General features: G+C 42.7%; 1 protein-coding gene and 1 long non-coding RNA gene across 4 annotated transcripts; both read left to right on the forward strand.

Annotated features, from left to right (window-relative positions):
- The first annotated feature begins 2,499 nt into the window (after positions 1-2,499).
- On the forward strand, positions 2,500-105,475 carry CMTM8 (CKLF like MARVEL transmembrane domain containing 8). Of its 3 annotated transcripts, XM_058554408.1 has the most exons (5): positions 2,525-2,770; positions 94,229-94,402; positions 103,344-103,460; positions 104,774-104,844; positions 105,047-105,091. In XM_058554408.1, exons 1-4 carry the CDS (start codon positions 2,624-2,626, stop codon positions 104,798-104,800), a joined length of 465 nt encoding a protein of 154 aa, XP_058410391.1. In that variant the 5' UTR covers positions 2,525-2,623; the 3' UTR covers positions 104,801-104,844; positions 105,047-105,091. The 3 variants fall into 3 exon arrangements, with proteins under 3 accessions (XP_058410401.1, XP_058410391.1, XP_058410382.1); XM_058554399.1 differs by lacking the exon at positions 104,774-104,844 and having other exon boundaries at positions 2,545-2,770; positions 105,047-105,475; XM_058554418.1 differs by lacking the exons at positions 94,229-94,402; positions 104,774-104,844 and having other exon boundaries at positions 2,500-2,770; positions 105,047-105,475.
- LOC131413685 (uncharacterized) lies at positions 26,805-45,510 on the forward strand. The gene is made up of 3 exons (XR_009222000.1): positions 26,805-32,402; positions 32,556-32,643; positions 42,896-45,510. It is a non-coding gene; the product is annotated as an uncharacterized LOC131413685 (long non-coding RNA).
- Positions 105,476-118,729: the final 13,254 nt, after the last annotated feature.

Raw genomic sequence — 118,729 nt, forward strand, 5'->3', positions numbered from 1 at the left:
TGGCAGAAATTATGCTGTGTCGCTTTCGAGGCTGGGCCTTAAGAGATCTGCAGCTTCTGCTTTGGTCTCTCTTGGAATGTTCCCACTTGGAAGCCAGTCGCCACATAGAAGTCCAACTACTCTGAGCTTACCATGTTGTGAGGAAGCCTGCGCTTCATGGAGAGAGAGGTTAGACAGAGGAGCACAGAAGTGCCAGAATGTGAGTGAACTTTCTAGGCCTGCCCAGCCACCAGCTGAAAGCAGGTGAGTAGATGACTCCAACCAACACCACATGGAGCAGAAGAAACTCACAGCCAAGCCCTGCTCAAATGCCTGACCCACAGATCATGAACAAAGGAGATGGTTGTTATTTTAAACCACGAATGTTTGGGGAGTGTTTATTACATTGCAGTAGATAACCCAAATACACACTTACGTCATTCATATATTTTCACTGCAGAAAATTAGTGTATTTGATTAAAGTGCCACTCCAGACTTTACCGGAGTGTTTATGTAGTATACGGCATATTTTACTTTTCTAAATTAAAAGAAAGAAATCTGAATTTTGAAATCTGGCCCCAAGGGTTTTTTTGAGAAGGAACTTTCTTTTGTATTACAGAAATGTAGTAGTCTAGACTTCCTTCCTGTCTTCCTGCATTCACTCAACGTCATGCGTGATGCCACAGAACCTTCCAGCCATTGCACGTGTGCATCTCTTATTTCCCAGCTGCATGATCAGTTTCTCTAAACCAGCAGCTCTCAAACTTCAGCGCGTATCAGAGTCTCTCGGAGGGCTTATTCAAACAGCTTCCTGGGCCCTGCCCTCAGAGTCTCTGATTCAGTGGGTCTAGGGTGGGGCTTGAAAACTTGCATTTCTGAGGAGTTCCCAGGAGACACTGATGCTGCTGGTCCAGGGACCACACTTTGAGAACCACTGCTCTAGGGGAAAGTGCTGTATTTTAATTTTTATTGTATTTGCCCACCGGCCCAAGGTGCTTAGCAAATGCTCAGAGATGGAATTTTTCCAAATCTTCATCTTTGTAATGCTTCAGAAGCCTTAACTTTTACTCCCTGAGGTCCTCTGGGCTAGGCCCCAGACTTAAAAGAAACTAATTCCTTGTTTCGTTTTATTAGATTGTAGTTTTTGCCTTCTTCTCTGCTCAGCTGCTAGGACATTCTGGATAAAATGTCCCTTCTGACCTCTCTTTTAACCCGTCTTGGAAGAGATCAGAGGGAATGCGTTTGCCATGACCTCAGAGCAACCCTCTATTTGTGACCACGGATTATTTCCTTTCCTTTCAGTGGTTTCCGACAAAAATTTGTTTCTTGCCACCTTTTCACAAAACAGAAGGAGGAACCCCTAGAAAGACGTTCTTTTTGGCAAGAGGTCCATCTATCAAAGCCTGCATTTTACAGACGGCACCACTGAGGCCCAGAGAGGTGAAGCCCCTTGTTCATGGTCATGTAGCTGTCAAATCCAAGTGCCGGTGTTGGAGCTCAGATCTAACCTGACCCTGTAACAAGCTGCCTCACTAAATGGGGCGCCCTCATCCCCTCCCCCCTCCCAGGAAAGCGCAGCCCGGTTGTCATAAGCTTCACTTTGCACAACCCGCTCCTTTCAAGCCTTTTTTCAAACATTTCCTTGCGAGGGTGCCAGGACGGTCACATTGATTCATCTTGACCAGGGATCCCAAAGATCTCCCTCCTCCGTCTCCGGGCCAGGCGCCATCACCTAGGCTCCAGGGATGCCCGCGATAGAGCCGCTGAGAGACGCGTCTCGCCCTCAAATCCCGGCGATTAAGCTGGTTCCTCAAATTGTTCCCGAAGGTGGGGCAGGAAATAACGCCGCGCTTTGGCCGCGGCCGCCGCGGGAGGGGAGAAGCTCCGGCCCTCTCCCGGGCAAGCCCAGCGGCCTCGAATCGATCTCGGGTCTAAGGTCCGGCCGGCTCACAATTCCAGCCGCTCTTTCTCCCATCCGAGTCACCACCCCACCCCTGCCTGGTCATCGCTCAGCGGGCTCGTTCCTGGAAGGGCTCGTTTCCAGAAGGGGCCCCGAAGCCCCGGCCCCCGGCGCCGCCAGGTGGAAGGAGCCAGGTCAGCGGTGGCTGCCCGCCCGGCGGAGGCGGAGCCTGACCCGGCCAGGGAGGGCCGGGGTGCGGCAGGCGCCCGGGACCCCCGCGCCCTCTCCTCCGCGCCGCCCGCCAGGCTGCCCACCCCGCGACCCTGGGCGCGACTCAGCGCCCGCTCGGCCGCACGGTCCCCGGCAACAGGTGAAGAGGCCACCGGGCCGCGGAGCCTCCGGGGGCGGTCCCTCTCCTCCCGCCTCGCGCCCGCCCCTCTCCACGCCCCCACCCCTCCTCCTGGCCTCCGCCGCCGTCCTCGGCCTCCCGGCGGCCTCCCCTCGTCCGGTCTCCTCCTCCCCCGGAGCCCCAGCGCAGCCCGCGAGGCCGCGCGCCGAGGAGCGGGGGGCGTAGCGCACTCGCAGGACACGCGCCGCGGCTGGACCGGCCCCCGCGCGCCCGCGTCCCCGCGCCGGCCGCGCTCCCCTCCCCCTCGCCGGTGTCCCCCGGGCACAGGGCCGCGCGTCTAGCCCCGGACGCGCTGGGGGTCCCCGAGGAGGGGCCAGCCCGGCCGAGGCGCGACGATGGAGGAGCCACAGCGCGCCCGCTCGCACACCGTCACCACCACCGCCAGCTCCTTCGCCGAGAACTTCTCCACCAGCAGCAGCAGCTTCGCCTACGACCGGGAGTTCCTCCGCACCCTGCCCGGGCTCCTCATCGTGGCCGAGATCGTGAGTGCCCGGCGCGGGGGGCGGGGGAGGCGGGGGCGCAAATGGACCGGCGCCCGTGCTCCTCGGCTTGGAGCCCACTCAGATCCTCAGGTGGCTTAGAAGGCAACCTTTTTGCTCAGCCTCGCCTTCAGCCCAAAGTGCAACACTTAGAGACCACCTCTCTAAACGAGGTCCAGTCACCCTGGGCTCTCTTGGGGGAGAGGATCGTGACCCGCAGGATGTCTGTTGGGGGAGAAACTCAACTTGCTGGGCCTTTCTGTGGTCGTGCTCTCCTGGGAGCAGGATGCTTGGTGGGCGCAGACTCTGTGTTGAGTGTCAGGGACACCCGGTGCCTCTCTTACCTGATCTCCATGTGGATGGCCTCCTCCCTAAAAGCAAAGCTTTCCAAAGATCAGAGGAGAGGAGAGGACTTCCTCTTTTTCCTAATTATCTCTCTGGTAGTAAAATTGAGGTGAATCGGGAAATGTTTACTGAATAAGATATGAGGGCCTCAACCTCTTTAAGGACCAAACGGTCTCGTGCCTGGTGCAGTGCACATCCTGGTTTAGGCTCAGAATGTTCCTGGGGAGGAGGCTGGGCATGCGCATTCTCCGATCCATAGGAGGACATGGAGGCTGCGAAGTCGAATGACCTCGCCTGAAGTCCCAGCCAGTTCTTCATGGCTGAGAAAGGACAGGAGCCCTGTTAACAGCTAGTGGTGGCCGCTGTTAATTGAGTCTTCACCATGTGCCAGGACCCCCTCAAGCCCTTTAGATACCTTCCTGCACTCATGTACCACACAACAACTCTACCCTGTGAAGGTGACTTCAATTATTCTCCCCATTTTACATGTGAAGAAACTGAGGCATGGAGTGAGGAAGTCAGTCACACCTGGGAGTGGTGGAGCTGAAATTCAAACCCAGGCCGCCTGTCTCGGGGACCTTGCTTTTGACTGCCAAGGGGCATCCCTTCCTGCTGTCTAACCAGTGCTCCTTCTGCTGTATCTCACATACTTTTGTTTAAACATTTGGGGAATTGAAATCTAGCCTATGTGAGGGTAGAGAATGGGAGCCTTGATGATGCAAGCAATGACTGAAGACTCAGTTCCTTTGAGAAAGCTTCAGCAAAAACTGTGCATGAAGTAGCTTACTTGTCCTCCAGAGTCTCAGATCCCACCCCAGACCTGCTGAATCAATCCCACGGGGTTCCAGCACATAAAGTTGGAGAGAAGTTGGCTCAGCCCATCCCCTAGCTGGTTCCCTCAGCTGGTATTGAGGACTTCAGGAGACCCAATAAAAAGCCAAGGTATTGAAATCACCTTGCAGGGCCTGGCTTATAGGAATTCAGCAAATATTTGCTGTGTGAATGAAGGAGTTGGCAGGCTCCTCTGCTCCAGCAGAGCAAACGGCAGCTCAAGTGACAGAGATGGGGCTTCTACCCTGGGGTGGATTTGGACCAGGCATAAAGTAAAATGCCTCTTGTTTTCTGATTTGTGATCAGTATGCTCTGTGTTCCACACTTGTCCAGAAAATAAAAAAAGTGAAGGAAAAAATGTAAATGGCCCGCAATCCCATGACTAGAAATAACCACTGTTGATGTATTAGCATGTATCCTTTTAAATATAAATAATTTTTTTGAAAAAGATGGAAAAATATGTAAGAAAAATTACCCTTATTACTGCTATAGTTGAGTTTTTATTTATTTATTTATTATTTTTTTGTGAGGAAGATCATCCCTGAGCTAACACCTGTTGCCAGTCCTCCTCTTTTTTGCTGAGGAAGGTTGGCCCTGGGCTGACATCTGTGCCCATCATCCTCTACTTTATGTGGGGTGCCTGCCGCAGCGTGGCTTGATGAGCGGTGGGTAGGTCTGAGCCCTGGATCTGAACCTGCGAACCCTGGGCTGCTGAAGTGGAGTGCGAGAACTTAACCACTATGCCACTGGCCCCGTTGAGTTTTTATTTTTGACAGAACTAGTGTTAAACATGTGTTAATGAGCACATGTTTTAAAGAGTCAAATAGTACTATAGGCAGAAATAGAAGTTTCCCTCACCATATCCGTACCTAGAGGTACCCATGTTCAAATCTCTTAGAGCTCTAAATAACATTTGTGATGCTGGTTGATTTTTTTTTTTTTTTCTTTTCCCAATTGTAGACGTTTTCTATTGGCTTCCCACTCTGAGAGATGAGGCTTTAGCTCTTTGGACCACCTCTGCCCTCCCCCCACCACTCCTCCCTAATTATACATATACCCTTCCTGTCTCCCACTATATTTTGGGTTAGATCAATAACCAGTGTTGACTTTAGGACACTGTAAACACTGTTCACAGCTGAGCTGCCGAGTAGTCTATGAGTGCTTTTCCTTTCCTGCCCCATTTCTTGTTTTCCCTGAAGTTAGTAAGTCTCTCCTTTTCCATTTCTTAGTTCTCTAGATAGTCATTAATTTTACCTTAGTTGTCTAAATCTCCTCTCAGGGAAACTGAGAGACATCAGGTATTCTATCAGGGTTGTCCTCATGACCAGCCCTCTCTGGGAGCCTCTGACCTGCTCCCACCTGACCTGCTCACCTGGGCACAGCCGAGGGCCTCGAGTCTCCTGCACTGTCCCTCTGGAGATTCTCTTCCCCTCTCTCCTGGGGTGGATCTGCTGCTTTCCATGACCAGTGTCCTCCTCTGTCTTGACTTACTCCCGCTGAGGGGCCACACAGCCTCTAGTAGTTTCCTAAGAAAAGATGCATGTGTAAATTGACATTAGTGTCTTTCAATATGTCTTGGTTCGACTGTTACACATACTTAATAGTTTGGGTAAAGAATGTTAGATTGGAAATTGTTTTCCTTCAGAATTTTTAAAGCATTCCTCTCTTGTCTGCTAGCTATTCTGATTCTTCTTCTTTTTTTTTAATATTCTATTTCTTGATCCTTTTTTTTTCTTCTGGAAGCCTGTAGAATCTTCTTTCTCCCAGAGATCTGTAATATCACAACAATGTGCCTTCGTGTGAGGCCATTTTCTTTCATTAAACTAGGGACTTGATGTGTTCTCTCAATCAGGAAAACTTAGATATCTTTAAGGAGATTTTTAAAATTTTGATTTTTATCTTTGCGTTTTCTCATTTTTCTTTGAAGCTCCTTTTATATATTTTTTTCTATGCATATATTTTCTTTCTTTCTTTTTTTTTTTTTGTGAGGAAGATCAGCCCTGAGCTAACATCCGTGCTAATCCTCCTCTTTTTGCTGAGGAAGACCAGCTCTGAGCTAACATCTATTGCCAATCCTCTTCCTTTTTTCCCCCAAAGCCCCAGTAGATAGTTGTATGTCATAGCTGCACATCCTTCTAGTTGCTGTATGTGGGACGTGGCCTCAGCGTGGCCGGAGAAGCAGTGCCTCGGTGCGCACCCGGGATCCGAACCCGGGCCGCCAGCAGCGGAGCGCGCGCACTTAACCACTAAGCCATGGGGCCGGCCCTGCATGTGTTTTCTTATAATTTTTTTTCATGGATTTGTGACTTGCTGTGTTCACTTATGACACCATGAGCATTTTTCAGGGTCTTGGATCTCTTGTATCATTACAGTTTTCCATCATAAGGAAGTATCACTTTGATTTCCTCAGTTTTCTATTTTAAAACTAGCACGTTTCTAGGTCCGTGCAATCTTCCTTTATTGTCCCTTTTTCCACATTTGTCTAGTGATTTTCTTGAGGAAAATTTCCTTAAAGTAGAATTGTTGTGTCAAAGGTACACAAATTTAAGGATTTTGTTACATATTCTGAGGTTAGCTTTCCCCAAAGTTCTACTTGTTTAAACTGTCATCAGTGGTGTGAGCCTGTTGAACTAAAAATACTTTTTTAAATTCGAACTCTTCAAATTAAAAATGTTCAAGATCACCTTAAATGATACATTATATTTTCCTAATTCTAAGATGCTTTTTTGTTCATGTTTGAATATCTGAATCAGGATGCAGCTTACAATGGATGGTTTCTTGGATGTAATGAAATATGGTACCGCTGATTTCTTTATCTGGGGTGGGAGGCAGGTTTCAAACTATGGCTGTCCTGCTCTGAAATTAAGGTAGACCTACCCCCAGAAGAATGTTACTTTCTGCCTTGAAAAAACAAAATACTGAGACAAAGAATTGCTAAGAACCTGACTTTCTGCTTGAACCTGGGAGGAAATGAAATAATAGAGAACAAAACACAATGTTTCCCAAAATCAGTGGTCAGAATCGCTTGCCCTGGCTTTCTCATGGAGTGAGTGGTAATAGCTAAACCTACCACCAAAACACTCTAGGCTGTGCCAATATAACATCGTGTTGAAACCAAATTGTAGTTGTTTCCTTCCTTTCAAAGTTTTATAACAAGCCAGAAGCAATCCAGTACTTGACCTGTGACTTATAGGATGCTGTGATCTCATAACGATCATGATACTTGAAAAATAAAAGTGATTTGTCAGAAGCTGAGTTAATTGTACCCTTCCTGTTATTGGTGACTTCAAAATGAATTATAGCATCTCTGTAATAATGTTAGGTCACCTTCCATTTACTTACTGTCATGAGCAAACTTAGTTGGGGAAGGAAAAATAGGGTGTACTGAGAGCTGGAATCTAAATTATTCTATCATGTTGAGTTCTTTTAAAAAAATAGTGAGCATAGTTTCCATTTCACAAACAACACCTAGTCTTACTAGAAAAATTAGAAAAATGCAGGTAAGAAAAAAAATTGTAATCTTAGGCCCCACTGTGATTCCTAACAGGTGTGGTACCTCCCCTTGTCTGGAAATGGGTGGGATTTTGAAAAAATTTTGAGTATTGTAATGCCTGGGGTTTCTATTGGTGTTTAGTGCCCTGGGGGCCAAGGATGCTAAATTCCTGTGCTTGGGACAGTCCCCAGCAACAAAGAATTGCTTCACCAATTGCCAACAGCACCGCTGTTAAGGAACTCTGGGTGAACCACTGTTTACCTCTTGGAGTAAATCATTCCAGAATTTCTTAAGTGGTTATATGTTATTTATCTGTAATTTTTGAAAAATGCAGTCACTTGTTTTTTTTTTATAATTCCCCCCCCCAAAAGCCCCAGTAGATAGTTGTATGTCATAGCTGCACATCCTTCTAGTTCCTGTCACTTGTAAACTATTCTTTTTGTTTACTGCTATGACCATCTGTGCTGGATATCTTCCATTTGTCCTTCAAATACACTCTCCACCCTTCTCCACCCTGAAGGCTGATTTGCATGAGCTGTCTCAAGGGCTCCCCTCTGACGTCCCGGTGGATTCATCCAGTGCTGGCACCAGCAGGAACCTGACAGGAGAGCAGGTTCTGGATATTCATTCCACAGGATTCCTCCCTGCTGGGTCTCAGCAGGTTGGTCTCTCCATGGAAGGCGGGCTCTCTGGCAGCCCTCTCCATACAGCTATTTTCCCTGGCTCTGACAACTGTTCCCTCCCTCCTGCTTACTGCTGCCAGGTCCTGCACTATCAGTTGTGGGTTTTCTGCACCCTGCTTTATACGTAACACCTTTATTAAACTCCACTCAGATTACCCAATCTGAATGTGCCTCGTTTCCTGCCGAGACCTGATAAATTACCTTTCCTCATCAATGATTAATTTCTTAGGATATTCTTAATGGCCACATAGTGTTCCATAAATATGCAATTTCCTACTGTTCAATGTATGTTTCTTTTTTCTTTTAACAGTGTTGTAACAAACATCTTTTAAGCTAAATCCTTCTGGATGTTCTTTAACATTGTCTAAGGATGAGTACTTAGAATTGAGTAAAAGGTATATAAATCTTCTTTAAAGTCAAGTTTATTGAGGTATACCGTGAAATTTACCCTTTTTAGTGTAGAGTTCTGAGTTTTGGCATATGCATTTTTAAAAGCTTATTGAGATATAATTCATATCATAAAATTGACTGTTTTAGAGTGTACAATTCTGGGATTGTTGAGATATTCACAGACTTGTAGAACTATCACCACTATCTAATTTTAGGACATTTTCATCACCTCAAAAAGAAACCCCATACTTATCGCTCCCCATTCTCTCAAGGGCCTTCCCTCAGCCTTTGGTAACCACTATTCTACTTTGTATCTGTATAGATTTGTCTATTCTGGACATTTCACATAAATGGAATCCTACAATATGTCGCCCTTTCTGTCTGGCTTGTTTCACGTAGCATAATGTTTTCAAGGATCATCCATGCTGTAGTATGTCTTAGTACTTCATTCCATATATTGCCAAATAATATTCCATTGTATTGTATAGATACCATTTTATTTATCCATTCATCAGTTGATGGACGTTTGGGTTGTTTCCATATTTTGAGTAGTAGTATGAATAATGCTGCTCTGAATTTTCATGGGCAAGTTTTAGTGTGGACATAAGTTTTCAGTTCTCTTGGGCATTTACCTAGGAATGGAATGGCTAGGTCGTATGGTAACTCTTTGTTTAGTATTTTGAGGCACTGCTAGACTGTTTCCAAAGTGGCTGTACTACTTTACAATCCCAGTGGCAATATGAGGGTTCCAGTTTCTTCACATCCTCACCAAGACTTGTTATTTTCTGTCTTTTTGATTCTAGCCATCCTGCAGTGTGTGAAGTGGAATCTCATTGTGGTTTTGGTTTATATTTCCATGACTAATGATGTTGAGCAACTCTTCATGTGCTTATTGGTCATTTGTATATCTTCTTTGGAGAATTGTTTATTCAAATTCTTAGCCATTTCAAAAATTACATTTTTTTCCTCTTTATTTCCTTTGTTCTTTTTATTTATTTATTTATTTATTTTTGTTTGTTTATTACAGGAACATTGGTTTATAACATTGTATAAATTTCAGGTGTACATCATTATACTTCTATTTCTGCATAGATTACATCATGTTCACCACCCAAATACTAATTACAACACATCACCACACACAAAAATTACATTATTTTAATGTGAAATTGTGAGAGTTCTGTACATATTCTGGATGTAAAGAAGTCTCTTATCAAATATATGATTTGCAGATATTTTTCTTTCATTCTATGGATTATCTTTTCACTTTTTTTCATGGTATCCTTTGAAGTGCAAAGGTTCTTAATTTGATGAAGTCCATTTTATATATTTTTTGTTGCTTGTGCTTTTGATGTCGTGTCTAAGGAGACTTTACCTAATCCAAGGTAATGAAGATGTACTTTTATGTTTTCTCCTAAAAGTTATATACTTTTATGTCTTACATTTTGGTCTGTGATTCATTTTGAGTTAATTTTTGTATGTCATGTGAGGCAGGGGTCTAAGTTTATTCCTTTCGCTATGGATATCTGATTGTCCCAGCACCATTTGTTGAAAAGACTGTTTCTCTCCCATTGAATTGTCTTGGCACCCTTGTTGAAAATCAAATGACCATAAATGTAAGGGTTTATTTCTGAATTCTCAGTTCTATTCCATTGGTCTATTTGTCTATCCTTATGCCAGTACCATACTGTATTGATTACTTTGTAGAAACTCTGTAGAAAGTTTTGAAATCGCAAGTGTGAGTCCTCTCAATTTGTTCTTCTTTTTTCAAGATTGTTTTGGCTATTCTGGGTCCCTTGCATTTCCATATGAATTTTGGCATCAGCTTGTCAATTTCTACACAAAAAAGGCAGCTGGGATTTCAATGTGGATTGTGTGGAAGCTGTAGATCAATTTGGGGAATACTGCCATCTTAACAAAGTTAAGTTTTCCAGTTCGCAAACATGGGATATCTTTCCATTTATTTAGGTCTTCTCTAATTTCTTTCAACAATGTTTTGTAGTTTTCATGATACATGTCTTGTATTTTTTATTAAATTTATTCCTGAGTATTTTATTCTTTTTGATGCTATTGCAAATGGAATTCTTTTATTAATTTCCTTTTCGGATTGTTCATTGCTAGATCATAGAAGTCCAGTTGGGTTCTGTATTCTTGACCTTGTATCCTGCAACTTTGCTGATGTCACTTTTTAGTTCTAATAGTATTTTCACGGTTTGGCATATGCGTTCTTAAGGTTTTTGATATTACTGCCAAGTTGTACAGAAAGGTTTGTACCAATTTGCATATCCTCTAGTGGTGTTTCAGTATGTAACGAGATTTGTTTCTGCAAATACTCACTAAACTTTCTTTTAATATTCACCAATTTTATTGGAGTGGGAGATACTCAAAATAATAAAACCTAGTTCGGCATGGGCACCCACTAGTCAGAGAGAACATCAGCTATAAATAATATTTAGGAGAGCCCCGGACATGTGAAAAAGAGCAAATTGTTTTTATTTGCATTTCTGTGATTATTAAAGTTGAACATTTTAAATATGCTAATTAGCCATTCATTTCTTCTTTTGGTAACTGCCTGTTTTTTTCCTCTACCCATTAAAAAATGAGGCTCTTTCTGTCCAGAAGACTTTAATGAAAATTACTTCCCAGGAGGGAAATAAGATTGGTTTGGGGAATGTGTTTGAATAGAGATGTTTGCTATTTAATTCCTTATCCTTTTATATGATCTAATGTTTTTATAATGAGAATATATTTATGCATTAATGTACTTAAGGAAGCTTGCAGCAAAGTCATAAGTGTTCATTGTAAAAATAAATTTCAGATCATTTATATATAATGTGAAAACTGAAAGTCTCTGCTAACCTACCTCCTTCACTCCATCCCTCATCTACCCACCTGCCCTGATGCACTTATCATTGGTATTTCTCTTTTTCTGTACATGTGCAAATATACACATACATGAATGTGTGTATTATATATATTCTGCAACTTCTTTTTCATTTAATAATATCTTAATATTCTTCCATATTTCTTTTTTGTTGATTTATAAGTTTCCTGTATATTATGGGTATTAATTTTCTCATCTGTCACTTGTTATTAGCATCATTCATGCCATTTTTCATCAAAATAAGTTTCTGATTTTCATGAAATCTAAACTGTTACCTTTATTTAGGCTTCTAGGGTTTACTTTGCTTAAACATGGTTTCCCTACCCCCAAGATTATACAGATAATTGAAGAAAATATAGGAGAATTTTTTTTTAGCGTTAAGAATATTTACCATCTTGGGGCTGGCCGGGTGGCATAGCGGTTAAGTGCACGCGCTCCGCTTTGGTGGCTCGGGGTTTGCAGGTTTGGATCCTGGGCGTGCACTGACACACCACTTCTCAAGCCATGCTGTGGTGGTGTCCCATATGAAGTAGAGGAAGATGGGCACGGATGTTAGCCCAGCGCAACTCTTCCTCAGCAAAAAGAGGAGGATTGGCATCGGATGTTAGCTCAGGGCTAATCTTCCTCACACACGCACAAAAAGAATATTTACCGTCTTATGCCATAAGTTCTTTTTGTGTGTATAAGGTAAGAGTGTAATTTTACTTTTTTCCCCCAAGTGGATATCTATTTATCTCACCATTAATCATATAATATTCCCATATATGTGTAACTATTTCTTGACCTTATTCTCTTCTATTCCTAAGTTCCAGACCGTTTAAATTACTGTAGCTTTATCATGTATTTTAATATCCAATAGAGCAAGTCATACAAATTTTTCTATTTCTTTGCTATTCTTGTGTACTTACACCAACACTTACATGTGATTTTTAGAATTGATGTTCTTTAAATCCCATTACAACTTTTATTTTGATTGAGATTGCATTAAATTTATAAATTAACTTGAGGATATATCCTATGATATTAAATCTTACCACTTAGGAATATTGTATCTCTCTATTTATTTAGGTCATTTTAGGCTCTTGAAGTCCTAAGTTTTTCCACATGATTCTTACATATTTCTTACTAGATTTAAGTATTTTCAATTTTTAGTAAATGGGATTTGTCAAAAATGAATTAGATTTATCAATTTATGATTATTTGTGGTTTATAAGAAAGCTGTTAATTTTCTTATTTTAATCTTGTGGATAGCCATCTTATTTGAATTATTGTAATAGTTTTATTATTTTTTATTTTATAAGTAAATTATAGTGAATAAGGATGGTTTTTCTATCCTTTTTGTGTTTATCCTGTCTGTGTTTCATTATTGCCTAGGTTATGACAGCCAGTATAATGTTGCATCATTAGGATGAGGGGGTATCCTTGGCTGGCCCATAACTTTAATTGGGATGTTTTCAATGTTTTAATAATAGTACAGGTTTAACTGTAGGTTCTGGTAAATATTCTTAATTGAGTTAAGGAAGGGAAGTTTAACTGTGTATCCATTTTAATCAGGAATGATTATTGAATTTAGGAGATAGGATTTTGTGGAGAGGGCTGTTTTTTTTTTTTTTTTTTTTTTTTGTGAGGAAGATCAGCCCTGAGCTAACGTCCATGCTAATCCTCCTCTTTTTGCTGAGGAAGACCGGCTCTGAGCTAACATCTATTGCCAATCCTCCTCCTTTTTTTCCCCCAAAGCCCCAGTGGATAGTTGTATGTCATAGTTGCACATCCTTCTAGTTGCTGTATGTGGGATGCGGCCTCAGCATGGCCAGAGAAGCGGTGCCTCGGTGCGCGCCCAGGATCCGAACCCTGGGCCGCCAGTAGCGGAGCGTGCACACTTAACCGCTAAGCCACAGGACAGGCCCGCAGGGTGCTTTTTATTGAGGTGGTCATATAGGTTGTCGTTTCCCTCAATTTGCTAACGGAGTAAATTATATTAGGAGATCTAATGTTGAATCATTCTTGTACTCTTGAGATAATGTCTACTTAGTTATAATGTATTCTTTTTTCCCCTCCAGTTTTATTGAGCTATTGACATATAACATTGTATTAATTTAAGGTGTACAGCATAATGATTTGATATATGTATATATTGCGAAATGACCACCACAATAAGCTTAGTTAACATCCATTACCTTACATAGTTATACATTTTTTTTTCTTATGATGAGAACTTTTAAGATTTACTCTCTTAGCAACTTTCAAATATACGATACAGTATTGTTAACTCTAGTCACCATGCTATACGTTACATCCCCAGAACTTAGTCATCTTATGACTGGAAGTTTGTACCTTTTGACCACATTCACTCATTTCCCCCACCTCCAACCCTCCCGCCTCTGGCAATCACCAATCTGTTCTCTGTTTCTGTGAGTTCAGGTATTTTTTAGATTTCATATACAATCTAATGTTGAATCATTCTTGGACTCTTGGGATAATCTGTACTTAGTTATAATAATTCTCTTAAAAAATATTGGATTTTAAAACTTTTTTTTTACTCTTTTTGATTTGTTAATGTCATATCTGGGGGTTTTGTTTCTATGCTCATATGTAAGACCAGTTTTGGATTCCTTTGCTGTATTCTGTTTTGTCTGATTTTAATATTGCCATACCAGCTTTTTTGGCTAGTGTTTATCTGATATGTTCTTGTCCCTTTATTTTTTAATTGCGGTGAGATTTACATAACATAAAACTAATTATTTTAAAGTGAACAATTGAATGGCATTTATTATATTCACAGTATTGTATAATCATATCTATCTATCTAGTTCCAAAACATTTTCATCTTCCAAAAGGAAACCCTGCCTTTAGTTTTTACCTTTCCCTGTCATCTTGTTATAAGTACATCTTCTATATATGTCATATAGCTAGATTTTATTTCTATACCTAGCCTGAGATCTTGTCTTTCAATTTGGAAATTTAACACAATTGTATTTATTGTGATAACATTTAAAATTCTTAGTTTTGCTTATTTTTTACTCTAGTGATTGAAAGTTATAAATTTTATTTATATTTAGTTTGGAGTTACTTTTAAAATTTTACCTAATAGTATTTAAACTTATTTTTCTCACTACCCAGAGAATTAATCAAGTTGTGTAACCACATAATTCGGTTCAAAAGACAACACTGTCCTCCTTACCTATTCCTAGCCATGTGCTTTGTGTTAGCCAATTTTTTTCTGGATTTTTTTGTAACAGCTTTGTTGAGATATAATTCACATACTATTCAGTTCATCCGTTTAAAGTGTACAACTCAGTGGCTTTTAGAATATTCACAGAGTTGTGCAACCATCACCACAATCTATTTTAGAGTATTTTCATCATCCTGAAAAAAAAACCTCGTATCCATTAGCAGTCATCCTTCGTTTCCTTATAACCCCTCACCCCAGCCCTAGGCAACCACTAATCTATATTCTGACTCTAAAATTTGCCTATTTGGGACGTTTCTTATAAATAGAATCCCATTGTATGTGGTCTTTTGTGATTGGCTTCTTTCCCTTAGCGTAATGTTTTCAAGCTTCATCCATGATGTAGCATGTGTCAGTACTTCATTTCTTTTTATTGCCAAATAATATTCCATTGTGTGGCTATACCACATTTTATCTATCTGTTTATGAATTCATGGGCGTTTGGATTGTTTCCACCTTTTAGCTATTGTTAATAATGCTGCTAAGAACATGCATGTACAAGATTTTGTGTGGACATATATTTTCATTTCTCTTGGATGTATTCCTAGGAGTGGCATTGCTGGATCAAATGAAAGCTCTACATTTAACCGTATGAGGAACTGCCAGACTGTTTTCTGAAGTGGATGCACCATTTTACAATCTCTGGACTACTTTTTAAAAAATGATTTCTTAGGAATCATTTCTTGCTAGTTGTCTGAATCTTCCCACCCATGTTACCAAACAACTATTTTGGTAACTACAAGTTTAAATTTTTTCACACTGTTATTTTTTTGTGTCATTTACTTTATTGATCTATTTTTCAGTTTCAAAGTACTCCCTTGAGTAATTCTTTTAGAAAAGGTTTGAAGGTGTTCAACTTTTGAATCCTTGTACATCTAGTAACATCTTTCTTTTACGCTTGTACTTGAATAATAATTTGGTTGGTATAAAATTGTAGGTCTTAAAATTTCTTTTCATTAATTCTTTGAAGATAATGCTTCATTGTCTTCTAGCATCCAGTGTTATTAATAAGAGACCTGGTGGTGTGGTAGACCCTAGACAGGCCTGTTAGGTCCAGTCCCTCCCAGGCCTTGTCCATTCGTGATTGTGCATTCCCACAGACTTAGTTGCAGTGCAGCCTTGCGTGAATGATGCATTGCACATTATATTACCCATGAGAATGTAGACAGATGGTATTGGTGGTGGAGCAAGAAGCTGTAGATGGAATGTTGTTATATTGGGGTGAAATGGCTTGTGAAAGGCAGTTTTGCAACGCTATAAGGTAATTATACTGGAGCTTAATGTTGATGTGGTTGAGCGTAAAAGAAGATTGTTAAGTCCTCACTTGGAATTTCCTGAGTCTTGGTGGGATCTCTCCCTGGGCAGGCAGAATGCCCTCACCCCAACCTGGGAGTAATCAGGAAGACCTAAAGCCCTTCTCTCAGGACAGCTCTAGCGTGATGTCCCCTGGCGCTCCCTGCTGAGAATATGTTCTTTACACCTATTGCAGTAAACTGTAACCTTTGTAATATTTAAGTCACAGAGCTTGATTTCATTAGGCTTTAAACCCATTCCTCTGTGGGAATCAGGTTCTCCTTTCCTTGTAAGTAACCAAATGGTTTTTTAAATCTCCCTAGAAGCTTTTGGAGTTTTCTCGCTGTCTCAAGAGATCTGTAGAGATCATATATTTTACCACTATGTGTCTAGTAGGGCATTCTTTATTCGTCTTCCTCAGCACTTGTTGGGCTCTGTATAACTAATATTCAAATCTATCTTCAGTGCAGGGAAATTTCTTGTATTTCCTACGTCTGTTCTTTCTGTTTTCTCCTTCAAAAAAATCTTGATTCAATACAGAAGTTCCAGGAGAGATTAAACTATCTTCAGTATCTCCTAACTTTTCTTTCCTTCTCTTTGTCCTTTTGTAGAGATCTAGGGAAATATCACTTCCAGCCCAAATTTAGATTTTCACCTGAGTATGTTCTGCTCTTCAGTGTGTTGTTGAATTTTTTTTTTTTTTTTGGCGCTGGTAGTTTTAATTCCCAACAGTATGTCATTCTTTTTACTTTGTAGCCTGATCGCTTTTTTTAATTGAATCACTTTAAGAATCTTGAGTATATTTAAACTTTTGTTTATTTATAGAGAGACCACTTCTTCTGCTTGTTGAGTCTGTTGCTTCTCATATGGCTACTTTTGCCAGTCATTTGGTGATTCATGATTGTCCGTTTGTGATTGTAGATGAGATGGCTGGAGAAGGTGTGCTCAGCATGAGTGATAATATCTCATGCCCCTGGCAGTGAATCCAGGTTTTCATCACATGACCTGTATCTAGTGGTTTTTTCCAGAGGAAGGGAAATAATAATTGGGGGAGGGGGGACATGAGGGTAGTGTGGCTGCATGGACTTTCCTATGAGGTTTGCACATAGCTTGTTGAAGCATCTGGCAGTCTTGAAGTTTTATCTTGGGGCCTATTTCCAGAAGTAACTGCTGGAGGGGATGGGGAGAGAATGATTAATTTGGCAGCTTCTAAGCCCTTAAATTACTCCTTGGCAGATTACCCTTGGCCCATTCCTTCTCCCACTTCTGTTATTACCTCTATCTTTAGATTTTTCTGAGGGTCTGCTTGGAAACTCACCTTTTTTTTTTTTTGCTGAGGAAGATTTGCCCTAAGCTAACGTCTGTGCCAATCTTCCTCTATTTTGTATGTGGGTTGCTGCCACAGCATGGCCGCCGACAAATGGTGTAGGTCCACTCCTGGGATCTGAACCCAGGCCACCAAAGCGGAGCATGCCGAACTTAACCACTAGGCCATGGGGCCAGCCCCTGGAAAGTCATCTTTTTGATAGTTCCTCTGTTTTCCTCTCCAGAGCTGAAGACTGGAAACCCCGTTGCTTATGGTTAGTTTGTTCCTGCATGCCTCCTGGAATTCCTCACTGCCTGCACTGCTGCTGCTGCTCTTTCCAGCTTTTCAGCACTACTTTGTATTTCTAAATTATTTGTGGGTTTTTTATTCTGTCATTTCAGTGGGATTTAGGGAGGATGAAGAGGTAAACATACAGTTCTAGTCAGCTACCTTGAAAGAGAAGTTCAGCTGTTTTGTTATTCACTTATAGGTGTTTTGTTTTGTTTTGTTTTTTTGGTGAGGAAGATTGGCCCTCAGCTAACATCTGTGCTCATCTTCCTCTATTTTATATGTGGGACACCTGCCACAGCATGGCTTGATAAGCAGCGTGTAGGTCTGCGCCTGGGATCCGAACCCACAAACGGTGGGCTGCCAAAGCAGAGTGCATGAACCCAATCGCTACACCACCAGGCTGGCCCGCCCTTATAGGTATTTTTAATGTATATAAGGAATATTGACCTTCTTTCTGTGTTGCAAATATTTTTTTCAGTCTATCATGCCTTCATTTTATTTATGGTGATTTTATTTACAAAAATCTAAAGTTTATCTTCAAATCTATCAATCTTATTTTTTCCCCACATTTGGTGTCATGCTTAGAAAGTTCTACCTCACTAACAAAACTAAGTATAATTAATTATATATTAATATTTAATCTATATTTTTCTTTTAATACTTTTTAATATTTAACCTTCATATTGAAATTTAATTTAGCAGAAGGTGTAAAGTTGGGCTCTAACTTTGTTTTCAAATGTCTACTCAGTTGTCTCAACATGATAGATTGATAAGTTTATGCTTCATTCACTAGTCTAGATTGCTCCCTTTTTTCATTTACTTAATTCTTGTATCTTCTTGGGTTCAACTCTGTGCTTTCTAGTTTATTCCAGTCTTTCTTCCATGTTTTAACATCTATAGTTCTAGGATACATATTAACATCTTATAGGGTAAACCACCCCAGCCATAATTTTTAGATTTTTTTTTTTTAAGTCATGTACTACTATGTCTCCTCTCATCTGTTAAACTGTATTGGCTTTTGATTGGATTTTTATATAATACGTAGATTAATTTTGGGAAAAGAGATTTACATTACTTCAGTTCCTAAGAAGAAAACTCCTCAACTGTTTCCTTGTCTTCAGTTATGTCTTACTGATTCTTAAGTTCTTTAAGGTCTTTTTCAGTCTAAAATGCTATGTGTTTTACAATGTAAATGAGTAATGCATATATTATTTATTCAGTCATCAAATGTGTCAAATATTTATTATGTGCCAGAATTTATGTCTAGCATTTAAAATAGAGTGGTAAATAGTACCTTTTTATTCTTATTTAAACAAATGATCAATGATAGGATGTAAGACATGAAAAGAAAAATATGCTTAGGAAGATATTGAATGATAGTTTAAAAAAACCTCAAATTTTCAAATTCGAGCTGAAATTCAAGAGGCATTTATACCTTGTAGGGCCTTTGGCCCTTTGTTCAGCTCACAAACTTAAACCTAAAATTTAATAGAGGCAAAATACAATTAGTTTCTTTTTTTTACTAAGATTTATGACAAGAGCTATTTCCAGGAAGGTGGCAGTACTTTTTCTTAGATGAACATTTTACTGTCAATTTTCATTTAAAATTAAATAAATTTTCACATTTGTTGTCTCACTTGATATTAAGCCAGCCCCGGGTTTGGGGGAATCCCTTCTTTCATTTCCATTTCTAATTGAGCTATGATTTGAGGAAACAGTTCCAAAATTATACATGAATGAGTCAACCACACCCTTGTGGAGTGCAAGGTGAGACAAATTCCATCTGATTGTTTCTCCCTCTTCCATACCCACTGTGAGATTCATTGTAACCAGCCCAGTGGAATCTCCCTTCTATGAGAAAGCAGGATATCCAATGACTTGGTCAAGGTTGAGTTGGAGATGACAGCATCCACTCTAACTAGTTGAAGCAGCAGGAGATTTATTATGCATCATTAGATGGCTTCCAAAATTTAGGGTAGGGCTGGAGGAGCAGACTCTAGGCTGAGCTTCCAGCAAAACTTCCCAGAATCACACCACGGAACTGGCCTGTCATAGGCAAGAAGGCAAGGAAGCAGGATTTACTCTCACAACTGCTGAGTCCTGGACCTCCATTGCCTCCATTGTGACACATGGCCCCAAATGGCTGCCCCCTGCCTTGCCCCTTAACACTATGAAGCTAGGGATGGGACACTGGGATTTCAGTTATAGCTGCCACAAAAAATCCCACAAACAACTCCTTGGCTGAATCTGCAGTGGGAACGCAGAAGCAGCCAAAGCATGTCATCTAGCCCCATGATGTTGTCTTTGGCCTCCTAAGTCTTGGACGCATGTGTCTGCCAAAGCTACATCATGTGTGGAACCTGAGCTGTTGTCTGGCCTTCCAGTCTCTAGTGAGCAGTAAGGCATACTGCAAGAGGAACAGAATGGAGTTGAGTGGATCCACATGTAGCACTTACTACAGCCACTTTCATTGGATTCTACTAGGGTCACTGTGTTGGAGGGGGAAGACCTCCTGTGATTTGTTGTAATTCCAGAACATTCTAAGGACTTGCCCTTTTTCAGTCTGGACATCCATTTGATTTCTAGCTGCGTGACCTTGCACAACTGACCTAGTATTTCCTGAACTTCCATCTATATTAGTGAGAAGAGTGATGATGACTTCACAGGTTAGCAGACTATAAAGTGAGCTAAAATACATGTAAGTCCTGCCCCAGAGGTAAATATTAGTTTATTTCTTGGGTATATGGAGGTTTATTTCTTCCCTTTGTCCCTCAGTAGATCCAGAATTTGTAGGTTAATCCCACCTGGACAGAACTGTGTTCACAATGAGTGGCCATATTTTAGCTTCTACTGAGTTTTCACACACCCAGCAATGAGCTTGAACATAGCCACTGTGATATGTACTGGTGTTAGGATTAGGATCATACTTTTGTGTTGTTGTTGTTGTTGAGGAAGATTAGTCCTGAGCTAACATCTGTTGCCACTCTTCCTTTTTCTCTTTCTTTCTTTCTTCTTCTTTTTTTTTTTTTGGTGAGGAAGATTGGCCCTGAGCTAACATCTGTTGCCCATCTTCCTCTTTTTGTTTGAGGAAGATTATCTCTGAGCTAACGTCTGTGCCAACCTTCCTCTGTTTTGTATGTGGGATGCCGTCACAGCATGGCTTGATGAGCAGTGTGTAGGTCTGTGCCCAGGATCTGAACCCGTGAACTTGTGAACCCCGGGCCACCAAAGCGGAGTGCATGAACTTAACCACTATGCCACCAGGCTGGCCACTCTTCCTCTTTTTTTGCTTGAGGAAGATTAGCCCTGAGCTAACATCTGTGCCAGTCTTCCTCTACTTTATATGTGAGTCGCTGCCACAGCATGGCTGACAAGTGGTGTAGGTCTGCACCCAGGATCCAAACCTGCAAACCTGGGCCGCTAAAGCAGAGCACACTGAACTCAGCCACTAGGCCACGGGGCCGGCCCCTAGGATCACACTATTAGCTAAAGAAAGTTTAAAGGCTATGCTGAGAACCACAAAGCCCTGCTTATTTTACTTTTTAACATGATCGGTTCATTTAGACTGTGAAAGATTGGTAAAATGATCTAGCCGCAATTATGAATGATGCCAGCTTTGTAGATGCAATGGAAAGATTTCATCGATTTACGCTCCTGTGTAGACTTAATTCAAAGAAGGTCTACAAAGCCATTGGGTGGGTCAATTTTCCGGAGATCTGACTTTAATGGCCTGTTTTGGAAAACCTGCAGCTCTGACCTTGCTTCTTATCTTGCCTTACCCTTTCCTTCATCTATCCAAAATCTAATTATAAGAGGTGCCACTTTCTGGGGAAAAAATAATTCAGAGGAGAAAGACATCTTTATTGTTGATTTATAACCTGCCTTGTTTCCAGAAAGGACTTGAGGCAGGACAGAAATCTTTAAATTGAGGTTTTAAAGGATACAACAAGAAATCTATAGCAATCAAGGATTGACAAGCATCAAAGATCACTTTAGAAAAAGAAAAACTTTATCTGAAATGCTGAACCTTCAGCAGACTTGAAGGGGCATTCTTGAAAAAGATTCTTTAGACACAGAAAGAGTTGTGTTGCCTGAGACGGCACGGCAGTCAAGAGGAGAAGATATCAAGGACCTGTCAGCTCATCTCCCTTTAGCTTTAGGTTTACTTTAGGGGAAAAAAAATCTGTGAGCTTTGAGGCTCTGGCCTTCTTTTAGTTTCACAGGCCCAGAAATTTCCTTAGAGATGGAGATGTTTGAGGAGATATATAATGGCTGTATTTAATATTCTACTAGTTTATACTTTGGAAATCACGTCTAAGGTTCCTTTAACTGTGACATGAATCTTGAGAGGTTTTCCCTTTCATTCACATTTCAAATCACAAGCTTGTTCGCGCTGCCCTGGGAAGCTAATGTTGGATTTTTTAACTTCCCTTTATGTGATTAGGTTGATTTAGTAAAGGTGGAAGACCAAAGCTCAGTTAACTAGGTCTCTGGTTAATACCGTGCTGACCTAGCTGCCAGGCTGTGGAATGGGAGCCCAGATGGGGGTTGGTGCTTTTGTTTCCTGTCTCCCGGGGTACTTGAAAAGGTGGAGCCACAATCCTTCAGTTGCTGACTTGCGTAATTGAAAAGTGAGGAGGTGCCTTCTGCAGACTTACATCATGCTCACAGAACTAAGATTCCTTAAAACTTTTTTGTGTGTGAAATATCATACAGTACTAAAACCTGTATACAGTTTAAAGAATAAGAAAACAAGTAACCATATGTCAACCACTCAGTTTAAGAAATAGAACTCCACCATATCTTAGAGGCCCCTTGTGTGCGCTGCCTGCTTCTCCAGAGGTAACCACTGTCCTGGCTGTGTGTTCTGTAAAGTTCAAAGTGTTCCGGCCATTGTTTAGCCTTGATTCATTTTGAACTTTATAGAGTACAGAATCACATGATGTTTTCTTCTATGCCTTGGTACTTTGATTCATCATTGAGTGTTTTCCATGTTGATACATGTAGCTGTTCACTAACTTTTAAAGTGGTATTATATTCCATTATATGAATATACCATAACTTGCCCCTTCTACGTTGATGGCTACCTGGATTGCCATGTTTTAGACTGAATAAGTTTTTGTTTTGGTATTTCTCATTCTTTTTCTTTCTCCTGTTTGGAAGTTATGCTCTGCCTGTTCTTTTAATGGATTCCCTATAGTTATCTTAACATGCATCCTTAGAGGGTGATTCGCACATGTGTATGGTGATTAGTCTTTGGGTGGTGAGCATGATGTAATCTACACAGAAATCAAAATATAATGATATACACCTGAAATTTATGTAATGTGGGGGCCGGCCCAGTGGCACAGGCAGTTAAGTGCCCACGCGTTCCACTGTGGCGGCGGGGTTCGCCAGTTTGGATCCCGGGCGCACAGCGACGCACTGCTTGGAAAGCCATGCTGTGGCGGCGTCCCATATAAAGTGGAGGAAGATGGGCACGGATGTTAGCACAGGGCTGATCTTCCTCACACACACAAAAAATGTGTATGTTATAAACCAATGTTACTTCAATAAAAAAAAACAAAAAACAAAAAACATGTATACTTAGTCTGTTATACAGGCTAAAACTATTCAGTATTTTTACCCTGCTCCTAAACAAAAACAAAGATCTGAGAATAACTTAGATGATGTCTCTTGCAATTTATAATACTTTTTTTTTTTATGAGGAAGACTGGCTCTGAGCTAACATCCATTGCCAATCCTCCTCTTTTTGCTGAGGAATATTAGCCCTGAGCTAACATCTGTGCCCATCTTCCTCTATTTTGTACGTGGGATGCTGACACAGCATGGCTTGATGAGTGGTGCATATGTCCACACCCGGGATCCGAACCTTTGAATCCCGGGCCGCCGAAGCAGAATGCGCAAACTTAACCACTATACCACCAGGCCGGCCCCTATAATATTTTCTGATTGTTTAGTTCTATCCTCTTTTCCACCTACAAGTTAGGCATTATAATTGTTGTATATAGTCAACAATTTAGTTTCATCCACAGCCTGCATAGTTGCCTGATATCTTTGCTCATTGTTTCTTCTTACATCTCAGATCTCCCATCTGTTTTTGTTTTCCTGACAATCTTTTTCTTCCTCATTCTTGAAAGATAATTATACAGGTTATAGAATTCCAAGTTGACAGTTATTTTTGTCTCAGTTCATTGACGATATCGTTCTTTTGTCTTACTGGTTTCCATGGTTGCTGTTGAAGTTGGCAGTCAGATTGCAAATTGCCATTCCTTTTCAATTGAGCCACTTTTGCTTTGAAAATTGTCTTTGTCTTTGTATATAGCAATCTCATTATGATATGTCTAGCTGAGGATTTCTTTTTATTTATCCTTGGGTTTAGTTGGGATTCTTGGATCCAATTATTGATCTTTCAATCATATTGGAAAATTCTCAGCCATTATCTGTTGAAAATATTGCCTTTCTCATTTTATTTTATCTCCTTCTGAAACTCTAATTAAATACGTATTAGATCTTCAGACTCTAGCTTCTATGTGTTTTAAATTAATAATTTCCAACTCTGTGCTCCTGGGCTGCATTTTATTTATATATATATATATATATTTATTATTGTTATTGCTATATATTCCATTTTAATAATTCTTTCTTTAGCGTTTAATCCATACATTCATTTTTGTGTGTGTGTGTGAGGAAGATCAGCCCCGAGCTAACATCCATGCCAGTCCTCCTCTCTTATTGCTGAGGAAGACTGGCCCTGAGCTAACATCTATTGCCAATCCTCCTCCTTTTTTTCCCTTTTTCTCCCCAAAGCCCCAGTAGATAGTTGTATGTCATAGTTGCACATCCTTCTAGTTGCTGTACGTGGGACGCCGCCTCAGCATGGCCAGACAAGCGGTGCATCGGTGTGCGCTGAGGATCCGCACCCTGGCCACCAGTAGCAGAGCGCGTGCACTTAACGGCTAAGCCACGGGGCCGGCCCCCATACATTCAATTTTTAATTTCAATTCTCTTACATTTCTAGAAAATCTTTAAATTTTTCAGATCTACTGTGCTCTTCCTAGCCTACAAAGACTCAGACCCAACCCAAATGAGAGACTGAGTGTGACTATAAATTGAAAGGGAGATTCCCTCCCACACACACCCATTGCCAAGATTGAGATAGCTAAGCTATATTGCTGTTTCCTCTGACAGTGAGTTAATTTCTTGTTCACCCTCACATTGACGGGATGGCTCTTTAAGATCCCAGCTTTACATGGGGGTTTCCCGTTAGACTTTTCACCTTGGGTGGGCCCTTGGCTTTAATTCTCTTCCACCATCCAGCACCAAGATAGAAGCTTGGCAAAGAATTTGAAGAGCAGTTTCTCAAAGAAGATATACAAAGGGCCAATAAGCACATGAAAAGATGCTCTATGTGATTAGTCTTCAAGGAAATGCAAATCAAAACCACAGTGAGATATCACTTCACACCCACTAGTGTGACTATGATAAAAAAAAGTCAGACAATAATAAGTAGTGGCAAGGATGTAGAGAAATTAGAACCCTTATATATTGCTGCTAGGCTTATAAAATGGTGCAGCCACTTTGGAAAACGATTTGGCAGTTCCTCAAAAGGAAAAACAGAATCAGCACATGACCCAGTAATTCCACTCCTAGGTATTGATGAAGAGATTTTAATGAAACATATGTTCCCACAAAATAACTATACATGAATATTCCTAGCAGCGTTGTTCATAATAGCCAAAAGGAAACAATTCAAATGCCCACCAGCTGATGAATGGAGAAACAAAACATGGTATATCCATACAATGGAATATTATTTGGTAATAAAAAGGAATAAAGTACCAATACATGTTACAACATGGATGACCGTTGAAAACATGCTAAGTGAAAGAAGCTAGACACAAAAGCCTACATGTTGTAGGATGCCATTTATATGAAGTGTCCAGAATAGAAACAGAAAGTAAATTAATCCTTGTGAGGGCCAGGGGGAGAGAGAGGAATAAGGAGTGACTGCTAATGGACAGAGTTTCTTTTTGGGATGATGAAAATGTTCTGAAATTAGTGGTGATGGTTGCACAGTTCTGTAAATATACTAAAAATCACTGAATTGTACACTTTAAAAAGGTGAATTTTTTGGTATATGAATTATATCTCAAAAAAGCGATTAAAAAAAAAAAAAAGAAGCTCAAGGTCCTCAAGAGGTTCAGCAAACTCTCAGCATGAAAACTGGCTTTGGGATTCAGTTACACCCCAGGATTCCCATTTTATTTCATTTTGAGCCTCCTAGGATTCCTTCTTTTCTTGCCAGCTCAGCAACATATTTAAAAATGTTTTATATTTATCCATACTTGTTTCATTTAGGAGGATACCCAGTTTGTCATATCACCAGAAATTGAAGGCAGAATCCTTTTAATTTTAAAAAAGTTCAAGTTGCTAAGGAAAATCGTAAGAATGGTATAATGAACTTCTTCATCCATTCACTGTGATTTCTCAAGTGTAAACATCTTACTTCATCCTCCCTCCCTGTCTGTCTGTCTACTTAATATTTTTGTGGAACCATTCAAGAGTAGGCTGCAAACATCGTGATCCTAAATACTCTGGATATTTTAACATGCATCTCCCAAGGACAAGAATATTCTCTTAAATAACTGCAGTATAACTATCAAATTCAGCAAATTTATCCTTGATAGTAATGTTGGGGAAGGAGGAGAATCCTCCTCCGCCCTTTTCCTTAAAGTTCTTATGGCTGGCCAAATAATTAACAGACAGGTTAGCAGGAGAAAATAAAACAAAGTTTAATAACATGTATACATGGGAGAAACCAGGCAAACTGAGTTTCTCAACACAATGGTGGAGGTTCTCATCTTAAATACCATCTTCAGCTAAGGACAAAGGAGGATGTTTGGGGTGGGGAGGGAGACAGAAATCACAGTAATCAAGAGTATGCAGATTTAAGTCCTCTCCTTCCCTACTGAAAAGAGTTCCCAGAGATAAGATCATCCCCCACTCTTCCCAGTACAGAGAGGGAGATAACCTTTACAAATGGAGATTTCCCTGATAAATGTAAATGTTTTGGTAAACAGAACTTTGAAAAGAATGGGCTTGGCAAGAAGCCTTCCAGTCTGTCACTTTTAGGCATAAGTTTGGGGGAAGATTCAAGTTTCTTTCAGAAAAACTAATCAAGGTAAAAAGATATATTTCAGGGTGGCCAATTTTGGTCTCCCACAGTAATATAGTCCATGCTCAGATTTTACCAATTGTCCCAGTAATGTGCTTTATATTCACTTTTTCCCTGTCCAGGATGTAGTCCAGGATCATGAGTTGCATTTAATTGTCATGTCTTTTTAGTAGTGTTTGACCTGGAACAGTTCCTCAGGCTCTCTTTGTCTTTCACGACCTTGACAATTTTGAAGAGTCCAGGGGAGATCTTTTGTGGAATGCTCGTCAAATTGGGCTTGTCTGATGTTCCCACGTGAGTAGATTCAGGTTATGTTGTGGTCGGTTGTTGGATACCACTGAAGCGCTGTATGTCCTCCTTAGTGTGGCACGTCAGGAGGCAGGGGATGCAGGCACATCTCAGGATTAATGAATTTAACCCAAATCTCTTTTTTGAAAGCTAAATATGACATATCTCTGAGCAGAAATGGTACAGAATCTGGAGCCAAACAGATCTGGCTTTCAGTCTTGGCCCTGCTACTATTAGTTCTGGGATCATAAACAAAATATTTAACATTTTAAAGCCATCTGTAAAATATATCTAATAATAGCTACTTCTTAAGATTATTGAAAAATTAAATACAAGTTCATGTAAATATTTTAGCACAGTGCCTGGCACATAGTAAGAACTCTTTACTCTTGTTTTGGGGGTAGGTGATGTTACCCAAGTATCATAGGGGCCTCCCTGTCCCTTGAGGGTATTGGTGAAATTGCTCAGAATCTCTGTATCTCTGTAGGAGGAGCCCACAGGCCTCCTGTATGCTTCCATTAATTCCCAAAGAGCCATGTTCTTCTCTGCCTTCTCACTCCCTCCTCTAGCCTTTGCTATTGCCCATCTCCCATGTCCATAAGAAGCCCACTCGCCCAAGTGTTGGGTTAGTTTCAGGTATTGACCTGTGATGGGGGCCAGGCTCTTGGCAAATGCAAACTGACCTCCCACTCCATTCTCCTCCTCTTCTTGTTTTGTTTTGTCACCTTGCCTCCTGGATTACTCATCCTCCTCACCTCCAAATCCCTCTCCCTCTACTACGCAGGGAACTCTCTCCAGCTCCTACCTCCAAATTTGCATATCTTAACCCATTGAGGCCTCCACAGAACAATGCCTCTGCCTGAACTAGGAGCCAGCTCCCTAGGGAGCAGATGGCCTTATAAATAGGAAGTTCTTTTTCTATAACATGATTGTTTTTATTCTGTTCATTGTGCTGCTTGTGCAACAGTAATGCCGTGGTATTTCTCTTTATATCGACTTGTGAGGATAGCATGCGGTTTGAACCTGTATGGGCATTACCTTGATGGAGTCACTACCCTGCTGGCAATTAGAGTAATTGCCTGTGGCTAACCATGGACCTTTACAGAGGTGTTTCACCTGAATTCCTGGGGAGAAAGATGGGCTCAGGTGAAGTTGTGTCACACAGCATCTTGCTTTTTAGAAGTGAGCGTTACCCGGGGCCTGCACAGTGCCAGCGCCACTTAGGTTGTTTTTTATAACCTGTCTCATGAATGGATCCTACAAAATGAGCGCTGGATGTTGCACCTTCTCGTCTTGTGCCACCTCTCACTCCTTCTCCAAGGAGCTGTTTCTCTGGGTGAACTTGTTGGGTGGGGCTACCAGACCTTCCATGTGAAACTCAGGGATGCCTTTTTCACCTTCTGTTTTTTGCATAAATGAATGACACTTCCAGGATACCTTTGTTCATCCCTGTCTCATGAGAAATTCTTTAATCTTGAAAAGCAGGGGGAAGGGAGAGAAAGAAAGGGACAGTGTTTACCCTGGTAAAGGCCATTGGTATGTAGGGAGGCGCCCCGCACGTAGGGTTGTGGGCAGGTGAGACCCCATGGTTGTGGCTGCTGCTGACTGGCGGGCTTGGGCATTCGGTTCTCCAGGGGAACGGGGCTGCCCTGGGGTGTATTTGAGGGTGATGAGAGTTTGTGGGAACTCTTTTGTGTTGCCCAAACTTGCAGGACTCTGACTATCCTATCACTCTTATCACCCTAAATTATATTATTTGTTCTAATGAAAAGTCTGTTTCAGAGAAGCCTGTGGAACAGAAAGGAGACTGGACCCCAGACTGGTTGTGTTGGCCTGTGCAGCATTGAAAATCAGAATTAGTTGCCAATCTGTAAAAGTCAGATATTATATATTATGTTCTCCTGGAAAATTGGACAAATGCACAACATTGAGCCCACAATCCCTCGTGGCAATAATCCTTTGGAGCCAAGAAATGGCTGCCCTCTACATGTAAGAGTGTTGTCAAGACATCTGTTTGACTGTTGTGACCAAGACCAAAATAAGTGGCTTAAACAGGGTGGGAACTTGTTTTTCTCTCATTTGACAGTCAAAGTGCTAGTTGCCCAAGGCAGATATGACAGCTCCATAGTGCCAGAGACCCAGGCTGCTTCCGTTTTCTCTCTGTCCTCTGCAGTGGGTTTCATCTTGTGGTTCTAGATGCTGCTTTGTTTCTCACCATCATGTCTGCTGCAGCCTATAGTAGGAAGAGGAAGTAGAGGATGCACCCCTTCAAGACTCAACCTGGCGTAGTGGTTAAAGTTCCACATGCTCTGCTTCAGTGGCCCTGGTTTGCAGGTTTGGATCCCAGGCTCGGACCTACACCATTAGTCAGCCATGCTGTGGCAGCAACCCGTAGACAAAATAGAGGAAGATTGGCACAGATAGTAGCTCAGGGCCAGTCACCCTCAGCAAAAAAAAAAGACCCAAACTGGAAGTTGCATGTATCATTTCTTCTCACATCCTAGTGGCCAGAACTTACTGATGTGGCTACATCTGGCTCAAATAAAGCTAGAGAAGCATGATTTCCATCTATATGGCCATGTGAATAGTTAAAATCCAGTTCTTACTAAAGGGAGAAGGTGAGAGTGGGCCATATGGACAGCTAGTATTCTGTGCTATGACAGACCTTGGGCTCACCTGTTTACTACAGTCCTCGACTCTCTAGGCTTCTCACGACTGAGGCCAAGGGTCGTTGTCATCCATTGCTTTAAAGCTGGTGTGTTTCACTCTTTTGTATTACCTGCTCTGTCCCTGTGGACATTTGAGGTTGAATTCTCAGCTGTACCTTGATAATCTCTTTCAGCATACCTCCATGCTTTTATACCTTCTGTCACCTCTGTTTAGAATCCCACCCCCCTTTCAGGCCTGGCAAACTCCTAAGGATAACTCAGCCCGGTCCTTCCTTTCCCAAATAGAGTTCTTTCTCTTTTGTCTCATCCTAATACATAAACTGCTAGTTGTACCTTTTAGTGTACTTACCTTTATGTACTTGATGCGTGACAAAAGCACTTGGTACGTAACAGACTAATGATCAGTACCATTTACTGAGTGTTCATTCAGAGAAAGATGCTTTCTAGAACTTTTATAAACATTATTTTTAATACCCTACAGTGAAATAGTGTATTAGTCATGGCCGTTCCAGTTGTAGATGGTGGAAACTTGGCCCAAACTGACTTCAACCACAACAAAAAGGAGGAACATTTGTTGGCTCATGTATCTGAGAAGTGGAGGTGTGGGTCTAGCTTCCGGTATGGCTGGAACCAGGAGCTCAAATTATAGCAGAGCTCGGTCTCTCTCCATCTCTTGGCTATGCTTTCTTCTGTATAGACTGCATTCCCAGGGAAGCTTTCTCTGTATAATGATGAAGATGCCACTCATAGTTTTGTATTATTCTTATAGTTACTGATGCCAGAAAAAAAGAACATTAATCTATTTCTTCATAGTGGTAAATATGTGCTGGAGAAAGTCCCTCATTGGTCTGGCTTGGGTCGTATGGCCATTCCTAGTCCAGTCAGTAAGGCCAGGGAGATAGAATACACTGGACACACTCTAGTCATCTGTCTACTTCTGGTACCGGGGGGTGAAGTCAACTCTACTCAAATTACATTGCAGAAAAGGTAGTTCTCCAATGAGAGAGAAGACAGGCAAGAACATGTGGCCTACACATTTGGAACTACTCTTATTCCATTTTACAGGTAAGGTAACTGAGGCTAAAAGAGGTTATGGTGACCTAAGGTCACAACTAGCAAGTGGCAGAGGTGGGATTCAACCAGGTCTTTCTGACTGCAATTGGTAGGCTCCAAATTCGCTGTACTCAACTGTTTCTGGAATGAATGATCTTGGAAGCCCTGTGTCTGTATGGGGAAAACTCTGAGGTTTGATGACTGTATGGCAGTCAAAATATGGAAATATCTTGTAGCCCTACTATGGCAAGATTTCGCATAGAAGTACAAATTGAGCTATCAACTCTGTTTTCCGTGGAACACCTCTAGCGGCTATACCTGAAAATGTTTCCCTTGGCCAGTGAAAGAACTCATTTCGCATTAGTGAAAGTACAAGGAGTCAGGTAGCTGGATTTTTCTCTTCTCTTGAAACATTTTATTTAGTTTAGCACATGGATTCTCCATGGAAGTGATATTGCCCACAAGGGAGCAAAACTGGTTCTTGACAGGGGAAGACAAAAAAAACCTTACTTTTTTTATGTATAAAGTACATATATACATACAGTACGTAGACAGATATAGTTTATCTGTGGCATTAAAATTGCATGAGGAGAATATGCTGTGATAGATCCCCTCTTGAAACGGCAGATTTCCCCTCAAGGTCACCTTATATGCCTCCAGTTATCACCTTTTTTCTCTGCTCTCCTTAGCAGCAAAACTTGAAAGACTTGTCTTTACTTCCCAATTCCTGTCATCCCATTTGCTCTTGAACACAACTCAATCTGCCTGTCACTTCCCCTCCCAGCCGGCCCTGGTTGAGCTCACCCATAGTGTCTGCTTTACCAAACCCAGTGGTCAGCTTTCGGTCCTTGTCTTACTGACCCTGTGGACTACACTGACACAGTTGACCATCCCTTCTTTTTTAAATACCTTCTTTTCTAGCCTTTGAGGTTGCTGTTCTGTTGACTATCTGCTCAGTCATCTTGAGAATCGTGGCTTTAAACTCTCTCTGTGTCTGACTCTCAATTTCTATCTCCATTCCAACCTGGACCTCTCCCCTGAATCCCAGACTTGTATACGTGCACTCACCATCTCTTCCTGTATAGGCATATTCAATGCTATATTCATAGGCAACTCGTGCTAAGCATAGATTTTCAGGAAATACAGGGGACAGAGAAGTATGTTGAAAGAACCTATGAGAATGCTGCTGGCAAAATCCTGACTGTGTCTGTAAGACAAAGGACCCAATTTCTCCAGAAAACAAATTTTAAAGGGGAAAAAAAGGAGTAATGGAGGAGAAACCTATAGATTAAGAGAGACTTAAGAGATAAATATCAATCAGTTGCAATATATGGACCTTATTTGGATACTGATTCAAACAAATGGTAAAAAAAAATTATGAGACAATCGGGGATATTTGAATATTGACTAAGTATTGATATTAATTCTTGTTAATTTTTTTAGTTATGATAATGGTGATTGGATTATATGAGAAAAAAAAATTCGGAAATAAATCTACCCAGAATGTTGTCAATTCTCACCACCTCCAGGATTAGCACCCTCAGCTAAACTGACATCCTCTCTTGTCTTATTTTTAGAGTTGCCTCTTGACTGATCTCCCTGCTTCTCCTCCCGCCCCCAACCCCCAGTCTGTTCTCAACAGAGCAGCCAGAGAGATCCTGCTAAGATGTGTCACGTTGTGCCGCTTCCCATCTCATTTGGAGTAAGAGCCAAAGTCTTTTAAATCTACAAGATCCCATGTCCCCGTCCCCTCCTGGATCAGCCATTGCAGCCACTCTGGCCTCCTTGCTACTTTTGCAACACAGCAGGCATGCTCCAGCCTCACAAGTTTGCATTTTCTCTTCCCCCCGCCTAGACTCCACTTTCCCCAACAAGACGTAATGGCATGTCTTGCTCGAGCACCTCCTTCTTGCCTCCGAGACTCTCCCTGACCACTCTACATAGTAAGTAAACCCTCATCCCCACCCTGACACCCTCGTCCCCATTGGCCTGCCTTATGTTTCTCCATAGCATTTATCACTATCTGACAATCTGCCATATGTATTCTTTTTTTCAGTCTGATGTTCCCACTGCAATGTGAGCTATTTGAGAGTCGAGACTGTATTGTTTATTATTGTATCCCCAGGGCTTAAAATAGCACCTTGCACATAATAGGCACTAAATGTTTGTTAAAAGAAAAAAATTTTTTCATAGGGGAAGTGGTGGGGGTGTCAGGAAAAAAATGTTTACAAGGGTTCCTTGGGGGTGGAGAGCAATCATGAAAAAAGGTTGGGAAGTACTGCCTTGGCCTAAGCCATGGGGAAGGATGTGGTCATCCAGGGCTTCTGTTACTCTTGTTTCTGTATTTTTCTTTCCTTTTTTCCATCATGGGACAGTCTGTGTTATTTTATCTGTGACATCTGCATGTCATACAGCAAAACTTTGCTAATTGGCTCTAACTGGGAAAGGCCATTTGAATTTCTTCTTTTCAGACAATCCGTGATCTCTTGAGCTCTTCCTATGTGACTGATGTTCTCCTAGTCATGGTGGGGACCTGCAGGAGGCGCTGGCATGCTGTGCCCTCTAGACAAGTTGTGGACTTGTAGAGACGAGGCTCCACCCATAGTGGGTATAGGTGAAGTGACAGCACGCAGTAGGGGAGTCAGCTTCCTTCCCTGTATAGGAGCTGGAGCGTGGGGAGCTGGAGCATGGGGAGCTGGAGCATGGGGAGTGGTACTGGGGGGTTTACTGACGCGCCATTGTCCCCAGGGCACTTGGCATTTTGGACTGAGCAGTTGACTGTTGTGTGAGCCTGTCCCCCCAGCGCAGGATGTTTACTATCTCTGGCTCCCAGGATTCATCTGGACACCAAAAACATCTTCAATATGTTTCACACATGTGTATACACACTCCACTTTGAGAACTGAGGTATCAGAGAAGGTCTGAGAAGGAATAACAAAGAAATGAGGCAATCTGCGTCGAGACTCGAATACACCATTAGTTTAAGGCCAGAAAATGATACTTTAGATGTGTTGAGGTGCCTTTGGTGTCTTTTCTGAAACTCTGTAATTATTTTATTTATAGCCCACTCTTTCTAAAAAGGGTTTGAAGTAGCTGTATGAGCATATATAGCCCTCATGCAGACATACACTTAGATTTAACAAAAGAGAAGGGGAGAGAAAATCTGGCCTGAGAGAACAGGAGGAAGCAGGTAAGTGAGCCCCAAGGGTTAAGACAGGGCCCGTGATGGAGGATCATGTGCAGCCCGACGCTTTCTGCCAGCTGACTGCCCAGGGAAACGGTCCTGCCCCTCTGCACCTGCCGCACCTTGCATTATCACACTTCTCATTTTTTTCCTTTAGTCATCATGTTGTGTTTTTTATTGAAAAATCTAAGTAACTGATTCTATAGCATCATTTTAATTTTTTTTTTTTATAATTTTATTTATTTATTTTTTCCCCCAAAGCCCCAGTAGATAGTTGTATGTCATAGCTGCACATCCTTCTAGTTGCTGCATGTGGGACGCGGCCTCAGCATGGCCGGAGAAGCGGTGCGTCGGTGCGCACCCGGGATCCGAACCCAGGCCACCAGCAGCGGAGTGCGCGCACTTAACCACTAAGCCACGGGGCCGGCCCTATAGCATCATTTTTAAAAGTTCGTATAGGACCTTTTAGTAGACATTCTAGATGATTCATGTCTGTCTCCACCACCGGCCTGTGATAACAGCTCAGAGGGGCCACGAGTTGTGTCTGTTCATCTTTGTACTCCAGTACCTGGAAGACAGGAGGAACTCAGTAAATATTTTATTGAATAAATGAATGCTATTACAGTTCTCCTTACTGGAAAGGAAGAAGCCAGTCAATTGTTTGAGGGAAAGTTTTTTCATTTTTTTTTTTCCTGGCTGTTTTGAGAGTTCTCTCATATGGGCAGTTATATCAGGAATGTTGACTGGTGTCCTGGATCTTGTTCTCAAGAAAACTTGGGAGAAACTTCAGACACAGGGTTCATGTGGCCTTTCCTTGTAGAGGGAAAGTTGAAGACATCACGAGGCAGTTTAATGGAGGAGAGTCTCAGAGGCCCGAGTTAACGCAATCTGGACACATACCTTCTGGTCACCTGACCCGATCCAAGAATGAACTTAGAACCCGTGGAGGGTAGAGAACACCCCTAAATATTACTGCTTCCAGGGCAGCATTGGGTACAGGCTGGAGGTGGTTTGGTTTGAAGTTATGTAATATAATAATAAAAAGCAGGGATCTTGCATAGAATTATACATAAATATATACTAAAAAAAAAAGAGTATATGCGAAAATGGGTAAAATCCAGCTAAGCTCTGTAGACTAGTTAAGTGTCTTGTGCCCATATCGATGTCCTAGTTTTAATGAAGTACTACAGTTATGTAAGATGCCACTATTGGGAGAAGCCGTGCGATGGGTACAGAATACCTCTCTGTACTGTTTTTGCAACTTCTTATGAGTCTATAATTCAAAATAAAACGTTTTCTTAAAAAGCTGAGACACTGGCAACAGAGCTGGCTTTAATCCCACGCTACCCCTCGCTGAGTGGTGACTCTCTCTTAGCTCTTATCACTGTTGGTAACTATATTTATACTCTTTGCCTTCCTCCCCTTCGGAATATAAGCCCTTTGAAAGCAGCAGCTGTATCTGTTTTGTTCACAGCTAAATTCTCCAGCACCTAGCACAGGGCCTGGCACCCATTTTTTATACTGAAATGCTTGAATGAAGTTGGCACAGGTGATTGAAACTCTCTGAGGCTGTTCTGTACTTGCTACAATGAGAACAATGCCACACCTCCTCAGGACACTGGGAGAGTTAAATGTATGTGATGTAGATGAAGCTCAGGGCTTGCTAGAGAGCAGATGCTCCACTCTGGGGGGTCAGCACACTTTCTGTAAAGGGCCAGAGAGTGAGTATTTTAGGCTTTGCCGGCAATACAGTCTCTGTTGCAATGACTCACCAATGCCGCTGTAGCGCAGAAGCAGCGATGGACGATGTGTAAGTGAATGAGTGTGGCTGTGTTCCAGTGAAATTGTATTTGTCAACACTGAAACTTGAATTTCATAGTTTTTACATCACTTCTTTTGTTTGTTTGGGATTTTTTTCCAACCGTTTAAAAAAATATAAAAACCACCCTTAGCTCATGGGCCGTGCAGAAATAGGCAGTGGGCTAGATTTGGCCTGAGAGTCACAGTTAGCCACTGTCATTGTGGGCAAGCTCCTTCTCCATGTTGCTGGCCACAAGTGCACACAAGCTGTGGAAACTAGACACTTTGGTGGCAAATTTTCTCCCATGAAAGGGGATTTGTGTATTGGTTCTTCTCTGGGCTGGGAGGAAGGCTGCTCCTGAGGCCTAAGTAAACCAGCCTGCGTGGTCCTCAGGCAGCTTTGTAGAATCAATTCCATTTCCCGTGTGAAGATTTAATAAAAATCCTTTCGGCTCTGGGGGCCTTGCTGTAGAGTGTTATCCAGGTGAACTTGTCTGGTGGAAAGGTCGGAAAGATTTGGGCTCAAACCCTGCCTGAACAGCCTCTCCAGCTCTGTGAGCTTGGGCAGGTCACTCTGACCCTCGAAACACAGTTTCCTTCATCTTAAAACTGGAATGGCGATGTGTAGTGGAGTCATGGGTGTGGCTGCTTTGTGTCTTTCATTTTATCCATTAAATTTCCTTTTCTACCTAAAGTGGTTATACTCACCCAATATGTTAACAGGTTGCTTTTAGAACTGACACAAACACTATATCAAGGTGCCTAGCATTTAACCACCACTTTTATTACCTTTTATAATATTTGAACCTAGATGAAGTAAGGGAGTTCCCAGCTTGAATGGAGTAAGGTAAGATTGTCTCCATTCTTGTAGACATACACACACACACAGAGCTACTCAGTTCTCTCAAGGTGAAGTTTTTCTTCAACTTTTTAGTCTTTATGAGAATTAGCATGACACGAAGTCATAAATTAAATTTTTTTGCAAGTTTTCCTTAAACTCCCCAGACGTTTTGTTCCTAAGCAGGTTGGGGACCAATGTGGTATTGCTTTTACTCTTAAAATCGTGAAACGTTTCAGCTGTTAATAATAGTACTAGGTGAATTATTTTCTTAGTGTTCAAGTAAATTTTAGTATAGATTGATTGGGTGAAGCCCACTAGTAAAGTTTTATGTTTTGCCTTTGTAATAGGAATTACAAGGAGGTGCCAATTCAGAGTAAAGTTAAATTAGAACATTAGATTTAGGGAAATAAAGCTTTAGTAAAATATATAAATAAATGCCTCTTAGGAAGCTTTTAAAGGTTGATTAGATTGATAGAATCATAATAAATATTTTAGAAAATTATTCTTTGAATAAAAATCCACATTATTTCATGTATTCCCCCAACCTTGTGGAGATGGCCAAATCAAAAAGGATGGCAGAAGAGATGTTGATTCAGACTTTAGCTGTGAGTGAAGGAGATATGAAAATTATCTGGAGGCTGTTGGTAGGATTATAGGAAAGACCACCAGAGAATCGGGAAGTACACTCATATGCTAACTGACCCTCACAAAGCAGTAATATTTTGTGCCTAAACTTGGGCAATGAAGGGAATGATCCATTCATGGCTTTTTAAAGAAAATATTTACAAAATCTTAATTCACGTGATATATTCTATTCACTTGACATGTTTTATTGCAGATCATAAAACTGAGGTTCCGGAAGATTAAGTCACTTGCCAGATATCACATAGCTAGACCTGGGATCTGAACCCATGCGACCCAACTCGACAACCCATGGTCTTTTTACAGCATCACTTTATTTCTTTGTGTCCAGGACTTTGCAAACACAGGGTTATATATAATGATGGATTCTTGCCCTCAAGGAGCCTAGAATTTAGTTGAGAAACTGACTCTCATGCATGAGGGCAACTAGATGAAAATACAGCCATCGTTTCTAAAGCACTTTTTGGTTTCTAATGGGTGATCTCATTTGAATTTCCTGCAACTATCAGTTAGCTGAGGTGCCTGCCATTGGCTCATTTTCCTGGTAAGGAAACCACGGCTCAAAGAATTAGTGACTTACCTAAGGTCATACCAGCAAGTGACAAACCCAGAGTCCTGATCCTTTTTCTTTTGCAGTTTCTTTCATATCGGAAGTCACAAAATCAACTGCATGCAGAGGCCAAGCAGGCCTCATAAATGAGCAAAGTAGGCTGGTTATAAGGCACCACGGAGCAGTGGGTTTGTGGTAAATCTAAAGGAGGCATTGCTACTTGGTTACAGCTGTTTGTTGTCATGGAGAAATGAAGGTCCCAATGGTAGCAGATCTTCTGATTTTTCAGAGAAGCTGTAAATCTGAATTTTAATATAAAATTTCCTCATTAACTTTTTCTTAAAAAATTCTCAAAACGTTGTATTTGTTGGTGAGAATGTAAAATGGTACAGCCACTATGGAAAACAGTATGGTAGTTCCTCAAAAAAAATTAAAAGTTAAAGTTAAACATTAAAAAAAAATAGAAGTACCATATGATCCAGCAATTCCACTGCTGGGTATATACCCAAAAGAATTGAAAGAAGGGTCTTGAAGAGATATTTGTATACCCATGTTCATGGGAGCATTATTCATAATAGCTAAAATGTGGAAGAGTGCAAGTGTTCATTGATGGGTGAATGAATAAGCAAAATGTGGTAATACCTATGATGGAACATTACGCAACCTTAAAAAGGAAGGAAATTCCGACATGTGCTACAATATGGATGGACTTTGAAGGCATTATGCTAAGTGAAATAAGCTAGTCACAAAAAGACAAATGCTGTGGAATTCCACTTATATGAGGTACATAGAGTAGTCAAAATCATAAAGACAAAAGGTATAAAGGAGGTCGCCAAGGCCTGTAGGGAGGGAGGAATGGGAGTTATTGCTTAATGAGTATAGAGTTTCAATTTTACAAAATGAAAAGAGTTATGGAGATGGATGGTGGTCATGGCTGCACGACAATGTGAATGTATTTAATACTACTGAACTGTATGCTTAAAAGTGGTTAAGAGGGTAAGTTTCATGTTATGTGTATTTTATCACACTAAAAAAATTTTAAAAAAACCAAAACACTATGTTGACCAATACTATGTGTACTAAACAGAATTGGCCATTGGGCCTCAAGTTTGAGATGGAACTCTGCTATATTCTCTATGGCCTCTAAGACAAACTGTGATGGCATTTCCCCAAATGAGTAGGAAGTCAGGAAACTTCAGAGAGCCATGGTGTCAGAGAAAGCTTCCAGGAGAAAGTGGCCTTTTAGGATAGAGAGTAGAGGAGAGGGAAGAGGCCCTTCCAGGCTAGGAGGAGTGATATGAAATGAGAGAGAATGTACAGTAAGTGCTGAGCACAGTGACACTCAAAATATTAGCTAAAGTAATACTACCAACAGTGGTACTAATATACTGTTAATGGTATATTAACAAGAAAGGCAGTCTGACTGAAATGGATGCATAGAGAACCAGCCACCAGAAACCTCCAGCAAACATTATACTTAATGATGAAAAGTTTAGAAGCATTCCCTTCTAAAATCAGGAACAGAAAGATGCTCACCATCACCATTGATATTCATCACAGTACTGGAGGCCCTAACCAGTGTAATAAGGCAAGAAAAAGAGATAAAAAATATAAGAATTGGAAAGAAAGAAATCAAACTGTCATTATTTATAGTCAATATAGTCTACAAAGAAAATCCAAGAAAATCTACAAATGATTATAATTTTAATGTTCAGCAAGGTTACTCGATATAAAATCGTAATACAAAAGTCAATCCCATTTCTATAAATAAGCAATAAACAGTTTACAAACATAATTTTTAAAACTTACAATATATGTGACCTTTATGGAGCAAAACTATGAAACTTCACTGAAAGGTAAAGATCTAGGGCTGGCCTGGTGGCTTAGCGGTTAAGTGCGCGCGCTCCGCTACCGGCGGCTCAGGTTCGGATCCCGGGCGCGCACCGGCGCACCGCCTCTGCGACCACGCTGAGGCCCCGTCCCACATACAGCAACTAGAAGGATGTGCAACTATGACATACAACTATCTACTGGGGCTTTGGGGGAAAAAAAAAAGGAGGAGGATTGGCAATAGATGTTAGCTCAGAGCTGGTCTTCCTCAGCAAAAAGAGGAGGATTAGCATGGATGTTAGCTCAGGGCTTATCTCCCTCACAAAAAAAAAAAAAAAAAAGGTAAAGATCTAAATAAATGGAAAGTGATACCATATTTGTGAATGGGAATCATTCATAATACATGAATACAAGCAATATTGTAAAGATGTCAATTCTCTCCCAAATACATACATTCAATATAATTACAGTCTAAATCACAACAATTTTGTGTGGGTAAGTGTAAGGTATATGTAACTTAATCTGCTTCTAAAATGTGTTGTAGAAGAACATATTGTAGAAGATGTGAAACGGATAGTCTGAGGCCAAATTTAGGGGACTTTGGTGCCAGAATATGGTGCCAGAATATGCCAGACCTGATCTAATATGCTGATGTTTCTTAGGGGTCAGTGTCTGCATTTTCAGGAATTTAAAAAGAAAAATTTCTGTTATTTTAATGGTATAAGCAAATTCTGGACATTAGACTTGCCCAAGGGCTGCCAGGTGACTTCAGGGCAGACACTTGTGTTTCTGTTTGCAGCTACCTAGGTACTGAGTTGTAGTGCCAAGTCATGGGCTGATGACAAAAGAACAAACAGACTGATTCTGTAAGTGTCTGGTTAAACCAAGTGTAAGCCAAGGAATGTCACAGTCCAGTAAGGGGCTTTCAGCTGCTGGAGTAGAGTGACTGGAGAATTGTAGTTGTCACATAGGATATGCTAGATTACGTAAGCATGGTAAACCCAAAAGAACTGACACGGCTGCCATCAGTACCATATTTAAGTTGCAAACAGTGGTCCAGTTTCATAAAATCTCACTACCTAATAATAACTCACGTTGTTGATTTGACTTTCAGTGGATTTATGGTTTTGTGTTCTATTTATTTTGCAAATTTGGTTTGGTTTTCTCAGTGTGGAGAAATTAGAACTAAAAGATATGTTTAGTTCTTGTTCATACTAACATTACATGACTTAGCCATCACTGAGAGTTCTTTTAAGAATTATTTTCACTTTAAAGAGGCCCATACACTATTCCAGATTGAGAAATACTGAAATAGGCTGAGTAGAGCTGGGATATGATGTAGATTTTATTGTGAAGGTTTCTCCACTGGCTATTTGCAGGATAGATGGGCGGTGAGAGGCAAAGATGAGTTTGGGTAAAGAATATTTGTTGAAGATCAACTGTTGACAAGTCTTTAGGCATTTTACTTAATCCCCTCAAAACAACCCATGAGTTAATTTCCTCATTTTACAAAAAATTTTACAAATGAAGAAACTGAAGCTCAGAAACATTAAGTGGATTATCCAAAGCCACATAGCTGGGAGTGAAACAGGTAGGAAGTCAGCTCAGACTGCATCCATTTCTACCAAACTATAATACAGGGATGGATTGTGGCTAACTGGGATGGTCACAGCTGGATCCAGAGCAAGGAATGAATCTAGAAATCTTATTTCTTATATTTTCCTTTTCCCACCTAAAGGTCTGAGGTACCCAGCACCTGCCTGGCATATGGTGAGTTAAGCCAGTGACCTGGGCACTATAAGGCCTGGACCCCAAACCCAGCCTCCTTAAACCTAGTTCCTCTCATGTGAATTGATTTTTAGAGGAAGAGATGGCCTTTGCTGCCACTCTGTGTGTGGCTGGTGGGAGTTAGTTTCACAGCCTGTGTTACTGTTGTTTTTTATTACTTGGTGATTGAACATAGGATGTAAACTTTTTCTTGGAAGTTGAAAAAATAAATTAAATGAGATTACGTCTCCTAAAATCCCTCCAGTGATCTATAGCTCTTGTTTTCTTCTACCCAGATTTACCTTATGCTTTGATTTTTAACAACCTGCTGTGGAAACAGAATGTTTTATGTCTTTCAAGGTGATTATTGGAGAAAATATTCAGAAAAATCCCAGCACTCTTGAGCTTGAGGTTGTGTGTGATAGGATTGCCTGCCTCCCTCGTTCAACCCATGTCACCTTGGATTGTGGCCGCCTTGTGGTGCGGGCAGCTTGACATTGGAGATTTCAAGGAGACCTTTAGCTCCTCTGATAGAGATGCCTCATTGCACAGGTGACAAGGCTGGGGCCTGAAGACAGGGGCACGTTGCGAATCTGACAGAGTTGGGTCCAAAACCCAGGCTCCTAAGTTGCAGTCTAGAGCCCCTCCTGTTTCCCATACATCACAACTTTGTGTTTCTCTTTTCTTAGTTAAATTTAATTTCTGAGCAGGCAGATGTCTACATGGGTCAAAAGGCAAAATAATGAAAAGCTGTGCACAAAAATCTTGCTACTCCCCCCACCCACACCTGCCATTAACCCTATGTCTTACACAGGACAGTTTTAGGTTTCTTATTTATCCTTCTGTTGTTTCTTTAGGCCAGGGTTTCTCAACTTTAACACTATTGACGTTTGGGGCTGGATAATTCTTTGTTGTGGGAGCTGTCCGCTATGTATCACATACCAGTAGCTCCCCCCTACCTTTGTCATGACAATCAAAAATGTCTCTAGATATCACTGGATGCCCCCTGGGGGGCAAAATTGTCCTTGGTTGAGAACCACTGCTTTGGGCAAATACACTCTTGTGTCACTAAATGGCAGGGATAGTTCTGAGAAATGTGTTGTTAGGCAATTTCATTGTTGTGCAAACATCATAGAATGTACTTAACACAAACCTAGGTGGTATAGCCTACTAAACACCTAGGCTATATGGTACTACTGTAATAGGATCACCATAGTATATGTGGGCCATCATTGACCAAAATGTCGTTATGTGGCACATGACTGTAGAAGCAAATGTGGATATATATCTTTATTTCCCACCTCTTTTTAACTTAAAAGTAGCAATCTATATACACAGCTCCTCTTCCTGAGATATCTATCTATCTATACATATTTTTTTACTTTTACCTGTATAGATATCCTAGAGATCCCTGAATCGGTACGTGGAGCTTGTCCTCACTTTGGCAGCTGCATTCCATTATGTGGAGGCGCCGTAATTGGTGCAGCCAGTCCCGTCTTGTTGGGCACTTGTTTGCAGTCTGCTGCTATTAACCTGTGCTCAGTGAGTAAGCTTATTCATGTGTCATTCTTCCTTGTGCAGGTGTATCTGTGGGATAGATCCCCAGAAATGGGCTGCTGGATCAAGGGTAAACACGTCTCATTTTGGTGGCTGGTGCCAGACTTCCCCTCCACGAGGGCCATGCCCTGTAGCACTCCCATCAGCAATGATTGAGAGGCCTGTTTTGCCATGGCCTCACCAACTGTGTTATGAAAGCTTTGGATTCTTGCCAGCTCTGTAGGTGAGCGATGCCTCATGTTTCCTAACAGAGCAGCATTGCGTTTGTTTCAATAGTCTTATTCATCCTGAACAAGAAGCTCAGTGAAACTCAGCCCCGTCTGTTTTTCCCTGAGTGGCAAGTGTCCTACGTTGTCTGTTTCCAGGTCTTTGCTCTTGCTGTGCCCTCCACCAGGAATGCTTTTCCTCCTCACTTTCAAGATTTTCACCGTCCTTTGAGGCTTCCAAGTGCCATCTTCTGAGAAACTTTCCGTGCTTCTGCTTCACACCCCACTTTCCAGACATTTCCTCCTCCTCCGTGTTCCCTCTGGCTTACCACAGCTGCTTTGGGCTCTTGTGGGTCACACAGTTGTCATGTTGCCCCGAGTCAGGTGGGAGTCCAGAGTCGGACAGGTCTGGTTTGAATTCCAGCTTTGCCACTTACCATCTGCAGGTCTGTGGTCAAATTTCTTAACCTCTCTGAGCCTCAGTTTCCTCACCTGTACAGCGGGAACAATGCTTCCCTCATAAGACTATAGCAAAGAGTAAACAAGAGAACCCACGTGAAGTATGCAGCAGCATCTAGGCGTTTAATAAAGATCAGCTCCCTGAGAGCAGATCCGTCCATTGGTTTTCTGCAGTGTCTTCCATGCGTCCTTGCACATAGTAGACATATCATATCTAGTCTTTAAAAAACAAAACTGTTTCTGTAAAGTGGAGGGTAGTTTATTCAACAAGTATTTGAGCACCTCTTCAGTTCTAGGCATTGAGGTGAGGATTAGCAGTGGAAAGAGACAATCCTTTCCTTTGTAGCTTACATTCAATTGCAGTGACACACAATTAACAGAAGTGAATGATACAGTAGTAATTATAGATCTACAGTCATGCACCGCTTAATGACAGGGATACCTTCTGAGAAAAGCATCGTTAGGCGATTTCGTCATTGTGCAAACATCATAGAGTGTACTTACACAAACCCAGATGGTATAGCCTACTGCACACCTAGGCTATATGGTACTAATCTGGTAGGACCACCGTCGTATATGTGGTCCGTTGTTGACCAGAACATCACTGTGTGGCACATGACTGTATCTATTTTATATCATCTCCGAAATCCTGTAGCACTATCTTTTTTGATAATTGCTTCAAGAATTATTTATTTTTCTTTATTACACTGTAAGTTCCTTGGGGGCTGGAATGATGACTGCTCTTTGAGGAATCTCCTCGGAGCCTAATATGATGGAGGAAACCCAAACCCAAATCTATTAATGTCTCCCATCTGCTTAAACCCTTCGCAGCTCCTCATGGCATTCAGAGTGCGGTCCAGACTCCTTCTGTGGCCTGCAAGGCCCTGTGTGGTCTGGGGCCTGCCTTCCTTTCTAGCCTTTTCTGTTGCCTGGTGGTTTACCTACTCCTGAACCCTACATACACCCCAGCTCCACTGAACCTCCAAGTTCTAGAATGCCCCATGCTCACTCATCTCTGCTTTTTTTGCACATACTGTTCCATTTGCCTGGAATGGTTTCCTTGCCTACCTCACCTGGCCAATATTCTTTTGGTCTCTGTTAAATGTCACTTCCTTCAGGAAGCCCTCCTTGATCTCCACACCCCCCCCCCCCCCCAGTCTGGGTCGTGTGCCCCTCCTCTGCTTTAGTAACAATCAGGACTTCCTTCTCTTCAGACTGCCACAGCCTTATATTGTAATTGCTGGTTTACTTGTCTGAATCTCCCTCATTGTTAAGCCCCCCTGGAAGTAGGGATGTCTCTCATCTGGTACTATATCTGCAATGAATGCCTGACACAGTGACTGACGGATGGACAGATGGATAGTTGAAGCAGAGAATGGGCCATGGATACGTGTTCTGACTTGTCTTTATTGAAACCAGCCCTGTTGGAACCTGTTTTCCTTTGTAGGCGTCTGATTTTCCTTTGGCACTCCCTTGAGACAGGCAACATGTTTTGCTTCTGGCCCCATTACTGGCCCAGTGACCCCGGCGAGATCACTTACTCTTCTGGAGCATTTATTAAATGACCTACTGGGGCTGCAGTGTTGCTTTACTCTGAGGGCTCTTTTGACATTGTATTCCATGGGAGTGGCAGCCTTAGGGTTGTAAAACGTGCTGTGTTGCTTCAGATGTTCCTACTGGATTTGAGATTCTGTAGGTCAGGTCCCCTGCCTTTCTCACACAGGTTTTTCTCGGGAAGAGCAGTGCCTAATTCAACCACAGAGGGAGAGGAGGGGCACGTGTGGGTGCACACCTGGGTGCCTTTGTGTGTTGTTGATCCTTGGCCTAGCCAGCAGAGGGCAGCAGAGCAGCCCACCATAATGTCTACATTTTAATTAACCCCCACCCCCATATTTGCTCCCCCAAAATGGTGGTTTTTCTGGAAGATTTGTGGTCTAGCCACTGAACAGAGAGAAAAAAATCCCCCTATTATGTGTTAATGTAAAAAGATGATTTTAGGGGGCCGGCCCGGTGGCGCAAGCGGTTAAGTGCGCGCGCTCCGCTGCGGCGGCCCGGGGTTCGCTGGTTCGGATCCCGGGCACGCACCGACGCACTGCTTGGCAAGCCATGCTGTGGCGGCGTCCCATATAAAGTGGAGGAAGATAGGCACAGATGTTAGCCCAGGGCCGTCTTCCTCAGCAAAAAAAGAGGAGGATTGGCGGATGTTAGCTCAGGGCTGATCTCCTCACAAAAATAAAAAATAAAAAAAATAAAAAAAAAAAAAAAGATGATTTTAGGAAAATTGCCCTCTACTTTTGAAGAGAGATCACACCGTTTCCTCACCTTGAATGTACACATTCTGTACCTGAATTTTAACTAGGCCATTCTCTTCTATGAACCATTTGTGGCTAAAACTCACCCTGTAGAATAAATGGTGGCCTCACACAGCGCGTGCCATAGCTGGTACCAGCTCTGTTTGCTGCTGGGGGGGACACTCCAGGCTGCTTTGTCTGTTTGAAATCCCGGGAGCGTCATCACAGCATCTTGTGCTGTGATGGTGGAAGATAACAATTTCTTCTATTGTTCACCAGCCTTATCTAGAGGAACATTTAATTACCAGCTTGTGGTAGTTAAGGAAAAATAAAGTTCTTAAACTCAGGAGGATTTGGCAGTTTAAAACAAAGGCCTGCGTGTAGGAAAATGAGATCTGTGTGTGGGAAGGGTTTGAGGAAATAGTTTGGGTACTAATTTAAGGACTTGAAGTGTTGTTTATGAGGGAGCCCTGGATAAGAATAAAGTTTTAAAAGTCAAAGATGATGAGAAACTCAACAGCAAAGGTAAAGAGGTCTGGATTGTGTTCTCCAGCAGGTTTCACGGTCTTTAGCAGTGTTCATTGCTCACAGAATTCTAACAAAATCTCTATAATCTCCTAACTAAAGACTTTCTGTGAATATTAGAGTATATAAAATATGAGAAATGCTATAGACATGTGACTGTTTGCTTTTTGAAATCTTTCATTCTCTTAAAAACAATTTTCAGAATAAGAACTCTTAGTCTGTTTCCAGGGAGACCCTAGCTAGGAATTTTCCTTACATCCTGATTCTGCTTACTAAATTAAAACAATCCTGATTTCATATTCTTTTTGCTCTCCTCTCACCCAGCCCCTCGTCAAATGCCTAGTTTAAATTTGTCTTGGTTTCACACCTCAGAGAGTCCCGATGTATTTCCAGAGAGAACAGTCTGTGGACCTAGATATATAGTGTGAGGTGAGAGAATGTCAAGACACCATTTCCAAATGTAAATGTTTCTTCCTTCTACCCCTCCTTTTTGGAGAAGAGTCTGAAAGGGAGCATTGGTTTAGATCAGTGAAAATATTGGCTTGGGTTACCCTGTATTGTGTAAACATGTTGGAGTACTTTGGTTTAACCATAGGAATGCCAGGATTCTATCTAGCTCAGAGGTAGGTTTCCTTTCTACAAAGTCATTGACTCAAGGGGAACACAAAATGAGCTGATGGAAAGTCATTTTTAAGAAACATTTATCCAAACCTTGGAAATAAGGCAAAAAAAGATTACCGAGTACCCTTTCAGTATCCTACCTAGAACATTGTCTAACAAGCCCACCAAAGATCATCTGATGTTCTAGGGCAGAAGTCAGCAATTTTTGTCTGTTAAGTGCCAGGTAGTAAATATTTCAGGCTTTGCAGGCCATATGGCCTCTGCTGTAACTATTGTGAAAGCAGCCATAGGTATTACGTAAACAAATACATGTGACTATGTTCCCATAAAACTTTACTTATGGGCATTGACATTTGAATTCCATATGATTTTCACGTGTCATGAAATATTATTCTTTTGATTTTTTTTCAGTCATTTAAAAATATAAAATCATTCTTCAGTCATGGGCCCTATGAAAACAGATGGCTGATATTAATAAATTGCCAATGATTTTTGTCCAGTTAAGAAGTGAATGATTTCTCCCAAGTAGAAAAGGACCATCAAGGGTATTGCTTTATGCCCTGCAGCACGTTAACTTAGTTTTGTATCTAAGTTTCCAATCTATTCCAGCGTTCATTTTTCCACAGATGTTTTTCCCCCACTTAGGATTTTGTACCCCCTTGGAGCCAGTTTTGTCATCCTGTTGATTCCCTCATCAATGAGTTAAATACATCTTTGGTGTCTGCTTCTGTATATTTATATGAGAGTCAAATGTTTAAACTTTTTGAAAATTATACTTTGACAGCCACATATATAAAAAGCAATGTGGGACATTTTAAACCATATATGAATTTCTGTTCGTTTATTTTTAAAACTAAAAACAGAGCCCTTCAATATAAGGATAAAAAGGTTAACACCTTATCTTCCATCCTGCCAGGTAAATGCAGGAAATGGTCAAGGGAGAATGAAGGTGGATGAAGAGGGGCAAGGGGAGACGCCCCTAGGGCGGGGTCCTCTCATGCCCCCTTGGACTCAATGGAGTTGTAGTGTTGCAGCCTCAGGCATAGTGGTGGCATCACGCTGGGGATGCCTGACATCTCATACAATTTTCCAAGAATGATTTGGTTTCCAGTCAGAGGTTCTTATTATTGATAATATTTTTAAAAAGAAGAAGAAAAATGTTATTTTAGAAGGCATTAATGTAGACAAGCCAGAAGGCATTAATGTGGTGTCCCAGAGAACATGGGACTGGGTGTCAAGAGATTCCTAGTTTTGAGTCTGTGACCAACTAACTACGTGACATCGAGTATCACAGTACTTTTGTTTCTGCATATGTAAAATGAAAAGCTTAGATTCTGTAGTCATTAATATTCTGTCTGGTGCTGAAAATTTTGTAACAAAAATAGACTCAAATTCCTTTTGGTCGAATTGAGTGGTCACCGATTTCTAATTTTTTTTCTAAGTAAGAGTAGCATAGTCTGTGTTCAGAATCTAGATTTCCAGGTTTGACTTCTTATATAAAAGATAACATAATCATATAATAACATTTAAAAGATAAAAATAACACTTTCAAATTAATTGTCTGCTTGGAACAAATAGTGGTGGAAAAGTACAAAATGGAATTGTCTGCCTTTGCTTGCTGTTCAGTTTATGGTGCCAAGTGCCTCTAACAGCTTTCTGTTCCCTATACCTTAGGGTCACTTCCCCCTTCAAAGTTAGTGTTAAGTCTGAGAGCAAAGATTTCCTGGGCCAAGGGGAGGCTAAGCTTAATGAAACAAAGCTCCAAAAAGGCAGTTGGCACCCTGACAAACCAGTCCGTTGGTGAGAGAGATGGAAATAGAAGATAAGGAATCAGAGGCCCTTCTGAATTTAAAAGTACACTTGTGGGTGCTGGAAATTCCCTGGGTATTTCAAACCCAGAGAAGAGATTATAACAAATTTCAAAAGACAATGGCCCTTAACCTTTTTTGGGAGGTCAGGAATCTGTTGAGAACTGAGCAAAGCTAAAGTCCCTCTCTTCATAAACATGTGAGCGCGCGCGCACACACACACACACACACCAAGTTTTGCCTGTAACTTCAGGATCTTTTGAGACCCCAGATACGAAGAGATTGACTCACTAAATTTCAACAGAGGAACCAGGGCATTTGGTGTAGAAACTTGTTGTCTTTGAAGAAGGACCTGGTCTCTAGTTTTAACACCTACGTGGCCCTAGTAAACTGTTAAACTAATTTTGTCTCTCTAACCCCCAACCCTTCCAAACAACCGCATGCCCAGTTGTGCATCCTTCTCCTTTTTTCAGCAGATTGCTCTTGATCACTGTTGCATGAACTCTAAATTGAGTATCCAAACCGCACAAGTCCAGAATCCAAAATAAATAAACTTAGGTCGTAAATACGTAAGGTTTTCTACAGAAAACCTTTGTCTTCTTATTCTAGGTTGTTGATAGTCACTGCTTGCTGGGAAGTGGAGGCCTTTTCTGGCAGGATTTCTCTGTATTCTCTTGAGAGCAGTTGTGTTAATAAGTTACAAAGATGACTTTAATGTTTGCTTGGGATTCATTTAGTGCAGGCATAAATCTTCAGGCCCATTATCATATCCATGTGAAATTTCTAGGATTTTTTTGAGAGCTTTGACGCTTCAAAACTTCTGATTTCAGCTCATTCTTAATGCCGTGACAGAGTCAAAACATGTTGAATTGGATTCAGGAATTTTTTTTTTTAATCTCATGCTTCCAAACACTTAAAGTACCTCAGGTTACTTAGCTTCAGATTTGAGGCAGAAGATAATATTTGATTCTTAATACTTTTTTTTCCCATGTGATACATTTCTGAAACATTCTGGCTTGATTACGTATTGATAGCAACAGATCTATACCTAGCTTTCTTTTCTCCCCAGCTTTAATTTTGAAAAATTTCAAATCTATAGGAAAACTGAGAGAACAATTCAGACTCCTTCACTTAAATTTTGTAGACTCCTTCATTTAAATTTGCCAGTGGAGGGGCCGGCCGGTTGCACAAGCGGTTTAGTGCGCGCACTCTGCTGCGGCGGCCTGGGGTTCGCTGGTTCGGATCGCGGGAGCACACCGACGCACCGCTTGGCAAGCCATGCTGTGGCGGCGTCCCATATAAAGTGGAGGAAGGCATGGATGTTAGCCCAGGGCCAGTCTTCCTCAGCAAAAAGAGGAGGATTGGCAGATGTTAGCTCAGGGCTGATCTCCTCACAAAAAAATTAAAAAATGATAATAATAAATAAATAAATAAATTTGCCAGTTGACATTTTGCCACGTTTGCTTTATCTCCCTTTGTGTATGTGTGTGTATTAATTTAATTTATTGCTAGTTTATTTTTTTGTTCATCGCTATGAAGTAAGTTGCAGACATGACACTTCCTCCCTCCATGAGTCAGTATGTATCTCCCAAGAACAAAGATATTCTCTTATATAATTGCAATACCGTCATCACACTGAAGGAATTGAGCATCGATTCAATACTACATGACGCAGCCCATATTCAGATTTCCCAAAATGTCCCAATAATGTCCCTTAGCTCCACCTTTTGTTCAAGGATCCAATCAGGATCTACAAATTGATTTGGTTGCCATGTCTCTTTAGTCACTTTTAATCTAGAAAGTTCCCAGCCTTTTCTTGTCTTATGACATTGACATTTTAGAAGAGTCCAGGACATTTTCTTCTAGAATGCTCCACAGCCTGGTTTGTCTCTTTCCTCATGATGATGTTCAGGGTAAACAATTTGGGCAAGAATACAACCTAGGTGGTGCTGTACGTTTCTGGTCATATCACATCAGGGGGCACACGATAACGGGCTGTTCTCATATCACTGTTGCTAAGTTTGGTCACTTGGTTATAGGAGTATCTGCCAGATCTTGTGAAAAGGGACCCTTTTCCGTTGTGGTAAGTCTGTGGGGGCCTATTTTGAGACCAGGTGAATGTACTTTTCCCCAACAGACTTTCACCCATTGTTGTTAGCATCCACCAATATTCTCCTTAGATTTATTTTGATTTCTTGTTGGAGGTGGTGTAGGGAGAAAGGAAAAGTATAAAAGGAAGGCTGTGCAGTCAGATCTGTAGAGAAGTGTCCCTATTGCTCCTTTATTTGTATAGTTGCAAGAAATGAATGATGTGAATGCTCTGTATTTTCCAGATTATTGCACTCAATCTATATGAACAAAAGAAGCTTAGTTTACCTGCGTCTCTCCATAGAGAGACCTCCAAGGCAAATATTTGTCTGGAGTCAGTAGCCTACAATGATTACTGAAGGTCTGGACAAGGTGATTAAAACGCCTGATGTTTGCCCTGGTGGCACACACAAGACAAATGAGGCAGAATTCTTTTAGCTTGGTTACACAGTGGTTTTTCATGTTTTAGTTAATAGTGTAGAGCAGGAACGTCTCTTTCAGCAGCTAGATAAACAGCCTCTGCAGTGTAATAAAGAAAAATCAGCAACATACACTGTTGACTTAAAGAGACAGATTTAAACTTTGTAAATAAAAGGTTTGACTAAAACTTATGAGGAGAAATATTTCTGCATGGATGTGAAAACTCCAGTGAATTTTGTATTTCATCTTTCCCCATGGGGTAGTGAAGTAAAATATTAGTTTTGAGCTAGTGGGTAAGAACCATCTAGGAAGGAAAAATGTTGACAATCTAAATCCTTCTTGAGAAGTATTATATAGAGCATGATGTAATTTAGTAATCTCAAACATTATTTGTTTTAAACACAGTAAATGTTTGTACAGTGCCGTCTTAGAATTGTAGCATTGTGTGGCCCAATCCTTTATGGCAGTGATTCTCAACCAGGGAGTGATTGTGATGCACAGGAAACGGAGGGCAGTATCTGGAGACATTATTTATTTATTTATTTATTTTTGTGAGGAAGATTGGCCCTGAGCTAAAATCTGTGCCCATCTTCCTCTATTTTATATGTGGGACTCTGCACACGTGGCCTGATGAGCGGTTCATAGGTCCACACCCAGGATTCAAACCTGCAAACCCAGGGCCACCGAAGCGGAGCACGTGAACTTAACCACTATGCCACCGGGCTGGCCCTCTGGAGACACTTTTGATTGTCACATTTGAGAATGCTATCAGCATCTAGTGAGTAGGAGCCAGGGATGCTGCTAAACATCCTACAGAGCATGGGACAGCACCCCGCCACCCACATACACACCACTATCAACAACGAAGAAATACCAGGTCCAAAACGTCAGCAGTGCTAGGGTTGAAAGCTCTTTTTTATGGGATGGCAGAGTTCTGTTATTGACAAGTGTTTGAGGCACTGGGTGTTCCAAGAAACTAAGACCCTGCACTCAAACCTCACCATCTCCTTAGGAAAACCAACCTGCAGATAATCACAAAACTATAGTAAATGGACTTTCTTATTCTTTTACAAGCTGCCTTAACTGTTTGAGGGAAGATGATGCGGCAGGCTATAAACAGAAGCTTCATTTGGGCTGGAGCTTACTGGATGAGTAGGCATTACTAAGTGTGGAGGGTTGAGAAACCACACTGTTCTTTTGTACAGCATTGTCATTGGCCCATTCGAGGCCTCTTATTGTTTCCCCATCTACTCTTCCTTTCCCTCCACACCACTGGCAACCATATTTATGTAAATGTAAATCTTTCATTTTGCATGCTCTTTAAAATAAAATGTGTATTACTGACTTCTGTGGATAGCTTAACGCAATTGCATTGACGTAAATTATCTCATTCGTTTTCTTTTCCAGTTAACTCTATGCTGTTAAAATCAATTCATGTTGCTATGGGTCCATTATTTTGTTCTAATTGCTACATAGTACTCCTTGGGGTGTGTGTCAGTTAGTTATGCTTTGTGATAAACCACCCCAAACTTAGTGACTTGAAACAACAGTCACTCATTTTTGTTGACTCTATGCGATTGGTTGAGTGGTTTGGCTGATCTGTGTCTGGCTCTGCTCCTCTCAGCTGGTATCACTCATTCTTGGGGGCTAGATAATTTAAGAGGGCCTTGGCACATCGTTGTCATCCCCATCAGGCTAGCCTGAGCTTGGCCACATGGTGGCAGGGCTGGAGTCCAAGAGAGGGAAAATGCGCAAGGCCTAGACTTGGAACTTGCATACAGTCGTTTCCACCATATTCTGTTGGCTAAAACAAGTCACAGTCCAATCCAGATTCACAGTTTAGGGAAATAGACTCCACCTCTTGAAGGAAGGAGCTGAAATGTCGTATTGCAAAGGATGTGGTTGTAGAGAGTCTAACCAGGGCCATTGATGTGATTAGTCAACCAGAGTGTGCCTCCATTCATCACCTTTTACCTATCCAGTCTCCCAGTGACGCCTGAGTTGCTTCCAACCCTGGATGCTGTGATAAACATCTTTGTGTATGTCACTTTATGGATCTATATGAGAATTTGAGGGATATATCCCCATGAATAAGATTGCTGAGATATAGCGTATACCTATACTTAGTTTGACTACTTATAGACGTTCTCCAAGATGCCTACTATAGGCACTCCCACCAGCAGTGCTCAGGGTTCCTATATTCCCATACTGCAGCCAACTCTTAACATTGTCCAGCTTTTTAATGTTGACTGGTTTAATATGTGTGAAGTGATATCTTATTGTCATTATTTGTTTTGCATTTCTCTGATTACTGAGTTTGGACATTTCTTCATATGCCTGTTAGCCTCCTGGCTTCCTGAGCAAAGACATGGAAGCAGCATGGGGCAAATTGTTACATCTATCTGGAATGGCTACAGGAACAGGAGATGAGGTGGGGGACTGGAGCAAGACTCCTTTGTTGACAAGTTGGGACTTGGTGCTGAGCGCAGTGGGCGACCTTGGGTTTTAGGTGGGGCTTTTGCAGTGAGGTTCGTGTTATAGAGGGATTCTCTTGACAGCAGTATGAAGGATAAGAAGGGGCAGATACTTCATTATTAGGTGCTGGGATGCCTCATTGGAAGCTGGTTTAGACCAGCTGAGAAATGATAAGGACCTGAGGTAAGGCCATAGAAATGGAGAGAAGAGATAGAATCGACCTGACGTAGTAGCTGATTGAATGGGGGAGGTGAGGGAAAAGCAGGAGTTGAGGATGTCTTGGTGGTTCTGTCTTGGGTGGGTGGTGATGTGGCGTTGGCATGAGTTGTAGGGGAATATGAGAGGAAGAACAGACCTGGGGGAGAAGTTTAGAAGCCTGTGGAGTGACAAGGTAGAGACGTCTAGAGAGCACACCTGCATGTGTAGATGTGCAGCTTGAAAAGAAGTTGAGATTAAAGGTGAGGATATGGGAATTGCCAGACAGTGGGAAGAGGTGACTGCTAGGCACAGGTTTGTCTAGGGCAGCGGTTCTCAAACTTTAGCATGCGTCAGCATCACCTAGAAGATTGTTAAATCACAGATCACTGGATCTCACCCCCGGAGTTTCTGATTCAGTAGGTCTGGAGTGGAGCCGGGGAATTTGCATTTCTGACAAGCTTCCAAGTGATGCTGATGCTGTTGGTCTGGGGACCACGCTTTGGAACCACCAGTGCAGGGCAAGAGTCCAAATGGAGAACTGGAGGACTGTGTTCAAGGAATGGGCAAAGGAAAAGAAAGCAGCAAAGGAATCTGAGAGAGTGTAAGCTCTTGGAAGACAAGAGAATAGTGTTTAAGAAGGAACAGAGATGTCAAGTCAAGGCCATTCCTTTTAGAAGCTCAATTCAAAAGGAAAAGAGAAAAAAAGAGGGACAGGGCGAGAAGTATGTTTTCCTTGCATTATTATTACTAACATTATTTTGGGATGGAAGAGACTTAAGCATCCTTTTAGGATCAATAAAAAAAACAGATGAAGAGTCGCAGCTCCCTCAGACTCTCCCCCACGGCTTGTCTCTAACTTGGCATGGATAGGAGGAGGCCTTCAAGCTAAATGGTTCTGCTCTCAGCAGCATCAGAAAACGTAGAAGCAGCTTCGTGCCTACAGATTGTTAGGGACGTTAGTGATATATTGTCAAGGAAAAAAATCAAGCTGTGAGTAATATATTGAGTTTTCTGTAGAAGGAGAAACAAATGTGTAAACTCCTCCTCCCCATCTATATTTGTATTTGCTTAAAAGAAAACAGACAAATTTGCAAGAGAGCTCGTTAGCACACACCTCGGCATTTCCGCCCCACAGGTTCTTCTCCAGAGGAGGGGTGGAAAAGGCACTGCGGTACAGCATGAGGAGCTCTGGACTCCGTCTTCGTTCATAACTTGGTTGTTACTTAACCTCTCTGTGCCTCAGTTTCCCCATCTATAAAATGAGGCTAATCATGGTACCTACCTCAGAATCATAGTGAAGATTAAATGAGAATATGTATAATGCCCTTTGAACACTGCCAGACATGTAGTAAGTGCTTAAAATAAATGTAACCTGCTATTATATTTTAATGTGGGTTGATAGACACAGTGGAGCTTAGTGAATTTTAATATATTGTCCATTAGATACCATAGTGTAATTTTTATGAAAATAAGGTGGTAGTACCTCTCGGAATCTAAGGTTCAAAACTGTTTTACTGTTTGGGGTCACAGCAGCCCCAACAATTAGAGATGCTTCTTCCTCCGAATGCTGTCTGCTGGGAAGTTGTCATGATAGTTCTGTAATCGACGATGACTAGAGGTCGGTCGCACCCATCTGGTCACAGCCACTGCCTGTGGGGTTGCAGCACTAGAGAGCTGGGAGAATTAGGAGGTTTGAATGTTTCATAGGTAGAAACAGTGAAAGCTGGGTGTCCTGGGGAGCGCTTGTGTCTGGGTCATATGTACTGAGTTGCTTATCTCTAGACAAACATCTTTAACCCACTATTGGCTCACAGAAATGTTGAGCTGTGCAAAGCATTGCTTGGGCCTCCCTCCACTTCCCCTGGTGCTTCGACAAGACCAGCTGATTTGAGTTTAAACTTGGAAGGGCTCATGCATGCCTGAGCTGAGAAACGGTTTCTTCTTTTGCCCCCATGTTGGACTTGCGTGCCCACAAAGTGTTCCAAACTTAGGGCATCTTGGTATCTCATTTTTCCTCAAAGGCCAGCCCGGTGAGAACCCAGCCATATTTTCAGTAATTCAGCGATTCTAACCGAGCCTTTGGTCCATCAGGAAGTCCAGAGTGGATGTTCAAATCCTGCATTGGCCTTGTCCCTGTTCTCTGGGCTTTGTGATTTTCCAAGTCACAACAGGGAACAGGAGCTTTGCAGGTGGCGCCCACATACTCTGGGCCTCTCTGCATTTGTGATGGGAGGGTAGTTCACTTCCCTGGACGTCTGATGACTGTGTTCAGTCACCTTGACCGTGCTTGGTTGGCCCTGCTGTCTGCAGGATCGTTTGAGATTCTCACAGCCAGTCTTTATTGTCCTAACTCAGTCTTTAGAAGAGAAAAGAGGAAGCAAGCAGAGGCCACTTCAAAATAGGACTAAGAGAAAAACAGAGGAGGAAATTCATCCACCCTAATTTTTACCATTTAAGTTACATGTGTGGAAAGGAGCGGTGGAGTTACAGATGGTTTTTAAAATTTTGTGGGTTTTTTCTTCAGTAACTCAAATATCTCAAGGCTAATATGTGGCTTTGAAGAAGCCACATGTGTACTCAGCTGTGGAGGAAGGTTTGGGAGGTGGCTTTGCTGGAAGGAAGGCCGCATCAGAATTCTGTCATGGCGGTAGTAGAGCAATGGGGATTTTGCTGCAGCTTGAATTTACAGTCCAGCCGTGTTTTTGCTCCAAGAAAAAAATATACCTGAGCTGCAGATCCGCTGTCTGGAGGCGCTTTAGAAATCTCCCATCCAGTAAATAATGTCTTAATAAGAGGCCTTGTCCTTGCCTATGAAGGGTGCCAAAGAAAGAAATGAGTTCAATGAAAATAGGTTGGACTTAAAAGGAGCCCTTCACCACTTTCTTCTAGGGTTATTTTCCTGCAACACGAGGAAGAAATCATACTGCTGGCTGCAACGCTGCAACTGTGTGTGTGCATTTCCTCCTAGGCCTGAGAATCTCACTGCCAGGATAGTTGGTAATCCTTTATCCTCAGCTATGGGCATAGGCTTCGAGTAATGCCAGGTACCGGGTGTGCCTCTGAACCTCCTAACAAACTATTCAGGAAATACTCTGACTTGTTTTATAGGATTGGTTTGCATTCTTATGTTATACAAGTATAAAGAATTAAAGAAAGTTGGAAAAAATTATAGAAATTTGGAAATAAAGTTGGAAAAAATTTCAAAAATACCTATGCTAATATAACTATGATTGCTGCTTTTCATTCTGGACATTTTGTAGAGCATATACTTAATATTTTAATAATTAATAAAGATTATGATAAAGAAAATGTCAGCAATTGGGCCTGTTTATCAACAGGTGAATGAATAAACAATTATGGCATGACCATACAATGGGATACTGCCCAGCAATATGAGTTACTGGTATAGACAACAATATGGATGAATTCCAGACATTATGGTGAATGAGAGAAGCCAGACAATAGAGTCTATACTGGATCAGGGTCGGCAGACCACAGTCCACAGGCCTAATCCAGCTCACTGCCTGTTTTTGTATGACCCACAAGCTAAGAGTGACTTTACATTTTTTAATAGTTGGGGAAAAAATTAAAATAATACTATTTTGTGATATGTAAAAATTACATGAAATTCAAATTTGTGTCCGTAAATAGAGTTGTACTGGAACACAGCCACACTGGTTCGTTTCTGTGCCGTCTCTGGCTGCCTTTGTGCTCCTCTGGCAGAACTGAGGGGTTGTGACAGAGACTGTGTGGCCCGCAAAGCCTAAAATAGTTGCTGTCGGGCCCTTTACAGAAAAGGTGTACTGGCCCCTCTACTGCGTGATTCTTTTTCTATGAAATTCTAGACAATACAAACTAACCAAGAAGACCAAAAACAGATCGGTGGTTGCCAGGAGGTGCAGGAGGGGGCGGGCGTTGATTGCAAAAGAGCAGGAGGGAACTTTTGGGGTAATGAAAATGTTCTGTGTTTTTATTGTGGGGGTGGTTACATGGATGTATACATATGGCAAAACTCATAAAACTGTACACCTTAAATGGGTTCCATTTATTGTATGTAAATTATACTTCAGTGAAGCTGTGAAAAAAAAAATGAAACCCAAGGCCCCCATAATAATTCAGCTACTCTAAATTTTGAGTTCCTTCCTCTTTATACAGAGGTATAAGCATTGTCCAGAATTGAGATGATAATGCATATCATTTTTGAAGGTATTTGTAATATATTCATTCTTTACTGTCTGTTCCTGGGTCAGTTCTGGTGGGAAGAAGTTTGTTACGTGGCTTAGGATGATGCTTTCAAAATCTGCTTCCTAAATCCAAGTCTGCGATTGTCCCCCTTGGCACTTGGTCACCACGCCCCAGTTTTACTTTCTGTTTGAAGAAGAGTCAGGGTGAGTACAGGTGTTTGGCCCTTCAACCCCTCAGAGCAGTCACAGAACTTTCTGCCCAGTGGCCAGTTACCTTGGCTCCCAACCTACCTATTGCCCTCCTGTGTCTGGTCTGGCTCTCTCCACTCCATCCTCTAGGCCATTCTGTTGAACTTCACCCCTAGCTGTCTGCAGCCTAGCCTACCTGGACCTCCTCCCTCCCCACCTCCCTCCGGACAGCCTCTTTATCCCAGCTCAGCTAGCTTTCCCTCCCTCATTTCAAGCTCACTCCAAAGCTGCCCCTCCTCACCCTTTCCTAACCCAGCTCACCAGTGTGACTTCCATTTTGCTGCTTCCATCACACCTTCCCCTTATTCTCGGTGATGTGGTTTCCTCACCTGTGAAGTGGTAACCTGCCTCATAGAGTGGTTAAGATGAAATGATTTTCTATGTATGAGAGCTTAGAATAGGGCCTGGCACATAGAAAGAACTCAGTGATGCTTATCATCATCATCATCATCATCATCATCATCATCATTGTTGTATTATGGTCCACAAGCTGTTCCTCCCTCAATTTTGTGTCTTTAGGGGCAAAAGTATTTATTTTCTTTTGCTGGCTGGCATTTTCCACTTCAAGTATCTGCCTCTTAGCAAGGAGATATAGTTAACATTTGGGCTACAAGCTTGCTACAGTGTTTTTTTTTTTCCAGGTTTCTCATTGTTTTTGAGTGTGTTAGTTTCCTATTGGTGGTGTAACATATTATGACAAACTTAGTGGCTTAAAGCAACACAAATTTATTATCTCACAGCTTTGGAGGTCAGAAGTCCACAGTTAGACTCACTGGGCTAAAGTCAAGGTGTCAGCAGGGCTGTGTTCCTTCTGGTGGCTCTAGGGGGGAAAACGCCTTTTCCAGCCGCGTTCCTTGGCTCATGGCTCTTTCCTCCATCTTCAAAGCCATCTTCAAATCTCTGTGACTCACTCCCCTGCCTCCGTTTTTCGCTTATAAGGACTCTTGTGGACCATTAGGCCATCCAATAATCCAGGATAATCTCTCCATCTCAAGATTATTAATTTAGTCACATCTGCAAAGTCTCTTTTTGCCGTAAAAGGTGACATTCACAGGTTCTGGGGAGGAGCACATGGACATCTTTGGAGGCCATTATTCCTTCTACCACAATGAGTCATCCTTTCTCCTACTTTTCCCTCTTCGCCTGGTCTTTTAAAGCAGTGGTTCTCAAAGTACTATACATCAATCACATGTAAATTGTTAAACTTAGATTCCTGAGTACCATCTCCAACCACCCCCCGACCCACCCAGAGACTGTGACCTAGTAGTTCTGGGATGGGGCCTAGGCATCTGCATTTCTAACAAACTCACCAAGAGATTTGGATGCCGGTTGTCTAAGCATCACCTTTTAAAAGGAAGACAACTCAATCTCAGGTGCTCCCGAGGCTAGTTCCTGTAGAAGGTTCTACAGGATTTATTTCTCATCTTGGAGACTGGTACAGCTGCAGTAGCAGCCAACCCCAGAAAAGTGGAGCAATAATGCTTTGTTCTGCATCAGCCAGTGGCCCCTCTGGAGAAAGGGGAGGAATGTGGTTTAAGTTAAGAAAAGGGCAGCTTTGCTATTCTGTGGTTATGCCAGGGTGAGAGCCAGCGCTGGCTATGGGGGATACTGAGGGGGAGGGGGAGTGACCTGGGGGAGTGTTGGGAGCTCCTGACCCACGGTCACTCTGCAGAAGTTGAGGGAGAGTTGGAATGAGTCCAGGAGGAGCCGGCCCTTCAGGAAGCGAGGATGTGAAGGATGGGTAAGGAGAGTAAGATAGGAATTTTTTTCTAAATATGTCTATTTTCTTCCTTTCCATCATCAGTCAGAAGGGAAAATTTTCTGTGGTGGGCTTTGCAGGTCCAATTGAGGCATCACTGATAGAGATAGTGGCAGCCTTTTACACAGCTCTTGAATCATGTGGTCTAGTGAACGTTGTTTAACACTTTAGTAAGTGCTGAAAATTCCCATCACAGCTATCGGGTTTCTCTGTTCATATTCCTGACTTTTGAGCGCCATAGTGAGCCTTTGGTCATTCCGTCACTAGGTAAACTAAGTGCTGTGGAGGAAATAAAAGTAGCTAAGCCACAATCTCTATTTTCAGAACTTTCCGGTTTAGGGAGGAAGAGATGTGGGCACTGACCACGAAGCTCAAGGCAGTGTGAAGAAAATGCCGGAACAGAGGTATCCCTGGTCAGGTGCTCCAAGAGGACTCCCACAGCAGGATCCCTGGGATGTTATGTGTAAAGTGAAAGGGGTTCCATGGCTGAGTAAGTTTGGAAAAGGTTGGGTTAGATAAGGTTAATTTTAGTACTGTGAGACCCTTCAGAGGCCTTAATTATACTACATTTCCAAGAAGTGGCTAGAGTCTAGACTTTCTCAGGCTAATTTGACCATAAACCCTGTTTTCATGAATTACCTCTGAGAACATACTTTGAAAAATGTGACTTATGGAGCAAGTGGCATATTTTTTGGTGGCTTGTGGTGTTAGATACTAATTCCTAAATTTTCTGGAGTTGACAACCTATACTTGATTCCTTTTAAGAAAGCCAAATGCCTCTTGCTCTTTTTTTTTCCTTCAGTGAATTAGCTCTATTTTGAGAAACTTTTGACATTTCTTGAAATAACTAGACACATCCTTTGGGAAGTTCCAAAAGGAACTTTCTGAAATCTAAAATTTCCCTCGAAACTGCTGTGATTCCACCTTTTTACTTGCTCGGGTCCATCCAGTGGTTTAGCAGTTTTGATGAAGTTGTGGCTCTTGTCTTTTTTAAAGAAATTCCTCTGAGATTAACTCAGACTTTTTCAGATGCCCAATGTTTACATGTTGGGTCTTGAGCCTTGACAGATGGGCAGCTTTTTCAGAGCAGCTTAGAAGAAGGTTGACAGAAGGCATGACAAGAATGTGACCTTTATTGTTAGAAGGTTTGTGGCCAAATGTGTGGGGCCTTATGGAGATGTCGACTCCTTTGTTGAGATCTGCGCTACCTGAATGTGAAACGAAAGCTGAAAACAAAAGTGCCTGCTTGCTAGTTTTGGGGTGGTTTTTTGCAAGACAGCAGTGGTTTCAATGGAATGATGTTTGGGGATGAGGTGGGAAGGCGGATTGAATGACCTGAGTTGAAAGCTAAATTTGTCAGTAAAGATTTTAGAAACCGGTTGGTTATATGGCAAGAGAACTCCTGAGGGCTGAGTTCAATTCTTTTTTTTTCTGTCATAAAATATATGGAATGTTGTGATTTTTTTTTATGTGAAACATTTTCCATTTATAAATATTTCAAGGCTCAACACTCAAATCAAATCCCTGATAGTGAGCCCAGATTTGGAAATCTGTTTGCCACTGTGGTACATATTTTCCTGTGATAAGAAAATGCTATTGTGTATAATGTATTCCTAAAAATGCAGGACAAGTCAGTGTTTGGAAATTGAGCACTAGACTTGCATATTACTATAAGAGAACTGAATATTGGGAAGTGGCTTGGGATCTAAATGTGTAAGTTTTCTAACTCCAGAGGGTTGTGCACAAACTGGCAATGGAGGGAGAGTGTGAAGTGTGTCTGACATCAGCTTGTCACTCACAAGCTCTGTGACCTGGGACAGTTACTCATGCCTGGGCTTCTTTCCTCATCTGAAATGGTGGTTGGTAATAGAATTGACCTCAAGGCTGTGCAAGGATTAAGCATGTTGATACATGGAAAGAGCTCAGAGCGCTGCCTGGTCCTTAGGGGCTACTCAGTAAATGTTCATTTATTTTTTATGTAAGTACTTAAAACATAGTTTAAACAGTAAGCATGGACAATTGTGATTACTTTTCTAAAGTAAATACTTCACGTCTGACTTGGTCCATCTTACTCAAAATGACATTTAGTAGGAAGATAAATGTTAATGTTGGAAGAAAGACTTACTGCTAAAGGGAAGGAGGTAAGAGATGGTCATAACTTCATCCGGGTTTTATTTTTAAATTCACATATTGTTGGTGGGAAAATAAATAAAAGTAAATGAAAGTCTAACCTTTATGAAGGGCGGTTTAACAATAGCTCTCATAATGACAAATGCGGGTATTCTTTGACTCACCAACCTGAACACATACAAAATGGTATGTTACAAGGTGATTCTTTGCAGCACTATTTGCTATAGCAGGAGACGGGAAACAACGGAAAATGTCCACCAATAGAAACTAGCAGAGACGCTGTTCACTCAGGAATACTATGTAGCAGTTTAACAAGAAATAAGGATGCTTTCTAAATTCTTAGAAAAGATCTCAAAATGCATTAAGGCAGGACAGCAAGGGGGAGAGGAGTTAAGTATAATTTTGGAAAGATACACAGGAAATTAATAACCCTCTAGAGGGTAGGGAGGGAAAGCTGTGGCAAGGGAGATCTAAAAGAAGGATCCCACTGACAGTGGCACTTCTCACTGTTCAACTTCTTAGACTTTTCAATTTCTGAACCATGTCAATGTGTTACCTATTTGGAGAATTAAAATAATCAGAAGGAATTTCAACCCCGGCCTTCCTCCTTTGATAGAGTTGTCTGCAGTGAGCCGTCACCCTGTTAACAATGCTTTCTCTCTGCATTTAGGCCTCGGGAATGTGTGGTTTTATTTTTATTTTATTATGGGAAATTTCAAACTGAGCACAATAAACTCCCATCTACCCACTGCTCAGCTTCAGTAATTATTAATTTATGGTCAATATTATGTCATCTATATTCCTACCCATTCTTCCTCCAGGAGGATTTTGAAGGAAATCCTAGATGATTTTTATCTAGGATGAAAATATTTCATCTGAAAATTTAGTATATAGCTTTAAAAGATAGGAATTTTCTTTTAATGTTTTTTTGAAAATATTATATTTTAAAATATAAATTTTTTGAGTTAACCATAACTTCTCTCCACACACACACACACACTCTCACAATCACAATGCTATCACACTAGAAAATTGACCACGCTAGATTATTTTTTGAAATACTAGTCCTCAGTCCATACATTTAAAGGTTTCTCTGCTTCATCCATCACATCTTGCTTTTAGATGCTCATCAGAGAGTTACTTCCAGCATTTCCTACATGTTAAGTTTCTTCTCAATTGAACAGTCTAGTGCCTTCCATCCTATGAATACAGTTAGCAATATGATCACTAGCATCAGCCATTCCACTTTTCCATCTTCCACTTACTTTAATAGGCTAATAAGGATAAAAGGCAACAAAATATTCAGATATTTGTGCAAACTAGCTCTGCTGTGAAGGCAGGCATGGCAGAGCTGTCAAAACCACTCTTGAAAAAATAACGCTTAGTGGAAATATTGGTTTGTCAGCTGATGTCAGGACGCTTAACATAAAAGGCATTTGGGAGTTGCAATCAGTAATTTGCAAAAACTGAATTTGAAAGTTGAGGCCCATGTGTATTTCCTCATAGCAGCTGTGTAGGAGAGAGAGTACCAGGAAAAACTTCCACTCCTTCTGACTAGAAATCTTACAAGTCTGTCATATAAAAATCTAAACTGACCCCAAACAGGGCCACTCCCTCAGATCCTTAGCAAGCTTCCCTTGTATGTTTGAAATAGGATTTGATTTAAGAGAAATGAAAACGTAGGCCCACACAAAAACTTGTACATGGATGTTCATGGCAGCATTATTCATAAAAGCCAAAAGTGGAAACAGCCCAAATGTCCATCAGCTGATGAATGGACAAGCATAATGTGGTCTGTCATCCAGTGGAATATTATTCAGCTGTTAAATGCTGACACATGCCACAACATGGATGAACCTTGACGACATGATGCTAAGTGAAAGAAGCCAGACACAAAAGGCTGCATATTGTATGATTACATTATGTGAAATGTCCAGAATAGGTGAATCTGTAGAGACAGTGGATTAGTGGTTGCTTAGGGCTAAGGGTGGTGATGGTGGGTGGAGACGGGGAGTGGCTGCTAATGGGTAAGGGGTTTCTTTAGATGAAAATGTTCTAAAAGTGATTGTGGTGATGGTTGTAGAACTCTGTGAATACACTAAAATCCATTGAATTGTACACTTTAAATGGGTGGATTCTATGGTGTGTAAATTATATCTTAGTAAAGCTGTTATAAAAAAATAGGGTTTAATTAACTTACAGTGCCTCAACATGTACCTCAATCTCTTCCCTGGCATTTCTTTTTGTTTTTTTTCCCAGAGTCGGGGTGCTGTGCGGCCCCAGGGTGGAGAGTGTGGTAGGTAAGATGAGGGAGGGAGGAGAGGTGGCTTCTTTTCACTTTTGAAACTTTATGTAAACTTATTTTCTATCCTCAAAAACATCACCCAGGGTCCAGCCCCCTGGCGTAGCAGTTAAGTTCAGTGTGCTCCGCTTTGGTGGCCCGGGTTCACAGGTTAGGATCCCAGGCGCAGACCTACACCACTTGTTGGCACCCATGCTGTGGCAGCAACCCACGTACAAACTAGAGGAAGATTGGCACAGATGTTAGCTCAGGGCTAATCTTCTTCAAACAAAAAAAAGAGGAAGATTGATAACAGATGTTAGCTCACGGTGACGCTTGCTCAGCAAAAAAAAAAATCACCTGGACAACAGTAATGACTTTATTTGACCCTGTGATCCTATTTTGCTTCCAGTTCTTCATTTGGGGTTATGACAGTAGTTCCTTTAGCAGATAATAGCTTTCTTCCTTCTCCGCCCCACTCCCCCAAACTTATTGTAAAGCATCTTTGTACTTCTTGGGCGACAGTCAGTGACTTTCCTTTTCTGGAGTTTTCCTATGTCAGAAATTGCTTTGGTCTTCAAAAAACTGCTAGTATCGGCTAAAGACAGGCCCTTTTATTTATAAGACCCACAAGCAGATAAGGTTTAAAAACAACACCCAAGTCAGAGGTGTATTTTCCTGCTGGTGAAAGAGCCATCACAGCATTGTTTTCCAGGGAAATGTGGCGCTATTTAAACAGCATTGGGGACCTGAGTGACGCTTGGGTCACACGCCAGCTTCGTCATTGGAACAGCTGCTGAAAATAGAAAAATGTAGTGGAACGAGGGGGAAGAACACACAGCTAGCAACAGTGTGCACGTGCAACATGAATGTACATATGTGTGTGGATTGACTCCTCGGATCCCTCTGTGGGAGGAAAAAGGAGACGCAAGTCCTGGCTTCCTCAGTGAAACATTATGATGAGGAGGAACGTGCCCTTCTGGGTAGGGAGCCCCCACCGTATCGTCCCAAACTCCATTATCGTAAACTCCGTTTGGTGTGAAGGGAAATCATGGCTATAATCTGCTAGATCAGGAGTTGGCAGGCTATAGCCTGGGGGCCAAATCTGGCCTGCTGCCTGATTTCGGAAATTTTTGTTCAAACACAGCCATGCCCATGTGTTTACATATTGGCTGCTTTCAGGCCTCAATCGCAGAAATGAGTTATTGCAACTGTCTGTCCTGCAAAGCCTAAAATATTTACTGTGTGGCCCTTTACAGAAAAAGTTTGCTGACATCAGTGCTAAGTGATGGCCCTGGCTGGGCCCTTTTAATACTCCCCTGGTCATGGACACCTGTTGAGTTCTTTGCTCACAGTGTTTCTAGGGATTGTCAGTCGTTCTCTCTACGTATGTGGCCGTGGGAATAGCAGTGTTCACTTAATGTGATATTCCCCACACCCCGCCCTGCCCCAGCCATTGACCCAAGCTGAGCCATTCATAGGATTCCCCAGGAATGTAGACTTGAAACCAAGTTGCTGTAGTCTCTCCCTAACTGGCCAGAGCTCTAACATTGACAATGTGGGTGGCTTTTTTCTTCCATGTGGCTGGGATACAAGACATCCAGAGATGGAGACAGCAGAGGGGGCTTCTTGTGTTCCCCACAGCATCTGGATAGATCTTGGTTCTTGCTCCTCCATAGTAGGTGTTTTAGGGGCTGGGCAAGGTTAGACTTCATGGTGAACTTTATGAGCTCTCACCATAGACGTTGGCCAGGGGCCAACCCTGAGGTCCGACCTTTCCTACAAGCAGGGAGGCAGTGAGGTCCAGCATAGTGGTTGTTGCATGGCCCAGGGATGCTGAAGCCAAGTGGAGAGGATATTCAGGTGGTTTGGTCACAAGACTAGGGGTGAGTCCTCCTGACCACACACCTGGCAGCTGCTGAGCTCCTAAGGCTAGCCTGGCTGGGGCAGGGCGGCTGCTGTGGGCTTGCTCTGCTAGCTTTCTACTTGCCACCTGTCTGTCAGACCTCCTGTACCCAGTTCGCTTCCTTGAGATGCATTCGTGGGTTTCTGGGAGCAAGCAACAGCAGTGAAACAACCATTTCCATGTTTTCCCCTGACTGTCCGTCTCTATCTTAGGTAGTTTGCAAAAACAAGCTTTTTGCTTTCTCTATGTATAAAAAAAATGTACTTTTAAATTACTGCCTGCACAGCAGACTTTGACTCTCAAATTTGGTAACTTTTACCCATAATGTAGCTCTGTAGCTTTTATTCCTAATAGTTCTTCCACATAAATGTTCCCTGTTGTTCCTGAACCAGAGACTGAGTCATCACCAGCTTTTCCTTGGAGCTGAGAGACTCCGGAGAGCTCTGTGACGTAGCCTGCTTCCAGCTCCAGCTTGCCCAGAACGGCATCTGTTACGCAGAGTCTGAACTGTTACATCCCTTTCTGGCTTTTTGAATATAACTCAAAAGAGGTGGCCAAAGGTTTTAAGAGAGTACAGACTCTAGAGGTCAGAAAATCAGGTGCAGACTGCCTCCACCTGTTGCTGGCTTTGGGCAAGTTACCAACTTCACTTGTTTCTCTGTTTTTAAAATGTGGACAAAATTACCACCCCTGTCAAGTTTTTGCAGAGACTGGTGGTGACACTTAAGGAAGCCCCCAGCCCATGATATGGACTCAAGGAATGCGGGCTGTTTCTTTTTTCCTCCTCTGTAAAACGATGCAGGCCAAGGGCCATGCTGATCTGATCTACTAGTTGCTAACAGCCCTGCAAAAACTTGGGTGGTGGCAGCATTGAATGGCTTTGAAACTGAAGTGAATTTGGAGGATTTTCTGGTAAGCTTTGACGTTGATATGCCAGCCCCTGTGTTTCTACAACTAATCGAGTCCGCTGAGCTTTATTTTTCCATTTGGTTCCTTCCTTTCATTTCTACCAGTTCACAATTATCAGACTTTTCATTTCACGAGTGGTTTGCAACATGGCCTGCTGCACCATTTACTTCAGCCAATAAAGTGTGGTGTTGTGAGTCTGCGAAGCTCTTTGCTTCTAATGCAGAAACAGACTGTGCTTTCCAGGCTGGGAGCCGTACCTAGTGAGTTCTGAAAACCTACTTCCATCCAAAACTGCTTTCAAGTTACTCCCTACGAAAAATGTTTTCTGGGTCGCTCATTCCAAAAGAGAAAATGGACTTGTTATATATATTTTATAAATACCTGTTTGTTAAAATTTTCTGTCTCTAGCCGGCAAGGCTGCAATTTAATGGAATCATCTCAGGTCTATTGGCTTGTTGGGGTATGTCTTTCCCTTACATGAAACTATGCCATGCCTCTCTGAGGCGGGGAAGAAGGTAGCAGGCAGTCTCCTTTCCTCATTTAGGGAATTATTACTGTTACACTCATCTAAGGAAAAGAGAAGCTGGGGTCTCCTGGCATCACCTTCCACAGGAAGGAGCTTGGTGAACTGTTTACAATTTCAGCTCAATTGGCAGCAGCATCTTATTCTAATTTTAATAGGGCCATTGATTTATGACTATCCGCAGTGGACCATTACCTGCCTATTTAAATTGTGAAATAGACCAAGGGGTGCTTAGGTGTACAACTCAGTTACAGGAAAAAAAAAAAGTTCCAATAATAGAGATGCATTGGTATTGGCAGGCTTAAAAAAAGCCTCCGTGATTGTCTGTTCTTCAGAGAAAAGTCCATGCTGAGCCACGAATAATATGCTCCCTCCTAGAGTAGGGGAGAGGACTTGTCTTTCTTTAACAGTCAATGGAAGGGAAATGCCACAGTAGGTGTCTAAATTAACGAGTCTTGTTTCTGTAAGCCTGGGCTTATCAAGTTTTTCAGCCAAAATATCCCAAACCTCCGAGGGTGAACTCACTGTCTCAGGGATCTAAGGGTGAGGCCTGAAGCTGCCCAGGTGAATTTTTTTTTTTAATTCCTGTGAGCGTCTTCTCTGCAATATTTCTGGATTTGATTTTCAATGAAAAGGGATTGTCTTACTCCATTCGGGTTGCTGTAACAGAATACCATAGACTGGGTGGCTTATACACAACAGAAATTTATTTCTCACAGTTCTGGAGGCTGGAAAGTTCAGGATCAAGGTGTCCGCAGATTCAGTGTTTGGTTGAGGGCCCACTTCCTGGTTCATAGCCATCTTCTTGCTGTATCCTCACATGGCAGAAGGGGAGAGGGAGCTTCTTGGGGTCTCTTTTGTAAGGGTTCCACCCTCATGACCTAATCACCTCCCAAAGGCTCACCTCCAAATACCATCATCTTGAGCATTAGGCTTTGAATATGTTTGAAGAGACACAAACATTCAGTCTATAGCAGGTACTTAATTATCTATGATAGTACTTCTTCCCTATATCACCCCCAAATCTTTGGATAAAATCGATGCTAAGATAATGTGGCTTCCCATTCTCTAGCACACTGCCAGACTCATCCTTCCCAAGATGAGTCATATGTATTACACAATATCTCTTCTCATCACTTAACAATCACAGAGGAAGTCCCAAGGGGCTAGTGGCTGACTAAAATGCTAGGTTGAGCATTTGAACCCACTGAGCATAGGGGTGTTACTCTCCCAGGAGCAGTACTGGTCAGTAGCATCAACCAGGATGGAGGCACTTAACAGGACCGGTAAAATAGGCCAGCTCAGGACATGTGGCTTAGAACCTTCTCTCGGGAATGCCAGTCTGCTCCTAAGATGAGGCAAGGGCAAGCCGGAGAGGTGTAGAGGCCAGCCTGGCAGGGCCCCTGACCCGCACTCCGCCCATCCACTGGCCTTCTGTGCAACATTACATTGAATCAAATCTCCCGATGACTAGCCTGTGCTCAGTTACGTGCCTGGTTCTCCCCATACAGCCGTTGCCAAAGGAGATTTTGAAGGTGTGCCACCTCGGAAACACTGATGCCAGAAATATGTGTTTCAAAAAATGCTTCTGGTTCCATTATGCCTGCCTGATGAATAAAATCTGAATTCCTTCATCTGCCATTCCAAGCTCTCTACAGTGTGGCCCCAACCACCCTGCCCCTCCACATCTCTCACTGCCATCCCAAGTGTTGCTAACCTTCTGGCCTTTTGCCCACACCCTTAGAGCAGATAGGTGCAAAGTCCCATCATCAGCCCTGCCTGGAGTGCAGCTACTCCCATTGAGGTCCTGGCCTTCCTGAGGCCATTAGTCCTCTCTGAGCACCCAGAGTCATTTACTGCTCCTCCTGATCTCTCAGCCTTTCTTGACAGAATCGCACTTCCTTGGCCCTCACCATTGGCTGTGCACAGTGTTATTTTCTGTTTGTTTCATCACAGCAGCATTATTCGTAATGGCCAAAAAAGGGGAAACAACCCAAATGTCCATCAGCTAATAAATGGATAAATAAAATACGGTGTGTCCATACGGTGGAATATTATTCAGCCATAAAAAGAAAGGAAGTACAGATACATGCTACAACATGGATAAACCTTGAAAACATGCTAAGTGAAAGAAGCCAGTCACAAAAGACCACATGTTATATGATTCCATTTGTATGAAAGTCCAGAGTAGACAAACCTATGGAGACGGAAAGTAGATTAATGGTTGCCTAAGACTAGGGGGTATGGTAGGATGGAGTATGGTTAAGGGGACATGGGGAGTGACTGCTAGTGGGTACAAGATTTCTTTTTAGGATGATGAAAATATTCTAAAATTGATTGTGGTGATAATTGCACAACTCTGAATATACTAAAATCCATTGAATCGTACACTTTAAGTGAATTCTATGATATGTGAATTATAGCTCAAAGCTATAATTTTTAAAAACTGCAAAAAAACCATATTCTATACCCAGCCAGACTGTCAGTTAAGTATAAAGGCAAAATAGGCATTTTTAGATAAAGGACTTTGTTAGGAAGCTACCAACAGTAGCTTCCAGTAGCAACCTGAATGCTGAATGCTTCAAATTACCTGAGTATAAGGGTCACATGGGGAGCTTCTTAAAATACAGATGTCCAGGTCTTGCTCACAAATGCCACTTTGGTGGTCTAGGGTGAGCCCAGGGATCTATATTTCTAACAAGTGCCTCAGATTATCTGCCAGCAAATTTGTAGCACTTACTGTATAAGGGACAGTTCCAAGAGCCTTACAAATGCCAACCCTTAATTCTCATTACAGCACTAAGTATTATATTCATAATGCTTTGTAGTGGAAAAATTCTTAAATGTTTGAAGTATCTTTACCAAAGTGTTAGCAGTTGTGTTCTCTGAATTGTGAAAGAACGTGAATGATTTGTTTTTGTTTTCTTAATGCTTTTCTGGATTTTCCGAGTTCTCTATCACAATTATGCCACTTTTATAATTAAAAATAAAGTTATCAAGCTTCTATAAGTTGTTGGAATGCACATACTGAATCTGACAAATTACTACTTGGAGAAACGCTGATGAAATAATTGGGGCTTACTTGAAGTCAAAGTCCCAGCAGAGGAAATCCAGGCCAATATGTCATCAGGACAGTGTTTTAGCCAAAAGACTCAGCTGTCACAGATGCTCCATGAGCCATCGCCCCCCCTCACAGTGGTGGCTCTGTTGGCTTCTCGCAGCAGAGCCAAGGCTTGCCTGAGCTTCTGAATGCTGGTTGGAATGTGAAGCACATGGAAAGGGCTAGGTGGGCTCGAGCTCCAGCACATCTCGGCCTGGGTCTGGGGTTGGCATGCTTGGAGAGAAGGCCTTCAGTCAAGCATCACACGGTCCCCCACCTGGAGAATCCGGGCATTTCTGGCCACCTTGGCGTGTCCCCTGCATCAGTCCTTGATTAAGGATTGATTAAGTGTCTGTTGGAGTTTGCTGAAGCTGTGCGAGCCACAGAAGATAGAATTTTTGTTGTCTCTGGTTGCTTCTGGGAGGTAGTATTTAGGAGAACCATTTGTCTGAGTCCGAGAAACTGCTGTCTTGTTTTAGAATTCATTATCTGCCGAGGGGAATTTTATTTTTAAGGAAGTTTCTTACTTTGGTTGATTGCCTGAAGGTTTTGGTTTTTCGCTCCTGGAATGAAGTTTGAATTTGAGACTCCTAAGTAAAGTTGCCAGAATTATCCCATTGCATTTTTCTTAGTTGCGAAATATCAGATTAGCATATGATGGGTTTTTGGAGAGCAACTGGAGGATTCTTTTCCAAACTGCCAACTTGTATAAGCTGTGCTGCAGCCTCTCCTAGTCCTTAATGTGGAAAGAAATTTCATTTTTTATATAGCAAGTCAAAAAGACTGACATGTGGAATATATTGATAGGGGAAACTGCCTGGACAGTCATCAGTAATATGGCAAATGGGCTTCCTTCTCCATGTGGATTCTTTTCTATTGTGGTAATAGATGCACCTTTAATCCGTGAATATTAGAACCCATGAATATATACATATATCCGTGTGCTATAAAGGTATGTGATTCATGTCATCAAGAAAGCAACACTTAAATGGTTTTTTGAAAATATCAAGAAAATTAACAAACCCTTAGCTAAAGTAAGCAAAAAGAGAAAAGAAAAAAAATCAGAAATGAAAAAGGAGGCATTACAACTGATGCCATAGAAATAAAAAGGATCATAAGAGACTACTATGAACAATTATATGTCAACAAATTGGACAACCTAGAAGAAATGGATAAATTTCTAGAAACATACAACCTATCAAGACTGAATCATGAAGAATAAAAAATCTGAACAGACTTACAACCAGTAAAGGATTAAATCAGTAATTAAAAACCTCCCAAAAAGAAAAGCCCAGGGCCAGAGGGCTTAACTGGAGAATTCTTCCAAACATTTAAAGAAGAATTAACACCAATCCTTCTCAAACTTTTCCCAAAAATTGAAGGGGAGGGAACGCTTCCAAACTCATTCTATGAGGCCAGCATTTCCCTGCTACCAAAATAAGATGAAGATACAATAAGAAAACTACGGGCCGGTATCTCTGATGAACGTAGATGCAAAAATCCTCAACAAAAGGGGCCAGCCCGGTGGCATAGTGGTTAAGTTCGTGCATTCTGCTTCAGCGGCCTGGTGTTCACCGGTTCGGATCCTGGACACAGACCTACTCATCACTCATCAAGCCATGCTGAGGCGGCGTCCCACACAGAAGAGCTACAACTCTGCAACTGTGTTACACAACTACGTACTGGGGCTTTGGGGAGGAAAAAGAGGAAGATTGGCAACAGATGTTAGCACAGGGCCAATCTTCCTCAAAAAAAAAAGTCTTTCATTTAAAAAAGAAAAATCCTTGACAAAATACTAGCAAACCCCGTTCAACAACACATTAAAATGATTATACATCATGACCAGTTGAGATTTATTCCTGGAATACAAAGATAGTTCACCATATGAAAATCAATCAATATAGTATAGCACGTTAACACAATGAAGGACAAAAACTACATGATCATCTCAATTGATGCAGAAAAAGCATTGACAAAATTCTACACCCTTTCATGATAAAAGCACTCAACAAACTAGGAATAAAAGGAAAGTACCTCAACATAATTAAGGCCATATATGAAAAGCTGACAGCTAACATCATACTCAATGGTGAAAACCTGAAAGTTTTCTCTCTGAGATCAGTAACAAGGCAAAGATGCCCACTCTCGCCACTTATATTCAACATAATACTGGAAGTTCTAGCCAGAGTAATCAGGCAAGAGAAAGAAATAAAAGTCCTCCAGATAGGAAAAGAAGAAGTAAAATTATCTCTGTTCGTAGATGACATGCTCTTATATGTAGAAAACCCTAAATATTCCGCAAAAAACTGTTAGAGCTAATAAGTGAATTCAGCAAAGTTGCAGGCTACAAGATCCTGCAAAAAAGATCCACATGCAAAAAATCAGTTGCATTTTTATACACTAACGTTGAACAATCTGAAAAGGAAATCTCACAATAGCGTCAAAAATAATAAAATACTTCTTTTTTTTCCCCCCCAAAGCCCCAGTAGACAGTTGTATGTCATAGTTGCACATCCTTCTAGTTGATGTATGTGGGACGCGGCCTCAGCATGGCCAGACAAGCGGTGCGTCGGTGCGCACCCGGGATCTGAACCCGGGTCGCCAGTAGCGGAGCGCGCGCACTTAACCACTAAGCCACGGGGCTGGCCCGAAAATACTTCCAAATAAACCTAATCAAGGAGGCAAAAGACTTGTACACTGAAAACTATAAAACACTATTGAAAGAAATTAAAGACACAAATAAATGGAAAGACAGTCTGTGTTCATGGATTGAAAAACTTGGTATTGTTAAAATGTCTATACTACCCAGAGCAATCTACAGACTCAGTGCAATCCTATCAAAATCCCAATGGCATTTTTTGCAGAAACAGAAAAGAAAATCCTACACTTCTTATGGAATTTCAAAGGATTCCGATCATCTAAAACAATGTTGAGAAAGAAAAGTAAAACTAGAGGCCTCACACTTCCTGATTTCAAAACATATTACAAGCTGCAGTAATCAAAACAGTATGGTACTGGCATAAAGACAGATGTCAAGCAGAGTACCTTGCACCGGTTATCAATCCCAAGGGAGCAGAACACCATGCACTGGTCACCAATCCCAGGGGAGGACTCCAAACACTTCTGCCTATTGCATCTTGGTATCAAAGTCACCAAAAAAAAAGAAAAAAAAAAAAAACCCACAGTGAAGCACCGGATGGAACAATGCTTACTCACATAGCGCGGAGACAGAGCAAGACCAGCTTCAATAGTGTGCATCCATCCCTCGTGACGAGCAGCTCCCCCTGGCAGCCAGTGCAGGGCAGTTGGCCTGTGAGCACCCTTCTTGTGTCACAGCAGGAGGACCCCAACCCCTCCCCTGTAGAATCCGAAATACTGAAACGTGGGAGTGTGCCTGAGGGCCATTGGTGTGTGTGCTTAAGCAGAACAAAGGAACACTCATTGTGCCTGAAACAGGGAAAGATATTCCCACACAAGGTGGTAAGCCTGACACGGGCTGTGTGGCTCTTTATCTTTAGGTGATGAAGGGTTTCGGGCCCAAGGCCCATTCTTATGTGGCCAAGTAGAGGTCAGAAGACTGCATTCACGAGATTGCCTTTCTCAACAACAGACGTACAGACCAATGGAACAGAATAGAGTCCAGAAATAAACGCCAACATGTATGGTCACATGATCTTCAACAAAGGTGCCAAGGCTACACAATGGGGAAGGATAGTCTTTTCAACAAATGGTGCTGGGAAATTGGATATCCACTTGCAAAAGAATGACATTGAACCCTTACCTTACACCATATACAATAACTAACTCAAAATAATTTAAAGGCCTCCATGGAAGACCTGAATTATTAAAAACTCCTAGAAGAAAGCATAGGGGAAAAGCTTCATGACATTGAATTTGGCAACGATTTCTTGGATATGACACCTAAAGCACAGGCAACAAAAGCCAAAATAGACTAATAGGGCTACATCAAACTTAAAAACTTCTGCACAGCAAAGGAAATAATCAACAGAATGGAAAGGCAATTTACAGGATGGGAGAAAATAATTGCAAATCATATATCTAACAAGAAGTTAATATTCAGAATATATAAAGATCTAAAACTCAACACCAAAAAAATCCAATTAAAAATAGGCAAAGGATTTGAATAGACATGTCTACAAAAAAGATATACAAATGGCCAACAAGCATATGAAAAGATGCTCAACATTGCTAATCATCAGGGAAATGCAAATCAAAACCACAATGAGATATCACCTCGTACCTGTTAGGATAGCCACTATCAGAAAAACAGAAAATAACAAGTGTTGACAAGAATGTGGAGAAATTGGAACCCTTGTACACTGTTGGTGGGATTGTACAATGGTGCAGCTGCTATAGAAAACAATATGGAGGTTCCTCAAAAAATTAAAAATAGAACTACCATATGATCCAGCAATTCCACTTGTGGGTATTTATCCAAAGGAATTGAAAACAGGATCTCAAAGAGATATTTGCACTCCTGTGTTTGCTGTAGTGTTATTCACATTAGCCAAGAGGTAAAAGCAACTTAAAATGTCCACTGACAGATGAATGGATAAATAAAATGTGATATATACATACAATGGAATATTATGCAGCCTTTAAAAGAGAAGGAAATCCTGCCATATGCTACAACATGGATGAACCTGGAGGGCATTATGCTAAGTGAAACAAGCCAGTTGCAAAAAGACAAATCCTGCATGATTCCACTTACATGAGGTATCTTAAGTAGTCAAACTCCTAGAAATAGAAAGTAGAATAGTGGTTACAAGAGGCTGGGGGGCATGGGGAGGGGGACCAGTGTGGCAGTATTCTAATAAAATTTTATTTATGGACACTGAAATTTGAATGTCAGATAATTTTTACAGGAAAATGTTCTTTTGATTTTTTTTTCAACTGTTTAGAAATATAAAACCATTTGTAGCTTGAGGGCCACACGAAAAAAGGCTATGGCTGGATTTGGCACAGGAGTTGTAACTGGTTGATCCCTAGTCTACCTCCTTGCTACTCAGTATGGTCTGTGGACCAGTGGCATCAGCAACAGCAGGGAGCTTGTTAGAAATGCAGAGTCTCAGGCCCCACCCCAGACCTGCTGGATGAGAACCTGCATTTTAACAAGATTCCCGAGTGAGTTGTGTGCACATTGATGTTTGGGAAGCACTGGGCTACATCTCATTTTTTTCCTTTCTCATTTAGCACAGTTTTGAAGACCTAACCATGTCGCTAGATGTATATCTAGCCCACTGCTTCTAACTGCGGAGTGGTATTCCATCCTCACTTTTCCGAACACCAAAGAAACCATGAGGAAAATGCAGAACTATGGAGACAGTAGAAAGATTAGTTCTTGCCAGGGGTTTGGGAGATGGGAGGGAGGGATGAATGGGTTAAGCACAGAGGATTTTTGGAGTGGTGAAACTATTCTGTGTGATACAATAACAATGGATATATGTCGTTATACAGCTGTCAAAACCCATAAAATGTACACCACTAAGAGTAAAGCCTAATGTAAACTATGGACTTTAGTCAATAATAGTGTATCAGTATTGGTTTATCAATTGTACAAGTGTACCACACTAATACAAGATATAAATAATAGGGGAACTGGGGAAGGGGATATGTGGGAACTCCCTGTACTTTCCAATCAATTTGTCTGTAAACCTAAAACTGCTCTAAAAAATAGTCTACTAATTTTAAAAAAATGAGGGCAGAAGATCATGTTCGGAGGTCTTTCTGCTCAGCACAATTCAAACTTTTTGAAACCAGCTCATGTTTTAAAAATACATCCACATTTGTATATACCCTATGAATTTTCTTTAATGTAAAAATCAGATTTAAAATTCCTTCCCACTCAAAGTTCACCTCCTCTTCCTCCCCCTGATTTTTTAAAAAAAAAGAGGGGGGGAATTTGTGTGAAGTGGAAGCTGCAAGAAGATGTAAGGTTGCTACCCTGCAGCCCTGCCTGCCCCCCATTCATACCTGCCCCAGTCGATACTAGGTGCCCCCTCTGCTCAGTTGGGGGAGCACAGTCCAGAGTCCCCAGAACTCTTGCTCCCCAATCCCCTGGGCTATCTTGGGGAGGGAGGAAGGGAAGGGAGAAGTTGCGGGCACATTTGGGGGCTGCGTCTCTCCTTGAGTACCTGCCTGCTCCTTGAGTAAGAACACACGTCGGGATGGTGGAGGCCTAGTCAGGAACAAGCGCTATCCTGCCAGGACTTTGCTGTCTGAGATGGAGGGACTTGGTCTCCAGGGACACTCATGGGTCTGTCCAGCTGGTACCGGGCTGTACCCTCTGCACCAATCCTTTCCTGGGGGAGCTGGGACCGTGTGATACCTTCTTATAAATACTTCTTCCTGCCTTGAGTGTGTTTGTGCAGATCTCCTGACAGGGGTGGACAAAGAAGGACCGTTCTGGTATTTTGGGGTCAGGTGCACTAGCTGGCAAGTGGTGGGACTCTGGTGAGGTGTACATCTCCCATGGGAAGCAGACCTGCTTGCCCGCGGAAAAAGCTGCATGCAAATGTGGAGGTTAGACTCACTTTAATCCAGGACTTGACATTCCTAAACTTGTGTCTGGGGTCCAGATGGATACCTTTCTCCATATCTACAGCTGTGGCTCCACTGACCATGGCCACTGGACCCCGCGGAGCCTGGTCCAGGTGGTGCCATCGGGATAAAGGCTAATTGGGCAGAACAGATGTGTTGAAGGTTGCCTGTTCCCAGATGTTTCCTGGATTGACCGTTATGATTTATGTCCGCCACCCCCCCCCCAATTTCCTTCTGTTTGAAATGAAAGGGACTGATAACCCAGGAACCACACAATTAAGCATTAAGAATGGACATAGCAAAGGAGTATAGATTCCTAAGAGGCAGGCATGTCTGCCAGGGCCCTTTCAGCTCTGTGGGAGCAAGGAGACCTGCAAGCTATGAGATCAGAACTCCTCTCTGAGGTGAAGCGCAGTCTCATTTCCTGTACTCAGAGGCGGTTAACCATCCAGAGGACAAGTGGACCAAGGGAGGGACAGACTCCAGAAAACAGCAGCCCAGACAGGTAGCTGGAGTGCAGTGGTTCTCCAGGTGAGGGTTCAGCTTTTCATACCCAGCAGGGTGGGGTGCGCACTCAGCATCTTTGGCAAAGGGAAGCATTTCATAATCCTCCTTTTTTGTTTTTTTTTTTTAATTTTTATGTATTTATTTTTTTCCCCCAAAGCGCCAGTAGATAGTTGTATGTCATAGTTGCAAAGCCTTCTAGTTGCTGTATGTGGGACGCGGCCAGAGAAGCGGTGCGTCGGTGCGCGCCTGGGATCCGAACCCGGGCCGCCAGCAGCGGAGCACATGCACTTAACCGCTAAGCCACGGGGCCGGCCCCTTTTTTTATTTTTATTTCAGTTCTTTTGAGATTAAAGAGTGACTGAGTGCCTTTTGATAGTACACTGTTTACCACGGTGTCGGAACCTTTTGGTTTGATCTCTTGCCTCCCTGGTGCCTAAGGAGGGAGGACGGGGTGGAGCTAGCCCAGGTAGAAGCAGGTTTGCCCTGTGAGCAGTCACCGCAGGGGCCCTGTGATCAAGTCGCGTCAGCGCAAATCAAGGCTTGTACATGTAAGAGTTTTCCTTGACCTTGAGTGGAGCAGTGCTGGGAGATTCTGTAGCAGAAAGGAGTCCTTGGACCTGGCTTTGAGCTGTGGTTCAACCGGCTTTGTAGAATATGGTTTTGGACACGGCCTTTCACTGCTCTGAGCCTCAGCTCGCCTATCTCAAATGGAGATTATGAGATCTACATCATACGGCTGTTGTGTGGCTGAGATGAGAGTGATGTAACTGGTAGGATCTTACAGACAGACATGGTGGTGGTCAGAGGCAGGACAGTTATTGTCATCATGGGATCAAGTATCCCTCCCACGGAGAAGTGGAAGACGCTGTTCTGTAGTGACTCTCGCCTCCCCCTCCACCCCCCGTTCCTTTCTCATCCTCCTTCCTATTGCTTCTTTCCTGTAAACCTTTAATCTCTCTTCTGTCCCTTCAAGGGTATCCTTATTCCTGCCCCTCTTTGCGTTTTATACCCCCACGCTTCACCAAAACGGAAGGAAACCAGCATTCAAAAAAAATTTGCAGAAGGAAACAAGTAGGGCTGGGAGCCCAGTTGGCATCTGAGCACAGAGGGCGCCATCCAGGCTGCAGGGACAGAGCCAGCCTTGGGGATCCCCAAACCACCCCCTTCACTCTAGGAGTGTTGTTATCACGCAGTCAGTTCTGTTTTCTTGAAGACTGCATGCTAGTTGGCTGGGACTGGCTGCTACTTCGCTTCCTGGTGACCCGGGACCCTGAGTCAAATGCTCTTCACTGATTTGTGAAGAATGTTGAGATGATGTGTGTTCTTTGTGAGGCCTGAGAAGATGTTTGATCAGGTCATTATCATCCAAGATCCCTCTTAAGTCCCTGGTGCTTGGGGCTCTGGTGGAAAGGAGGGAAGGAAGGTGGGGCTTCTCAAACTCGAGGTGCTGGGAGGCTTGTGAAAACGCCTTGCTGAACCCCTTTTTAAGGAAGGCTGATTCAGCAGATCTGAGCGGACCTGAGAGACTGCGTTTCTATCCAGCTCCCAGGGTTGCTGATCCTGTTCCTCTGGGGACGACACACTTGGAAAAGCAAGACTCGAGGGCAGAGGTTGGCAAATGATAGCCCATCAGCCACATCTAGGCTGACGCCTATTTTTTAAATACAGTTTTGGTAGAACATAGTTACTCCCATCCATTTGCGTATTGTCTCTGGCCACTTGCATGCTACAGTGGCAGGATTGAGTAGTTGTGACAGAGACCAGACCAGATGGGCCACAAAGCTGAAAATATTTATGACTTGGCCCTTTACAGGAAAAGTGTGCCAACGCCTGCTCTAGCAGTTCCTCAGCACCCTGAGCCCGGTGGTTCTAATTACGGACACAGACCTCACTTTTGTCCACTGGCTAAGTACTCTAGGACCCTTACTGCCAAGATGCCAGCTATGCTAAGCATTGAATCGTGTTTCCTGGAAGAAAAAAACGAGAGACTCGTAGTCGCTGCTGTTTACCTGGATCTTTGCAGATCACAAAACACCTTCAGACCCTGCAGCAAGCTACATGGTGCTATACCCATCTTATGGAGGGACAAACTGAGGCTCAGAGGGGCAATAGCTTACCTGTGGTCACACAGCAAGTTAGTGACAAACCTAGATCTTCAGTCCTTCTACCTACCACACTGCCTCTTGTGTATGAGCCCAGATTGGATGGAACTTGGTGTATTAGTCATCCATTACTGTGTAACAAATTACCCCCAAGCTTAAAATCTTCTAACAGCAGTAAACATTTATTACCGCTCACAGTTTCTGTGGGTCAGGAGTTCGAGATCAGCAGGGCTGGGCAGTTCTGGCTCAGGTGCTTCCTGAGGTTCAGTCAGATGTCACCTGGGACTGTGGTCATCTAAGGCTTGACTGGGCCTGGAGGATCCACTTCCAAGGTGGCACACTCACCTGGCTGGCAAGTTGGCGCTGGCTGTTAGTGGGAGGCCTCCATGCCTCTCCGTGTGGGCCTCCCTGCAAGACTGCTTGAGTGTCTTCACATGACTGCTAACTTCCCCAGAGCGCGTGATCTGAGATTAAGATAGCAAGGGGGAAGCTGTATATCCTTTTATGACCTAGCCTCCCAAGTCACATAGCGTCACTTCTGCCACACTCTGTTCATCAGAGGCAAGTCACTACATTCAAGAGGAGCCTACATTCAAGAGGCGTGGCAAAGAATCTGTAGACATATTTTAAAACCAGCCCAGTGTGCAGATGTCCATTCCATGGCCTGCTGGGAATACTGGGGTCCTGTGGTATTCCCTCAGTAAGATCTTTAGTTGAACGTAGGATATCAGACTGAAGTCCTATGCAAGAGCAAGGTTAAGTCACAAACTACTAGCAACACCTAGGCTTCCAGCTTTGTTCTGCTCTGGAGCACCCAAGGCTCCTATGGTGGTACTTGAGGAGGGGTCAAGGAGGCCCAGAGGGAGATGCCTACCCTCATGGCGTGTGTGGAAAGTGGGAAGAAGACCAAGTGGTTTGAACTCCCCCAGGTGATTCAGATATTCTCCTCCTGGGTGCTGGCCCTCCACTTCCATCTGAGAACTGCTTTTCCCATCCCATTCTCCCCTTTTCCGAGACTGGGAAAAAGAGGCAAAGTTCCTTATTGGAGAAAGCAGCAGAGACCCAGGCCCCTTGGCTGCACTGGTCAATACTCCCCACAGTCCCTCCTATAGAATATTAAACACACTTCAGTAAAAACTTTGCAGGAGCACACGGAGAAGGTTGTGAACTTGTGGATTACATTTGCCCTTCCAAATCTTTGTATTAATTAATCCTTATCTCAGTTGGCTGACTACATTTCCTGTCATATTTGTTTCCAGGCAATGTCTGGTTCTGATGGGTGAGTACCAGGCCAAGTTTATTCTTCCACGTCCTGCCACCTCTGGGGAATGTGCTTTAAGTGTAGGAATTCATCCAGACAGATGGTCAACTCTGATCTCTCTCCATTGAATGGGTACTGTAGCGCCTCAGTCTTTCATAAGTGGTGTTTGGTCACCCTCTAGTGGATCAGTGGAGAAGGTTGCCATGCTTGCTGAACAGAATAGCTACTAATCTGGAAGGGGCGTGGAGATGACTGGCATGAAGATCCCCCTTGACACTATAAAGAAAATACTCAGCAGATGCGGGGAGCAGTCAGCTTGAGGATGATGTAGTTCCTTGATGGTACAGGGAAGGGGTACACACTTTTTCCCTATCATTTTCTCTGGCTTAATGTGTTAATAACCTGGTTTATTTGAAACAATTCAGGAAACCACAATATAAGTACATGTGTATATGTGCGCTTGTGTCTATTCCCTGTGCAGAGAGTATGTGTGATGGTCAACGGGATTGGCTAAATTTTTTCTGTAAAGAGCCAGATAGTAAATATTTTAGGCTTAGCAGCCAAAGGCCATATGCTCTGCCACTGTAGCATAAAAACAGCCATAGATAATACGTAAATGAATGAGCATGGCTGTGTTCATGGGCCGTACATAACAGGCAGTGGGCTGCATGTGGCCATGGGCCAGACTTGTTAACTCTATGGTGAAGAAGAACAGACTGAATTGTGTTTGTCTCTCACAATAGATGGTCAGTTCCTTGGGGGCAGAGACTCTGTGCCTTGCTCACCTTTGGACCCTGAGCACTCAGCAGCATGTCTGGCATGTGACAGGTGCTCAGAGCGTGTTTACTGACCCTAGATGGCTCGTATGTCAACCTCTGTAATATATCAACTTTATTCCAAGATTTCTTGGAATTCATTATGTTAAAAGCAGCATGCTCTCTGAATTGGATGTTTAAACCATCAGAGCAAATTGGATTAGCCGCCATCCCTGCTTTCTTTCTATTCATGTCTATTTAAAATGAACCAAGGTGTCATGTGAGAGGTGAGTAGACAAAAAAGCCTTGTATTGATCAGCTCCAGGCCACCCTGAAGATGGCACTCCCTTCATCAGTGGGCAGCTGCTGGGAATCTTACTTTGTAGAACTGGGGATGAGTTTGCATCGAGACATCTGCTAATTCTACCAGACCTTGCTTCTGCCCAGAGATTTGCCCGTGGGTGGGGGCTGGCTGGTGGCATTCTAGGTAATGCTATGTCCCTGACACAGCAGAAAACAGAGCGGGAGCCAGCTTCTCTGTCTCCAGCACCAGCCTCCAGGCAGGTTTGTCATCTGCTGTAATTAATCACAATAGAAACTCTAAATTCATTTATAGAACATCTTGTCTCATCATGTGGATTTTAGAAAATACATATTATCCCTGTACTTAAGAAACTGAGGCACGGAAAAGTTAAATGATTTGGGGCATGATGAGGATATTGTGTAGCACAGTAGTTAAAAGCCTGGACTAAGTTATTTACTGTGCCTCAGTTTCCCTGTCTGTAAAATGGTCATGATAAAAGTTATTTCAGAGAGCAGTGTGTGGGCTAAATGAGGTAAGGCATGTAAGTAAGCACTTCCTTACTCTGTGGTGGATATTATGCTCTTACTATTTACCTGGGGCCTGGACACGTAGTAAGTGCTCAATAAATATTGCTTAAATAAATTAATTTGCCCAGTCACACAGCTGGTAAGAATTCAAAGCCTCAGTCTTTCTACTAGGCCAGATGGCCTTGGCATTATACCATTTAACCAAATAGGAACAAAGGATATGGTAACCATGACATTGAGGGTGTCCACACTGGGTGGGGAAGACAGGGCTTAAGGGTCAAACACCCCCAGTTCACTTATCCTGACATCTTGTCAGTGTTATTGCTCATAGGAAGGCCCTCAAGTTCAGTCCATATGTCCAGGGAGCTGGAAATAGATAAGAGTCCTTGGCTCTCTACAATGTAAAAATCTTGAGTTACAGAGAAAAGGATGCTTTTTACTTGAGAAAGGAAGAGGGGAGACATTCCTTTTTTTTTTTAATAATTTTATTTATTTATTTTTCCCCCCAAAGCCCCAGCAGATAGCTGTATGTCATAGCTGCACATCCCTCCAGTCGCTGTATGTGGGACGCGGCCTCAGCATGGCCGGACAAGCGGTGTGTTGGTGCGCACCCGGGATGCGCCCGGGATCTGAACCTGGGCCGCCAGTAGCGGAGCACGAGCGCTTTACCGCTAAGCCACGGGGCCGGCCCGAGGGGAGACATTCCTAAGAGTCACTGTAAACCCTGCTAATAATATTAGCATAACAGTAATAACTAGCATCTGGCTTGTACCAAGCACTGTTGTGCATATATTACTTAACTCATCTTGTCCTCCCAAAACCCAATGAGGAAAGTTTCCGTATCCCTATTTTGCAGAGGAGGAAACAGGCTCAGGTTAGCACCTTGCCCAAGGGCCGGGAGTGGAACCCAGGCAGGCTGACTTCACAGTACATGATTTTCCCCACGAAGCGAGCTCTGCCTCTCAGTCTGCCATTACCACGAGTCACTCCAGCCAGAGAGTGGAGGAGAAGGAAAGAATGGGAAATAAAGAAATCAAGACCCTACAGTATAAATTAAAATAGCACCAGACTAGAAGTCACAGCTGAACACTGCTTCTGCTTTAACCACTAACTAGCTCTGTGACTCGCAGCTCGTTGCTTCTGAACATCTCCTGAACTTCTCTTCCAGCACTAACATTCTTTGGCTCTCAAACCACTATGGAATGAGTCTTGACTTTGAGAAAAGGTGCCATCTGGAGACTGATGTCCGATGCTGGGCCATGGGTCTACCTCCTCTGGAACTGGACTTCCATCTGACCTTCATGTGTTGGGTCGGAACCTGTGGGAGACTTATGTCACGACTCATGTCTGTCTCAGGGTCTTGGCCTTCCCTCTACCAAGGAGATTTTGCCTGGCTAACTCCCATTCACTTATTTAAATCTCGAACTCCCTCTGACCGTGCAGACTTGGTTGGGTCCTTGTGCTTTACATTCTCGTGTCAGCCTTGTTTCCTTTCATAGGACTTATCCCTGTTTATAGTTAAATATCCATTGATGAACCTTCTCCGGCGGCAGAGACCATATCTGTTTTCCCCCGGTAATTGCACCACCAGTGAGAACTCAGTGAGGTTTTTGAATGAATGAATGTTGTCACATGTGTGCTGTATTAAACACGTGTCAGGAGAAGAGCAGCCAGGTGTGGTAAGAGAGAACATTGGTTCTCTCATTGGAGGGCACATAAGAGAAAATCTACAATAGCTGATTTCCAATGCACTTCATTGCAGGGAATTAATGTGGTAAATGATTTAAAGCCCAGTAAGGTATTTCAGAGGTGTGCTGAGCTCACACCTGGAACAGCGCAGCTCCCCTGGGCACATCCAGCTGGCAATAGCTGGTACATTGCTCCTAGGGTAGCCCAGTTAATCTCAAAAGTCACCTGTCTTTTTTCAAGGCTGCAGTACAGATGCAGTAATTGTGCTCATGCGGTCGAAGCAAAAGTCAGAAATAAATCAGCCAACTTGCCTGTTCTAGCAATGTAGCATTTCCTGCCTCACCAGTAGTGCCTAGAAAACCCCCTGGCTCATAATAGATGCTCAGTAGATTTTTGAATAAATGAGACCCGTTAACACCGCCATCAGGTAATTCCTCTGAGCAGCAGAATAGCTGTCACAAAGTTCATAGGCTTCATAGACTTGACTTTACAAGAGAGTCCTTGCAGGCAAACTTAGTGTGTCTATCAGTATGATTTAAAAAATCTAAGGCATCTTTTTTGTTAGTCTGTAGGGTACTAGAGTAAAGATGACGTGTGTGGGTGTGTACACACAAAGGAGGAAGAGGGCTGTTGGAATCAGCTCACTGAGAGCCTCCAGTGGTGACCGTTGATGATTGTCAATTTAAAAAAATTTCTTCTTAGAAAAACAGATAGCTGGTACCATTCAGAGTAGGACAAACATTCTCATTCTACAGCACAAGGCAGTCATTGAAACACTCAATGTTCGTGATGACCCTGGGTCGTCAAAAGGTTTAGCTATATTAGAAATACTGGACTTAATGTTAAAGGGGAGATACAGAAAACGCATTCAGCTGAGCTCATTACGCTATTGTTTGGGGTGGGGGCAGAGAAGACTAGAGAAGAAATCTCTTAGTTCACTAAAAAATAGAAATCTTTAGCTTGACAAAGAGTATCCATCAGTTATTAACAACAGACATCATACAAATGTAAAACATCAAAATGAACAATTAAGTAGAATAAAATAAGAATGGTCACTGTCACTTATGTTCTGAAAGATGGTTCTGGAGATTCTGGTTAATGCAATAATACAAGAAAAAGAAACAAGTGGTATAAACATTGGAAAGCATTGAAACTACTATTACTGCAGGTATCTTAGCCAGAAAATTCTAGGGAATCAACTGAGATTAGTGAGGTGGCCAAATACCTGTAGAACTGAAAAGCTTGTAACAAACAGCAATTCTCACCCCCAGACCTTCTTACTCCAGCGTCTCCCTCCCCAGCGACAGCCACTTGAGACACCTCTGGCTTTACCCGTGTCCATAGTTATAATATGTGCACTGCCATCTTCTGATTCAATTTTACATGTTAACTAGTAACTTCTTGTTACCAGCTGTCTTAGTTTGGGCTGCCATAACAAAATACCGTAGACTGGATGACTTAACAGGAATTTATTTCTCACAGTTCTGGGTAAGAGCAGGGTACTAGTTGGGTTGCAGACTGCTGCCTTCTCGCTGTGTCCTCATGTGACTTTTCCTCAGTGCTCATGTGGAGAGGGGGAGGGAGAGAGAGAACAAGGGAACTTCCTGGTGTCTTTTCTTGTAAGGGCACTCATCCCATCCTCATGACTTCATCTAAACCTAACTGCCTCCAAAGGCCCCCTCTCCAAATACCATCACATTGGGGGTTAGGGCTTCAACATATGAATTTTGTGGGGACAGAATTCAGTCCATAGCACCCTCCTCCTTGCTACAATTCATCAGTATTCAGTGTTTATTATTATCCCTATATAAATATTTCGGGTTGAGTGTTGTAGTGAACACTTAACTACAAACAACTGTTGTAGTTTCTTTTGTTTTTTTACTGAAGTTAGTAACATATATAATTTTTTTCTTTGCTCAGTTTTCTTTGGAGCTAATTTGTTTCATGTTTTTCTAGTAGCCTCTCCATAAAGGTCCCCACAAGGCCAATCACATCATATAATCAGAGCGCTCATTTTTTTTTTTTTTGGTGAGGAAGATCAGCCCTGAGCTAACATCCATGCTAATCCTCTGCTTTTTGCTGAGGAAGACCGGCTCTGAGCTAACATCTATTGCCAGTCCTCCTCCTTTTTTTTCCCCAAAGCCCCAGTAGATAGTTGTATGTCATAGTTGCACATCTTTCTACTTGCTGTATGTGGGACGCTGCCTCAGCATGGCCGGAGAAGCGGTGTGTCAGTGCGCGCCTGGGATCCGAACCCGGGCCGCCAGTAGCGGAGCACATGCGCTTAACCACTAAGCCACGGGGCGACCCCAGAGCGCTCGTTTTTATCTTGGATGTATTTCTCCTGGGGACCTCCCTTCACTTTGGAATTTTCTTTACCTTTTTATTGGGTTGAATTTCTTGTTTCCTTGATCCCTTATCTTCCTCTTTCTTGGTTTCCTCCCTCATTTTGATGGAGCAAGTTTCCTGATAGCTTCAACAGGTTAAAAAGAAAGTACAGTGGCATCAGGCATAGTGATGACAGCCTTTACCATGCCTGTCTTTTGAGCACTCTGCTCCAATCTGCCTGGTTACCTTCTGTGCCTGGGGCACCTGTCTTGCATGGGTTTCTCCTCATCCTGCAGATTACCTTCACTTCTCTCCTGTGTAGTTCTCCTCTTGGTTTATCCTGTGTTTCCTTTTTTAGAGTTTATGCCCTAATTTTGGGGTCAAATCCTTCAATGGATTCCTGAGAAAGAGTTCATGGAAGGTAAATATTTTAGACGTTGCATGTCTGAAAAAAAGTGTATTCTCCTCTTCCTCTTCATTGATAATTTTGCTGATTAATTTCTAGGTTAGAAATCATTTTCCAGTTTGAAAGCATTTGCTATTGTCTCCTAACATTCTATTTGCTTTTAGGAAAGTTAAAAGACATTCTTGTTTCTGATCCTTTGTAGGTGACCTCGTTATTCTTTGGTTGTTTAAAGAATCTTCTCTTTGTACCTAATGTTCTGAAATTTTATGATGTACTTTGGTTTGGGTCTATTTTCATCCATTGTGCTAGGTACTCAGGGGAGCCCTTTTATGTAGAAATTCATATCCTTAAATTCTGAGATTACTTGAGTTATTTTGTGGTAGATTTCTTTCCCTCTATTTTCTCCACTCTATTCCTGGAACTTACTAATTGGATGTTCGACCTCCTCAACTTGTCCTCTAACTTTCTTACCTTATCTCTGTTTTTTCATCTTTTTGCTGTCTTTTCTAGAAGGTTTTCTCAATTTTATTATGTAACATTTCTGTTGAGTTTTTAATTTCTGCTATCATATTTTTAATTTCAAAAGCTAACTTTGTTTTGGAAGGACTATTTGTGTCCTTCTTATAATCTCCTGTTTCTCTTTCACTCTTGTAATATCTTTTCTCCCTGAGAATACTGATTTTTTTTCTTTTGGATCTTTTCTTCTCCCTCTTCAAAGTTACTTTCTTCTAGTTTGTTTTTTTGGTCTCAGCTCTCTGCCGTGTTATACAGGCTTTCATCATAGATCCGGTAACCTTGGTTGTATGCGTATGTTTTAAGAGTGTAAAGCTGTTAGGATGCTCTGAGCACATAGGTGGGGCTTATCAACTTTGAACTTCATTGTAGATTGACCAGGCTGGGCTGTGTGTTGGGAAATCCCCAAAGTCAGTATTTTTAGGTCTTCTGTCTTGTGCTAGTGAAGATCTGGCTGCCAGTATTCTAAGAACCCAGTAGAGGGGAAACGTTAGGGATCAGAAGGGTGGGGAAGTCTTCCTGTTGAATAGTCATTTAAGCCTCTCGTTTTCAGTAGGATACTCAAACTTTCAACTGTGTCCCTCAATCCAGAGCCTCTCTATTTTGTTTTACCTTCTTTAGAGTGGTTCTCAATCAGGCGTGATTTTGCCTCCCAGGAGACACTTGGTAATTTCTGGAGACATTTTTGATTGTCAATAAGAGGAAAAGGGGGCATCTAGTAGGTAGAGCCCAGGGATGCTGCTAAACCTGCTGTACAGGTCAGCCCTCCACAACAGAGAATTGTTGGCCCAAATGTCCCTAGGGCTGAGCTTGAGGAATTCTGGTGTAGAGAATAAACTTTCAGACTAGTGACAGAGGTGGGGCAGTCACCCAGCAGCTTGGAGTAGGGCAGAAGGTAGGGGCATATCTGATTTCAAACAGCTTTGCTTGAATCCTTCTTATTTTAGCCATCCCTCCCTTCACTCCCAGTCCCAGAGGTGCCTGAGTCTTTTCAGACTTTGCAGCGAGCTTGGTTTGGTTCTTTACTTTCCCTGGTTTACTTTCTAACCAGCTTAGTTAGAATTCAGCTTTCTCATGGGGGCTAAGTCAGTTATCCCTCATCCGTATGTGTTCCAAGCTTCCAAAAATGTATCACTTTTGTCTCCTTTCCTGTTCATCCCATTCTCGTGGTAATTTTAGAAGGGTTTTGGGAAGGAGCAAAATTAGATTCATTTGTTCAATTTGACATCTTTATCCAGAAGCCCAAAATACATGCTGAAGCTACAGTCATTGGCACTGGCACAGCAGTCAACACAGATGAGTGGAATAGAATAAAGATTCCAGAAACTGACCCAATATATGAGAAGTCACCAATAAGTGATAATGGATCAACGGACCATCTGCTAGAAGAAAAATAAAATTGGCCTTTCCTCCCCCATATATAGAACTCAATTCTAGTTAAAGAACTAAACATACTTATAAAACTATAAGAACATGTAGGAGAATATTTTTATAATCTTGTGTTGAGGAAGACCTTCCTAAGCAGATAGGAATGAAAGAAGGCTTAAAAAGTGCCCAATTAACTATGTAAAAATTTAAAACTTCCATATGACAAAAGATTATGACGTTAAAAAACAAAGCTGGATGGAGAAAATATTGCCACCTATGTAGTTGGTTACCATCCGCATTTGAAAAGATGCTCTATACCATCCTCACCACTGACCAGGAAAATGCAAACTGAAACGAGAAGAATGCTATCCATCCGTGGTTCTTAACATGTGGTCCTGCAGCATCAGCATCACCTGGGAACTTGTTAGAAGTGCAAATTCTCAGATCCCATCCTAGATCTGCTGAATCAGAAACTCTGGGGGTGGGGCCCATCCGTCTGTGGTTTAACAAGCCCTTCAGGTGATTCTGATGCTTGCTCCTGTTTGAGAACCATTGCTGTGTAGCCAGGAGAGTGAGCAGATGACATTCAATGTCATGGATGAATCTCACAGCGTTGAGTGAAAGAAACCGAACACAAGAGTACATACTAGAGGATTCCACTTACATAAAGTTCAAAACCAAGCAACACTAATCTCGGGTGATAGAAATCAGGAGAGCTGTTACCCTTGGAGGAGGGGAGGAGTAACTAGAAGTGAGGATGGAACTTCCAGGTGCTGGTCATGTTCTGTTCCTTGACGTGGATGCTGGTTACACAGGTTTATTCTGTTTGTGAAAATTCTTCGAGCTATTCACTTAGGATTTGTACACTTTTCTTTACGCTGTATTTCAATAAAGAAATGAAAGGCAAAACATGAGATCTCTTTTTTTAATTCAGGTTTTTTAATCACTTAAAACATGGGGATTTAGTGAGGGTGGAAAGGAATAGCATCTGTACACTGATGAGAGGGTAAATTAGTACATGGTTTTTGATGAGTAATTTGACAGTACTTCTAAAGCTTAAAAAATATCCGAGATATTCCACTTCTAGGAATCTGTCTTGGAATTCAGTTTTACAGAGGTATATATTGTAAGAATGTTCCCTCAGTATTTTTGTACAAACATAAAGGAGACAAGTTAAATTTCTCTCAATAGAGAACTGGTTACATGAGTTGTGGAAAACTGGGCAGCTATTAGAATTGGCATAGATCTGTGTGTAGTAGCGTGGAGGGAGGGCCTCCATGGTATTGCTGATGGAAGGAAGCAAGTTACAGGCACCGCGTGTGCAGTGATCCATATTTTTTCTAGAAAAAGATGTACAGGTGGTAGTTATAAATGCAAGGGAAAGAAGTTAGGAAAGGTGGATATAAAATTTTTATATTGGTTTCTCTTGAGAATTTACAACTGGTAGTTGGGGATTGTCATTTCCTTGTATACCTTATATATACTTTATATACTTCTGTGTTTATTTTTACCTGCGTTTATCACTTTCGAAATTTTTTTAGTCTTCGCTTTACCATTCCAAAAAAGTATGAGTCTAAAAAAATGCTTATCAGTGAAAAAACAAACAGTATTTTATAGTCTAAGCAAATAAAGATCTAGGGTTTGTCTTGAACACACACGCGCACACACACAGCAGGAGATGAATAACATTTTTGTAGAGTGATTTTCATCAGTATTGGTTATAGTGAGAGAAAAAAGGTTTACTTCTGGATATATTTCAGTTACCTAGGAAATTCACTTGAGTTGAACAGTTCTTTTCTTGACAGGGCCATTGTTTTTACTGTGTTTGCTGGTGAGGTCCTGGGTCAAGTGTTCCTGCTCTTTGAGAGACGGCTCAGTTAATGATATTGTCCCTGTGTGTAAAAGATGACCACGGCTACCACATTAGACAAAGCACCTCTAGGCAGTGCAGTCCACCTGCTTTAATAATGAAAAGCGTTTTCACATTTAGCACCAAGAGCTGTTAGCTGAGCCTGTTTAGCTGGACACCAGCTTGTGCTGGAAACTCTTAAACCCTTGCACCGCCCCCGGAGAGACACTCTAACCCTATTTGCAGTGCCTCTTCACACACGGTTATGTTTCCTGTGTGGATCATCGACAGAGGGCCGTTCTGACCTTTTCTGTTTGAATCAAGAAGCCCACGATGTTGTTTCAGACTCTGCCATGCCGGATATGTCTATTACCAGTCTTACTGATCCAACGGAATGTCACATATACGTGTATAGATTACCTGTCAGTTATGATGAGTTCGGGCCCAAAACCCAATTAGTGTAAGGCTTAGTGCTTTCTGGAATTTATCCTGTTTTGTGCATCTTCACTTTCAATAAATTCTGTTGCCACAGATGTAAGCACAAAGACGCATCTCCATTAAGCATTTCTTTGGAATTCATATGCAATATCAAGCAGATAAAAGAACATCAACTTTTAACTCTAAAGAGGGGAAACAGCAACATTTAGAGTCTGTTCCCTGCTCCTCAGCACAGGCGTCCTAACTGTGACAGAGGAGGGCTTCTCTCAGTGAGCGGTTTAAAATGTCCCTTGGAAACCTGTCTGAGGGCTTAGTGATCGTCACAGGAAGTCCTCCTTCTTAAGGAGGGGCCTGCACTCTTCTCTCTGCTGCGTCCACTTCTTCCATCTGGAGGTCCCAGCTACCTCAGGCTGGGTAGGTTGAAAACTGAGCTTGTGAACTGTTGTTCAAATCGGCCCCTTAATAACCTGTTCCTGTTTCATTGTTCCAGCTGAGGAAATGACACCCTAATCCACTTTGTAAATCTTTCCAGACACCCTGGGGGTCGTTCCACTTTATCCTCCCCCACTTCTCTCCATATCTCATCTATTAAAGTCTTATCTACTTCTGAAATTTGTCTTGAACTCTCACTTCTCAGTATTCACTGCCACCATATTGGTCTTGAATACATCATCTTCTCCCACTTGGATTATTGCAACCTTCTCTGAACTTGTCTCCTCACACCCACCCTTTCCCCTCCACATCTCCATTCTCCCCGCGCAGCCGGAGTTGTGTTATAAAACTGACCTTGATCTTATCATTGCCTTGCTCAAAACTTTCCCACCACCCTTAGGAAAGTACAAAATCCTTAGGTCTCTTGGGCCCACTTAATCTGACCCTCCCCAACCTCTCTAATATTTTGCACCAATGTCCTAACTTACTATGCTTTCTTACAGGTTCTAGAAAGCAGCAAAGCCCTTCCTCCCTCCTGTGCTGTGCTTTCTGCCTAGAGAGTTGTTCTTCCCGTCTCTGTCTGGCTAGCTCTTACTTGGTCTTCAGGATGGCCTTCCCTGACACTTCCCGTGCCTGCAACAAGGTTACGGCTCCCTGTTATAGACTTTATCACACTCTTTATTTTCCTTTATAGCATTTTTCACAATTGTAATTATTCAGATATGTCCCCCACTAGACTTTAAGTTGTGTACGAGCTGGATCTGTTCAATTTGTGCCCCACTCTATCCTTGGGGCCTGATAATAGGAAGCCTGGCATATTTTAGATGCTCTCAAGTGTTAGACAAATGAGTGAAATCTATCTTCCTAGCTTTGTGATAAAAATTACTTGAGTATTTTGTTCCATATACCACAAAGATAGCTAAAACAGAAATGAATTAATTTCTCCTAAGTCACACAGCAAGCCAGAGCCGGCCCCAGACTCCTTATACTGTCTCCTGGGGATGTGGTTTAGATACTAAGTTCTTCATGACTTGGGAATAAAATCCTCCTGGTCCCTGGAAGGTGCTGGAATCCGAGATGCATACTTTGCTCTGGCCTTCCTTCTTCAGGACTAAAGACGCCTACAATTTACATCAGTTTCTTTTCCCTTGATGACGTCCTCCTTTAGTCATGGGTGACATTGACTTGGTTTGGGTTTGGTCTTGCTCACCAGCAGTGGTGAAGAGTTGGATGACTGTTGCTGGAATTAACGTGCAGCTTGTGCTAAAATGCTGAGTGCCCATATCTGGACTGGGCCCTTGCTCGTTCTCCCTTTTTTTTTTTTTTTTTTTGTGAGGAGGATCGGCCCTGAGCTAACATCTACCAATCCTCCTCTTTTTGCTAAGGAAGACTGGCCCTGAGCTAACATCCGTGCCCATCTTCCTCCACTTTATATGGGACACCGCCACAGCATGGATTGACAAGCAGTGCGTCGGTGCACGCCCGCGATCCGAACCGGCAGACCCTGAGCTGCCGCAGCAGAGTGCGCACACCTAACCGCTTGTGCCACCGGGCTGGCCCTCGTTCTTCCTTCTGAAAGCTCTCCCAGGCCACTTGTTATTTGCCATCTGTGAGGAGGGCAGCAGTGGCAGGTGAGGAATCCTCAGAGGTTCATCCCTTGAGAGCAGATCAGTCTCCGGGACCACTTCAAGTGGACCTCAGTCTTGTTCCCTTGACAAGTATCAGCCTGTGAGCAAATTCCAGCCATGGATGTGTGTTGTTTTGCCCCTCGTGGTGTTTTAAAACTCTTTATTAGTGATAACATTTAAAAATCAAGAGTATCATGTACAAACTTGAGTTTCTGTGTTCTCCTGGGGGAAAAAAAAAGGAAGATCTAGCAAAACCAGCCCACAATTGGCTGGAGCTGAGTGGAGACTGCCCCCTTAAAACAAGACATAGTTTTTCTTGTTTGCCATGGTCTCTTCCCAGCCCACTATGTTCATTTATTTTACCTTCCTGGCGTGTTTGTAGGCATATGAGTTTGCAACCCCTATTGTATTTGTAAGTCATAGGTATTATGTGTATATATGCGTGAAAGTTGTAATTGACACTCTAATTATTTTTTTCTCTGTCCCCAATTCCTTCTTTTTCTTTATTTTCTCCTTTCCCCTCCCTTTTCTTTTCCACTGCCTCTATCATTTTACAGGTTCTGGGACTGCTGGTATGGACACTTATCGCCGGAACTGAGTACTTCCGGGTCCCTGCATTTGGCTGGGTCATGTTTGTAGCTGTATTTTACTGGGTCCTCACTGTCTTCTTCCTCATCATCTACATAACAATGACCTACACCAGGATTCCCCAGGTGCCCTGGACAACAGTGGTAAGGAAGCCATGAGTGTTCTCGTCCGTTGCCCACTAGGTAGGATGGAATTGAAGGCAGGGGAAGACTATCCTCTACCCACTCTGGGTCCTTTCTGACTGGGATAAAAATTAAATTGACATGAGACCGAATTGCAGGAGAAAATCAAACAAAGCTTTATAACGTGTATCCATGGGAGAGACCCCGGGAAACTGAGTATCTCTACAAAATGGCGGAGGTTCTCTTCTTAAATAGATTTCCGTAAAGACAAAGGAGGATGTTGGGGTGAGGGAGTCAGTTATGGGAGATTACCAGAAAAGCACAATAAGGTTATTATGCAGCCTTGTCTTCCGAATTGATAAGTTTCTAGAGATGAGGTCATCCCTGCTTCTTCCTGGTACAGAGAGGGAGATACCTTTACAAATGCAGATTTCCCTTATAAATGTAAATGTCTGTTACAAAGAATCACTTCTACTTTTACTTGGAATGGGCTTAGCAAGGGCCTTCCCGGTCTATCCATACCCAGAGTTAAATTCTTTTAGGCAGTTAGTGGCGGGGGGCGGGGGGTGGGGGGGGCGCTATTTTTTCAGAGAAAATAATCAAGGTAAACAGACATATCTTGAGGTGGCCAGTTCTGGTCTTCCACACAATTTAGTCCTCCTGTAGTCAATTCAGGATTGTCTCTCCGCCAACAAAGTTGAGGGCAAAGCCAGGGAGAACCCAACACAGCAGATAATCTCTCTATTATCTAAGTGCCTCTCAGGTGTTAGATACCTGAATGTGAAACTGGGCATGTTGGAAAGTCCAGGAATTTTTTTTAGGCAAAATAGCAAACCAGTTCTCAGAAGACTGAATCGAGAAGTTCAGTTCTTTTATGTAGACTCCTGTTTTATTAATTCCCAATGAACAATGTGACCTGGAAACAGGTATGTCAGAGCACTAGCCTCTGCAGATCTTCTTTCCTTCAAACACCCTCCCCCACCCCCCACCCCCCACCCCCGCAGGCCATGATCTTAACCCTTTGCAAGTCAGAGCTCTTTGATGTTGAGATGTACAGTGTGTGCAAAGAGTTACAAAGAAAAACCAAAACTGCTATCAGAACAAATAGATGTCCTCACATTTGGAAACTAGAGTAGTCAAGGGTGATTAGATTCTTGTCCTGGCTCCAGGCACCATGCTGGATGCAGGATAAACAAAGGAGAACACACAGTCTAGGGGGAAATAGCTAAGAAAATGTGTGGGTTACAGTACCTGTCTTAGTCTGCTCGGGTGCCGTAACAAAATGCCATAGACTGGGTGGCTTAAACAACAGAAATTTATTTCTCACAGTTCTAGAGGCTGGAAGTCTAAGATCAATGTGTCAGTAGAGTTGGTTTCTGGTGAGAGCTCTCTTCCTGGCTTGCAGATGCACGCTATCTCGCTATGTCCTCACGTGGCAGAGGGAGAAAAAGAACGTGAGCTCTCCTTCATTTCTTCTTATAAGAGTGCTAATCCTATCATGAGGGTCCCACCTTCATGACCTCCTCTAACCCTAATTACCTCTCAAAGGCCCCTTATCCAGATATAATCACACACAGGGTTAGGGCTTCAATTTATGAATTTTAGGGGGACACAAACATTCAATCCATAACATTCTACCCTGCCCCCCCCAAGTCATGCCATTTTCACATGCAAAATACCTTCATTCCATCTCAACATGCCCAAAAGTCTTAATTCATTCCAGCATCAACTCAAGTCTAAGGTCCACAGTCTCTTTAAATATCATCTAAATCAGATATGGGTAAGACTTTTAAGGTGAGATTCATCCCAAGACAAAATTCCTTTCCAGCTGTGAATCTGTGAAACTAGATAAGTTATGTACCTCCAAAATACAGTGGTACCACAGGCATAGAATAGACATTGCCTTTCCAAAAGGGAGAAATGGGAAAGAAGGAAGGATGACAGGTCCCTAGCAAAACTTATAAGGCAAATTCCATTAGATCTTTAGGCTCCAGAATAATCCTCTTTGGTTCAATGCTCTGTCCTCGAGGCCCACTGGGGTGGCATTGTCACCCACAGTCTCTGCAGGGTGGCCCTACCCCTGAGGCACTGGGCAGGGACATCCTGGCTCACAGAAATCAGAGAGGCAGCTCCACCCTTTGAAACTGAGGAAGAACCAGCCTGCCTCCTGGTCCTGTGATGGGAGTGGCAGCCCTGATGATCTCTCTGAATTGCCTTTGGGTGATTTATTCTTCTCTTTTCTGGAAAGACAGAGCATATTCACAGCCAGATAGCTCTATGGTTCTATAGAATCCAAGAAGTTCAGCAACTCTTCTTCATTTTGTCCCTTCTCTATCTCATTCAGTTCAAGCTGGCGGTGTTTCTGCTGGTATAATCCCTTATCTATTCCTGGTTTCTGCTGAGATAGTTGATTAGCTCTGTGGTTTGCACCCATGATCTCCCTGGGCCACCAAAGCGGAGGGCGCAAACCTAATTTAACCAGGCCGGCCCCAAGCTTTCTCATTTTTTGCAATATGGATAGGCTGAGAACTTTCCAAACCTTCAAGTTCTGGTTCTTTTTTGCTCAACAGTTCTTCCTTTAATTCATCTCTCTTCTTTGTGTAAGCAGTCAGGAGGAACCAAGCTGTTCCTTCAACACTTTACTTAAAAATCTCCTCAGCTAAATATCCACTTTCATTGCTTGCAAATTCTACCTTCCACAAAACACTAGATCACAATTCAGCCAAGTTTTTTGCCACTTTATAACAAGGATCACCTTTCCTCCAGTTTCCAATAACATATTCCTCATTTCCATCTGAGACCTCACCAGAATCACCTTTAACATCCGTGTTTCTAGCATGTACCTCAAAACTCTTCAGCATCTATTCATTAGCTGGTTCCACAGCCAATTCTATATTTTTAGGTATTTTGTTACAGCAGCACTCTACTTCTGGTTCCAGAATCAGTCTACCCCACTCTCAGTACCGAATTCTGTATTAGTCAGTGTTCTCTAGAGAAGCAGAAGCAATAGGATGTGTATATATATATTTATATATAAAGAGATTTATTATGAGGGATTGGTTCGCATGATTATGGTAGCTGAGAAATCCCAAGATCCAGTTAGCAAGCTGGAAACCCAGGCAAGCTGATGGTGTAGTTCCAGCCTAAGTCCAAAGACCTGAGAACCAGGAGAGCTAATGGTGTAAGTTCCAGTCCAAAAGCCACAGCAGACCTGAGATCCAAGAAGACCCAATGTTTCAGTTCAAGTCCAAGGCAGGGAAGAAAAACCCAGTGTCCCAGCTCAAGGCAGTCAAGCAGGAGGATCAGCCTTTTCCTTCTAGTCAGGCCTTAAACTGATTAGATGAGGCCCACCCACCTTAGGGAAAGCAATCTGCTTTACTCGGTCTACTGATTCAAGTGCTAATCTCATCGAGAAACACCCTTACAGACACACCCAGAATAATGTTTGGCCAAATATCTGTGCACCCCATGGCCCAGTCAAGTTAACACATAAAATTAATCATCACAGTACCCCCATGCTAAAGTAAGAGTGTGTACAAAGTGTGATGAAAGTTACCACTTCAGCTTGGGACAACTGGGAACCTTTCAAAGAGGAGATGACATTTAAAGAGGAGATGACATCTTAAAGATGGCGTACATACTCCTAAGTGGAATTCACAGAGATAAAAGGTGTGATCCCCCTTGCTTTGGATCATTTGCAATCTTGGTGGGGAATTTGAAGTGGCTGTATGATTAAAAAAAAAAATCTAAGTGGTGCTGTGTGCGTGTGTGTCTGTATATAAAATGAAGCTCTGAAGTGATGCTGTCTTTTTGTTTGTTTTCGACCAATATATCAGAAAAATATCCAGTTCCAAATAACTGACCGATGAACCAGATTTGAAAAAGAGACTATTTGTGGGTTGTAAACTGAGGTTAACTGGGCAGGCCTTCACACAGTGCTGTCGTCGCTCAGAAGGTACCTGGCTTTGTTCTTTCTGTGAGTTGCCTTCAGAGCTAAGTTAAGCCCCACAAGAAAACAAGTCTCATTTTATTTCACAAAACAGATTGACTGACTCTTGACTGTTTCCCCCATATAAAGCGAGGATTCTCCATTAAGATTTTCAAGAACACGGTGCAGGTTCTGAAAGTTATTCCAATCGAGGTGCCCAAAACTGCGTGGGGCAGTGCCGGCAGTCTTGTTGGAACTGGTGTTCTGCTTCCCCGGGTGGGCACTTGGCTCATTGGGATGTGGCAGTCAAAAAAGATTAGCCCCTTGAAGTAACAGTGACATGGGAATACAGGATGAGGGAATAATCAGAGTGAGTTGGGGGAATTTAACGAATGCCGTTTTGGAGAAAGAAAAGTCTTAAAGTGAGTCTTGAGGAAAGTGCTTGTGAACTTGGAAGAAGAAGATGAACTTGGAAAGTGTAACAGGAGAGCAAATGGTTGGGATGCAGGAATGAGCGAGACCTTTATTTCCACTTCTGCCAGAGTCTCAATTCCTAGTTGTCTGATCTAGATCAGGGGTTGGCAAACTTTCTCTGTAAAGAGGCAGATAGTAGGTATTTTATCTTTCGGGGCTGTACAAACTCTGTCACAACTACTCACCTCTGCTTGCAGCCTGAGAGCAGTAATAGACAATTTGTAAATGAATGAGCATGACTGTTCCAGTAAAACTTTATTTGCAGAAGCTGGCAGTGGTTGCACGTTAAGTGCACGTGCTCTGCTGCTGGCGACCTGGGTTCGGATCCCAGGCGCGCACCGACGCACCACTTCTCCGGCCATGCTGAGGCCGCGTCCCACATACAGCAACTAGAAGGATGTGCAGCTATGACATACAACAATCTGCTGGGGCTTTGGGGGGAAAAATAAATGGATAAATAAAATCTTTAAAAAAAAAAAAAAAAGAAGCTGGCAGTGGGCCATAATTTGCTGACCTCTGCCCTAGATCACCTGTAGTCTCTCTCTTGTCCAAGCCTAAAATTCCTTCATAATTTATTACATTAAAAATGTTTAAGTAGGGCCGGCCAGGTGGTGTGGTGGATAAGTGCACGTGCTCTGCTTCAGCTGCACGGGGTTCATGGGTTCAGATTCCAGGTGTACCCATGCACCACTTGTCAAGCCATGCTGTGGCGGAGTCCCATATAAAGTAGAGGAAGATGGGCATGGATGTTAGCCCAGGGCCAGTCTTCCTCAGCAAAAAGAGGAGGATTGGCATCAGATGTTAGCTCAGGGCCGGTCTTCCTCACACACACAAAAAAATGTTTAAGTATTGCTTTCTTTTTTTTTTTTTTCCTTCCCCAAAGCCCCAGTAGATAGTTGTACGTCATAGTTGCACATCCTTCTAGTTGCTGCGTGTGGGACGTGACCTCAGCATGGCCAGACAAGCGGCGCATCGGTGCGCGCCCGGGATCCAAACCCGGGTTCGCCAGTAGCGGAGCGCGTGCACTTAACCGCTATGCCACGAGCGGGCCTGAAGTATTGCTTTCAATGGTACTTTTTTAAAAAGTTAACAGTGCTCCTTTCTGTCAGTCCCAGGTTTTAAAATGCTTTGATTTGCACTATCAGAATTTATTATCATAAGGTGTATCCCTATTTTATACATAAACTGAAGTTTGGAGTCTCGTGACTTTGCGCAGATTCACACACAGCTGGGGCCCATGTCTCTCGACTTTCATCCAGGATTTTTTCTGATCTCCTCCTGCTTCGGGTGCTCTTCTGCCTGAGTAGTAAATAAGAACCCTGACCAGGGCCGGCCCTGTGGCTTACTGGTTAAGTGTGTGCGCTCCGCCACTGGCTCCCCGGGTTCGGATCCCGGGCGCGCACCGATGCACCGCTTCTCCGGCCATGCTGAGGCCGTGTCCCACATACAGCAACTAGAAGGATGCGCAACTATGACATACAACTATCTACTGGGGCTTTGGGGGGTGGGGAAGGAGGAGGATTGGCAATAGATGTTAGCTCAGAGCTGGTCTTCCTCAGCAAAAAGAGGAGGATTAGCACGGATGTTAGCTCAGGGCTGATCTTCCTCACAAAAAAATAGAAAAAAAAAAAAAGAGCCCTGACCAGCAGTCAGGCGACCAGGACTTTGAGTCCCTTCATAATTGTTTAATCCTTTATCTTATCAAGCAAAGCCATCGACCTCCGTGTCCGGGGTTGCACACTCACATGTGTGACGAGACCAGATAGGTCATGCAAGTGAGTATAAACTCAGTGAGTGTTGAATTCCTGACACCCAGACACACTTTCTTAGCATCTTAAACAACTGGAGTATATTCTTCACTTCACAATGAAATAAGCTGGAAATGTGCTCCCAGGATTGCTAGATCTTCTGTATTTTTTTTCCTCTCTAAGAGAAGCCAGAAATCTGGGTTTTTGTGTAAACCCTCCCAGTTTTAAAATGTTTACAGCCAAATTTTAAAATCTTCATTCGTTGCTGGCTGATGCTAAAGGTCAAACATGTCTGACTTCTGGTTGGGGTTTTTTATTTACTGTTCCAACTAAGAAGCACCTTTGCCGCCTCTCAAAGCGTTTGTGAGTTGAGTAAGCAACATTAACTGAATATCCAGAGTGGGGTCTGGAAAAAGTTTTCATTTGTAGGGCCGGCCCCGTGGCTTAGCGGTTAAGTGTGCGCGCTCCGCTGCTGGTGGCCCGGGTTCGGATCCCGGGCGCGCACCGACACACCGCTTCTCCGGCCATACTGAGGCCACGTCCCACATACAGCAACTAGAATGGATGTGCAACTACGACATACAACTATCTACCGGGGCTTTGGGGGAAAAATAAATAAATAAAATCTTTAAAAAAAAAAAAGTTTTCATTCGTAACAACTAACTGCTCAGACCTTTATTACCTACTGTCCAGCAGAACTTCTTGCAGAAACAGACTGGGGATTCAGATGCTGGCCCTCGCTGTTGTATCCCACACTAATCAGAACATGGCAAGGGTCAGGCCAACCCAGAACTCTGTGCTGAGGCAGCTGACAGGCTCCTGGTGCCAGAACAGGCCTCCTCGATTCTTGCTGCTTCAAGTGTGGTCCCTGGACCAGTAGCGTCACAAGGGAGATTGTTAGAAATCTTAGGCCCCACCCCAGACCTACTGAATCAGAAACTCTATAGAAGGCCTGTGAACCTCTATTATTACAAGCTTTCCAGATAATTCTTAGGCATCTAGAGTGTGGGAAACCCTGGTTTACAGATCGTTATATATCCATAATCCCTTGCCTGAAACCATTGGGCCAGATGTGTTTGGGATCAAGATTTTTTTTTTGAAATTTTAGAAAGGTAATAACATAATTTGGTGTATTTACCACAATATGTAACACGTCCCCCTGAGTCTGGGGCAGCCCTGTAATCAGATACATTAATGTTTCTGTAAGAACACATGAATTTTCCTGCTAAGAAGGATAATAAAGACTACACCCCCATGTCAGTGCAAGTCAGCCTTTGCTGCCAAATGACTTTTGAATTTACTTTTGTTTTTCAGAGCATTTGGGGAATGCAAGATTGAGAGAAGTGATTGGTAGGCCTGATTTTGGTTCCCTGGGAGCTTGGCTGGGAGATCACCATGGGACACTACAAAAACCTGAGTTTCATAATCTTGCTTGTAGCTCCTCCATTAAGGAGGCATGAGGTTTGCACTGGAATTCTATCTTAACAATAGGCCATTCCTCAGTGCATCTGGGGAGAACACAGGTGCAAAGTTACTGTATCCATCTGTAACATGCAGCAGGGAACCAGCTCTGAGCTTCTGGGTAATGTCATTTACTCAGACAGACTGGGATGTGCTTTCTGACAAATCTGATTTGAGCTAAAATTTGAAAGCAATGCAATTTGCCATCCTCATAGCACTAAGCACCAGGATCTACACAAATGCATCCTCTGAGGATTCATCCTCTGGAGCTTATCCCTGTTGACCTCTTTGCAAGCCCCCTGAGCAGCAGTACAGGGCACACACAGGGCAGGGGGTGTTAGCCTCCTTTTATAGGCAATAGCAGCCAGCATTTATTAAGTTATCTGTGTGCCAGATGTCGTGCTGGGCCCTTTATATTTTGCATCAATCTTTTCATTTAATCTTCACAGTAACTCTGCAAAAATGGAATGTATTGTTTCCATTTTGCAGATGAAGAAAACTGAGAGAGGGAGAGGATTTTGGTAGCCAGGAATGGGATGCAGGTCCCCTAATACCAACCACAGTTGTCAGCCCTGTAGTCTGCTCAGCTCCTGGTGAATACGTGTGGTCTGGTTCTAGCCTTCAGGAAATTTCTGTGAAACTGAAAGAACCTACCTGCTCTCTGCTGCGCAGGGATTAGGCGTTACTGGCAGTTCGGGCTTGTAAATTGTAGACATCACTAATACAGTATGGAGGATCAACCAAGCGTGGCCAGCTATTTGAGAGTTTTTATCTGTGTGTGCCTTTATTTGGGGGGAACAAAGAGGATATTTTTATACCAAAAAGGGATCGAATTTCAGAAAAGAATAGGCTTCGCCCTCCCCCTTTCCCCCAGAAAGAACAGTTGGAAACCTTTTGTAAGATACTATATTGTCCTCTTCTCTGCTCACTATGCCCGCGGATGCTTCAGGGACTGACATTTGAGTTGGAGGAGCTTTAAGGACTTTCAGCGGGAACACTCTCTGATTCAGGCCTATTTCTCTGCAACAAGACCTCATGTTTCCGTGAAGCTCAGTGATACTCTAGAGCCCAGAGGACCAAGAGCAAACTGAGGGAGAGCAGTGGCTGAAGGGACAGCATGCAGCCTGGGTGTCTCGGGGAGAAGAAAGGGGTGTCTGAGTGTGTTGTGTATGAACTGGCCTAAAACCCTCTCCTCCCCAAGCTGCTTCTCATAGCCCTCATCCCCTGCCCTCCCCAAGTGTGCAGATGGGCCCCTTACCACACCAGGGTGCAGTTCTGGCCACTTCTGAGATCTGGAGGTGAGCAGGCCTTCCCACGCTCCTTAAACACTCCATCCCTCTGTCTCCCCCAGGGTCTCGGCTTTAATGGCAGCGCCTTCATCTTATACCTCTCGGCCGCGGTTGTGGATGCATCTTCTGTCTCCCCGGAGAGGGACAGCCACAACTTCAACAGCTGGGCGGCCTCGTCGGTGAGTGAGCCCTCACATCCCCCCAGGATCTCCTTCTCCTCCCTGAGGCCGGCTGGGAATCAGGGAAGAGGACAGAGTTATCTGCAGGAGAAAGCACCACCTGCCGTAGTGACACACGGGCAATTAGCTTATTGGTTTGAAAGCATCAAAAATTGATGCTGAGGGGCTGGCCCCATGGCTTAGGGGTTAAGTGTACAGGCTCTGCTGCTGGCGGCCTGGGGTTCGGATCCCGGGCACGCACCGACGCACCGCTTGTCCGGCCACGCTGGGGCGGCATCCCACATACAGTAACTATGACATACAACTGTCTACTGGGGCTTTGGGGAGAAAAAGGGAAAAAAAGGAGGAGGATTGGCAATAGATGTTAGCTCAGGGCCGGTCTTCCTCAGCAAAAGGAGGATGTTAGCTCAGGGCTGATCTTCCTCACAAACACACACACACACACACACACACACACACACACAAAATTGCTGCTGAAAAATCCTGATGACCTGAAGTGCAAAGAGGTTGAAAGACTCTGCTTGAGTGAAAGCCAATGGCTGGCACAAAATATGTATTTGAGGGAGAAAAAATATTTGAGGCATTCTAAGAATAATTCTACTGCCTACGGTTTAAGTGGGGAGAGAGTTACAGAAAACGAACACACTATGATTCTAATTTTTTTTTTTTAAGAAGTAGAAATGTTTGTTTATGCATTGAGGATGCCTAGAAAAATATACACCAGCAGAGGTTCCTTCCAGGGACTGTGACTGGACAATGAGGGGAGTGGAATGAGGGACTTTAATTTCTGTGCTTCTGTACTGTTTGCATTTTTAAACCATAAATGTGTATTGTTTTTCTAATTTAAAAAACTAATTTTAAAAGTTTCTCTGAGATTGGCCTTAAAATATTCTATCCCCAAAAGAAATATTTGGGAGGGGGTTTGGAGGGGAAGGTGCAGTTAGACAGGAATGCCAGAATGAGACTGTTCAAGCTGATTGATAATACTTGAGTGTTCATTATATTCTTATATTTGTATTTGAAAATATCTATTTAAAGGTAGAGAGCATGGTGCACATGAGATTAAAAATCACAGGCTTTGGCGGCACTGGGCTGAAGTCAACATACAGCGAGAATCAGTGGAACTGTGCGGGCTGTCCCTTAAGAGGGGCCTGCATTTTTCCACTCACCATTAACACCACACACACCATGTGGGTTCATCCCTTCTTCCCACCCACTCAACTTGTTTATTTAACTAACCCTGTTGCAATCTGAGGTTAAACCCTAGTCTAAAATTGCCTACACTAAATTAGAAATACATGTGCTTTTCTCAGATGTACACCACCCATATTCACCCCTAAGTGAACACCCTGGCGTTATGTGAGCAAAACTACAAGCCTTCCAGGTATGTCCCAAAAAGAAAAACAGCATAGCCAGAAATCATTTCGGAAGGAAGGTAATTGAACCAATAAAGCAGTTTGAGATGAGAAAGCCTGGAGTCAAGGTATGCTGTGAGTGCATGACTCAATGGAGATGAAATGATATCTTTCGCTAACTGGGATGTGCCCTAACTAAACCTTCTTTCTATTATGCTTTCTTTTCTCCAGTTCTTCGCCTTCCTGGTCACCATCTGCTACGCTGGAAACACATATTTCAGTTTTATAGCTTGGAGATCCAGGACCATACAGTGATTTGCCATTTTGAGAATTAAAAAGGGTGAAAAAAAAACAAACAGGAAGAATCTCACTGTAAAAACAGCTGTAGGTATAATGTATATTTCCAGAGAATTGTATTTAACTAATGTTTTTATATACTTAGTTAAATTTGCTCAGAGTGGTTTGTTACAATTAAACGGGATACTTATTTGCAAAGTGCTGTGGCTTATAATGAACTCTTAAATATCTTGTTGATGTCTTCAAGACCTTATTTTCTTAGTGTATAAATAGATAAATTGCTAATATTAAGAATGCGTCAAGTTTGTAAACTTAACTTTTAAAATGCCAGATTCTTTTTTGATTAAATGTTTCAAAATACCGGGCAACTTGTCTGATTTGAGAAAAGAGACCTACTACTGAAGCCAGAGGCAGGGTGCTGTGGGGAAATCTTCATCCTCACTGGGCTGCCAGGATACACTTGTCCACAGGCACCAGGCCATGGTGGTAGGAGATACCCACCTCCCCAAGTCTGGGGATCATTGGTATCCATGATTCTCACATGTTAACCAGTTAGCCAGAAAGTATCTAATGAGACACTGGCCTTGGTACTCGATAGTAAGCTTGCCCTAAGTGGTGCTGCTGAGTACAATGACTGATGTGCTAGTGGTATTTTTTCCAATATTAAAATAAGTACATGACCATTAAAAGGATAAATACTTGCATGTACCTTAAAATCATCTTGCTGAACACAGTGACCTGTGTACCATATTTTGTGAAAAATACCGGACCAAAAGGTCTCACATCTCCAATCTCCAGTACTAATATTTTGTGACATCATTGTTAGATATGATCAGATGGTGGGAAGAACCCCAGTCAGCAAGGCAGCTGCACACTTAGAGGAAGTGTTTTTGGGCAGGACGGTTCTTGCTGGGACGGCAGCATATCTTGGGTGATTTTTCAAAATGAGCTTCTTTTGAAAAACAAAAAACCACAGAAACGTTAGTATGGTTGATGACAGTGAGGAGTTTCAGCCGTGCACCCTGTCGACATGATCCCCATGGCCTCTGCTCCTCTGCCCATGTTTTGTGGTGCTGTCTCTCTGTTGTTTGTGGTTTGTGTTGGTCTTCCTGTTTATCTGATTCTAATTCCTCATCCAAGCTCTGTTTTCCCCTATGCAGGAGAGTTGATATTTCTTCAGTGTCTAATAACACTCACCCCAGACCTTTGAAAGAAACAGTGAAGAATGTCCTTGGGTTGTGGGTCCCAAGAGGTAGTGGGGAGGGGGGCACCAAGAATGAGAAGTGGTTTAGAGTATGGCTGTGTGGGGGTGGGTGGGTGTTGGGAGCGCAGAGGAGGCCACTGTGAGTCCAACATTTAGTAAGCCTTGAAGGTTGAGCTTTAGCAATGCAGACCTGCAGGTGGTCCTGGCTGCCATCTTTTTGGAGCTGTATTCCCAGTCACCACAGGACAGCCTCTGACTCACTGATTTTGCCAGAAAAGCTGGGATAACTAGAGTTTGTGTGTTCTGCCTCTCTGTCCATCTCTCCCTCTCACACTCACAGAGGTATATTCATCTTCCGTGTACTCCATGGGTTTTTAAAGTACTTTATATTGCAATCGAGGCTCCATAAAAGGCAGCAACACTGTAACCTACAGAGGTCTGTTTCTGGAAACAGTCATAAAGAAAGAAATCTGCTTTTATGTTCTCTCTCTCTCTTTATGTGATTTCTGTAATCATGGCCACATTTATAGGAAGTGATTTCTGAGGTGAAAAATTCCATAAACCACTTTGACATATCTTACAAATAGACTACAACTGTAGGTCTTTCTTGAACCAGGGCCACCAAAGAGATCTATTTCAAGAGCACAGTGACTTGTTTGTGTCCATGCAGGAGTACTTGCTGTCTTGTCTTTATTTGTGGTTTTCCAGGGGCATGACCCTTTGTGTTGCCCTGAGAGTTCACAAAAAAAAGAAATAGAAAAAGAAAAAAAACCAAAACAGAAAACAAAACAAAAGCATTTATTTTTAACTGAAAGGAAATTATTATTTCCTTTTTTGAATACTGAGAGACTTTGTTCATGAATAATTTTTAAATGTGGGTTTTTAGACAACAAAATGATTCTCTATTGTTCAGATGAAGCTCTAAGGTTTGAACTGGGTTTGCTTTAATTTTTCTGTTAAGAAAGACGAAAAAACCAAAAACAAAGGCACATGCAACACAGCCAACATAACAAGAAGCATAGGTTTCTGGGGTTTGAAAAATATTATTACAGCAATAGTGTACAGTGTGCTTAAACTCTTCTCTGCCATCTGTGCATGCCATCTGCGTTCACCTCTCAGCCCTTCCAAAACCATCACGTCCTCTCTGATGGAGCTGAGTAGGTTTTTAATTTGATATATTTACCCACTCATGGCAAGTCAATGAAATGCTCTAGGCAATTAATCTCTCTCCACTGCTATTTCCAACTCATAGCCCCCAAAGATAAATATTTAGCCAATATTTGAAAACTACAAGAAAATGTAGAGACAAGAATGTTCAATATCAATTATTTTTGTACGTTTTTAAATTGTTCCCTTCATAGGAAAATCCCTTCGGGGCATCAGCACGCAAAAGATTTTAAATACATAAAATCTCCGGCCGGCCCTGTGGCTTAGCGGTTAAGTGCGCGCGCTCCGCTGCTGGTGGCCTGGGTTCGGATCCCGGGCGTGCACTGACGCACCGCTTCTCCGGCCATGCTGAGGCCGCGTCCCACATGCAGCAACTAGAAGGATGTGCAGCTATGACATACAACTATCTACTGGGGCTTTGGGGGAAAAATAAATAAATAAAATTATAGAAAAAGAAAAAATAAATAAATACATAAAATCTCTCTGCGTAAAGCACAGACATTTAAAAACGCGAACTGAAGATGCAGCCCTGGGCAGAAAATCAATTTAGAGTTAGTATTTCTGTCCCTTAGACAATTATTATTTTAGTTGAAAAGATGGGATTTTCACAGAAAAAAATAATCTGGGCATATAAGGCTAGGCATGCATGCACACACACCTACACAGAAAGGTGGCAACCTAAGAAGCATTGGTTAATTTGGACTTACGTAAATGTTCTCCTGGCAACCTTCTGCTGCCAAATGTGAATGGTAAGCAGACAGCTGTGAAGGAAGGTGAGATAACTGTTCCAGTGTTGATGACCTAGGATAATAGGGAAGATTAGACTATTTATTGTTATAAGTTAGAGAGTAAGTAAATTTAGGTGTTTGGTATATATGAAAAGGGATAGGGTTTGGAGGAAAGTTCTTGGCAACAAAGAGATTGACTCTTCAGAAGCTGAGGAAGGTGAGTGGCAAGAAAATTGACAGAGGAGACATTCCATTTGGAAGGTAAGTTTTGAGAAACTTTCATGTCAGTGGCAGATTTTTTTTTCTATAATATTCAGAATAACTAAATCCAGAGTGTAACAGACTTTGTTGCTGCCTCCTCAACATCTCTTCCCCCTCCTCTTCTTATCTAATTATCCTAATTTTTATTCAGTATCCATACCACCCGTTTATGTGCCAGCTACTTTGGGGGAAGCTGACTCCACTATGACTCTAGGAATGGAGCATGTGGCTCTGCCTAATCTAATTCACCCTCTGGCCACAGTGATTCGTTCTGGGATGGGCACGTGACCCAGCGCTTGCTCAGGCGTTCCGCGAAAGAAGTTCTGAGGAAATATGTGGGCATGAAGTTGTTGGCAAACATACTGTGACCACAAGGGGGAGCCAGTCATAGGATGAAGGTGACTGGAAGGAAGAGCAAAGAAATGGAAAGAAACTTTGTCATGATTACGTTGTTGAGCCCCTGAATCAGTTCAGCCCCAAATACTGTCAAACTCTCAACTTTGCAATTACATGAGCAATTATACCCACTTTGCTTAAACTAATTTCCATTACTCACAACAGTATGTATGCATCCTAACCAATACACAGGACATCCTGACAAATGGCTTTCAAGCAAATGCGTAAAATCTTGGTTCTGATTTTCTTTCTAATGGTAAGTCACCATAGGGCCCTATTTATTGTTATAAGTTAGAGAGTAAGTGAATTTAGGTGTTTGGTATATATGAAAAAGGATAGGGTTTGGGCGAAAGTGATTGGCAACATAGAGGTGATTGACTCTTCAGAACCTGAGGAAGTGAGTGGCAAGAAAATTGTCTACTGAGGAGACATTCCATTTGGAAGGTAAGTTTTGAGAAACTTTCATGCCAATGGCAGATTTTTATCCCATAGATGGCATCCCATAGATGGCAATGATGGGATAAGTCAGCCTTAGCAGCAGAGCTCTTTAACAACAGAAGGGTAGGAAAAGGAAAATTTGAGAGTCCACCTGAGAGAGAGACTCAAGCCTTCCCAAGGCTATTAAGGGAGGTTGTAGCATGTAAGATCCCAGAAAGAGAAACAGCAGGGAGGATGGGTACTCAGAGGCATTTTCATGACCTGTTTGGTCACCCATTAGGAAAGCTGAGTGTGAAGGAGCAAACATGAACAATCTGGCCTCCAACCATTCTGACTTATAATGAGAACTCCACTTTGTTGTGTCTCAAAGACAGAGTCACCTCTTGAGAAGTGGCTTCCCTCTCTGGAAGTAAGTTGGCCATTATGTGCCAAAGAACATTGACCCTCTAAGAGTGAGCATTAGGCCTAAACTGACATTTAGGAAAAAGGCCTTAGAAATCAAAGCTGTTACCTTTTTTTTCAAATTAAAACCACAATGAGATCCTATGTCACACCCCCTAGAGTGGCTGAAATTAAAAAGACTGGCAATACCAAGTGTTGGCAAGGTTTGGGAGCATCTAAAATTCTCATACATTGCTGGTAGGGGTGTAAAGTGGTACTATTATTTCTGAAGTTAAACATACACTTATAATATGACCCAGCAATTCCATTCCTAGATATTTACCCAAGAGAAATATGTCCACAAAAGGACTTATGCAAGAATATGCATAGCAGCTGTACTTATAATTGGCCAAAACTGGAAACAACTCGAATAACAAATGGTGAATAAACAAATTGTGGTATAACCGTACAATGGAATACTGCTCAGCAATAAAAAGGAGCAAACTGCTAATACAAGCGACAACGTGGATGGATTACCAAAATATTATCCTGGGTGAAAGAAGCCAGACAAAAAAACATGATGTTTGATTCTATTTATATGAAATTCAAGAAAAGATCAAATAAGTCTATAGTGACAGGAAGCCAATCAGGGATTGCCCGGGGTTAAAGGTGGAAGGGATTGGCTGGGAAGGGGCACGGGGAATGTTCCGAGGTGATAGAAATAATCCACATCTTGGTTGTGGTGGGGGTTGCATGTATTGAATTTGTCAAAATTCGCAAACCATTTACTTAAAATGAGTGCATTTTATTTTATGGAAATAACACCTTGATAAAGTTGATTTTAAAAGAAAAAAAAGGTGGGGTATTTTTAAACATCCATCATAGCACTTACCGCATCTGCCATGCTGTCGAATTGTTTATTGCCATCGTCTCCCGTCTGGTTTGTGATCTTTGGAGGTGGGATGGGGGGTTTTCATCTTTGTCTTCCCTCTGGAGCTCAGCACAGTGCGTGGAACATAGTGTGTGTTCAGTAAACATCTGCCGCAGTGAAGATACTGGGAAGTTAATGAAGAGTCCCAGAAGACTTTGAAGGATTAGCAAGTAAGGAGACAAAGAAATGAGATAAACCCATAGAGGGCAAGCCTGAGCACGGCTGTGAAATCAGCACTGTCAGAATGCGAGACTGCCAAGGAGATGTGGGAGGAGACGCGGGAGGGGAAATGTGGGCAAGGGAGGGCTCTGTGCACTATAGGGGGACACAGCACTGAGCAGCCAGGAGGGACCTGAAGGTGAAGAGCTAACTCTGTGGATCCGTTTATGGTGCTCGGAAATAGACTGTCATTACTAAATGACAGCTACCAGGTGGTTAGTGAGTAGGTACCTGGGAAAACCACAACTAGCTGATTGATTTCTGGAACATATAAATGACTAATTGCCTAACAACTTCAAACCACTTAATGACACAGTATTAGGTTGAAGCATATGAAATTGCCAATATTTGACTCTGACCTACAAAAATGGCAATCTCATGTGCTTCAACCTACAACTTTATACTTGATAAGTTGCTTTCACGCAAGATGTCAGTTGATCCTCAAAACGTCTTTGCCTCAGATAAAGCAGGTGTCCACAGCCCCATTTATCTGATGAGGACAGTTGAGGCTTTATTAAGTGGTCAGCGAATTGCCCCATGTTACACAGCAAGTAATTAGAATAGTTTGGGCTGACATGGAGGTCTTCTCACTCCTGGTCTCCTGCTCCTCCAGCCTAGTCGACTGGAAACATCTGTACTGTGAGGAAAGGAACCAGTTGAAAATTATATAGGGTGTGGTGACAAAGTGGTACAACATTTCCAGATATCTATTTGGTAGTGTATTTGAAGAGCCTTGAAAATATTCAGTCCCTTGGACTTGGGGATGCCTCTCTTAAGAGTCTAAGATTCATGCACAAAGATATTAACCCTGGTCTTTATAATCGGAAAACAAACTGGGTCAGCCTAAAACCCTAACAGGAAGAGAATGGTTAAATAAATAATTAAATCCATTGATGGAGCCTTTAGAAATAATGCACCACAACCCACCCGCTCCTGAGTTTATTCAAAATCAGAATTACAGGACCAGCCTGTGGCCTAGTGGTTAAAGTTCCACACGCTCCGCTTCAGGAGCCCAGGTTTGCAGGTTCAGATCCCAGTCGTGTACCTACACCGCTTGTCAGTCATACTGTGGCAGTGACCCCGATATAAAATAGAGGAGATTGTCACAGATGTTAGCTCAGGGCTAATCTTCCTCAGCAAAAAAAAAAAAAAAAGAATTGGTTAGCACCATCATTCGTGATTTAACTTTGTATTTTTAACACATTTCTCAAGCTATGCTGAACTGTGGTGGCTAGATTGGTTATTAAATTGAAGATCAGTTGTTAAAGTACTGTCTTTCTAAAAATATATAAGGGAGAAACATAAGTTGTACACACACACGCACACACACACAGATGAATGCTGCCGCTAAAAACGGTTTGTGAGGAATTTTTAATAAGAAATGTTTATGGTGTACCTTGGAGTTCACAAAAGGCAGAGCAAACCAAATTGTAAAGAATGGTGGGATGGTGGGGTGATTTTTGTTTTCTTTGTTTTTCTGAATGTCCCCTAATTTCCTACAATGAGCAGGAAATACATTCATAATCAGGAAATAAATATTTTTAAATAAAAGACAAGAGAAGGCAGGGGTTTCAGCAGGTTGGAAAAACCAAGATCCTCACTATTAGTGGAAACATTAACATCTTTGAGTCTCTTTATAAAGGTAGACAAGTGGCCAGAACAATTGCATGAAGACCATTCAGGGGACTATCCCCATTGCCTTTGTCTCCCTTTGAAGGGAAGTATAGTCATCTTTGGCCATCATTTGTCTTATTTATGAAAGATTTCATGGATAAAGTAGAAAAGAGCCTCATCTCCTCTCCCCTCTGCTCCGGTTCCCTCAAGTCCCCTAATAACTTCATAGAACGAATGCTGATTCTGATAGAAAACATTAGCACAAAAAGCTAATTATTTCTTACGTTCATATGTTGCTTTATTATCTTTCTTAACATTTTCAAATACATTTCTGTTTGAACCTCAGAGACAAGTGGTATCAGCCCATTTCACAAATAGGAACGCTGAGATCCAGACAACCTCACTTGTAGGCAGACCAACAGGCAGAGTCCCATCTCCTTATTCCAAAGGTCAAGCAAACAAAACCAGGACCTTTTTGCAGACCCTCCCACTGCCTAAGGAATTAGGGTGTCCTCCCCTTGCCCTATCCCTTCTAAATGTACAGCCCCAAAGCACGGATAAGCAACTCATCAGCAAGTTACAGCCATTGGAGAGCATTCACGAAGCAGATTGTCTACAAGGAGCATACAGTTTACTTGAGGAGACATGGCAAACATACAGAAATAATCAGAAAATGAGAGGAAACTGTCTAAGGCCCGGCTTCACTGCCTGACCCATCAAATGTCACCATGCTTTCGTGGGCCAACACCAGACCTCTCCTTGCCAATCATATTGGAGCAGACAAACCTCAGCCAGTACCAGTCTGCTAAATGACGGTCCACTGTATGGTGGTTTTTCCAGAGACACGTTGGGCAGGAGGAGAAGGTAATGCAGGGACCACCTGTGCAATTCAGCACCAAGTTCTCTGATGCAGGCTGGAACCAGTACAAATGGCCTGAGCGGGGCAACAAGTGTTAGCAATGTCCCTCAGTTGTGCACAGACCTTTCTTTTGTGTATCTAAGGGACACGGGACAAGGCATATAAGCTGGATGAAGGTTATGAGCAAAGAGGGCAGATCTGAACCAAGGGCAGCCCTGAGGATTTTGCTTTTTTATTTGTTTTGCCAGGTCCTGGCTCAAAATGCTGTTTCCACCTGTCTGCCAATGCCCCACCCTGCCAGGACCAGTCATCTTTCATCCCAGCCTATTTCAGATTCCACTAACGTGTACCAAATGCCTGAACCAATGTAATCTCATTTAGTCTTCCCAACAGCCCTGTGGGTAAGCATGTCGCCACCACTTTGCAGTTATGGAGATTCGTGCTTGGAGTGGCCCTGAGGCATCTGGATTCCAAGCCAGGTCTTCCAACTCTGACTCCAATGCTCTTTCCACTCTACCCTTCTCTTGAATCTCCAGACATGTTTCCTCTAATTTTTTCCCCATTTTCAAGTAGGGGATTATTCTGTATGCACAAGAAATAATGCAGACTGAGCATTCATGTTCAGACTTAGTTTTAATTTAATAGAACAGTGAAATTGATCTGACCTGTTTAATGATAATCACAATTATTCTTGGACTGCATGACAATTAAGCATAACTAAAAGGTAAACAGTTCTTCCACTATCGAATTTAAAAAGTATAAAGCTGTACTGTTGTGTACCAGACATTATGATTGGTGCTGAGGATGTCAGGATAAGGGCCAAGAAGAGCCTGTACACTTTTGAGGACTTGCCATGTGCCAGGCACTGTGCTGAGGGCTTTCCATGCCTTAATTTACCTAATCCTCATAGGAGATGTGGCAGGTTGTATTTTCCAAAGATGGCCTGACAATATTACCATGCAACTTCCTAATCAAATGGTGGAGATTATTTTACCACCCTTTTGAATCTGGGCAGGCCCTGTGAACTCGTTGACTAGTAGACTACAGAGGAAGTGGTGATGTTCCAGTTCCAGGCATAGCCCTTAGCTGGCCTGGCAGCTTCCTCTCCCTGCCTCCTAGAATACTCACTCTGCAACGCTCCCTCTCAGAACCCAGCTGCCATGCTCTGAGAAGTCCGAGCCACATGGAGAGGCCACCTGTGGGCACTCCAGTTGACAGCCGTAGCTGAGCTCCCAGCCAACAGCTGGCATCCAGCGCTGACCATGTGAGAGAACCTACTTGGATGTCCAGCCCAGTCGAGCCTTCAGGTGACTCTAGCCCCAGCTCCTATCTGACTATACTGCATGCGAGACCCCAAGTGAGAACAGCCCAGCTGAGCCCACTCAAGTCATGTGAACCAGGAGAGACAGTAATAAACTATTTTAAGCCCCTAACCTTTGGGCTGGTTTGATATGCAGCAGATGATCATTGGATTAGGAAGTGTAGGTACAAGTTTTCATCGTCCTTTTACAGATAGAGAAACTGAGTCTGGAGGGATTAGAAACTTCCCAAGTTCAGAGAGCTTGTTAGATGGCAGAGTTAGGATTCAAATTCAAGGCAGCATGACCCTGAGTGCAGTTTCCACATGTAACTTCTTCCCTCTAGGAACTCCCAGTCTGGGAAGAGAGACAGCTAAGGCTGAAGGGGGAGCATCAGACGCTTGCAGTGTGGGTGCAGGGCTGGGTGCACACACAGGAGTGAGGTGACCCACCCACCTTTGCCATGTTGTCTTGCCACCTCTGCAGCCTTATCTAGCACCTTCTCCTCCTTTGGACCCTATGCTCAAACCTGAATAAACTTTATGCCCTCTGATACATCATGCCTCTTAGTATTTGTCTAAACTCTCTTCACTCACCAAGGGCTAGTTAACAACTCTTTACCCTTCAGTGTGTGGTTAAGATGGCCCCTCCTCCAGGAAGCATTCCCTGACTTTCCCACAACTCCCCAGTAAGGGTAAGGTGTCCCTCATGGGCTCCCACAGCACTCTACTTTTACCCTATCACTATCCTTCCCCATACTGTATTAAAATTGTCAGCTTTATTGGTCTGCTTCCTCCTTGTTAGGAAGCTCCCAAAGGGGAAAGAACGTGTACTTCCATGTCTGACACAGAGCCTGGCACTTTGTAGATGCTCAATGAATACTGGTTGAATGAATGCTTGTTGCTCCAGGATGGCTTCCCACAGGCAGTGACATTTCAGCTGGACTTTGTTAGATCGTTAGGAATTTGCCAGGTCAACAGTTTTCAACTGGGGACATAAATGCCTCAAAATCACGTGGAACTTTTTCCAAACATGGATATCCAGGCTCCCCCTGCACATCCTGAATCAGAGTCTCCAGGGCTGAACCTGAGCGGGTATAGGTTGCACAGGGTTCACAAGTGATTTTTATATGCAAATCACAGCATGGGCTAGGGAAAAATAAGTAAGATATTCCCTGCAGAGAATAACAAGAACCAAGATAGAAATGTGCAGTGAAGGAGCTCCGATCAGGGTGACATCATCACAATAATAGATATCTCATCGTCATCATCATCATCATCATCATCAGTGTCAGCAGCAGTTCTCAACGTTTGACATATTTTGGCTCCTTTGATTCCCACAGCAACCACTGCCTACAAAAAGCACAAGTCCTAAAGCTAGTGTCCATAGTCCTGCTGAATCTGCCGTAGGCCTAACTCTCCAGCCGAGCCCCCAGCCCTCCTCCACATGTGCCCACACTCCAGCTACACCAACCACTGGCAAGCCCTGGAAACCCGGTGCTGTTTCAGGCCTGCTGCCGTGGCATATGCCATTCCCCTTTTGCCCCCTCGAATACATTTTCAATCACCCTTCAAGACCCAGCTCCAAGCATCAACTCTGTGAAATTTTCTCCTCCCCATTCAGGACGAACTGGTTACTCCCTCCTGTGGGCCACCCCTGCAGCTCCGTATTAAGCTCACAAATATGTGTGGAGTACCACTTTGGGCCGGGCACTCTGCTAAGCACTGGACATGAGCAGGAACTCTCTAGTCCAGACCTGGACTCCACCCCGTGGAGATGACAGTCACAGCCCCCTCTGTACTTGACTCTATCCCCCATATTGTTATAGGCTGCAAACTCCCTGGACGAGGGAGTTCCTCTTCTGTGAATTGTTCTGCCTGGCACGTGGAAGGGTCCAGTAAGGTTTGCTGAATGATGCGTGAGTCACCGTTAACTGGGTGAATCCTCCTTCTCCTTCCTCCCCCTTCCAATGAAACTCACCCCAGAAGCTCTTTCAATTACTCAGATTGCCTGAAATTCTATTACAGATCCCAAGTCTTTTATTTCACCCTTACAGATGGTCTCTGATGCTTATGGTTATGGAAACAGCAACCCGCTGGGGGTCCCTCAGCCTCCAGGTAGTAGAGCCTTCTTGTTCAAATACAGAGGACATAAGGACTATTGACATATATAAAAAGGTAACACATATTACTATGAGCCAAACACTATTGGAGGCACTGTCCATGTGAATCATCCCATTCATGTCTCAGAGTTGCCCTGAGGGGTCAGTTCTGCTGTTGCTCCTTTCTACACATGAGGAAATGGAGGCTCAGAGAGGGGTGGTAACTTGCCCAAGGACACTGTCTAGCAGGTGATGGAAAGAGGAGCCAAACCTGGGTGGTTTGGTTCAAGTCCTGCCCCTCAGCCACACAGCCAGGCAGCAGACACAAAGGTTTCAGGGTCCCGCTGGCAGAGAGGACCACGTTCCTCTCGGGCCCTCAGCAGTGAGCGCACGCTGCTCTCCAGCGGCTGGGTCTCAGCCACTCTGTTCCGCTCACCACTCCCAGTTCCTCTCAGGGCCCACCCAGCCTCACGGTTTCCACCTTCTCTCCAGGTGTCCTTTGGCTTCTGCTGCCTCTGCCAACTGCTAACCCCTCTCAGTGCCTCCCAGTCAGACCCCTCAGGAGAGAGGATCTCATGAGCTCCCGTTGGGCAATACTTTCTCATCAGGCCACTCCAGATGCCACTGGCCAGCCCCTTGATGGGCTGCTCCTGGCTCCCCTGGTCCAGTCAGGTGTGGCCATGAGGTAGGGACACCTGACTGGTGTTCCTCAGAAGTGTCTGGTAGTTTGACTCATTCTCAGAGCCTAATAAACTTTCAAAATTCACTGGAAAAGGATTTAAAAGGCAGGGGCTGGAAAAGGGCCATGGACACCTGATGCTTTTGCCTTCCTGTCTTAGTCAGCTCAGGCTGCCCTAACAAAATACTATAGACTGGGTGCCTTAACCACAGAATTTATTTTCTCACAGTCCTGGAGGCTGGGAAGTCCATGATCAAGGTGGCAGCCAATTCAGTTTCTGGTGAGAGCTCTCTCCCTGGCTTGCAGATAGCTGCCTTCTCACTGTGAGAGAGAGAGAGAGAGAGAGGGAGGGAGGGAGGGACAGAAAGAGGAAGAGAGGGAGAGGGGGAGAGGGGGAGAGGGGAAGGGAGGGTGGGGAGAGGGGAAGGGCAGGGGGAGAAGGGGAGAGAGGGAGGGAGGGAGAGAGAGAGAGAAAGCTAGAGAGAGTGTGAGAGTGAGAGTGAGAGAGAGAGAGCTTACTAGCTCTCTGGTATGTCTTATAAAAGAGCACTCATGCCATTATGAGGGCCTCACACTCATGACCTCATCTAACCCTAATTACCTCCAAAGGCCCCCTCTCCAAATACATCACATTGGAGGTTAAGGCTTCAACATATGAATTTGGGGAGAATGCAAATGTTCAGTCCATAACACTGCCTAATATTCACTCCCCTTCCTGGGACCTGTACTCTGATTTTCCTTTTGGGAATCACCCCTCCTCCATTCAGTTCCTATGGTTCTGGAGAATTACCCACCCCAAGCTCCATTGGTAGATAGAACTTAGCCTGTCCAATAAAAATGTTCCACCCCTGGATATAATGTTTGGTTGAAAGATGGAGCCAAGACCCATGTTTGGACCAATTAGATGGCATATTATGGACTGAATTATGTCCCCCTAAAATTTATATCTTGAAACCCTAACCCCCAATGTGACTGTATTTGGAGATAGGGCCTTTAGGGAGATAATTAATGTTAAATGAGATCCTAAGTGAAGGGTCCTAATCCAATGGGACTGGTGCCCTTATAGAGAGACCAGATCTCTCCCCACCGACCCACCATGCACAGAGGAAAGAACATGTGAGGGCACAGTGAGAGGGCAGCTGTCTACAAGCCAAAAAGAGAGGCCTCACCAGAAACCAACTCTGATGGCACCTTGATCTTGGACTTCCAGCCTCCAGAACTATGAGAAAATAAATTCTGTTGTTTAAACCACCCAATCTGTGGTATTTCATTACAGCATTCCAAGCAGACTAATACTGCACCAGAACCAGTGGGAAAGGGGTGCCCTTATAAAGAGGTGGG

This window comes from Diceros bicornis, chromosome 2 (assembly GCF_020826845.1).
Source record: "Diceros bicornis minor isolate mBicDic1 chromosome 2, mDicBic1.mat.cur, whole genome shotgun sequence".
NCBI lineage: Eukaryota > Metazoa > Chordata > Mammalia > Perissodactyla > Rhinocerotidae > Diceros > Diceros bicornis.

Coding starts and splice junctions, on each gene's coding strand:
- CMTM8 (XM_058554399.1), top strand. CDS start 2,624: ATGGAGGAGCCACAGCGCGCCCGCTCGCACACCGTCACCACCACCGCC. Junction 94,403..103,343: donor AGGTGCCCTGGACAACAGTG/GTAAGGAAGCCA, acceptor TGTCTCCCCCAG/GGTCTCGGCTTTAATGGCAG. Junction 103,461..105,046: donor ACAGCTGGGCGGCCTCGTCG/GTGAGTGAGCCC, acceptor TCTTTTCTCCAG/TTCTTCGCCTTCCTGGTCAC.